Source organism: Dermacentor andersoni, chromosome 11 (assembly GCF_023375885.2).
Source record: "Dermacentor andersoni chromosome 11, qqDerAnde1_hic_scaffold, whole genome shotgun sequence".
In the NCBI taxonomy this organism is placed as follows: Eukaryota; Metazoa; Arthropoda; class Arachnida; order Ixodida; family Ixodidae; genus Dermacentor; species Dermacentor andersoni.
The window spans coordinates 98,650,515-98,794,693 of record NC_092824.1 but is presented as its reverse complement, the minus strand read 5'-3'; the positions used below and the strand labels follow the sequence as shown (position 1 = coordinate 98,794,693).

Sequence of the window (144,179 nt, the reverse complement as noted above, 5' to 3'; positions counted from 1 at the left end):
GTTCGGTATTGCCGTTACAGGCCATACATTATTTCGCCTTTTCATTCCCGCGGGAAATGAGCTTAACGGCGAAATTCTAAACAAAGCTTTTTTCTCCTCTTTTTCTGCTTTGAACGCACCTACGAATTCGAGAGCACTGCTTTATGTTAGCCCGGACAACAATACATCGGTGCGATAGGATATGAGCATCAAGTTATCCTGCAGGCCATAAAACAAATCTTATCAAAAATCCTACAACGAGAGATGCCTTTATAATAATGACGCAACGTTTTGCTGCTTCAGAATTTCAGGCAATGGAATTATACGAAGGGCGCTGTAACAAAAGCCGGCGAAATGGGATATGTGTTTTCGAACGCGGAGGAGAACCAACTTCGCTTTCAGTTAACGGGCTCTAAGCTCACGTGTTTGCGCAAGCTGTTAGTTAAAAATTATGAGGTTTCGCATGCCAAAACCACGATCTGACTATGAGGCACGCCGTAGTGGGGGACTGCGGAAAATTTGAACCACCTACGTTTCTTTAACGTGTACCTAAACCTAAATACACGGCTGTTTTCGCGTTTCGCCCTCATCGAAATGCGGCAACCGCGGCCGGGATTGAATCACACGATTTCGTGCTTAGAAGTACAACGCCATAGCCACTAAGCAACCACGGCGGTTGAGCTGTTCGTTATGTTTGTGGCACCCACAATTTTGATATATATAGTGTTTATCAGTGCGGCGTTCTCTATTGTGCTTACCTGACGAAGCTCATTCCTGGGATTCGGAAATCCTGTTTGCACCGCGGCTCCGATTGCACGCAACGTTGCTAAGCGGCGGCCCTAAGAACTTAAGAACCCTTTCGTAACATTTTGCTTGGGTCCTAGATCCTGTTAGAACGGCCAGTTTCAGTGGAGGAACCATACCATGGCCTAGTTCCGTGAAGCTGCTTGCTACGTGCACGTCTAGTGCGAGGTTCGTTTGCTGTAAGTACAGCTGTGTAGTCGTTGGGAACGTTTCAGCGAGATTATAGAGCGAGACGTACCAATGGAAACACACACAAGCGCTAAGAAACAGCATAAAAGACGGGATGGCCGGGTGGCTGGCTCTCCATCGCAGCAAGTGAGGCTGTAAATCGTTGCTTCAGAATCGCTTCGTTGTGTCGAGGCACAGAGACGAACTTACCGGGCTGATTATTAAAAGTGCATAAATTTTTTTCAATCTTGCGTATAGAATATGGGAGGACGACTTCGTTGGCATTGCTCAAAAGAATTTCGTTTTGAATGAAATATGGCGCGCGCACGGTATATGTTTGCGTCCGGATGAGCGTGATATGCACACGCATAAACGCGTGCATCGGCCTCGAACAAAACATTTGTTGTTAACACTGTTGTGTGTTTCACTTCCTTGTTACAGTATATGCTACAGTATATGTTACAGTATATGTTAGGTATATGCTTAAGCGCAGGGACAAAGTGCACGTGTTGACAAGAAGGCGCAACCTCGATCCTCGTGAAGCTGTAGTTCAAATGCTCGTGTACTCCCTCGCGTATGCTCATCTTATACCATACGCAAGAACGCAGAGTACACATAAACAAACTAATGTTAATATTTAATGTGTTATGTTGGCCATCAGCAACGTATTAGCGAGCAGGCGCGTGTTGTATTACTGAAGCAGTCGTTAAAACTTCTCCCCAGACGTTGTTGTGGCCCGGTATTAACCTCGAGATTCGGTGGCACGATAAGCATACTTTCAGAAGAACGATATAGGAGGATGATTACGTCGAAACGAGGAAAGTGCAACGTAAATGAACACACGCACAGAGTAGCGATCTTTATTGCATAGGCAGTACAGCTGTTTGTTTGAGCGGACGACATTTACGATTTTCGGCGAACGCTCCCATTCGATCGGCAAACAACCACCGCTGCGTAGGCGGCTTCCATCGACAACGGAGTTACGAGGAGCCACAGAGCGGACCCAAGTCGCAGGCAACGGCGTATGTATACAGCGGCGCGATGAAAAGCTAGCGGGCCACGTACAACATCCGGATAAGCGATACGCCACTGACTCCCCATTTAGCCCGCATCGTTTATTTTCCGAACACCGAGCCGCTAGCTCCCACGGAAAAAAAAATGATGTGAAAAAAAAAGGTAAACCAAACACCACTGCCAAGGCAGCGCAGAAGCCACCAGGGACAACGCCGGGCGTAACACGATAGACGTGCTCGGTACGCTACGCTACGAGCCCGCCCAGGGGAGCCCGGGATCGAACGGCGGACAGGCGCGCGGCGTTTCTTCTTTCGCGCATTGCCCATAAAGCTCGCATCAAATATGTACGAGCCCGGTAATAGCCCGCCTCCCCTCCCGTCGACTTCCGTAACTGGCCCCCGCGCTTTAGCGAGAACCGGTAGTGCTTCGCCGAGGGCCGATGATAGGCCTCGTATACATACAGCCGAGAGAAGTTATATACCGTTCTCCCGTGTAGCACGCTTTTGGAGACACGAGGATTCGCCGTGGCACTATGTATGCTACAGCGGCGGTTCTACGCATAAACGTTGACGCAGCGATCGGCGGCGCGGTGAAATATGCGCGCTCGCGGCGGAGTTGCTTCCCCTGTCCTCGACGAAGCGTGAGGGAGAAGCCCAACTTGCGTATATCGTCCTCCTGCGCCAGTGGAGAGCGCTAAGCGTTACCTTTCTTTTTATTTTTCTTGTCCTTTCTTTCGGGGAGGGGGGGGGGGGGGGAGTAGGCGATAGTCGCTTCCTTGTCTTTTCCAGTGCTGCCTACCAGCTATTAGTACTTTCATGCTACGAGAGCTACTGCACATAGCACTTGACAACAGTTCTCGGTTATGCTGAAAGATGACGGACGTAATAGTTCGTCGGGAGGTGTAAGATCGAAACTTTTTCTAATTAATGCCTCCGAAGCTGCACACGTGCTACTCCCTACTCTTACTTCCATGGAAGTGAATCGCTTATAGAGACCAGCAGTCCATGAAACAAGTCAGAACTCCGGATAAAAAAAAAGAAAGGAAAAGATAGTGCACGTTCAAACTATATTTACGTGACTTGTTGGGTTGCCTAGAATCAAGGTAAACCTGCACAAAACGGGATCACAGATACTACGCAAGAAAAAGAGACCCACTGCCTTGTCGTTTTCTTGGATGCTGTCTGGGGTCCACGTACGTTTCGTTTTGGCTCGAGTACGTGCCAACTAGGCTCACAAGAAGCTCTATTATCCGCAACTAGAATGTTTGCCAGCACAGCTGCCTACCATTACAGTAGACAGCGAGTATATATTGCAGTCACGAAACGCTCCGAGATATGCCGCTCCAGGCCTACGTCACACATATGAGAGCGTGGTCACGTTGCAATTTCACGCAGTCGACCGTATACTGCTAGCTGCTGCTACCTCGAGCGTACATCCTGCCCCCTCCCCCCCTTCTCCGATCATGGGTTGAAAAACCAGTATCGTACTCTTTTTGTCTTGTGCGAAAAAAATAAAAGCAAAACGCGAAGACGCTTACGCGAATGAGTTTGACAGCTTGCGGTGAAACTCGACTTTTCGTTCTTTATCACTTGATCCCTACAATCTCCTTCCCCCAAGTAGGGAGTAGAGAACCTGACTGCTTCTCAGGTGAACTTCACCGAATTACTTCTTCCGCACTGGTGGTCGAGCAACAGCAGAATTGCCAGAACGACACGGCAGATGAAGCCGCGCTCACTGCTGGCCAACATCAGTGCACGTCTATAACACTGTCGAGAACCGATGAAAGCGCGGCCACTTTGCTCACTCACTTATTGCATTACACTTTAGCATTGGAATTCGCCGGATTTTAACCGACTCCCTACACAGTTGGTGGACCCCGATTCATGACTTTACATGCCACCTGGTCTCTCCCCGTCGTAAAACAACTTTGGCGTGCCGCCTGCGATTGGGCGTCGCAGTCGCAACCACATGTTCCTCATCGGAGTGGCCAACTGCGACGAATATGGGGAAACTTGCGCATTCTGTGCTACTGCCGATCGTTTAACTCTCGTAAGAGAGTTAAAGAACGTAAGAGAACGTTCTTACCACTCCATTCCCCTTCTAAACGCGTAGGGTAGGCAACTGTGTACGACAACTGTTAATCTCTCTGAGTTTACTTCACTCTCTCTCTCTCTCTCTCTCTGTCCGCCTCTTTCATTGACTGCGAATCTGTAATCATCGAAGGAAATATTTTGCTGGGACAGTGGAAAATTTCTGTCGTTCATTGATCTGAAGCGTAAAGATCTATTTCCGATAGCTCCGCACCGGTTCCCATGAGCAAGATATGTTAGTGGGGGTAGTAGTGTGAGAGGCGTTGTTACCCTGGCTTTCCTGACCTGCAATACATCCGTCAGGAGTCTCAGATAAATAAAATGCGCAGGGACATGAATCATAAATGTCCCGGTTGGGAAGGCTTCTACTCTCTACGCTGCGAACCAAATTCTTTCTTATTCGAACTGGTAGTGCATCCAAACGACCACTTTCCCGTAACTACTCTCACCAACTCGGGATAGATTGGGCAACATATACATGTTATGTCATACTTTAGTTTTAGATTGCACTGAAGTTGTCAAATGACGGTATATGCTACAAATAAATTGCTACTGAGAGTGAACTCTAATCTTTTTTTTTTTTTCGCTAGGGGAAAGAAATGTGGAAGTGAATGTAGAGATGAGAAAAATGCGGGGCCAGATTGAAGCCAAGCGCAGTTAAAGCACGGCATCTGCCATGATTTCTGGTAATGCCGGATCACCATTACTGCCTTATTAGCTGCTTGCGTGAGACGCGGCGTGCCAATAAAAAGTGCTGCCCTATCGTCCCGTTTTCTCAGACACGGAGACAACGATCGAAATGTCTCTCAGCTCGGCACATAAAACATTGCTACGGGGAATTGTTACGCGCGTAAGGCGAGACAACCTAGGCATTAGCCATGTGGACACTGGGACTGTCAAAGATGTCTACCATGACGTAGTGGTTATTCCAAGCTTTCATTTAGGTTTATAAGTACCGGTACAATCTTTGTAGTGTCTTCAGACACGCGGATCCCTGTTGTTTTCTTCTTTTATGCTTTCTAAACACTTCATTAGAGGATGTGTTTCTCTTGAAATTCATCTACCTAGTTCTGCAGCAAACCAACTTTTCCTACCCACGATTACCGGCTTTCTTTCTATGGGTATTGTGAGCCCAAGTGAAACGATTAAGCAACCATGTACAGAGGCGACAAAAAATCGCGGAAGAGAAAAGCCTTGTCGGTGGCGGCGTTAAACATTGGAAACAACAACAACAACAACGACGACGACGACGACGACGACAAAAGCAGGAAGGTCCGCTGTCCTGCACTCGGTGCAGAAAAACGAAGGTGTTGGGGGCCGGTATCTCGGAGATGCATCCGTGACCGTGGGACCCAGCTGCCTCCTTTGGCGAGCCTTGATTTATGGTCGCTACACAATTACTCCAATTGCCATCGGGTCGCTGCTGGCGTAATAGCAGAGGCTCGCAACTGCTGCTGCTGCTGCTTATGGCGCGCGGAGCTGTACCGTCCCCTGCTCTGGCAGCCGCCTTGGAGCCACGCCTGCCGGAAGCGAGAAACATGCGTCCGACAGCGTTTTCTATTTCTTTCTTTTCTTTTTCATTTGTTTCTTTGATCCTTGATGTTTACTTGAGAAACAGTCGCTTCTAATTTGCTCTCTCGCACCGTAACTCTTACGTCAGCGATTTCGGTGCACTTGCGAAAGTATTTCCACGTGGGCTAGTTGCTACGAGCTGAACATTTCTTTTTTTCTTTTGCGACACACTGCGCAAAAATCCAACGGGAAGAGTAGAGAGACACACAGGAGAGAGCTCAGGAATGCGGCGCTCTGTCCTGTGCGTCTTTATTCTTTTCTTACTGGAAGTTATACGGCGGATTGCTCTTCGCAGCTTTCGATTCACTGGGCTAGCCAAGGCATACAATAAATTAAAAATATTTCCGAATATTTTGCAGCAAAGACTGGAAACGAAGCAGGGGTGGCTGATCGAGCTAGTTGGCGATCCACTGTCGCGAGTGTACAACGCGACAAGTCAAGTCTAGTCAAGTCAAGACAAGACAAGTCAAGCGCTGACTACTAACTGAGGTTTTACTATCACTGCCTGCGTTCCTACTGAGGAAGACATTCTAGAAACTTCACAGCTGTACACAATTGGTTAAGTGTTCAGAGCTGTGTTTACCAAAGAAATGAAGAAAGAAAAGAAAAAGCCTGCCTAGCTGTCTTCTTTCTTTTAATTACTCATCCCCTTTTTCCCTGTGCAAGGTAGCCAACCGGACTTCCGTCTTGTTGACGTCCCTGCATTTGCTTGCTTTTCTCTCTTCCTCTACAAAATAAAAAAAAAACCGGAAAGAAAGAAAGACTCCCGAACCATTTCTTTTCTCGGAGGACAACCACTACAAGGTACACGCAAACTATTCAAAAAAAAAAAAAAAAAAAAAACAAGCTAGACGAAAGGGAAAACAGCGCAGCAAAAACAAAACAAAAAAATTACACTTTGAACACTTGATCAACCGTCGTGGTACCAGGACTATCGCTGGAGGCAAAGTTTTCGACAAGCGGACGTCATTTACTTTGTAATGTTCAGTTGAAATTCGATTATGAGTGCCTCGAAAGAGGTACGATATTCCAGATTTAATGAAAATGGGGGTGCATAAAAATTTGAGTCTCCGATTCTGCTATATAAACAATGCAGGTCCCCTTCGCCTCGGCATTCCTTTGCAATAACGTCAGGTTTGTCACAGCCGTTACAATATATATATATATATATATATATATATATATATTATGTGTGTGTGTGTGTGTGTGTGTGTGTGTGAGAGAGAGAGAGAGAGAGAGAGAGAGAGAGAGCGATAACTCAGAAGAAAAATGTGAAATATGGCAGATAGAAAAACAAACTAACAAATGGCGTTCGTGAGGCCTGGAATGCAGGAGAGAGGCGAAGAGAGACAAATGTTCGTGCAAAAAGCACGCCACTCTCTTCTGCTCGCACTTCTTATTCTTTTCCCTCCCTCTGCCTCTTCCATCCGTTATTCTAAGCCGACCAGTTTCTGCCCAAACGCAGAGTGGCAAACCGAGATTTCACGTCTATATAGCATACCTGTGTCCCCTCTGTTTCTGTTATCTATCTGTTTAACATAACTATGCCGTCCGCGTTTGCACGCCTCCCTTGCCATACCACGAATCCTCAACAACTTGCCCAACTTTCGCTTGCTCTAAACCTGTCCCTCTACTCTCTTTTTTAGTTCCACCGCTGTAGAACTTTCGTGGATTCCAAACTTTAGTTGCGTTCCTGCTTGTCTTTCATGCTCTACTGACAATTGTGTTTGCGCGGCTGCACTTCCAAACATTGAATCCCCGTCTCTCATGTCTTTGTCTGCCCTACCATATGATCTGTCCATTTTTTTTTTTCTCAGCGGGTGGAACGTACAGTGGGCAAACAGTAGATCTGGTTAACCATCTGCTCATCCTCTTTCCGCTAGGGCTCGAGAGCACTAAGGCTCATACGTTATGCAAAAAGCAAAGAACATGCATTTCATACATATATCTGTGCAGGCTCACTGAAGCTTGACGCACGCGCGCGGTTCTCCCTTTTGTTCTCCGAACGTTCGCTTCTCCTATATGCAAATATCACGAGTTATGCGCGCAGGCTGCAGAGCGCTTCCAACGCGCTAAGAGAGGGGCCGAGAAAAGTTCAGCTGCTCAATTATTCAAGCACCGCTGCGAGCGGGTCCCACTCTTCAGCAAACGAACTCGTCATCCCCGAAGCTGTCGCACCGACATCTCGTTCCGAAGCTCGGCTCTGGCGCGGGAACGGGAAGCTTTTCATTTGCACCCACCAGGTTTGAGCGATTGCCGGAAGTAAGCGTACGGTGAGGTGGAAAGCCCAATGCTAAGCGGAACTTGGGTCAGTATTCAAAAAAGAAAGAGAAGAGAAAGAAAAGAAAATCTCTTAGGCTAGAATTGTTCGTAAGAGAAAAAAATTTCAGCCAATCCAGATGCTGGAAACATCGTTAGAGAAGGCGGCCAGCCAATGGCAAACATCACTTACAACCGAAGAGCTTTGTGAATTCGGGCCTAGGTTCTCTGCTTACTGGTCGTGTCTTAGAGGACCCTTGAGACTTATTTCTTGAAGTTGCAGAAACTCAGGCAGGCACTTCTCGCACGAATAAGGGATCACACTTAGGAGGTATGAACGTTGAACAACATAAGATATGTTAATTTGGTGCTAAAGTTGTCTACGAATTCGGACCAGGCGTGTTCAACGTTATCTGGACATCATGGAACGGGAGTAAAATTCGCTGGCGCGATGTAGCAATAACGTTATCTATGATTGTTTTGTTCATGAAAAACACAGAAGAATGGACGTGTATGTTTATTCCGGCTGCGTCAGCGCGCGCCAACCGTAGATATCACGGGAACAGAGCCGGCTACTGCATCGGGACGCCATGACTCACCGACCTCCTGGGTACCTGTACCGAAGCTACTTCGCTACTTGTTGCGTGGTCCGACGTAGTAGCATAGAAGAGTGAGTGACGAAACGTCACCATCTACTGCTTTTACGTGACAACCTTCCGCGTCATGACATCATGAGGCCTAAACACACTGGGAAACGGCATCCAAGCTTGATCGTAGAATATGTATTAAATTCATAATAACTGTCGGAACAGTCTGGCCAGTAGTCCTTTGATAACCAACTATAGTCCTTTAACATCATCATAGTCCTGAACGCAGTTTTTAATGTAGACTTAAACCATAGTGATTTTTACGCTCAAATAAGGCCGAGCCGAGTCGGCTCATGTGTGCGGGTCCATTCCCATGTGTAATCTGACGCGTCTGCGTTGATAACATCCAGTTCCGATATCTCAAAGGGTCGCAAGCGCGGAAAGTAAGGCAATAAACGTAAAACACGTTCTTATCTGTTTGGAGATGGCTGAGCGATAAACGAACATTTCTCCAGCGATACCATTCCTCAAGCAAGCTCGATTTCCTGGTCCTTCTGATGTCCACCGGCGTGCGTCATTACAATCCCGAATGCATTGCGTCAACTTCGTAGAGAAATCAAGAAAGAGTGCCTCGCGGGTGTTTGAAGTCGGGTACTTTGCGTTGCCAGTCGAACCTTCCTTCTCTCAGCCACTCCGCCAATGCTGCAACAAGGAATACTGTGTCTCCCCTCTTGACAGCTTGCTAATATGACTGGCTGAAGCCACGCTTTGTAGCTTACCTATAAAGAGGCGATGAGGTGATACAACACAAACGAAACAAGTGGGCAAGGAATCTTATTGTTGTTCATCGAACAAATCTATGAATTGTTTCATTATAGGCAGAAGTAAATCTTCAGGACTGTAACAAAGTAAGTGTTGTTAAATGATGAAATTGTAAGAATCCGTAATAATGAATTTAAAAGCAGTGATAGACAGGATAGGGAAAAAAATTCACGCATAATCTCCCCTGGGAGTTGTCTAAGTATGCGTGAACATGGTGCCACTTGCTCATGCTAACGCAGCCGGTTGTCATTGCCAATGTTATGAAGCCTGTCCAACCAGCATAAATTCATATCCACCCGTATCGGTCGTTATCAACTCTTATAGGTTGTTATAAACGTTACTGGGCTCGATCACAGCCTTACCAACCCTTATCGGTCGGTATCAACCTTGTCGCAATCGATCCGATCCTATCAACCCTTCTCTGTCCTCATTAATTAATTTATTTATTACTAACCATAACAGAGATGTGAATTTGTGAAACAGTGCTACTTTGGTGTGATAGGAGAGACTAAAAAGATGCCAAGATTAATTCGTTCCAATCTAAGACAGTGCGTGGAAAATAGGAATACTTATAAGTGTCAGTTCTAGCAAAATAAGGTGTTCGAGAGTTAGCCTGTGGGTCTGATAAGTAACAGTGATAGATACTGTTATGGATCTATCGCAACTTCATGATTAAGAAGCAGTGAAAGGAAGCCAATTCTGAACCGTTTTCGACGCGTTTTAAGAAGAGAAATGTCATTGGCTATCATTATTTCCGAAGGAGAGTCCGCTTGTGAGAATTTGTTGTAAATAAACCAGACTGCTTTCTCTGTATTCTTTCAAGGCATATAATGTTTTGTTGAGTATACGGGTCCCATACCGCACTGGCGTATTCTAATTTGGTTCTGATTAAGGAATAGTATAGTAGTTTAACATTGTTTGTGTCCTTTGAAGTTTAGGTTTTAGGAAGCAGAGCTTTGGAAAGGCAGATTAGTAAATATTTTTAACATGTATAATCCAGAATAAGAGGAAGAACGGGGCGCGTCTCTCCGCTTCTGCATGCAGGGAGCGCCACCTGCACAAAGGAACACGACTCGCACTACAGGTACGACTGATGGAACTCTTCTTATCGTTTAAGGGAGAATGCTCAGCCGCCTGTACAAATGTTTACTACAACCGATATAGCGCCAGACAATGCGAGGCTCACTGCGTAGAATATTTCGCAAGCCATGACGTCACTGTTTCGCACGGAAAGCGAAGCATTAACCGCTTTTCTTTTGTTTTGTTTTTTTATTTCTCGGGAGCCCGCACGCTTACCACTGGCTAACGCCTGGTGAGGCTTTTTTCTATTTTCCGGCCCAATGGTTAACCTCCAGCAAAAGCGAAACAGAAGGAGAAAGCCGTAGTTCCTAATTTGTCCTCATTAGGAAAACCTTTCCAAAGACATTTGGCTCAAACATTAACTTACTTTCTATATAATTATTATGAGGTGTTGCTTTCCTTTGCATCGTTAGTTCTCGGTGCGGAGCTGCTTGTATCGCAGAGGTAACGACGATCCATCGAGCGAATTTTTATTCTGACCAAGCTCACAATGAACCTGAAGCCATCTGTCTTTTTTTTTTTCTTTAAGAAAATGCGCTGAAGTTGCCCCATGTGTCCACCATTAAGACTAAGCATGTTCCCTGAAAACAGCTCAGTAAACACAAAACAAAGGAATGAAAAATAAGATTGAAGGACACAGAAGAGGAGTGCCTCCTGATACAGGCGGATCTAGCGTTGCAAATGCTGCTGCAGATATCAAAGCCCAAGAACGCTATATATATATATATGGATTGTTGTTGACACCAGCGCAGTCGTGTATGTGCAGGGCATACGTTAAGCTTACACTAAGAGCTTTTGTACAAGGCGTCACGACTTTGTGGACTGCCATTTGTGTGCAGAAGAGAGTGAACTAGCACACGTATGTTTCCTTGCGGGGCCGGAGGACGCGAAATGCGAGTTTTCATTTCGGAAGAGATTACGTTATGCTACAACACCAGAAGATCGGTCACGTAATTAACACGGGCATTGGCACGTGAACGCTGTCACGTCAAGCAGTGAGGTCAGTCACATACTCCACAATAAATGAATTAATGACTGCCGTTCTAGTGCCAGCCGCAAACGCAAAAGAAGGGGGCGGAAGATTACGCGGACAAATTGAAGAGCCTGTTGTGGCGAAACAATTTCAACACCGGGCACTTAGAACGGACTTTGCTGAAACTTTCAACCATCATACAACATGGTCAATCAGATGTCCTTTCTAGCGGTTCTTTGTGATGTGAACAGGCTCCAAGAGCAGCCTAATGTCCACACGGAATGCACATCAAAGGCTGCCGTGCTTAGAGCTACCGCACGCACGATATATCCATGGACAACCCGCTGTCTGTGTGCCCTACGCGACGAAGGCGCTTTTAACCTGTGTGAAGCCCAATGGTCTCAACGAGACACTTGCAATTAATGATAATTAGCCTGTACATAGCGAGTTCTCGTGTTTCGCTTTTGTTATGCCTCTCACGTCCACTGTGCGTGTAATTTCATTTCTCGTCGGTTTTATCTGGAGTGACATGCTATAGTTGAGATGGCAGGCTAACGTCTCCAGGATCAATTAAATATCTATATCTCTCTTCCTGGCGCGCAAGATCACTCCGCGGTACGATCGCGCGTTTTCCGCGTCGTGTTCTCATCTCGCTGACAAGGATCGCGACGAAAAGGCTCTTCGCCAGCCAGAGCGAAACTAGACAACGCCATTCTCCCAGGCTCGCCATTGGGATTCGGCCATCGACAAATCTTCTTACACTGCCTGCCCGACAAAGCTATCGGCGCGGACAACTCGAGAACTAATCAAATCGGGAGGCCCACATTAGCGTGGACAGGGCCGAATGATAAGGAAGAGACTGCGAGAGAGCAAGAATCAGAAAAAGAAAGAAAAAAACACAAAAAAGAAGTTCCACATCCGATCAGAAGACGCATGCAGCAACCACCCTCGCTCTCTCGCTTCCCTCCCCGGTGTTTGCGGCAGAACGGCAGCTTGGAAAAGCAGTACGCCTGGAGGGAAACCACAAAAACCCGTTTACGCTTCGACGCCGGAACGCAGAACAATCGAATACAGCGAGAAAGCGACGTTTGTGTAGCAGTAACGAGAAAGAAAGGCGAAGAAAGGGAGGAGCCGGCAATATACATAGCTTCTCTACATGGCCGTCTCGCCAGAAGCGTTCAGCGTTGGGCCAGCCACCCAGCGCATGCCAGCAAAGCGAGGAAACCGAAGTTCTCTAGGGCGCAACCCTTTGCGCATCTCAGACAACCACGTGATCGGTCTTCGGCCATTAGCTATAGCCAGTCTGGATTACCATAAGCAGGTTGACCGGGGGCCGCCCTTTACGTCCGGAAGCCTGATTTCGCGGAAACGGTAAGATAGAAGTTCGCTCCAATTATAAAGCGGGCGTCAGCCACGGCTTTCCCAGTGCTGCACGCTTATTTTTGTGACGGAAAGCACAAATTTCTTGTCGGACATGGGAGCCTTACAGGGTGTCGAGCGTGACCGAGCCGAGGTTGCCCGGGAAAAAGTAGAAGCTCGGTGTCTGCTTGTTCTTTCGCGCCTGAATGGCTGTCAGGAGCAGGCGACGGGACTCAACGCCATCGGAAGGAGGACAGGAGTGGGGGGATCGATAGGCAGCCTTATTAATCATCCCGGTTGGACACAGCTGGAAGCACGTGGGAGGGGCGACGAGCTTATTTAGGGAAGCTTCGGAATACAACGCCTAGTAGGAGGGAGTCTCGAGCACCGGCAGGAAGCAGCTCCTCCTGCACTTGACAGGGCATACTCGGACGCAGGCTGCACGCAGTGCAATGCGGAAAAGAGTCGGAAACAGCAGTCAAATGCAAAGAAACGCTACGTGTCTCGGTAGGCAGGCATGCTGGCACTGCCTACAGAACAGTGGGGGAAACAGCTTTAAAGCCTCCATGTCTTCCAAGCGGGCTCCCACGCATATATATATATATATATATATATATATATATATATATATATATATATATATATATATATATATATATATATATATACACACACACATATATATATATATATACACACACGTGTGTGTGTGTGTGTGTGTGTGTGTGTGTGTGTGTGTGTGTGTGTGTGTGTGTGTGTGTGTGTGTGTGTGTGTGTGTGTGTGTGTGTGTGTGTGTGTGTGTGTGTGTGTGTGTGTGTGTGTGTGTGTGCTCGTTGAAAATGATAACTTCCCGATACGGCACAGCTGATTACGAGAGACGCGGTAGTGGTATGCTCAGGTATATTTTTGACAACATGAAGTTCTGTAACGTACACACAAATATAAGCACCCGACAAGTTTTTCCATAGGTCTTTTAAACGAGCAAGAATGCCGCGGCCAAGTATCGAACCTGCGTCAGCGGCAGAACGCCATAGCTTCTGACCCACGCCCGTAGCTAGCAGTCAAAGGCATCGTTCCTTCATGGCCCGTCGTTCTTTGCATTGGTTCACTTAGCTCTCTAGAAACAGCTAAATCTTGCCGGTCAGGTTCCCCTCCCCTGCTCCGCTCTCACCATCACTATTCGCGCAGGGAAGGCGCCTCCCCCCTCCCCCAGGAACTCCATCCGCTGCTGCGTCACTAAAGCTCTGGGAGAGAACCAAAACGTTAAGCTTTATTTACAGCAAAACTGCGCGTCCAGAAATCACTGTCCCATCAACAAGCACCTCTTCGGTGACAAGACGTCTGTTCGCTATAAGTCTTGGCATCAAGTCCACATGTCAGCGGGCCGTACAGTCAACAGCAAAAGATTGCGGGATCCGGGAGCGCGTGGCAAAGCGACCCTCCTCTTCTACTAGTGGTGAACCCCTGGTGTAGAGACCGACGCCTGCACGCATGCGCTTCCCTCCGAGACTGCAAGCGTGCATGTTTCCGCGCTTCTTCCTTGCGCGCCGCCGATATCCGAATGTAGCCGTGAGGTAGCCCTGTTGCGATGTGCGCCGTGGCGGCTTCGACGGGCAGAACTTCGTTTATACAACGGAAATGAATTGTTCATTTTCGTCTTGCCGGTCTCCTTCTATAGAGCACGTCTTCTGCCACGCTCTTCTCCGGTAGAACGCGCCGTTCGTAAAAAGAAGGAAACAACGAATATTGGCCACCAAAAAGGTGCAGCCCAGAAAAAAAATAAATGACTTGTTGCGTTCGCCACCGGGCCGGCCCTGTGCGTAAGCGCTCGTGACTCGACAAAAAGCAGCCGCAGCGGCGCCCGCAAGTTCACGCTTCTAGCCACGTTTCACACAGTTTCGCCCGTCGAAGCCGCTACAGCGCATATCGCAAGAGGGCTACCTCGCGGCTACATTCGGATATCGCCGGCGCGCAAGGAGGAAGCGCGGAAACATGCACGCTTGCAGTCTCGGAGGGACGCGCATGCGTGCAGGCGTCGGTCTTGACACCAGGGTTCACCACTAGAAGAAGAGGAGGGTCGCTTTGCCACGCGCTCGCGCATCCCGCAATGTTTTGCTGTTGACTGTACATTTTGGAGCGGGATGCAGCCGGCGCCTGGAGCAGGCAATTATCACTGTGTTCAAAATATCGGTTTCAACAGATGTCTGTCTTTCTGCACGACGTCACTGCCGAAAGCGTGCACATCTCCTGCTATCTATACCATGTGGCACCTCTCTCAAACAAACCCGCTACACCCCGAGAGACGGGCAATCTAGTCCCTTTAAAATTTACACGAACTCACTTTTGGCTGTCGCAGTTCACTGTGCTTTATTCGAGGAGTTGTCAATTTGCATTAAGCTGCTACTAGTTGAAGCATAAGAAACATCCATTGCAGTACGTGTATTTCATTATCTCTTATAAGAATAATTCAACATCCATCGCTCATTAATCTTTTGTCATCAGTCGCAAAACTCGTTACACAAGGGCACAACGTTTAATAATCAAATTTAGCCGTCTCTCTTGCGTAAAGTAGGGGTTTATTATTACCACGGGTTCGCGTTAATTACGGAATGAAAGCCTTATCACTAAGGCAATCTTCAGTCAGAAAACTTGTTGTACAAGGGCACAAAGATTAATAATCAAATTTGCCTGTTTGGCTTGCGTAAAGCAGAAGTTTATTTTTATGAAGAGTTGTAATTAATTACGGAATAAGAACCTTATCACTTACAGCAATCTTCAGATAGCAGTAACAATTTTTTATGATAAAGTGACGCATACGAAAGCATGGCAAAAGCGTCCACCACGGGCGTAACAATATCAAGAGGACTACGGCTGCAACATTAATTGGGCTCCTAGTCGCCGACAGCTATGACTAACCAAGGGCTTATCTTACGTGATGCGTTAGCAAGTTGTTTTCAGAAATAAGGCTTATTAGGTTTACTCAACGACACAGGAACAAAGGGGCTATCAGAGGCTCTCTGCAGAGCGCTGATATAAAAGAAAGACCACTGCTATTCACTGATCGCAAATGAAGTTCTGTTTACGACCCACTCTTCCTGCAACTTATACAACAACGTTAACTAGTTCCTAATGTACCCGCTTAGCGTGCAGCATCCCGTGTAAGGCAGAACCATAAACCGTAGTAAAAACAAAATATATAAACAGTTACGAGAACGTTATGCCGCAGGCCAGAGTTCCCTTCGAGCATGACCAAAAAGAAGGCTGCCGAATCACTGCCCGGTCGACAGTCTGTTTACCTTGCCGGGACAGCTTCCAAAAACACAATGAGCGCTTCAGTCTCGGTCCCGTTCTGTTTGTTCAGCGAGGCGAGTATCGCTGATGCAGCTTTCTTGCTAAAAACAGAACCCTAGCCACGCGAGGGCCACCGAGGTAACGAGAAAGAGAAAACAAAGAAGAAAAAGAAAATGAACGGGAAGGGAAGTACTGGGTGTGCGAATATGCGCGAGCCCATCATTTCAACGCACCATTCCAGCTCCGCTGCTTCTGTAATGAATCCCACTGTTCGCCACTCTTGCCATCATTGTCAACGTGCCGACAGCGTATTTTGATTACGACGGGTCGCCTAAAAACCCCGCTTCTCTCCGGCAAGCAGGGCGCGGAGAGCCATTGGTGACCAATATAGCGACGGCGCATTAAGTGAAGTTGTAGGCTATCAAAGCTTTAGCGAGTTTACTCATTGAAAGTCAGTTAACCTCAATTTGAATGTCACCATACCATGCTGGTTCAAAGCAGTGGTCCTCGCTCTTCACCTACCCTAAAGGCAGCTGCATTGTATCGATGTGGCATGCTGAACAATATGAAATTATTGCTCATCTATGGCTCACCAGTGATGCAGCCAACTTGAAAGAACCTTACAGAGACCCTACCTGAGCTGAAGATCTTACATGAGAGTCGTCAACTGAGAAAAATCAGTGGCTGTTTAGATGGACGTGCGTGAGAAGTGTGTTAGAATTAGGTCGCACCTACTTGAGGTCCCGCATCCATGACAGAAACCACGTTCATCACACTGCAAAGTGTAGTTGAGGAGCTCTCTCGACACACGTCGTGCAACTTCGAGAAACGAAGTGTAACTTCGTAAAAAGCCAACTAACAATTACACGAAGGACAGCATAGGGGAGATAAACTGTTGTTCTTAGGTGAATTAAAGAAATGACAATGAAATGAAAAAGAAAGTGGGTGAAGAGAAAACTAGCCGCATGTGGGACATGAACCCGCGTCTTCGCATTACGCGTGCGGTGCTCTTACCAACTGCTAACAGGGCGCCGCTTTTCCATCCACTTTAGTGGGTTGCAAAATGCTATGCGTGACAAAAAAAAAAAAAAAAAAAAGACTAGAACTTTATCTAGATGATTTTCGTATCAATGCGAGAACATTTCACTGAAGACTTTGAATGATCACTTTTCTCGTTTCTCCTGCCACGCTTCGCAATCTCGTTTCTCCGACACAAACAATTGAGAGTTTTAGGTTAGGGGACGCAAGCGGCTTGCGTACTCAAGAACTAAGGGCCACGGTACTGCGCAGACCTGCGCATGCGCAGGTCTGCCCTAGTTGCCCTAGTGGCCCCTAGTTCTTGCGTACGCAAGCCGCTTGCGTCCCCTAACCTAAAGCTCTCTAATGTGCAGACATCAGACAGCAATCAAGCCCCAAGTCTGAGGATGCATATGGCTACGCGATGAAATGATGAAATGACAGCCCTGCGCGACACACGCAGCATCGTAACAGCGTAGGCTGGAGGAGAGGCTCCATAAGAGCTCCATTTTCGGCACCGCGTATTGCAGGGTCATCGCGTCGCTTTCACGAGAACGATCTGAACTGTCCGCCCGGCGTCAACGACGAGCTGCGGCTTGTGCTGCTCTCTGCACAGCGGTGTGCTGAGCCCGACGTCGCCTGGTTGCAGCCGCGCATGTCGCTCTACGACTCGCTTCTTCGGCAGCGGTTCGTACCTTGCGAGGACGTGCCATAACGTGCACCGAAGTGCAAACACAGGTATCCACACTGCGCTGCGCACATGTCACATCCCTTGACGGTACGTTGGTGGAGTTGATGATGATGATGATAATGATGGCTAATTGGCATCCCCTTCGAAACGGGGTGGTGACAGTTACCTAGCCTGCCAGGTCGAACTACGCGCAGCGTGCAAGTGCTATATGCGACTGCTACGTGTCGGGACACCCGGTGGAACATAATCGAACTGCAATGCAAAGTTTGTACGCATCGACATCGTGTGTCAAATGACGCAATACGATGCTAGTGACGATAATGATGATTTATTGGCATCCCCTTTGAAACGGGGTTGCGACATAGTCACCTAGCCAGCTTGATTTGACAAGTGGAACAATGATAATGACAATCAATGGTAATGATGGTGATGGTCACGATTTATTGGCATCTCCTTTGAAAAAAAAACCGCCTTCTACCGCCACTTGTGCGACTGCTGCACGGCGTTCAATACGATGTAATAACAGGCAACTGGAATGAAAAATGTGCACGTATCGACGCTTCGCGGAGCGCTTGTCCGATCACGTGTCTCGTCGCGCTTCTCATCGCGAACTATGGGACGCGTTTATAGGCCATTTTTCCACTGGATGCTAGCAAGCACTGGCGTTATTCAGGGGTAAAGTAGCTGACTCCGACGCATCGGGCCCGGGTGCGTATTTGCAACTGCTCGTAGGTACAGCGGGGCGTGGAACTTGCGGAGACGACGGACGTTTGCGCGCATGCGCGAGTGAGGGCGGGTGCGAGAGAGGAAATGTGGGGAGTTTTTCTCCTTGAAGATACGACTCTACCTAGGTACTACGGAGGAGTTTCTTGGCGCGCGGTGTATGCGCTTGTCCCTAGGCGTGCCGGCAGAAGTCGCGGGGCGCGGTTGTGCTGAACTTAGCATCGCATGTTGGCGGCTCGACGCAATCATATTTAATCGATCATGTTTTTACTAATGAAAACAACGTGTCATTATTTCGCATTATTGGCGGCGCCTCCAGGACACCAAAGCGGCAACGGGGATATCAAAGCTAGAAGCCGGACTGGTCCGTGGGCTGGGGCTCGCAGAGGCCTGCGTGCCAGGGGAGTATAAGATCGGCTGTCCGCTATCGCGGACAGCCAATGTTTTATGCGAACACCCCCAGGCACGCTTCGGCCTCTGCGGCCCCAACCCACGGGCCGCCCGGCTTCCAGCTTTGATCCCCCCGCTACCGCTTGGGTGCCCCGGAGATCCTGCGCCGCCTGCTTTAATATAACCTCAGGTGCTCTCCTGAGGCCTCCGTTTGCCGGTTACATGTGCCCTCCTGGAGCAGTGCTTGTAAAAAATCCTATCTATCGTCGCGACGAAAAAAGCGACCCGCTACTTATAAAACACCATTTAGAATATTGTCCCTTCAGACACAGCGATCACCAAGCGGCGTCCGCGCCCACTGCTTCACCGCGCGGGCAGCCAGCGGCGGAGCGTATAAACCAACTCGACCGAACTCCGCAATGCCAGCATGTCTAGGCGACAAACGAATACAACGCGCTCTAAGAAACCTCCGTAGTGCCTCCTAGGCTGAGTCATATATTCAAGGAGCAAAAGCCCCCAGATTTTATCTCTCGCGCCCGCTGGTACTCGCGCCTGCGCAGAAACGTCGAGCTCTGTGAAAAGTGGCACGCCCCGCTGTATCTACGAGCAATTCTAAATACGCGGCCCGGGTACAATCCCGGCGGGAACTGGGTATTCTTTTAACATTCCCGGCGATAGCTGCTACGGACCCAGTCACCGGCGGCGGACACCATCGCCAACCGAAACGGTTTGTTAAAATATGAGCCCATAACAGCTTACACTGTCAAAAATATTAAAACGAATTGTAGCGTGTAATCGTACTCCGTCTATTGCACTTTCGCATGTCCTTGTAGACATCGCGGTTTACGTGCTCCATCGAAGACACGAATTAGTTGCTTCATCTGCTCAATCGGCCGGTCTAATATGACAACGTTGGCTTTTACACCGCGGTCTCTCGTTATTGTACTTGGAATGTACCATAGCAATCAAGTTTATGGTTGCGCGTTTCCTGCTTTTATTTATTCATTTCGCACGAACGCTCCTTGCTTACCTTACTTCGTGGCACGCTGTCTCCGAATCGCGTGTCTGACGACTATTAGTAGGAGGCGAACGCCTGACTCCGAGCAGCAGCGATGTACACCTCACAGCAGAGAGAAACGAAATGTTCGCGCACGTACACACGGGTACTTAGCGTAGATCACGCAGAACATGGCACGCCGGTACGGGCTAGAGGTCTCTGGGCCAGTGGTCACGCAAGTCGCCAGTTCATCTCCTGTCTCGCAGAAAGAAATTCACAGATGGAGCGGGCACCCTTTCCTCGTGTTCGAGCCGCTGGCTTAATTTGAGTGCGGTGCGTGACACGGCCCGGATACCTGAGTGCGCCTACAACCGCTTCAGCGGCGGCCTGTACGAAACGACCTCAGAATGGATCCATTACGGAAGGGAAGGCTCCTGGGGCCTTACAGGCGACAAGGGATCCGCGGGGCGCTGCGGTCCCACGACGACCATCTGTGTTCGGTGCTGAAAGGGGGGAACGCGTAAATCGCGTGAGTGCGACCAATCAAGGGAGAGCCCAGAAACGCGGCTCGGACTCTACGACGAAGAAAGAAACCTTCGCGCCACAGAGCTCGCGATTATACGAAATCGAGTGACACGCGAAGCCGTGCCACCAGGACGAAACGTTTGGTCAGGTATGCTCGAGTGTCGCTCCCCCATCCCCCCGCCTCCTTTTTTTGTGTTTGTGTTTTATGCTTTGATCCACGTGAGACGAAGCGACGTTGCTACCGTGTTCACTCGAATCTAAGTCCATACTTTGTTACGAAACGTCGGAGACATTACTATGCAAAGGGGCAGGACCTCCGGATTTGGTTACAAGAGTGCCACATAGGAAGACTCCGATTGAACATTTCTGCAGTGAGTTACAAGCATTTCACCATAATCAGCTCATTTTCTGCTCGCAGAAGTACGACGACCTCTCCCAGCGATCTCCAATTACGGCCACCTCGCTTCAGCCGACTCCATCCCATGCATGCGAATTTGCTCATCTCATCAAAACAACTAGCTCTCTGCCGTCGTTGATGTCGTGGTTGGACAGCTAGTTGAACAGCTACTACTCCCTTTTCGCCTTACCCGAGTGAGGAGTTGGCTGGAGGTACGCTCTCCAGGCCGACCTCTCCTCATTTCTCTTCATTAAAATCTACCCCTCCTCCTAAAGACAACACAGAGCCTAACCAAAGTGATCGTACCTTCGCCGCAGAGATTCGGCTGCAGGACGCCGTTCGCCAAGAGGACTCCGCGCGCCAAGCAAACCTGCAACACGGTCGCCGACCCGCAAATAGTGCGTATATCAAAGGTAGCGTACATCAAACGTAGCGGTGCAGCTGCCTCTGCTGCCTAGCGTAGACACAGCGGCCGCCACTGGATGCCGCAACCAGCGCGGTTGTTGTTTACGTTGTTAAAGCTCGCTGCGGCTCGTCGGGGACCACCGCGAGCTCTGAGCGGTCTCTTGTGTGTGACGTTTAGCTCCAGGCGCGCGGCGAGCCGGCCCGACCGCCAACATCCGATTAGAACAGGTCGTCTGCTTCCCGATTTTCACACTTTCGAGGTGTCTCGCCAGCATGGTCGAAGATCGCTACGTTAGGGAATACTTTAAACACGAGTCCAGAGATACGGCATCCAACGCTTACCCGAGATGGGCGCTCCCGACGTACTCGCGCGAGCGAGATGACGCTTCTTTCGACCCTCGAAAATTGTGTGAAAACATTAAGGAATAAGGTGCGAGAGGAAGTGCGCTACTTGCCACTCGGTGCGAGAAAACACAGCTTCGCGTAGCTATCTAGTACACTCTGGCACAGCAAAGGGATGAGACACCGTGAACACAATCGTAAGTTCTGGGATAGCCTCTGAGTTTCGCCTGTCGTATCCGTGCATATTGTAAATAGAGGAGTCTACGTGATCATCCAAAACCAATTTCGAACTGCGCGCCACGGTGACGCTCAGTGGGCACAGCGTTGTGAGCCCACCCCGCTCCACCGCAGCCTTCACAATGCAAGGAACCGAAGGAGTGGGAGCACTGCGAATGGGTTCAAAGGCGATCTTCGAATGCCAACAACCCCGTCTGCCCAGAACGCACTGAAGTACTTTTTGCCGCAAAGTATTTCGGTAAATAGACTATTTTAGAGTTCAAATGGATGTCAGGGCCCTTTCATTTCAGGGCCCCCTTAATGAGCCAAGAAACTCTATCGATTCATCCCTTGTCGTGAATCGCATCGATTGAAGAAAATTATTATTAAATTATGGGGTTTTACGTGCCAAAACAACTTTCTGATTATAATAATACTAATAATAATACTTTATTGACACAGGAATTCCGCTAACACTAATACATAATAGGCCTGCCAAAGCCGCATTGGGCTTGAAGGGCAGAGCCGACAGACAGCGTTTAACACGATGGAATATCGCGGATAACGCAAGGTATGCCGAAACATTGTTAACAGGCACGGACACAGAAGAGAAACACAAACAGCAATGAGGAGGCAAAAAAATGAAAACAAACCACGTATCCTGCGATGAAAAGTAACATAACCCACAATTCTTAATACAGAGCAAGAAAACATACATCAGGCATTTGTATGTCACTTAAGATCCATCAATTATCCTATGAGGCACGCCGTAGTGGAGGACTCCGGAAATTTCGACCACCTGGAGTTCTTTAACGTGCACCTAAATCTAAGTACACGGGTGTTTTCGCATTTCACCCCCATCGAAATGTGGCCGCCGTAAGTTGCAAAACAGTTGACTCAAACCATAGAGTTCAAACCATAGGTGGATCGCATCGACTGCGCCATTGCGAAGAAGAATGGCAAGACAGAGTCGACCGTCCTTCCGAGAACCTGGCCTTACCCCGGCTTCCTTTTTGTCGTACTTCCATGACATTGTATGCTCTCTTCGCAAACGTTAGGCCTATCATATTTCATAAATTGAAAATGAGACATTTACCCAATCGTATAAATTGCTACAAAGGAAACCCATACGAGTTCCTCGAAGGAAAAGCCCCGCAGTAGAAAATCGCGTCCTGGGAGTCCTGGTCCGGGACTCGAACCCGTCCTGAATTCGTCCTGGTCCGGGACTCGGACCCAGGACCACCGCCTTTCCGAGGCAGCCGCTCTACCATCTGAGTTAACCAGGCGGCTATAGCAGATGGCAGGGTGAAGTAGAACTTATCAACAACTCGAAGCAAAGGCAAGAGATTGACGCAATAGTTCTGCGGAAACGTGCAAGGTTTCGGCGCTCGTTGTGTGGTCCATGCATATAATGTCACTTTTAACACGGTTCCTGAAGGCCCGGTGCAAAGAACGTAAGCCAAATGGCTGGCAGAGCAAGATGAGAAAGAAAATCCTACTGGTGGCACCTACTGTGTATGACTAAGAGAGCCGATGATGTGGATAGTAGTGTCAGATGCGGATGTAGTGCCAGATTGAATTAACATATACGAAATCGAAGACATCGCGCTAAATGCAAAAGACAGTGACTATAAGTGTACCAAGTGACGTCGATGCAAACGACGGCTGAGACGGCAATGAGGTCCTGAAGGTTGACGCAGTCAGTGATAGGTCTTCTGATTATTTGAGCAGACCGAAAAATACATTACTCAGCAATGAGGTTCTGAAAGTTGACGCAGTCAGTGATAGGTCTTCTGATTATTTGAGCAGACCGAAAAATACATTACTCAGCAATGAGGTTCTGAAAGCTGACGCAGTCAGTGATAGGTCTTCTGATTATTTGAGCAGACCGAAAAATACATTACTCAGCAATGAGGTTCTGAAAGTTGACGCAGTCAGTGATAGGTCTTCTGATTATTTGAGTAGACCAAAAACACATTACGTACGTCAAAATCTGTCGCAGTATGTTTACAGCGGTACAGTTGTTTTCTCATTTTTTATAGTTTTCATTTTCCATTTCCAAGATTAGTGGCTCACACTCATGGCGGCCTTTAAACTCGCGTATATTCGGTATGCTGGGAAGGCGCCATCCTCTTGTTTTTTGCTTTATGTTAAAATCATCGTGCGGGCATTTTACTTGCAACGTAGACGAACAGCCAATTAGACACACGTGCGCATTTCTCGATGACTTCACTAGTAACATTCAGAGACCTCCCGCTGCTAGCATGTACAGAGTTATTGTCCGGCAGACGATAACCGTTTACAAACCCTTTGCCTGGCTGCTGCTCGATGAGAGAGAGAGAGAGGGGGGGGAGGAGGAGGAGGAGGACGAGGAGGAGGAGGAGGAGAAACTTCCGCAAGAATTGGCATTGTGCCGAAGAGAGCCTTGGCCACAAGCAGTAGCTTTGCTGCTCGGCATATCCCTGCATCGCTGGAGGAGTTCCCACTTGTTAACATGATCTCACGACCTGTAATTTACTACTTAAAGGCAATTGCCTGCGGTGGCGTTCTCAAGAATGGATGTGTTCTGGCAGGCGCTAACAGCTTCCCTCCTTCGCTGTGACGCTGATAGTATTGCGACTCCGTTTTTCTTGGGATGGCCTCGCGAGAGACGCTTTGCGTGGACAAACTGATTAGCAGTATACACGCACCTGGATAGTATTACGTTGTCACATCGCAATCTTCCAGGCGTTCTCTGCCTCACTTCTGCCATATTATTTTTCTCTCCTAAATAATATGCATAAACAATCTACTGTAACTATTTTACTGTAGCAGGTTTCATTGGTGGAACCGATGAACGCTCTGCGACTATATACGACGCTATCGAAGTTTGTACAACACCGTGGAACTATACATAGCGCTAGGAAAGTGCATACAACGCTGTACATTCGCTGGCACGCAAATAAAGACGCGCAACGATACGATTCACAATGCCAAGCATCGAAACGGGAAATACGGTCGTCCTGCATTTGTTCCCTTCCGCCGTCTCTCCCACGACCTCTACTACCGCGTGAAAGCAGGTCGGAACGGGGGGCTCAAACAGCTAACGCCCCGTGAACGGAATGACGCGAACGCGGCACTCGAAGCTGCGGCTGTCAAGGGCACTGCGGAAATTTGTATGGGCCCAATCTCGTAGTGGGTGAAATTAGCGTTACACACCGCCTCATATATCTCGATCCATTCCCACGGACGTCACAATACAGGCTCCAAGTATTTAAAAAAAGAAAGGAAAACAAGAAACGAAAAAAAGGAGGAGAAAAAATCAAGGAAAAAAAAACACACAAACATGCATAATAAAAAGCCCGTTACGGGCACACTGTTCCTGAAAGCGCGTTAACAGGGTGACTAAAAAAAATTTTGGGAAGCCCACATTACAAAGAAATTGAGGCCGGAAAATTCGTTAGGCAGCCTTCATCTATTGTGCCCCTAGTTTACGCACCTTGCTATGCTTATGGAGTCGCCGGCGTCCGCAGTTTCAAAAGAGGGCACTCGCGCACGAAAAGCGAGGCCCGGATAGAAGTAAAAGCTAATGGTGCCTCCGCGAAAAGAAACTAACGTCCCTGGGTGAGGTTAGGAGCCTCCAAGAGCTCTCAGCGAGTTTTTTTCTTTTTTCCTACCTGTTTGTATTAAGGTGACGGTACGTGCTTTCGAGAAACGTAGAGGTTTTTCTTTGACAAAGAAATGGGAAAACACAACTATTTCATCAAAAAAGAAAAAAAAAAACGTTTCAGTTTCGACGAAAGCAGTTGTGATCCTAAGTAACACACACAGACATATACGTGCGCACACGGGCCACACAACGGAAATCAAAGGACAAACGTTTAGCGCAGAAATTCCATTTCAGGGTCGGCTGGCCATCCCGGTCATTCGAAACGCGTCGTCCACGTCTGTCCACAGCGACGACGTTGCCTCCTCGACAAAGCATCCCGCCTGCTTCATCCTCGTCTCGACTTTCTTTTTCTTTCCAACTCCAGAAGCGTGCGCTGCCGATCGTTTTATTTATTTATTTTTCTTTCACGTCTGTCCGCGACTTCGCCTAGCTTTATACGTTGCTGTTGTTCCCTGCTATATCTTTCTTTTTTGTTTTGTATTGTTATCCCCACTCCGCGGATTCCATCTCTCCAAAGGTTTCTCTCCCGCTTTCGCCGTCCCGAAACGGAGTCGTCGAGCTGACCGAAAATGAAATCAGAGCCTTACTTGACTCATGTCGCGGCCTCTGTATTTGACAGCGGGGGAGCGACTCTGCCCTTTGAAGCTCTGTAAACGTTTGTGTCTTCTCGTTCACCCGATGTTTTTTTTTTCTTTGGCCCCTTGGGCAAGAAAGACCGCCGCGAAGACCAATTTCGCCAGGCGGGAAACGCACGAGAAGACTGGGCAGCTCATTCGCTGTCACATTAAAGCTGCATAAAAATAATATGTTAGTTCGATCCGTATAACGCGGCAGAAGAGACGTTCGAAATCCATAGATTACAAAGAAAATCGCCCGAAGAAAAATTAAGACAATGCTGGCAACAGCACGCTTCGCAACTGTCAATAGATGTTAACTTTCGCCTCAAAAAATGCCGATTAGCTGCGTCGCCCACACTTCAAAGGTAAAGCAACGACGAGGGGCATTTCCAGCGTTTCCCGCGTACTCGAATGCGAAAAAAATGGAGGCTGGACCCGAGTTGTCGCTTGCGCTTATCGGTCGCGGTTTGGCTAATCGCAGGGCGCGTGCTCGCGCTTCACAGAGGGCGCCGCTCAAGAGGAACGGCAAACGAAATCGCACCGAGTTTGCCGCTCGCTCCACTGCCTCGCGGCGACTCACGCTCGTCATCCCCGTGTAATCATGGGGTGCTGTACAATAGTGCTCAGTCTTCTTGCCGCCAGCGCACAGGGCGGTTGAGATCGACCTTCTGTGCGCGTGCGCAGAAACGGCGCAGTGCAGTGCGTGCAATCGTACCCCCTGCAACCAAGGCATGCCTGCCAACCCGAGAGCATTTCTTGCTTGCCCTGCAGAGCGCTCACGTAGCTTGTGGGATGCGTACGCAATATCTTTGAATGCAGTAGTGGTCAGATGGAAAATATTTTTTCGATCAAACATCGGAGGTGCATCACCTTCTATATGATCGCAGATTTAGAAAGCGATAACGTCCGCAGAGCGACGAATAACTGTTGTAGAAAGGTGAGAGGAGTTTCTGAGTTATGCATTGATAGTTTCTCTACAATTTGTTAAGGCCATTAGGAATTTCGTCGCATCGATAATGACAGGGTTTCACAATATCTAAGAAATAATATTTTGCATAGTAACTATGATCTTATAAGATCATGTTGTGACAGGGTGTTATCATATCGTTGATCATTCACTATATCTAAAAAAAAAATTTTATGACCCCAAGTACAACGGCAAGGTGAATGCTCGGTTCCTGCCTTCACAACTTCTTTACAGTTTATCATGGTCGATAGGGATTTCACTGGATTGCGTATAACAGGGTTTCGGTATATCTAATGTGCTGCCAGGTAAATGAAATCGCTGCCGGAATAAGACTTCACGTAGACGCTGCTTGATAGCAGCGGCGGTTCTATAAGCAATTGGAAATAACGTGATCGATGGTGTGGATGAGACGACGAGGGCGGAGGACCATCGGGCTTTAACTGTCTGCGCTGGCCGTATGTCCGCTTTAAGAGGGATCTTGCCTTGGTTGCACATAATCGAAGACGGATTACGTGGGTATTTCCTTAACGCCCCTAGAAGCAAGGCACACCTTCAAATCCCAACCGATTATTCAAATGAAACGCTAGATTTTTTTTTCACCGTCAGAACGAATTGCGCAAGCATTGCGCGAAAAATGGATTTGAGCGGTAAAAAGAGAGCAAATTAGAACTACCACTCTTTCTCACTGAAGAAATAATAGAAAACGCCTTTCCTGTTCCGGAAAGCCTTCCGAGGTCGCGGGGTGTGGCCGTTACCTAAGGTTTCGCCCGTGAAATACACTTGCTGCAATGGTAGTGCCTATTCTAGGTGGTAACGGAAGCCGTCATTTCTTTGTCGATAGGATGGGGGTAAATATAATTTTTCACATCTCCACTAGGGTACGATGCTTCCGGCGCCAGCAGGTTTGTGGCCGTTCATGCCATCGACTCAATTTGTTGAAGGTGAGATTTCGCCAGTATGAAGCAGTCTAATAACGTCCATTTAGACTAGCCATTTTTGTGCGACAGCTCTCTTTCAAGGTAACGCTGTCTTCTCTACGTTTCTGAAGTCATGTTCTTGCTTGCTTTTTCCCGGCTATAAACAACCTTCACAAAGTTTAATACTAGATTAAGTGTGTCACGCGCGTCAAAGGTACAATCAAACGCCGACTCATTTGATAGGAGAAATCTAGAACTATTAATATTAGTGGATGAAAGGTTGTTCTGCGTCTCACAGAAACAGCAGCACTCTAAGACGTGTGCAGTATGTGTGGACTTGTGAGTAGATTTGCCTGAGCGGAGCATTTTGGTGAGCACTGACAAGCGTAGCACGCGGGAGTTTCTGCATACGGCCCCTTTGCAATACGGCCACTGCAATACCCAACATAAACGCGTGCACCGGGGTAAGTTTAGACAGGAACAAAGGTTGGCACAACCGTGCTACCAATGCATCTAGTGAGCTCGAAGTAACACTTCGAAGGCCAAGAATCAAGCTCACCACCTCATTTCCCGCAGCAGAAAGTCACGAGCGATAGCGCCTGGCGTGTTCATGGCTCCCGCTATAATATCGCATAACGCGGACGCGGTATACGGCGCAGGTTACACAGGTAAAAGTTGAAGACATTGATGGCAAAAGTAGCGCTACTGGCGACACAGTGCGGCGCCGCGTTGAACTAGAATATGCCAAAACATTTTTTCTTGTTTCCCGCACGCAACAGTACTAGATGAAAACAACAATAATAGAAGAATCGTCAAGCCCGAAACTCCCGCGTGAGGATTATTTTTCTGTCGGCACACTTACGCCACCAGATGAAAGCAACAAAGTCTGCAATCGACTCGGTTGAACGAACCATCGTAGATATCGGAACCATCACTACTGCTTAGAGATACAAATTCGTTACCCGTGCAAGGCATAGTACACCTATAGTATGGTGCGGCTCTTTACTAAAATGGTCCGTAGTGGCAACAAAGCCAGCACCATGGCGGCGGCAACGATCACGCGCTACCAATTCCCGTCGCGAACCAAAACTTCCCGAAGTTGCGCCTGAGCACGCGTGCGGGCGTCTCCGTGCACCAAATTCGTTCCGGCCAGCCGTGGGAGCCCAGCCGGCCGTTCTTAATCAATCTCCCGCAGGCGTCCCGCGAGAAGACGTCCCGTGGACGCGAAAGGGCCTCGGTGTTGTGCCACGGAGTTTTGGGGGCGCTCGTCGTGCCAGCCGTGATCGATGGACGCACATCACGACAAGCGCCGTCAAAAAGGCGCGATAGACCTCTTGCTTCACGCCTCCGAGGTAACGTCGTCTTCCGCGTGCTCAGATGGTGGCGCCCTCCTCGAAAGCGGAAGCGACCACGACCGGCAGTTTGGCCGTGTGCTTCCATTTACAGCGGGTCGTTCCATCTTTGCTCACCAGAGGGAGAGCAGGAGAGTTTCCCTTTGACACGACCGGATCCGTTACAGGCATAGGTAGCGGTACAGGGCAGACAGAGAAGTTTTGAGGAAGAGAGAGCAAAGAAACAAAAAAGATTAAGGAGACGTATATGCAAAAGTGATGGAATGAAAAACATGTATGGCGTACCTGATAAAATCAAGCAGGCTAGGCGACCATTTGTCACCGCCCGTTTCAAAGGGGAAGCCATTGAATCATCGTCATCATCATGCCGACATTTCACTTGAATGCGAAAATTTCACTTCTCTATTTAGATTGTTTCAGCTTTATTAACCTGCGCCGCATTCCCCCCAAACTCCTTGTACTACATCATATGGCACATCGTTGTCACATTATTTTTAAAATTTACCTTGGAAATAATTACTGTCGAGGCCTAACGTAAAACGAACCTGGATAACGCGCAGCAATTACTATATCGTTCGTGTGAAAGTTACTGACCGATGTTTGCCTAATGTACCTTGCTCAAGAACAGCTGGACACTGCACTTATGAAACTCGGTGAGCCCGCTGCCATAGCCATAAAGCCGCTTGCACGTCGTGAACGCGGCGTTCCGGAGAGCTGTCTTTCTGCTGTACTCTTTCAAAGCTTCGAATTTTTACGCGCACGTACCAGTGGATTCAGAGCTATATACTACGTGCACTGACGCCTGCAACTGAGCACAGGAGGCACGCGGTCCGTGCAAGGCCTCGAACGTTCGCGTGGTGGCGCTCCCAATCGAGTGACGTCGCCTTTCGCTTCCACTTCTCTGATAGATATTTCAGAATAAATGTACTGCTGCACAAAAAGGGTCACAGATCAAGTGCACACAACAGCGATGACACTCACAAAATTTTCGCAAAACGTGCCACGCCATGCATATCGGAAGCAACGGAATTGCGGCAAGAACCGTCAAGTCTAAACAGACAGTAAAGATAAACGCTGAAACAGGTTGAACTGAAAAAATGGTATTTCAAAACTCTATTCTATTTAGTATCGCGCCGAAACCTCAGTACCGTTAGGTCATAGGGATGTCACAGATTTCAAAGCAGTTACTTTTGTGTTTATAGACCATAGTGGCCCAGTTGATCGATGTCCTCGACACTTGTTAGGTTGAGGTTTTCGCTCCTTTAGAATCCAACGTTATACATTTCTATCGAGAAAATATTAAGTAGGCTCGAGCATGTGCCACTAAAATCTGTGCAATCCCGTGGTAAGCTTGTGGGAAAACTTCACGGCGGCATCGCCGCCTGTCTTTTTTTTTTTTTGCGTCTTTTCTTATTTACCACGCAAGTCTCTTCTCAAGGTATAAGAATGGCTTCTCTGGTACTGCAAGAAGTAATTGCCTACTTCGGCAAAAATGAATCTTTTTTTTTTTTTTCACTTAGTCTCAATTTAGAGCGTGTGGATCCCGACGGTACATGACCACAGTGACATCGGTTCCATGTCAGCATCCAGTTCGGGACAATGTTTTGTTCTCCTGACCCACGTGGCTCCAGGATGAAACTGAGACGATGGACTGACGAGGACGAACAACGAGGACAGCGTATATAACTCGAAGGACATACGAACTACGTAAAGCCAGTTCTGAGCTTTTCAACTGCTGTCGCAGTTACAAAGAAAGCGAGCGAGCTGTCATTCCGACGACTGATCTCTTTCCACGTGCCCTTCAGAATCGGAAGAAACCGCTATGCATAGAGAATATATCCAGTCGCACCCAGCGTGACGGCTTCCAGCGGAACTCGTAAAACAGCTCAGCGTTAGGCGTCAGTATTGGCTCGGGAGAGAAATTGTGCCTATGGTTGCGAGCTGTATGGCAACCGCAAAAAAAAAAAAGAAGAAAAATAAGCGCACGCGCTGTCGACCCAGTTCGTTGGACCTTGCGTGCCCCTTTGTTTCTGCGCTGGCACCCGGGAAGAGAAGCACGCATCTGGAGGTGACATGAATAATGGATGCCCGTGAAAAAAGGTAATCTCTATCTTGTCAGTTCGACTGGCGCCTCCGAGCGTCGTGCCCCCCCACACGAGACAAATCTTGTGCGCGGACCGAACCACACCCCCTGGGCAAGTTTTGATGCCTTTGCATTCACAACTGCACAAGCTGCGACGGCCCTCTCTGCGAGTTGTATGTGCACTTTAGTTTTCTTTCCCCTATATACTCGTGTGAAAGCAGACAAAAAGAAAAATATGCGGATATCAGCGATTACCCGAACTCCGAACTGATTGAGCGCAAAAAAAAAAAAAAAAACGGAAGAAAAAAGAAGAGAGAAGGGCAGCAGCAGCCAGGTTGTCACAGCAGGAAGTGCCAACTTCTTCACTCTTATTTTTCTACACACACTGGTAAGCTTAGCTGCTTACCAGTGCTGTTAGTGTGTTACCACTTCGGTTGGTTGTGTACCTCTAGGATACGTTCCGCACTCCCTTTACGTGTCTTCACCCTTCATTGAATTGTACAGTTTCCGCGTTTTCTTGCACATGCTCATTCTGCCGACTGTGGTGATTTTTACACCTTTCTTTTTTTTCGCTCTCTCTCTCTAATGCTCACTCATGTATGTGGTGCATACATCGTGTGTTTTCATTATGCAATTACGCCCCTCCCCCCGGCCCACTGTAATGCCCGTATGAGCGAAACGTAGGTATACTAATAAAAAAATAATACATCGTCTTCGTGTATTACAGTATTGGGAGTTGTGATGTCCGTAATGAAGTCAAGCCCTGGTATGACCAAGTGCTACAGTTAGCTCGACATATCAAGTAATTCACTATATTTAATCAAACCTGGCCACAAGAAACATTTATGAACATTTCTGATTAGTTCCTCGTACACGATAGAACACAGCCGTACCTCGCATTTGTGAAACACGCCGTGGTGAATTGGTTATCGCAGCAGCCCGCGTAACTCAGCAACACGGTACAATTCGTAGCTGTCTATCGGGTAACGTGTCGCATCGCGCCCTACCTGGTTACGCAATGAAACATGCTCAGGAAGCATGAGCGTCGTCAAAATTGAAAAAAAGAAAACAAGAAGCAAACGAAGGACGACAGACTCAGACAACACGGGCGCTGACTACGTCATCGTCGTCGTCCTTCTCCTGCTCATTATCATCATCATCGCGACCATCATCAGCCTATCTTATATCCACTTCAGGACAAACGCCTCTCTCAGCGATCTAGAAATCCACCCGTCTTGCGCTATCCGATTCCAACTCGCGCCTGAAAATTTCATACCAGTTTTCTGCCATCCTGAACTGCGCTTCCCTTGCCTTGGCGGACATTTTGCAACTCTAATGGCTCCACCGTTTATCTGTCCTACGCATCACTTGGCCTGCCCTTCTCCATTTTTTTTTTAACATCATAATGTCGACTAGAATATCGGCTATCCCCGTTAGTTCCAAACCGCTCTCTTTAACGTGTCTTAATACGCCCAACATATTTAGTTCCATCGCTCTTTGCGCGGTCCTTATCTTGTTCTCGTGCTTCTTTGTCAACCTCCAGTCTTATTCCTCCATATGTTAGTACTGACAGAATGCAGTGATTGTGCACCTGTATTATGAACGACCGCGGGCAAGCACCCGGACACGATTTGGTAATGTCTGCCGTATGCACTCCAACCCATTTTTATTCTTGCGTAAATTTCCTTCTTATTATCAGGTTCCCTTGTGAGTAACCGACACAGACAACCGTACTCCTACACAGATTATACAGGCTGACTGCCGCGATCATACTGCGCTGACTATACAATCTAAATTATGTAATTACCCGCCACAGTGACTTAGCGGCTTAGTGTTGGCTGCTAAGCACGAGGTCGCGGGATCGAATCCCGGCCGCGGCGGCCGCATTTCTATGGGGGCAAAATGCAAAAACGCCCGCGTACCGTTTATAGGAGGCACTTTAAGTATCCCCAGGTGGTCAAAATTAATCCGGAGACCCTGTTACGGCGTGCCTCATAATCAAAGTCATGGTTTTGGCACGTGATTTGCCAGGATTCATTAATTAAATTATGCATTACCCTGACGAGATGCGCACACGCAAGGTATGGAAGGCGCGTCAGCCAGTCGTGCTACTCATCTGTTAGCCTACTTTACTATGCAAGGCGATAGACGCTTCGCTGTTTCTAGCTAAGAAACAAATAATCTGAGATCTTGTCAAGGTACAACAGGCACACCTCGCATAATCGGCATGAATGGTTCGATTCGCTGTTGCGCCTTGCGTGCACCACGTGTCTGAGTGAGTGAGTGAGTGAGTGAGTGAGTGAGTGAGTGAGTGAGTGAGTGAGTGAGTGAGTGAGTGAGTGAGTGAGTGAGTGAGTGAGTGAAGTAACTTTATTTCGGTGTATATGATACTTGTCACTGTACTAACACACTTATTTGTGAGTCAGCGACCATGTTCTCTGAGTCTATTGTCCTCCTTTCTTGATGCACTGCATGGTTTCATCGATGTTAACCTACTAATTCGTACCACCTGACGTTTTGATCAGGAATGCGGAAATAATAACCATAAGAGAAGTCGCTATGGGTGGCTTTTATGGTGCAGGTTCTATGGCCTGGGAGTTTGTTATATTCATATGTCGAGTGTTGATTCTAATGAATTTATTTGGCACAAGGATCGCTAACTAAAATTTGCGTGTGAGAGATAAAACGCAATAATTCCCTGTACCCGATTTCTTTGTAATCCGGTTGGAATGTACATGTATAGAGGCCACCGCTCTCAAAAAGTCCGAGTCCCACACCAAGCCCCCTGCGCGACAACGCAACGGTTAACGCATCCGCCTGGTGGAAACCAGGTACGAATGGACAGAGAGGACCAAGTGTCGATATTTTTCACTGTTATCGCGGTAAGATAACTAACTATTCGAAAGCGAGTTGAAGGAGGCCAGTTTTGTGAATAACAAAATACAGACCTCCCGATGTGGTTGGAAATCTAACCAAGACAGAAGTTTGCAGTAAGATGGAGGCTTGGAAGTCATTAACAGCGGTCGTTGTGATTAGACAAACGTCGTTTACGCTCACCGAAGAAACAATTCCCTCGAGCGATTAAGCTGTGCGCATTCTGCAAAAAATGTCAATTCAATCGAAGTTCCGGTTCATGTTTTCTGAAACCAACGTGCCAACCGGAACACATCGCATTTCGTTTTTAGATAGTGACATTGTATATGAGTCGGTGTAGTGCTCTATACGAGATCGCGGGCTCGAATACAACCACGGCTTCCGCATTCCCGTTCCGACGAAGCGTCCACGTATACGCTGGCTTGCCGAGCGCCCAAAAATCCCACATGGCTGGAATTCGTCCGCACGTTTTCTGTGCGGCGTCCGGCATAGTGCAGCATGTGTAGCTTTGGAAAGTTAAAACCGAAAATTTAAATCCAGTTACCAGAAATTAAATGTTCATTTTTGTATTTTTTTCTGAGAACCACCACGCGTTCTCATTGCACCCTTTTCTAAGGCTGTGCAAGCGCTACTGCGTTTTTTGCGATCTACCGGGTTTGGGAACGTCATTAGCTGGAACGCCTTTTGTGTGTGTGTGTGTGTCTCCATGTGTGCGTGTATTTTTTTTTCTTTTTTTAGCATTTTCCTCTCTGTCCTCTTTCTAACCCCTATCTCCCATCCCCAGTGCAGGGTAGCAAACCGGAGACTGATATCTGGCCAACTTCCCTGCCTTTCCTTTTCATCTCTCTCTCTCTCTCTCTCTCTAACGAAGCCGGTATGCGCCAGACGGGTCCTGCGTGGTAGCTCGTAAACACTCTTCGTTTTACGACGGCCTTTATTGGCTTCGCAGCGCCGTTCCCGCCGTGTAATAACCTGCGAAATGAGACACCTAACCCGGAATGTGCCTATAGTTCCTCCTCTGTTAGAGCGAGCTGGAAGAACTACGCAGCGAAGGCCTTCGGATACCGTACGCTCGGATAGGATCATGCGTTTTTCGCACTTGCGAAGACTGCGTTCCTACCCCCGCGAGACCGTCTCCACTATGCGTGTCTGTGTACGCGTGCATTTTCTGCGTGGGTTTGCGCGCACTGTTCAACAACAACAACAACAACAACAACAACGACGACGACGACGACCCCTTAAGCGCCCTCACCGCGATAGCTGAACGTTCCTTTTTCCTCTTTCGAAGTTATTTAGTTCATTCATTGATGGGAATACTTGGTTTTTTCTTATTCTTTTATGCGGCAGCACTTCTGTGTATAAGCACGCAAAGTTTCCTGAATCTGGCTAGCTGTCTGGAATAAAGGATGCGGAAAGAAATATCAAAGATTAAGGAAAATCTTTTTGGAATTTCTTGTTGTTTAGTAAGTGCAACAGCATGGAAAGTTCGCCCAAACCAACTCGTTAAAACACCGAATCCGAAACTCGTTATCCGGAAACACACACACACACACACACACACACACACACACACACACACACACACACACACACACACACACACATATATATATATATATATATATATATATATATATATATATATATATATATATAGAGAGAGAGAGAGAGAGAGAGAGGGGCAGTCGTACACGCGCTCTATAGACTACTCCTGCTTAACCGCACAGCATGATCAGCAAAGAAAAAGAAGCGCGTGGTAACCTCTATGTTCTATAGTTCAGGCAATGATCTTACAAGTCAATCCTACATTGAAGCTGCAGATTCCATCGAACTTCTCCCGCCGTGATGCAACCTGAGTGTGTCGCCTCTGGTGAGGGGTAGCTTTTACGAAAGCCTACTCAGTTCTTATTGGAATGTCGGACACACCGATCTGTGAGTCACGCAACCGTGAAGGACGTGTTGTGTTGTTGTAATCTCTATGACATCGAACGCGACGTTATTCGGAGACTGTTGAATCGATAAGACAGAAGACCGTTTTCAGAAACTAGGATCCTTGGACCAGGACCCCACGCGAAGCAGATGTACAAAGGGACCCGGGCACTGCTACGTTTCATGAAATCGACTTGACTCAGTGACCGTTTGTAGGCGTGAAGTGATGGACAACCGCTCGCATTCACGCTGAGAGTACCTACTTACCTCCCTCTCCTTTCTTTCCTTTGATTCGTTAAACACTTTCCCCCATGTGGGGTAGCAAACCGGACGTGCGTCTGGTTGACCTCCCTACCGTTACTTCCTTCTTTTTCCTCCTCCTCCTTACAAGTGAAGTAAGGATAAGCAACACAAAATACGAAATTTCCTCTATTGTGTTGTAAATTTACGCTCTCCGGTCATATCAAAACGCAAACACTGTAAGTGTAACATTCTGCGTACTCACATGAGGGATACGATATGCGAGGTTGCAAAGATAGTTATCGTACTTGAGCATACAGCGTCCCACGGCCAGCGAACAACCTGGTGAAACTGGCACTTTATTCGTACCGAACGACGCATGTCTAGACAAAGGTTATAAAAAAGCTTATGAATCGTGTGATAACGCACATATGCTCAAGATACAATCACGTTTTCGTGGATCAGAGATCAATTCTGAAACAATTTCTTAAATACTAACTTCATTCAAAGTACCTCTTTGCTACTTTCATGCCAAGTTTATCTTCAGCCAATGCTGCTTGGAACGGTGATTTGAATTTTGTTTCCAATCTGCAAGTAGAATTGGCAACATGAGAGAGAGAAGAGAGAGAAAGTAAAGGAAGGAAAGGAATAGGAAGGCATACATGGAGGTTGACCAGGTTGCACCAGAAAAACAGCTGAAGCCTGTCCAGCCAAACAACGGGGTTACCTCAAACCTACTTGTCTGACCCAAAGCTTGCCTTTAGAGCTCACATTTTAACTCATATAGCTGATGTCACAGTGTGCATACCTGTCAACCTGTAAACCTTAAAATTCGTACAATTGCTCGAAGATGACATCGAGTGGAGGGGGTGTACGATAGGGACGCGGAATACCACGGATTTCTCTGCCACCTCCCCTTCTTTTTTTTAAATTTTGGCTAGAGTACATACCTTTGGTAAAATACAAGCAGATTTTCATAATAGATGATTTACCTTTATACGCAACACGCACGCAGCAGCGAACTTGAAGGACCAGATTGACAAGCAATGCTTTATTTTTATTTCTTTTTAATGCGAAAGCATTATATGGCCCATTACTCGACGCGGCGTTGTCGTTGGCGGCGTGACCAAAAGATGGTGCCAAAAATGGCCAACGGCGCGAAGAGGAAGAACACGTAAAGAAAATGTTCGGACTGACGTGAAATTTGTCAGGCAGGTTTCTGTAATCAAATCAAATGAAGGCCTTCGGAAAGTTCGGGACATTTCGGTCTGGGTGGGAGTCGAACCCGGGCCTCCGTGGTGTGACACGAGCACGCTTCCGCGAGCCGGCGGTGACTCCAGGGTACTAGCTGACTAAAGGTGTGATTAGAACGTGCGTCATTGAACTCGTCACGTAACTGCCTCCATCATTGTCTCTATCACTGCCACCGTCACTGCCACCGTCACTGTCACCGTCACTGTCACCGTCACTGCCACCGTCACTGCCACCGTCACTGCCACCGTCACTGCCACCGTCACTGCCACCGTCACTGCCATCGTCATTGCCACCGTCACTGCCACCGTCACCGTCAACGTCACTGCCACCGTCACTGCCTCCGTCACTGCCTCCGTCACTGCCTCCCAGGTGTCATTTGCTCTTCGGATTTCATCGGTGCGGTGTCTACTGCGACGTACTCCAAAGCGCCTACCTCAGCGGCAGCTGTGAAATCTGGTCGCCCACGGAAACACGCCTCAGAAGACGACATATTCGCGACAGAGCTACCATTAGGCATCAAATAAGATTGATCGTTCGGCAGCGAAATCATCCGAACCTTTCCAGCCTGTGGCCAACGTATACGTGAACACACACAGCGATTCAGCAGAATGAACTTTAATGCATCTCGAAAACATCAATCGAAAACATTTCACTTAAGCGATTATGATGCTTTCGCATTTCCATACGTAAGCAGTCTTAGGTTTCTCTGCTGATATTTTTCTCTTGTTTTTTTACTATCGCTAATTTTTTAGGACTGTCCTCTCGCCAATTTCGGCTGCTACAGGAACTTGTCTGAATAAACACGATCGAAGAAAGAACCTCTTCGGCGTCGTTTTGCCATCAGAAGGCTTTCAAAGGAAGGACTCGGAAGCTGTCCAGCGAAAGGTATTCGCGAAGATTATTACGTTTTCTTATACCTTGACAAACTGATTTTTGGTCATACTTGACGAAACAAGCCCAAATTCCTAAACTATATGCAATATTTCGGTGAGTTGGCTAGTATGAGTGGGGGAAGGACCTGAAAATTTTAACCATGCAGGAAGCAGGAAAAGTGGACAGTACTCTTTGTTCCGTTGACGAAATAAAGTAGAAGCTCTAAGGACTTCCAGTTTCTTCTTCGTATTGATCTTGACGGTTCCTTGAAGCCTGCACGACGAATTTCGTGAACAGCTGTATAATTCTACTATGACTTTTTTTTTTTTTCGTACACATAAACGAAGGCCCCGTACTTACGACGTGGGCGGGCAGTGCAATAAACCTAAATTGACGTCCGAAGTGCAACCGAGTTTCAAAACCGAGTTTCAAGCGACACCAACTTTCTTTTTCCGTTTCTTATTTATTTTCTTTCCAGCCACGTTGCACTGGAGCTATATCTACTTGCTTCATAAAACGTAGCCTACACGGTTCCTTAATTGGAACGAGAAAGTCCTTGGACCATAGAAGACATCCAAAACCTGCGGACATCATCAGTCGGGACAAACTCTAGCATCAGAAAACTGCAGTTTCGCTTTAGTTGAAAAAAGATCGAGAGAAAACTTCATTTATCACCGAATAAAATGAAAATCAATTACGAACTATGCGTTCGTGCTTTCCCCCTCTTAGCAGCACCTGTTGGCAAGTTTTAACTTTGATAGAATAAATCTTCGGTGAAGCGCCTGGCGCAGGGAGCCTTTCGATGCAAACGGTCTGCTCGAGTGGGGAATCAACACGGTCGACATAACTTGGACCAAGTCACGTTGAATTATGCGTTTGAGCGAAACATCGCTTTGAGCTGAACGAAAACCCCAACGCAAAAGCTACTTGAGCTACAGCGAGGAAAAGAAAAGGAAAAGTAAACAGATCTTCGTGAAAATAGAAATCAAACTTCAATAAGAAACTTGTCTGGCCACTGCGGCGGTCTTGGAAACTTTGGTACCCCCCTGTCAACGTCGGTACGCCGACGCTGAGGCCAGCAAAAAAATGGTTCTGCTCTTCATTCCAAGCTTCGGACGTGCAGGCGACAAACAAAGTCCTGCACCGAAAAAATAAAGGAAAGAAACATGGGACGCGAAGCTTCGCGAAGGGACAAACACATAAAGGAGTCTCTTTTGTGCAACTGTTTAAGCAACAAAAACGAACAAAAGAAGCCGGGAAAAGAAAGATTCGAAGGGGAAAGGCACGCGCACACACCCGCCGGGCTTCAAATAAGTTGTGGAAAGCAAACACGTTACCGTCATTGGGCTTCCTGTCGCATCTCGGCCTCTGCGTCATCCGGCAAAGTCTTCCAGCCCTTTTGAGACCCCCATCCCCTTTCTCCCAATCTCTATTTGCCGTCGTCAAAAATCTCTGGTCATCCCTTCTGTCAAACGTCCGCGCAAACACTCTTAAAAGTCACCAGAGAGAATCCTTTCCCCGTGCTCTCTTTCTTGTGTTCTGACCGGCGCTTCGTCGGGGTCTTACCCCCGCGGGGCTCTGACGCCCTCTCTACCGAGAACCTCGACTTGCCGCACCATTCTTTATACCCGCAAGGGCCGCGCTAAGTATTTGTATTTGTCCCGTCTTCTTCTCGATCTGTTCGCTGGAGAACCGCTAGTGGTCGCGTTTTCCAGCATTTTACTTCCAGTTCTATATTTCGCGACCTCGGCTTCGAAAAACTTGCGACGCCGCCGCTTGCAAGGTGTCGCGACTCCTGCGATCTCTCCGTCCTACCGTGCGGTTCGCCTGGTGAGGAGAACCACAGGCATGCCGTAATTTGCTGCTGAGGCATGCCGCCTTTCAGCGCTTTCTTCTTTCGGCCCTAGGGTGGCATTCGTGCTCTGCTGCAGATAATGCCGCATTGTTTTCCTGACACAAGACGTCGTTTTGTATGGTAAGCGAAAGAGTGCTTGCTGTCGTGAATGCGGGACTTCTGGTCTTCTCCAAATAACTACAGTTGCTTCTAAGTAAGTTATTCCTCTCCACCGCTTCATCCGTTTCCCAACACTCACCAAGAGAGGGAGAGAGAGAACAAGAGCGAGAGACAGAAATTAAATTCTTATCGAAACAATAAAGATAAGAAATAAAACAACAGAATCCGCTGCATTTAGCGATTCCTCCGGCTCTAAACTCATTTGCGGCTACAGCAGCAGACCAATGCAAGACACACGTTTTCCTCCTCCAGAAGTTCTCGGCGATGCACGAAATGTCATCCTTGTTCGCTGCTTTGTATACTTGCTGACTGCGTACAATGGGCAGCTCCACGTGTCGTGTGCGCCTTTTACGTACGTTCTTGTGACCCAGCAGCGTGTTTAACTTCAATGTCTACAACCGAGTAGCCCAACCACAGCCTTTGGCCACAATACTGTCTCGGCTGTGGGCCTAGAAACGCATGCGCGGATATCACCGCTCATGCGTTGATACCTTTGATACCTCTTTAAGTTCAAACACGAGTTCCCTCAGTTCGGCCCTTTGATTGGGATTCAAGTCCGCCTGCTCTGCTAGCAGGTCAGTGGTCTCGTGAATGTCTTTTGTCCCCGTTATTCATGCTAACTCCGGCATGCAAATTGTGCATCATGAACTGAAACCCGCACAACACTGCCGAGCTCCAAATCTGCGCGACAGTGTAGTGGATAGCGTGTCCGCGCTCCCTGTTATATCCCCAATGTCAAAGGCAATCTGTAGTAGGACGAGCAGCTACATGTTCAGTGCAATCAAAGAGCAAGTCGCGAAAAGTGAGAACAAGAGAACGTCGAATATGGACTACGTAGCCCCCAAAGATGCTGTCCAGAAGTACAATGTGCGAATTTGGCTTCCCACGTGGCTTTGACTTACGCGACCGGCATGTCGGTACCGTAGTCTGCTAAATGTCGCCAATGCCAAATACTTTCCACAGAGAAACTGCCAAGATCCCTACCATGTTTTTACGCGTCATGCACGGGCATGTCATTTTTACTTGCAGCCTATTAACATTCGCAAGGACAGTCCTGATCAGGCTCTGGTGCCCTGAAATATGCACCAAATGTCATGCGTGGAGCTACAACACATATACTTGGCCCATCAACTGGCGCTGTTCGTGTGCCGCGCGCAATTAAAAAAAAAGGGGGGGGGGGCAAGTTTAATTTTCCTGCGAGATAGTCGTATCAGCGATACACTCAAATAGTGCGCGTTTTGCATGGAGTCTTCTGTGAATCTTAAGTGTCTCTGGCGTGCACTGTACGTATCGTTCTATTTCCCATCGTTCCCACCTGGAGCAGTATTTTAAAGTCGTGCCGCTAAGTCGACTTCTGCAGGCTTCATTAAAGAGCATCTTGAAGGGGCAGCGCAATATGACGAAGACAGAAGGCTGCAACTTCAAGATGTTCAACCAGTACCAACTTTCCCAAATGTCGATTCTTCATTACAGAGCTCGTCTCTTTCCACTTTTCCTCATAACAAAAGTACAACAACAAATTCTTGACCTTTACGATTGGGTATCACCATATGGTCACGCGGCACGCCGTATAGTGCGGGGGACTCCGGAATAATTTTGACAACCTAGGGCTCTGTGTACCGCGGACCGTGCCCCCACATCCTAGAGCTTAGCAGCGCGACGCCATAGTCACAAAACTACCCCAGCGGGTCTTTTTCTTCCTCCGTGAGAAATCAAAGTAGAACAAACTTCTCAAAGAATGACGGGCCAGCCGGCACTTCCGTCGAACCATCACCCGACCGGCCGTCCCGAACGTCCGGCGCAATCGAAGACGGCGCCCGGTGAAGCACTCTCCGCGGTCGCCACAGGGCTCCGAAATCATCTTCAAATGATCATTCGATGCCTTTCAATTCCTTCTGCCTCCTCTCGTCCATGAAGGGGGGCTGGGAAAGCGGAACTTCAAAAAAGAAAAGAAAAGGAAAAAATGAAGCATCCGAAGAGATGAAAGGAAGAGCCGCCGATGACCCGAACATTTGGACAAGATGTTCTCTTTCGGCGTGGTTGCGGTAACGCCTGCCGGACATTTTCTTTTGACCCCCTCTACCCTCCCTGTACCCTCCCTTCCGCCTTCCATTGCCCTAACGGTCGTATCGAGAGATGACTCTGGTGCTCTGTCTGTTCCGCCTCTGACTCCGGTTTTACTCTTTTCTTCTTGCTTCCTTCTTTTACTCTCTACATTCGGTGCTCTCTCTTCAGCCACGTTATGGTCAATGTGGCGTGGGAACACCGTATATGTGCGGTCATAAACCGTGTCCGGCCTTGGCCGCTCACTTTTGAATGGTGTGAACGAGGCATTCAACAGTGCGTTAGGACCATTTCTGGACCGGCTAAAACCGTAGAAATAAAGAAAAGAAAAATCGACCTCGGTGGCACTGGCATTGAAAACGGGTTTCCGCACGTGAACGACTGCTCTGCGTAATGTTTTCTTTTTAGGCGCCCACAGGAAATGGTCGCGTAAAACACCACCTTTCCTTTTCTCTACATACTTACTTGTTGGAAGTCACACCACAAAAAGATTCACCTTCAAGAGCAGGTGACAGCGAAGGTGTTCTTTCTCTGCTCTCATTGGTTTCCCGCATGCTTCCGAAGGAAACGTTTCAAGAGACCTAAAAGAAACCATTAGGCTTGCTTCGCCACCGATTATGGTGAGTCAAGTGGTAAACAGACCGCTGAGATTATGCGGGCGCATTGAAAATTGTTATTTCGTGGTGCGCCACCAGGCGGTAGTCTAAAACAGTCTACATTTAGTCTGCATGAACTTGTGATGAGTGTAAACATGACACTTCAACCACGTTTTATTCACTTCACCTTTAGAATACCGGCCAGCGTCCCTCGCGACCACTGCAGCTGATGTACGACAACCGCTAAGCCGCAGGCCGTACGTGGGACGTAGTCTTATAGGAGGCGGCTGCTCGCATACCTTGAAAATGGCGTAGCCGGCTGTGTTAGCTACCTTTTCCTTCGCTCTAGCAAATAATTCCCTAAGTAAAACGACTCCACGAAGAAAGGAACCATCTCAGCTGTGCGGAAAGTTCTGATACTGTCAAAAGAGTTTGTTTCAGAGCCTCGCCAGTTCTGGTCCACCAGATAAGAAAACGGATCGCCGCTTTAGCAAATCTTCTGAACGTGATATAGTGTAGTACGAAGGTACATCTCCATCATGACCATTAAGAAACAGTTACAATGGAGGCCAGCGGCTTATGAAGATGGATGCGCTGCCCGTTGACCGAACGATCCCTGCGCTTGCTCTGGCAGCGCGTCTCCAGAGAGCCGGCCCACATTCCGCCGCCGGCATCGCGAATCTGCCAGGGAAGACGCCGACGGGACCGCATCTTTGTTTACCTGAACTCGGGATATGCGTAGCATAAAGGCAGCCTAGAACCCTTTGTTGTATTATATTATCCTTATACGAGAGTAGACACATTCCGTGCACGTGGAAGGGGAAGAACATTAGTCAAATTCGTGACAGTGTGGTTTAGTCATGCTCTCGGAGAATGGTAATTAATTTTATTTTTCCGACTCGTTTCCGGGCGTACTCACATACTTTAGCCGGTGATAATCGCTAGGAAACGGTGATTGTGCCTTCCTCACTGAATTCTCTTTAACGTATTCAATGCTTCTTTCGGGAGGTTAAACTTACCGTTCACAGCTAGCATGGTAGCCCAGCTCTTACTCTTTCTGCTATTCAACACGAGGCCGCAGGTTCGATTACCAACAGCAGTGGCCACATTCCGGTAGGTTAGGAATAAGAAAACGTTCCAAAACCGCGCTTCTGGTGCACGTTGAGGAACACTAGGTGGTCAGAAAAAAATCTGGAGCCTCCGCTACGGCGCGTCTCATATTTCTTTCGGATGTAAATCCCAGAGTCGGTGAATCCAAGAAGTTGGCATCCCTCCGTAATCGGAATGGTGAAGCCAAGGCGGGCTCCGAAATCCGCGACGCAGTGAACCGCCGCAGAACTCCAGAACCTCTCCATCAAAGGAGCCCACTGATCAAGGTTGTTCCCGTTAACCGTGTAATGCCCGACACACTTACACATTAAGGAAAATAAAAGCAGCTTGTTCACCATTATTACTGGCCGTGGATAGTAAATTTGTACAAAAACGAAAATGAGATGTTAGGTGAGTTATAACCTAATTAATATATTAATTAATTAACAAGTAAGTGATTTGCTGTTATCTATTCTCAGCGTATCAAACACGCTACTAAAGGCGGTGCAACTTCCCCGCACTTAACTCAGAATATTTAACTATCAAGACGTAGTAGCACATATGATAAGTTGGGGCATGACGAGCGTGAAGCTTGAGACAAGTGCTGGGATTGATTGCTTGAGTTTCCAACGCTCAGTTTCCGGATGTCGCTGCCTTGTAGGCTGCGCCATCCCTCGGCGAGCTGCAAAAACGGCGTATAAACGGCGTGGCCTCAGTGATCTCCATCGTGATCGTAGATAGCGCGATGTCGGAGGCCACATTGAACCCTGACCATGAGAGAGTAACTGAAGCGAGAACGCCCCTTCAGGCCACCTTCGGCTTATTAGCGAATAGTCGCACTGATTTGCAGCAATATATGGAATTCCGACTTGTTTTTGAAGCTGTTTGTACCCTACCGAAAGTTTGTAGACGAAACCTTATAAGTGCTGAACACTGGGACAGTTGGTATTCTATACAGACGAAAAATTGCGCGAAAGAACAAGGCACGAGCAAGAAACACGATGAGAGCGCAGACAAGCAACTGTAGTTTATCGTCAGAAGCAGAAATACACGCCATGGTACAAGCAGGTGTAAAAACCTAACGATTAGAAGCTAAAAATTCAAGTTCTAGCTTACGCAGCATCACACGTGGCCTCGCAACGCAAATATCATAGGACTTGTGAATAAAGAATGCTTCAGCGATCTCCCGCGTAGTCCTATCTTACTGCCTAGACAGCACCTTAATTTAATTCATAAACGGTTCCCACTTCCGTTCTTCGCAATGAAGGCACAAATTAGACGACAGCTGCCCTTTCAACGAAGCTCTCTGGTCCATTATTCGATTATTCAGACACCGCCCTGCCTGGCAGGTGAAAGATTACTGAGTAAGTTAAAATTGGAAGCAATATGGTGTTGGGCTACTGAGCACGAGATCGCGGGATCGAATCCCGGCCGCGGCGGCCGCATTTCGATGGGGGCGAAACGCGAAAACACCCGGGTACTTAGATTTAGGTGCACGTAAAATAACCCCAGGTGGTCCAAATTTCCGGTGTCTCCCACTATGGCGTGCCTCATAATCAGAAAGTGGTTTTGGCGCGTTAAACACCATAATTTAAATTTAAAAATTGGAAGCAAAGGGTGTGGTGACAAGAGAGGTCAACGCTGAAGAAAATCCGGTCGCTAGTATTCCGTATCTGCACGCCTCGTCTAACCGCATGAGGCATAAGAAGGTGGGAAGGCGATTTGGTGTAAATGTCGTCTTTCCAGCAAGAAATAAGTTGCACCGCCTTTGCGCAGTAGTAGAAAGAAAGGTCGAACGAGATAAAAAAAAGAAAAAAATGGAGTGATTGGGATTTTAAACAACGTGACAGGCTGGCTGGGTGTCGAAAGGGTTGTAGCGCATCACATTTCCCTGTCCCGCGGGAAGTGGTACACCGGACTGTGTTTGAAAAACCGATTAATGGAGCACAGAGCTTCGTTGAAAGGGTGGCCGTCGCGACATGTTGGCGCGATGCAGCACGCAACCTGTTTGCTAGCAGAAACAGCACCCCGGCCACTACCAGGCGTCCCACAACGCGGGCACGATTTGGAGTGCCACCAGGGGGCGTTGGAGGCGACGCGCCTGCCATGACTAATTACTTATTTGCAGCCAAACATCTCTGGAGGCGCGGACAGCGAGACCGCACGACGACGGCGCGAACGCGCATAGAGCAAGCAAGTTTCTGCGGAAGTGCGTACAGGCGCTTCCTAAGCTACTCGCGCGAACTCAGCTGCAGCACGGCCGGAACACAACCAAAAATATACGGGTATGACGCGTTTGCGTCACGTGACTTCCTTCGCAGTCCGCTTTTCGCGCGGCTGAGCAGCTCGAACTGCTCTCGACCGCTCTCGGCGTCGCAAACGTACTCCTGTTTGCATGACAACGCTTCTGCTCCTGTTTGCCCATTGGAACGTAGATACCCTTGAGAGAGCGCTTTTGGGTACGCTTCTGAGTGCTCCTGTTCGTCCAGTGGAATGCGCGGACGTAAGAAATACAAACAAGCTCCACCGACAAAAACGCAGTGATGTTGCCCTTCAACTCTGAAATAGAGTCGAGAAACAATCTGTTCACGCGTTTAAAGAAACAAAAGAAAAATTGAAAGACGAAAGCACAGTGGGTACTGCGCAAATTCCAACCATGTATCGCCTCGTATCTGCACAGCAATTTGACGAAATGCGGCATGCTGCTTTTCATTCTGACCACCACAGAATAAATTTGGGGCCAATTCTAGCTAAAAAAAGACGGGGGGGGGGGGCATTAGAATAATGTCTGGAGGCTGAAAAGAAAGTTAACGTCCAAAATAAATAAACAAAATATAAAAAGTTGGTCGATGAGTGTCTGTAATTCTTGCTGACTACGTTTTTCTACAAAATTTTCCAGCTCATTAAAGTAGACTACTTCGGGAGACGACCCAATTATGCATTCGTGCCCACTGTAGCACGGCAGCGGGAGGTAGTCGGCTTCAAAGAGACAGTCTGCCATGACATGCTGATTGGCTCGCGAAAAATCCAGCCGTGCAACTCCTGCCTCGGCCTATTCCGTTAAAACACAAATCGCAAGGAGACGAGTGGGCCACTTACTCGTAGTAGTGAGGACTCGCTGTCTGTTTCGAAACGTAGATATCGAAAACAGACATCAAGGTGAACAGGAAACAACTGCATGGCTCCAATCTCGTTTGTTCAATCTATGATCACTCAGTTTGTGTGCCCCTTCTATCTGACGAAGCGGGAGTAGCTGATTGATAAGTGCATGCTCCATTGCACACGAGACAGCTCTTTGAACGACCTCACATCGGAAAGATAGCTTCCGAAGTGGGAGCGAGTGTGTTGTAGTAGAGTGTGCTACCGTTGTGGTAAGAACTCGACATTTAGCTCCTTATACGGTTTGGGACGTCCATTTCGCGAAGCAACGAGAGGACACTTTATTATAGCGGTGGGACATTTGTAATTGAGGGAACAGATTGACACGTTGATTACAGTGTGGGGGACTGTGTTGAACGTTCGTGCCTCGATTCCCTTGCCTACTTAAGACCGCAGCTTATTCTCGACATTGTGCAGGCACAACAGCCTCTACTCTTTAAGGTAGAGGGAAATGCGAAAGCCAGCCATTACGCATTTCTTTTTACCTTTCCTAAGCCAAATATAGGCCAGAAGAAAGATACCAATACAGGCGTCAAAGCTGGCACAATGAGAAAACTATTCGGACAAGCAAAAAGAAAAAAAGAAAGAAAGAAAGAAAGAAAGGAAGGAAGAAAAAAACAAGAAAATGAAGAATCAAGCAAACAAACACACTCGAAATGACGTCTTCTCGCTCGAATCGCACTTGAACAGCGTGATATCAATTCTCTGTCGTCCTGCATCTATAAGCATTGTCTCCTTTGGTTCTGTCTTCATTCCTCACTTGCTTTCCTTTTCAGATACGAGCACTTTGTTCTGGGTGCCTGCTTGTTCCTCCTTCTTTCCCGCTTTGCAAGGCACGTGGACGCTCTCGTATATTGGGCGAAGAAATGCGCAGCGAACACACACATCAGTGCATACATTTTCGTTTCGTTGCCCTCTTTCTGAGGTGGGCACGGACGAGCACGGCTGTTTCTTGTTTTGTTTTTTCGTTTACTCGGGCGAAAAGCAGCTTGCCGAGAGCCGGCACCGCTTTCTGATTTTCCGAGACACGGACAACACGTGCCGGGCAAAAAATATGACGTTATCAAAAAAAAAAAGAAAATTATTCCATACTTATCTGGCGTCACGGTGGTGAAGCAAACGGGCCGCTCCTATTCAGGAGACGGCGTGGAGTGATAGCACGGTGTATGCAGAACGCAAGAAGGCCGGCACACCGCGTTAGGTTAACGTTTGCAGGTGGGAACGCAGATCTCGTTCCCAGACCGTGTGCGCAAAACCGATAGCTGCATATTGACGACAACGATCATATTAACTGGCTAGACAGAAAAGAAGGCAAGCACTGTTGTGCGGTCCCGTGGAACAGTGGTTTACAGGCGCTAACCAAGACTGTACCTGCTGGTAGTACGCGGTAAGCGAGAGATGCGGAATGATGTGCAAGACCGGCGACACGTTAAATACAGTCATTCAGCACCGCAAGATGACAGCAGCTATACGGACGTCTCACCTAAATGTCAAATTATTTCAAAAGAATCGAAATCCTTTTATTTGACAGAAAAGAGATTCTACACCCCCCCTCCTCACCCCCGTGCTACGCGAACAGCGAGAAGAAACAATGATAAACTCGATACGGATTCAATATATTTCAAAGTAATTAGTCGCGTATATTGGAATACAAGGCAAGTATATCGCATTCGAAGAAAAGCATACAGAAGGCTATAAATACAGAAGTTGGTGCAGTCCACAAGTCGTATCGCATTTCCATGCAACGATTGGAATAGGAAAAAATTGCGCAGAAATATTTACAGCCAAATCAATTAGGCCGCTGTAATATTACAAATTGCGTAAGCCGCACTTCATGGCGCTAGTGTGATGTCCAGACCTCGCCGACAAAAAGAAGTTAGCAAAAGTGGAATCATGCGTTAGAACTCTACTCACCATATTTGTTCCTTCTGCTTTTCTCTTCTCCTCCTCCTCCTTGCAAAATAGGGTATTTCCAAGGATCTGGACAAATAAGAATGCAGAAGACGTTGAAATGCTTATAGCAGAAAACTTGCTTAGTCGGCTAAAGAACGGAAGCAGCGTCAAATAAACGGGAAAGATGCTGAACATCAAATGGTTTAGTAAATAAGAATTACTAAAAAAAAAAAAAAAAAGAGGGACTAAAGGAAACGTAGGAAAGTATAGGAAATCCGAGAACGTTTTTTGCACTGCGTGTGTTATGGCGGACGCAAAGCTCCTTTCATTGCTTTCTGCCAGAGACACTTCGTTGTGCTGGAATAACGTTAACGTTGTCGAACGGCGCGAGGGCGATTACTCACCCTTAATTTGCGAGGGGGGAAAATAATTAAAAATGAAATTAAATTCTGAGCCGAAACAACGATTCCTATATAAGGTCCTCCGTAGAAGAGGAATTCGGATTAATTTTGACCACGTAGAGGAGTTATTTAACGAGCACCTTTATCTAAGAGAACAAGCGCTTTTCCATTTCGCCCACTTCAAAATATGCCTGCCACGGCTATCAAACCTATAAACATATATATACGTATATGTTGAGGCGGGCATGGCTGTTTCGTTCCCAGCCAATAGGCCCCTTCCCGCCAGTCAAAGAAGAGCGAAAGAAAGAAAGAAAGAAAGAAAAAAAGAAAGAAAGAAAGAAAGAAAGGAAAAAAGAAAGAAAGTGTGTTGTTTAATGGCGCAAGGGCCAGGTATGACCAAAGAGCGCCAAAAGAAAGAAAGAAAGAAAGAAAGAAAGAAAGAAAGAAAGAAACCGGTTGCTAAAACAAATCTCAAGCGTATAGGTTCGGGTAGCATAGGTTTATTGATCCAGTGTAACGAAGCGCTTTCTTCCTTTCCAACTTGTATTAGGAGTACGTACATTATTCGCAAGAGAGCACCTATTTTGCATAACTTTTTTTCTTTTTCGTATTTGTTACGCAAGTCATCGAGCGCTCAGTTCCCGCAGCCACAACTACAATGCTATTCACCCACGGCCTGTATAAGAAACCTATTGACTGAATTCCCTCGCATTCCTCGTTGTTTGCTCATATAGGCTTGGATAATTTCAGAGCCTCTGCTTACCTGTACCTTACGCTATTTTGGAAAAAGGAGCAGTATCTTGCAAAGGGTATACACACAAGCATGCGTCGCTTTTGGTTAGTATGCTGCACATTTTACTTCTGTCAACATGTCGGCCTTTCCGCTACTTCAATATTTATTTCCTTCCATCCCTCGTGTTCATCGCCATCGCTGACACATTGCAGTCCCGGGAACACCGAATGTAAGGATGAACATTTATTCGCCAACTAAGCTATTTCTTTCTTTCTTTCTTTCTTTCATTCTTTCTTTCTTTTTTTTAGCGTGTGTCCTTCCCTTTCGTACGCCTGATTTTAAGGAGCGTCGTCAAGGTTCGTTACACCCGTCGCTGTGTCTCCTCCGCCATGCCCGTGGAGGCCGTTGCAGCCGCTCACAGAGAAGTAGACCTTTGCTGTACGATGTTGTTTTCCGTTCCACCGCTGGCTCCTCTTGGTTTGTTTGTCCCCAGTCATTTCCTTCGCGTACATTCGTGCCCTGCGTACCACGACTTTTTAGAATTTTTTCTGCCACTCTAGATTCTGCGTCTCGCTCGCATTCGCTCGTGTAGTAGAAGGGAAGCTCCAACACCGAAGTTCTTGAGCCTACTCGGTGATGCTGGTAGTTGAAAGGATTTTCCGCATCCGCTGCCACGACCTTGCGAGGCGCTGCCTAACACTCCCAGCGCCGCATCTTGTTCGCATACACAAATAGCCATGAAAGTGAACGGGAAGATGGCCGCCGTGACAGCTTGACTGGTAAACAGCCCCACGCGTTTGGCGAAAGATGTGGATTCGGATCCCACCCGCGGAAAGTTATCTATTGGCCCACTTTCATTGTTTCTTTTCCTTACTTTATTTTCTACATTTCTATTAAATGTAATATCTAATTTCCTCTATGCTTTCTCTTGTTTCGTTGTCTCCCTTCTGAATATTATTGTAACTAAGAAAAAAATCGAGTCGCTCGGGCGCAGTGTTTTATTGGCTGGTTGGTCGCCGCGATCATCACTGATGCGTCACTTCGGAAAACAATTACGGGGTATCTATTATAAGACTTGTGAAAGGAAGGCCCCTCAGGTGGTATCGAGCCCCAAGCGTTTAGTTCTCAACCTCACGACCTTAACACCGGCAATCTCCCAGTGACAACAGCACGACGCAACGACTCACGAAGGCGCACTGGGCCGTCACTTCAGCTCCGTCATTCTGACTGATACAGGGAAAACACGACAACCTGCCGAGCATCCGACCCCACCCCAGTTGAAGAAAAACAAAAACAAAAAACCTCAGAGTTGCCCATTACGGGTCTGAAGCCGATACTCGCACAGTATATATATTTCGGGCATCGGGGCGCTAGTTCACCAGGCTTGTCAGCATCATGCCGCTGTCTCCTCAGAGTCATCAGCGAAGAGCATGTAGCCAGGTGTACCGAAGGCTCAACGAAAAACTGGTTCTCCCCGCCGCGGCAAGGTCGCGCGCGTGCTCTTCGCGTGGCCCCCGACCGTGCTCTCCTCAGGCCTTTTTGCTCAACCGCGACGCGTGGCTGTTCGTCTGTGGAGCGCCAGCCATAACCCTTTCCGCTGGCGGGCGCTGGGGTCAGGCTTCTGCCCCCGGCGACGCCCTCCTAGCTATGGCCGATTACTCCGTGTCTGGTCGCCGACGTCGTTTTTATTTCTTGCCTTCTTTCATCCCCTCGTCCTAGGTCTGGACGCGTTCGGCGCTCTCCAAAGTGTCTTGCAGTTGTTTTACACGCCCGATTTGATCGGCTGGCCTCGAAGCTATTGGCTTCATTGCATAACGTGCCGACCGCAGGCAACTTCCTGGCTCGATTCGGCGGGGGTCGTCCCGGTCGTGCATCGAACGGGCGGGAACGGATCTCGTAACCCGGCGAGCGCTCAGTTCCTGGCAGTGCCCTAATGCTAATGTTCTTTTCGGGCGGGGTCGTTAAGCCTCTCTGCGATGCTGCTGCTGTCGGCAATAACAATGGCTACGTTACACTAGCCGTCAAATTGTTACGCGAAATCTAATCCCCAGGCTCGCTGATTGCACCCTTCGTATGCGTGCAATCGTGTACTACGCATTCGGTGCACGTTAAGGAACCCCGGGTGGTAAAAGCTGCTGTGAGGTCCCTCGCTATACAACGTGATTCATAATCAGATCCTTGTTTTGGTACGCAAATGTAGCGCTAAATTCGTAAGCAATGCATCGCACCTTCTTGAGGTCCCGGATCAACGATTTTAAACACCGTCGACTCGATTCCAAAGTGTTGTTCATGAGCTCACTCGACACCCGTCCTCCCTGTTCGCGGAGCGAAGTGACGGTGGTGCAGAGTAGGCCACTGTCAGTTGCATGCATATGTACAGGTTGTCCCAACCATCATGCACCAAGATTTAAAGATGTGCGAATGGCAAGTAGCTGGACACAACTGATGTAACGTTACTTCCCGTCCCCTGGAGATACTCAGCTTATTTTTTGCATGTTTGTGTACGTCTCTCCCATCCTCTCTATAACTTTACCGCTTGACCGGCTTCCCACACTTCACACACACGTACACGTTTTTCCACTTTGACACTCTTAGTGCTGACGCATTAAAAAGAAACAAAGAAGAGAAAAATAAACAAAGAAATTTGGAGGACGCCTAAGCTTCGCGTTTAACAGCGGAACGCGATAGCTTTCAGAAATCCCTGACTGCTTCTCACGCTTCCCTGCAAATGGAGCGTATGTAACCGCAATGCTCAACGGGAAACACTCGCGGCGAACGCTATGCATGCACGAAGGCGGGCTTTCTGGTAGAAACGCGGCCTCTTGCATGGGCCGCGATGCGCTGGAGGCGAGCGCCATCTGGAAGTGCTTCAAGGAAGCGGGCTCGCCGCTCCGCGGACTCGTGAGATATTCACAAGTTCGTTCTTTATTCTATGAGCCGGCGGGCGCCAATGGCGGACGCCATCTCCGATTTGTACATTGTAGAAACGCTGGAAAAGGGGTTTGTTTGAGTTCACGCATAACAGAATTATGTTTTCTCGTATGTTCGAATTACAACCCGAGTCATGTCTGTAGTTTGTGTGTAACTCTATAGGATTTTTACCACGTATTTTAGCTTCAGAAATTCAACTATTTCAGTGAATTCCTTGCGTCACATGAACGGCCTGAGTATGTGTGGTTCGAGTATTGTGTGTGGTATTGTGGTTCGAGTGGTTCGAGTATGTGTGGTTCGAGTACGTGTGGAGTGTGGTTCGAGTGGTTCGAGTATGCTTGGTTCCAAAGTCGACGCGATGCGAAAGTCGACGCGGTGCGCCGGCTTTTGTGCGACACGGGCTCCTTAACGCCGCCGCGTTCAAACTGTACCACGCAGAGAAGCAGTCAGAAGAGCGGGAAAACTAAAGATAAAGCATACAGCAAATCGGTGGCGAAAATCGAATCTAACAAGTACGAAAGAAACCAAAACGGCGTGATCGCCCGGAGGGCTCCGAAGGCGTCTCCGAAAGTAAACAGGTTAGCGTCGGCGCTCTCCGGTTTCTCCTCTCGGTTTCTTCAATCTCTTCTGCTGGTTGAACTTACACTGCCCCTGTACACGCTCAAAGCCCCTGGTCAAAAGTTCTATCGAGTCTTCAAAAGGTACCGAAGTCACTGCTTTCTCGTTTTGTGGTATAGTTCGGTGCGAGGACTACACTGCAACTATGCCCTCGTACGAGTGCTTGCAAGTCGTGATGTTTGCTTTGCGCTCAGTTATCGCTTAGCGACTCTCCAGTGAAAGGCGAATCTGCTAGCCTCTTGCTTTGACGTGTCTGCTGGTAAGCCTCAAGGGGGTTTGCATTCTACAATCCTCTCTACCTCTTCGGAGATACCCTCTTTGAGAAGGCGGCCTCGCTTGGCAAGATTCGTGCAGCGTTTTCATGATGAAGTTTGAACGCAGCGCAGGCGTGCGTTTAAGGCATGGCAGTTGATAAGCGCGTCAACGAGGGAGCAGTCAGCGTGAAAATTGGCGGCAAGGTATTGATTACTAGGGCCGCTGCAAAACAAACAGAATCCAGAAGAACACATAATTTACTTTAATAAATAGTCTTGACTAGGATGCGCCAGCGAACGTAAAATCCTTGCGTATGCATCACGCCATCACGTCATCAAGGTTCTCCGCACAACCGTGTTACATGGCGATCTGAACGAAAGCCACGTAGCGTTGGAAAATATGGCACCGCCCGTGACTGATGCTTTACTGCGAGTTATTGCGATGGGCGTGCCATATAATTTACCGCCAGTAAAGGGTAAAATCAACTTGCCAAGAAACGCAACGTGCTCGTAACCACCGTACATTGCTCTCCCAAAAGTGAGCATGGCTCTCTGCCTTTCAACTTGCCAGCACGCTTCTCTAACTAAGCCGTGTCTCGGCGAGTCTAACGCGTTTCGCTCGCGAGTCGTCGGCGTAATTCGAGAAAGCGGGTAAACCGGCCGAAGTGCACAGCCAAGCAGTGAGGCTCAGCCTGTGACCCCCCAACGTAACTCAACGCGGCGGCATGCATCACGTAAACTCACAAAGAGAAGACCAAAAAGAAATCGCTTTGATAGATCACGAGGGCCCATCTGCAGAAGCAGCATTAAAGTGCGGCCCCGCAATATCACAGCCACGGTGTAGACGCCTCTTATTCATGGGTCAAAAGAGGGAGAGTCGGGCTATAATTCAGCGCTCATCGCTTGTCCCATGCGGGAGCACGAGGTCGGTAACGGATGGTCTGGGCTCGCGAGAAAGTTGGGCGGCAAAGAAGAAGAACGCGCGGCTCGAGCCTCGGCGGAGGCGGGCATCTACAACCAACGGCTCGCGCGCGCGCACAATCATGATTTAGCGAGCACACAAGAGGGGCAGGGAAATTAAGTGCCGCCTGGCGCGAGAAGCGTTCGGTGTGTGGCCCACCAGAGAAGAGAGCCTGCAGCGCTCTCGCGGAACCTCGTTTCTTATTATAGTTTCTGGCGAGGTGCTCCGGGAGGCGGCGGAAGATCGAGAGAAAACACGGAGAGATCGCTTATAATGCACAAAGCTGAGCTAGTTAGAACTTGGGCATCTGAGGCATTTCCCAGCGCTATGGGGCAAAAGGCAACACCGTAGATGAACAAAGAGGAAAAAAAAGAAAAGAAAGCAAAATGAGAGGACAGGAAGGACCAAGTTGAGCCGAAGACCAGCGTCTTTCTTGTCCTGCCACCTCTCTCTTCATCTACGGTGTTTCTCTTTCCCATAAAGCACTGGAAATATCTCAGATGGCGATGATAACAGCTTGTCTGCAGCGTGCCGCGCAACTGCTCTAAATGTTTAAGATACTGCGCACGCCGAGTCGAAACCAAGCATGCGTCGTATGCAGAACAAGGGGGGAAATGGTGTAGAACGGCACTGTGTTGAAACAATGTAAGGGTCGAAAGGAAGAAGACATGAACAGCAGGACAGCCAACGAATACCGATGCTTTTGACCACCGACTGTTCTCACTCCCCGCAAGCCATGAAAGATCGTGCTCTGCGAAGTTGAGTGTTTCGTCGCGGCTTGACCATTACGAGGAGCAGTGCAATCGCATTCGGAATGGTTCTTCAATATCACTCTTTCCTCACGGATACGCCGCTCAAGTACGGCGAGAAACAGCGGTGGAGAAGAAAAAAGGAAGGAAACAAACATGAAAAATGCCGATGACCCGGACACTTGGACAAGAAAACCTTCTTGCAGAGTCGCCCGCAGTAGCAGTCGAAAATTCCCATCTCGCTATCATCGCTGTAGCGGAGAGAGGGTCTTTCTCTAAGTCTAGGTTTCTCCTGGCCTTTGGCCACGGTTGTACATTCTCGTTTTCTTTCTTTTCTTAACTGGTTGTCGTGCTTTGACGTCGTCACGGTTTTACCCACCACTTTATTGGACCTATAGTGCCTGGGATCATCTCGTGTTCACTGATACGTGGCACCCGGTCATTACCATGCACATTCGAATGCTCTGAACGGCGGTGGTTTCACCCGAGCCTCTGTCCGGCACGGTACAGAGATACAAAAGTGCGCTTTCATGACACAAAAGCAATCGCTTCGTGATAGCGGCATGATTGTACGTTTCTAACGGATGTAGAAAGCGTTTCGTCAAAAGAGTGTTCCTTATCCGTACTGTTCTTTCGTATGTTATGACGGTGATGTTGTGATTTCTGTTTGCATTGTGGCTACCAGAGTTTCCTCATAACGTCGCTGTGTTGTTTTGGCTAGTAGGGCGTAACGTATCTGCTTTTCTATTAACGGTTCTGGTTGATCTTCTGCGCAAACTATCAGCATTTAAATCTAAAAGGAACAACCACACGAATGACTATACCACCTGTTCATGCGAATACGAGTACCCGGAGCCATATCTGTAGTTTGAAATATCCGTCTATCATGTCGATAAAAGAATATGCCAGCTTGGGTAAAAGGCTTGTAGCACCGTTGGAAATGTATACGTGCTCGAGCTAATGGATGGACTCTTCACGGAATGACGTTCTGAATGCGCAATATTTAAGAGCGAACCCAACAGTGTTCTGTTAAACTTAGGTTTGGTAATGATGATTTTGATTATGTCAGAAGCGGCCTATCTTCTGACACAGTATACCACGAGGAAAACCGAACTGCTAAGCCAACCATTTTAAAGCAAGGATCCGAGTACATCGTCCTAATTTGTACCTTAATCCTGAAAAATCAACTTGAAGTGCTCAAGGACCGTTGGAACTGACGGTGGAGCAAAGATGTAGCCAGTTCAGTTCGGTACCGGTAAAAGGTCAGGACGCCAAACACAAGTATCACCTGCTCGCTCAAAAAAACCGGCCCGTTGGCCTACAGCTTAGAGCTTTACGTTCTAACATGCATCGAGCTTTGGTTCCATGTCAGGCACGCCTGCTCAAGTACTACACAGGGCCATGTCAAAGCAAGGTGAACGAATGCATAGACACTTTCGGTCCAGTTCCATTCTCGTATGACTTCTTTTCATAGCGAACGTTTCGAACATGCAGCCCTGCGCAGTTTCTATAGGATCCCGCCGCTGCGAGTCACGAACACTCTCTATGACATACTCCACAAGCACGAGCGTCTCCGTGACGTCAGCAGTGTCACATTTACTGAGCCATTAGGGAACACAACAAGCGCCCTCCTGAAACGCCAATACAGCGGCGTGAAGCGGCGCTGGCAGTTGCCCGATCCCCGTTGCCAAGACCCTAGACCACCTACCGTGTCCGGGAAAGTTCCTCTCAAAAGTGGTTACACGTGTCAGTACCATACAGAGAGAGCGTTCATGAAAATCAATAACTACACATGCCGGTGTTGAGCGGCGATGACGTTGGCCGCGAATAAATTCCAGGCGGTCGCACCTTGGTGGGAACGATACGCAATAACACCCCGTGTCTAAAGCGTAGTATACTTTCATAGGAATACAATAACCAAAATAGTTTACGTACACACTATGAACATTGTTCCTGCACGTTTATACTGATCAAACACAGGGAACATACGTCAAAATATATACGGCAATTAATCGTTCTCAACTACCGCAGTTGTCCTGCCCGAAAAGCTTTCGATCAGCGCAACATTATACTTAGACAATTTAGAATGGCTTCAAAGCTCAGTGCCAGTGATATTGCATTCGGTAATGAGCACGGGACCTTTAACCCAACATGTTTGTTTACAGGGCGGTAAGATTCGCTACAGAACTAGTGGCAACTACTACGCGGCGAATACTACTAGTATCGACTGCTACTAGTGGCAACTACTACAAAAAGCCCCGCAAGTACACGCAAAATAGCCGCGCGACACACCGCTTGAGGCACATTGCGTCTGTTCGCCGGCTTCGATCACGCTCAGAAAAACTTTTATCTAGCACGTATAGAGCAACAAAAAGCTGTATCGGTATTTTTTCATGCCGCTCTACAATATTCTTATTGACACTTTCCATATAATTATAATATTTGAGAAGTTGATTAATTAATTAAGCCTAATTATCTGATTCGCGGTATGAAAAAAAAGCAGCTTGAGTATTTCCAAGCGACGGCAAACAACATTATGTTTGTTCTGCCCAGCTACGCGGAATTTTCATATTGTTAAACTCTGGCTAAAACCAGCTGCGACACCGTGTATAGCTGTGAGCACACTACGATTATATAGCGCTGCTGCGACATTTGAAAGCTACCGGATTGAGTCACCGTCTGTGATCCGGACTGAGTGACCGATCGATGTCCCCAGTGGACTTTCTCTTATTCTTTTAATCTTTCCCTCTCCTCTTCAATTTTCCAGTGTAGGGTAGCCAACCGGGCTCAGTGCTGGTTAACCTCCCTGCCTTTCATTTTTCATGTGCTCTCTCTCTCTCTCTATAATCAACGCATCTTAACAGTAGCAGGCTGTTAAGTCACCAAATTATAAGTACGCGAGTTACAGGTACGCGGGTTAAAGGTGTCTGGAGTTTGTGGCAGCTCGGAGTCGTAACTGTTATTGAGAAGAGGTGATGAATGTGCCATGCTACCGGCGTTCTAACCATACTTTCCGGCTGTTTTGATCGTGTATCCTGAACTTCACAAAAGCGGCTCAGCGCATGTAATATTCGCGCCAGCAGCGGGAATCCCTACAGCATGCGTATTGCGTCTAAGGTAGATTTAGCTTGCTGGTAGAGGGATCGCACAGCGTTCGCTAAGCTCGATTTATAGACGGCGCAGTGGCATTCTTTAGCGATTTCTTTGTAAAAGCAAACTGCTTTCTTTGGCCCTATCGTGCGTTTGTGCGGCGCTCCGTGGAGGTTCGATGTGAGCGGACTTTTGTGTGTGAACTGATTTTTTTAAAGAGAAATGGAAGAGATAAGTGCAGTGCCGTAACTGTCTCTCAGAGGAGGACACCTCAACAGCACTGCACGGGGAAAGGAGAGTGGGGAGAAAAAGATGACGGAGATAGAGACCGGAAGTAAACCGCTGACGCAAGGACACCGTTTGCAAAGGGTGCGTTGTACCGCGAAGCAAGGTGGCGGGTCGGATTCGCCGCGTGACGCTCATGTAGAGACGCAGGGCGCGTAGCGCGAGCGCCGAATACGAAACTCCGTTTCTGAGAAACCCGTGTGCGTATTTCCTTCGCTGGTAGGTTCGTGCTACATAGGAGCGGATGTCAATTTTTGCTTTCGTGAATTTTTTCCCTTTCATGTTTTGGTAATTAACAGGCGGTACGTGTGAGAAGGCACGAAACCAAGCTGTCCTTGTCACAGCTTCCAAGTCCTAGAATTTCTATTAGTATGTTGATAACAATTAACCCAGCAGGCAAGCGAGAGAGAGAGCAAGAGAGAGAGAGAGAGAGATTAGTAAATACTAAATACGTCGGCCCTGCTATACAAGTTATGAAAAGATTACGCCCTTTGGAGCGTAATCTGGCGTATGCTGGCGCCAAACAGTAATCAATCATCTGTCTTGCTAGTGTTTCCTTCGTTGAAAACTGTGTGCTCAGTACTTCCTCTGTCAGGAATGCTATTTCACGCTGATAACGCGCATGCTGTGCTTGGCCCGGATGGATAGACGAAAACTAACACAACATACTTGTCAATATCCCACATCTCTCTGTGTTCCCTTAGTGTGTACGTTGCCTATTCGTTGCGCTAGTTTTCCTCATCTGCGTTGCTTCAACAAATGGAGGTGACTGCACATTTATGTCAAAAAGCAGCGAGACAAAGCAAACAATAAAATTTTATGTGAACAGGATGTCTACCAAGTTGGCATTTCCAAATTCTCTGAGTTTTCCAGGTATTCCTTCAGTGTCCTTGCCAAATTTCCTGAGTGACACAGAACTTCCTTCCGTGTCAAAGCGGGCTGACAAAATGTCGCCCGATGATATCACGCATATTAAAAAATAATAAAAGAGCGAGTTAATTCAGTTTGGAGTAGTGTTTACTTCAGGAGTAATGTTTACTTCATTCAAAAAAAAGGGAGTCAGTTAAATGCAGGGCGAATCAAGGAGCTTCGGAATAAATAATAAAGCCCAGTGCGAATCGAGTCGAACATTTTCAAATACGAATCAAAAGAGATGCATACACACGCAAATATTTTCAAATATGAGCTATTTCTATCACCTGATAGCAAGTTCACTGGTATGAGGCCCAAACTTTGTCACAAGTGAGATTCTGTCTGAGCAGCTGGAAAGTCAACCTCAACTGTCCTGACATACTCTCAGCCCGCGCACGACCACCTCAGTGCCTTTCACTGCTTTAAATACTTTAAAGGCCGTCAGCCAAAACATTTCTTTTTTTTTTTAGATCAAGCTCCTTCAAAGAAACGGCGGCGTACTTCCTTTCCCGCTCATTCCTCAATGCGTCGGTCTTGTCTGTTATCATCCTCCTTTCCCTGCGAGTTCGCCCTACGAACCATTTGAAGCATCCACTTGGTCAATTGTACAGTCAACGTCCGATTTTTCGGAATCCCTGGGGGCCGCCATAACATCCGACAAATCGGCCAGTTCGAAACAATGAATGCGTGTTTTTTACTGCCCTTAAGGGCTCAAATCACCACACGCACATCCGAAAAAAATATGGAGGCCTGCCAATACACCTATTAGGCATATCGGTGCACTTACGGGGACAGGAAATGGCAGGCGCACGCGTGTACACTTAAGGAATACATACTGCGTTACGTGAGACTTGCCCCTTCCCACACTTGTTAAGCTTCACCACAATGCATTAAATATGCTTCACTGCGTAACATTGCTATTTTGCAATGAAGCTTGCTTTCGGAAACCGGCATAATTCAATGCGTCGTGCTTTCCAAGATTGGAAGCCATTGGAGAAGGATTACGAAGGCTGAGTCGGTGCCTTTGCTAACAGAGGCAAATTTCTAACAGTAGCGAACGTCGAAGTAGCCAGGCGTGTAGCGTTGCCGCGGTGGTGGTTACGGCTGCCAGCGGATCTGCGTGCGAGAGCGCCGGTTCGAGGCGGCGAGACAATCAAAACGGCAATCAAATGCTAGTTCGGACGTGCGGTCAGGCAGAAAGTCCAGAAAATCGGACGGCGACGGGTTCTTGCGCCCACAATTTCATACGTTCTTACGCAATGGCTCTAGGGGCACGTGGTGGTGCCGCGAAGCCGTCCGAATCGGACGCCCGAAAATCGGGCGTCCGGAAAAATCGGTCGTTGACTGTGCACTGACAACTCCTCCGGCAGACGACAGGGCGTCAAAGCCGATTCGTTACGATTCCTCTCTGTTACTCGAGCCAGCATTAGCGCAACTTTCGTTCCCTTTCAATAAATTTACAGGTAATTTCACCTTATAGAAGCACAAATTCCCCGAGTTTTCCCTGAGTATTTCCAGACTATTCAAAATCCCTGAGAATTCTCGGTTTTCCCGGTCAGCAGACATCCTGAATTAACGAATCGACACAAACAAATCCAACGCAGGTTCGCAGGTCATAAAGTGTCTATAAATTACGAGTGGCGCAAATAATGCCGACGGGTCCTCGTGGCTCGGATTGCATCCGACGTTCGTTCACAAGGCCCCTGGTAGTAATCGCCGAACCACCATACACGTGTGCCTCTTAACAAGAGCGTTTGAATATATTACACGAAAAACGTCAGGCAGCGCCGGCAAGGAAGCAAATCTTTTTTTCTTCACGATTGTCGGTCCAAAATCTCGCGACAGATTGATTAACTGGTCCTATAGTTCTTCGAAGGCGCGCGTCTGGTGCTACAATTGCATGTATGCAGCATCCGTCCGCCGGCTCTCTCGGGTATGCATGGAACGATTTTTCGGAGAATTCGCACATGCGGAAGAGTAAACACAACGCGTTCAGTACGCCCCCCCCCCCCCCTCCTGTTTTCTTTTTTTTTTCGTTGATACTAGAACTCGCGTAATTCAGGGAATAACTTTTGAGGGCCTGTCTGGGAAAATACTTAAGCCCGAAATTATACAGCTGCCACCTTTCGCGAATGTATGGCAAAACATCCGATTTTCGAAGCATGTTTCAGGTTGGCGTAACGACACCGATAACATTACAATGTTTCCATACGAGTCCAGTTTAGCGCAAAACTGGTTTCAACCGAATACAAATACAGACACCGATGTTGCGAGCGAGATTTTCTCGGACGTGCCCAATTATTCGGACTCAATTCAGAGCGCCGCGGCCCATACCATAGAAACAATGCGTGCCAGCAACAACAAAAATCGCTTACCGTTGAATGAGTATTTCAGAAACAAACCATAAAAATGATTTAAGTTTGCGCATTGTTGTGGCTGCAACATTTTTGCCGCATTCCTATAAAAGAAAAACGCAGAATTTTTTAAAGCTGTCAACGTCTATAGTAATAAAACAAATCTCATTACATTTCACCTAATTTATTATTCGTTGTTTGCGATTGTGGCGTTACCTTTTCTTTTTTTCAAGTTCGGCGGTGGTAGGTACGTTGCAATTTAAACAATTTGCTAGGCAACCCCGGAAGCGTGGCAGTGTGTGTATTTGTTAGTGTGTGTGTCTGTTGTTTTCGCTTGCTTTATCTCATACCTCGTCATCTCCCCTGCATAACATGGCAAGTCTGTCACAAGGCTAATCTTTCCAGATACCTACAAACCTTATTTCTCTCTTTATTATTTTTTAAAGTATTTACTAAAATCGTTAGATTTGGTGGAACATGCACGTGGTTTTCAAAATTGTCCGAATAGTCGAGACAAAAGTATTTATTTTGAATACACCAACACGGCTGTCCCATTGATGCATTTTTCCGAAAAAACATCTCCCTTACTTTGCCACTAATAATCTGCGCTCCGTCTGTTGTAAACCGCTAGGAACTGAACAATAAGTCATATTTCAGAGCTTTATTTGTATTATGTATACACACTGCAGCCCTATTATAAAGCTATAGCAGGAGTGGGAACAGAAAATTTCCATAAACAAAGGCAAACACAAGTAGATATTAAATTACTGCGCACATCGGGGCTATAGGCTCTCGCGTTTTCTTTAGCCAACTAATTACGAGACTGAAACTTTCGGAATTCGATATGCGTGTGCAGGATGCCGCGCCGCTATATTATTTTTCGTCTAAGGAGCCTTGTGGAGCTTATGATCGATAATTACGTATATCTCTGTGCGGGCAATTATAACGGAGCGTGCGTTTTGCCTCCATGTTAATTATACGCTGCGGAAAACCTACATTGACGAGGCCTGCTGCACACAAAAAAGAAATTTAATATATGTTTATGGAGTAGATTGTTTTGTGCAGGCTACCCATGTTTTTAAATATATATATATATTGAAGACTCAATTCAGAGATGAATTATGCAAAATGCGCCTATTCAGGCGTCAAAAGCGGAGAAATTTGATGCATTATGCACCGCTCTCAAATTTATAACTTATTTAGGAGCACAATGTTTGCCATACTTTCACAAGCACTGCAACAATTTCAAGTAGGCCGCAAATTTGTATACGGTATCTGCCCGCTTTAGATGCGCTAATAAATGCAATTCCCCTGTTCCTCGAAATGCAGCAAACTCCATTCATTCAAGTCTGCCTATAGGGGTTATTTAATAACAGGATTTCTGCGTTTTACACGTATTTGAATAACCGGGCTATGGTGCTGCGCTGTTTAGGTCGCGGGTACGACTCCCGACCGCAGTAGTCCCATTTTGACGCGGCGAAGTGCAAAAAGAAAAAGCGCTCGGGCACTTGGATTTCGGTGCACGTTAGAGGACCGCAGGTGCTCAAATTAATTCTCAGTCACGTGACTACGGCGAGCATCGTAATAAGATCAGAGTTCCGGTACCGTGAAACGCCAGAATGTGATGTTTCCCATGCAATTGAATAGACAAATCTGAGTTAATCTCCAGTCAAAGCATCCTGTTAAACGAGAGGAAGCTTGGCAAGCCAGAAAATGGACGCGAGAAATCGGTGGTTCTCGCTACAGACAGACCACCATGGCCTAATGGATGTGACTGAGTCCACTTGGTCGCGGGCCTGAATAATTGTTCTCTGAGAGTGACTGAAACGAATTTTAAGTGAACCGAAGACTCAGTCTACAGCGAGCACTCACACACTCCTGGAGCCAAACGGGCAAAATGCAAGAAAACGCTTTTCATACTTTTCCTGCTTTGACGTCACACTGATGGTACCTTTTCGCACCTAATGAATTATAACGTAGCTTTGAAAGGCTCCTTCATAAATTTAAACTGCTTTAGTATTTATTTCTCGTTCGTGTCCATTGAATGCACCCAATTATGCGCTAGCTAAGGTGAGTGGGGGATTTGTTTGGATGAAATTTTAAATCTTGGAAAGTATTGCATCCGCTGCTACTCCAGAAACAACTAAGTGTTCGATAATCGAAGTCATGCAATATTAGGTGGTATATAAATGCTCCGGCCATGAAGCGCACATGGTTAAACAGTCAATATATAAGGAGAAACAGCTACAAAACGGTAGTTGCTGCACTTACTGCAAGAAGACCCAAGTCAAACAAAATAAAATCTAATGCTACAAATTAAATAAATAAGTAAATAAATAAAAAGGCATGCACACACACACAACCGCACAAGTGTGCACGCACGCACGCGGATATAGTAAGTGCTAGTTGATAAATAGGACATAACTTTTGCGAAGAACTTGTGAAGTGCTAACACAGAGGTGCAATATAATATTAACTAAGGAAGGTTATTATGAGGCTTGAACAGAACATCACTTTAACGACTTGTTGTCTGCTTTGCACTTTTTGCTGAAGCTGCAACTATTGTGTCCTGTAATACGAATCCCAACTAAGCACGTTTAGGCTACACTCGCCCAACACAAATGCATCTTAGTGCACCAATGCACTACACCGGCGTGCGTAAGTAATATCATCTAAACAATACGCACATCGCAACGCTGCGTGTGACCCGCCAGTGCGTGGGGCGCCGGTTTCGCCATAGAGATCACTACGCCATCTTTCGGCAGGCGAAGGAAACGCGCGATCGATGCAGCCTCCCTTCATCATGAGCAGCAGCAGCAGCATGGCGCCCACATTCAATCTTCAACTGCAATCTCCGCAATCTTCACAATATCCGTGAACTTTCGTATTTCGAGTGACAGTTACTCGGGAGTCCCTTACTACGACGTGCCTCTTAATCAGGTCATGGTTCTGGTCGGTAAGCTTCCATAACTTAGTTTCTTCTTTAATCCCACGTACTTAAACGTGAATTCTAGGCACAGGCTCCTGATGTACGGAGTTTACATATCGCCTACTCCGCAGGTTCGCGATTGATGGCCACAAAAAGAAAAAAAAAATTTTACATTTACCACCAATTCACCTTTGCCTACTCAAGTCGAGCGGTGCATTTGTCGCGTAAAAGTACGTCTACAGGGATAGCTCTGTGATAATCAGGCTAGTGCTTCTGCGGGAAAGTGACGCTGCAACTGGGACGTAACGCAGATCACCGCATGGCCTAAATAACTTGTACCATAGCATGGCATTAGGTGAAATCAGTGACAGTGAATGAGGATTGAGGTATGATGGAATCATGACAGAAAGGCATCAAAAAAGGAATCGGGATAAGAGTGTTCCTCGATTTGACGCGTCTGTTGTTGAAGGACGCTGGTGAAACGATGGCGAAGCTGGTGCCGAGAGAAAAACAAATTAGGTACGACAGGCAGAGAGATTACCCGAAGATAGACATCCAGTTTGCTACCCTGCACTGGGAAAGAGGTAAAGGGAGACAGAAGATGAGAAAAAAAAGCTCATACAGAGAAAGAGAGGGACGTGCGGTATTATATTAGACCAACGACCTCCTTGTTTGATTTTGAGACAGACAGACAGACAGACAGACAGACAGACAGACAGACAGACAGACAGACAGACAGACGGACGGACGGACGGACGGACGGACGGACGGACGGACGGACGGACGGACGGACGGACGGACGGACGGACGGACGGACAGACAGACAGACAGACAGACAGACAGACAGACAGACAGACAGACAGACAGACAGACAGACAGACAGACAGACAGACAGACAGACAGACAGACAGCAAAAAGTCAGTGAATTGTTTGCGTGCTTGGCTTTCGGACTAGATATTTACGCAGAGAACAAGGGACAACTATTGTGAGAAAAAAAGCGATAGGGAGCTATCGCAGTGTCTTAGAGCATTTCCGGGGGCTGATAAATCGCGAAACCATACTTAAAGTCACGAGAGTACGCTAGAGGCACGCCCGTGCTCTCTTTTCCGGCGACCTGCTTCCAACAATCGTGGCAAATCAGTAATCCTGCCTGATCGTGGACAATTCAGCCTCGGTGACCGCGGGCAATCGATTAACGAGATTCAGGTCCCAGCAAATATTGGTCTGATTTCATTGGCGACGTTTACATGTCAATACTTTTTTATGTATACCGGGGCATTTCATCGCTCTCACATTAACCTATCGTAGTTTGTCGCCTACATTGCATTCGTCTCGCGATTCAGCTACACTGAAATGAGTGTAAAGGGAACAAAGTGAGACAGGCTCAGTCACCTCGCATAATCTTCCCAATTTATGCGCACAGTGCTGGTAGCGCGCAGTATTGTCATTACAGCCAGTTGTTGGTTACGCGTAAGTACTGCGCGCTAACTCGCTACACTCTATTAGAGTCGCAAGCAGAAGCAGTCGCATGTCAGCAAGGCATTACGCAGAGCCCGTACTGCAGACCTATATAGTTAGGTCATGGCGGCGTGCAGGCGCAGTTTAACGAGACGGTCCGAGAGCGCTGTAATTAACGTCGCCTCGGCTCTGGCAACGCTTGTCGTTAATATTAAACGCGCGCAGGGCACTCATATAGGGTGCATGTTACGCCTGCTTGCTTCGTCCCTCCGACTGGTAGTTATACGGGGCGGAAGCTTATGAGCCAGTAAGTGAAGGAGCAAAACATTCGTCGCTTCTCTACCGAGAACGGAAAGCGCTTTACACCGAGACCAGAGTCCTCTAATAATTGAAGGACTCTGCCGAGACGCTTCTGCTTTTTCTGTGACGTCATTCAGGAAATGTTGAAGCCTGCAACCTAAATAATTATAAGTCCCAAGGAAAAGAAATAACATAGCGAGGTTTCTTTACCAGCAAAGCAAAGGTGGTGTTTAAAAAAAAAAAAAAAACGAGAACTGAGATTTAGTACGAACGCAGAAAGTAACATGGTTAGCCTTGTTAGTCTAACCATGTGGGTAAAAGCTAATGCAAAGAAATCTGGCAGAAAGAAAACTGAGATCCCAGCGATTAAAAGGAAACCGGAAGTACGTCGCGACGCGCATCTGCAAAGGACTGCAGTTAATTGGGCCTAATGTGTATAAATGACCGCTCGGTAGCGCTCACCGGGCTTCGGCCGCCGTGTGATCAATAACGTACCCCACGTGGCTGCTGCGAGCGCAATGCGTCGGTCGATACTAAAACAGATGACATAAATATTTATCTAGATAATTTATCTAGATAAAGGAATCTGGTACAATGGGCCAAGCAGGGAAGAATAACCAAAAACACATGGCGAAGATAACGAAGTGAGACTAGGGAAAAGAATGATCATGATAGCATCCCTGCCCGCTGCCAGATGAAATTATGGTGCATGGAGAGTCCACATCAAGGAACGAACGATGCAACGAGTAAACATTTGCACTGCGTGCGTGTCACATGTGCCTTTCTGTTGTCCCTCTCGTTGAGCTTGCGCAACAACAAAATAAAAGATGCAGTACCAACAAGCCCCTATAGCTAGCCTCATCAACAATGGAGAGTTTTAGTCGACCGGGAGTACTCCCGTAGTACGGCACGGTGTTTTACCTGGACGCCACTGGAGAGCTCGGATGCGGCAGCCTGTAAGTCCTTTAGCTTGATCGCATCATTTATCAGAGCTAATTCACGCACTGCAAACAAAGTTAATCAGCTGCCTGTTGACATACGAAGCGAAGTGGCTGATCTACGCAGTAGCTTAACCACTAGGAAGCTGGAAATTTGTACTTGACCATAACCACTGGTCCACTTTGTTGACGGACCTTAAGACACAACTACTCAACGTAGGGTCGGATTCCACATTCGATGATGATTATTCCTGTCTTTCTCCGGTAGTGAATTCTGGTTACGTAAATATGTAAACGTGCTTCGGTCAGCGGCAGTTCTAAAATAACAATCGCTTCAGCTTCCGCTTGTGGCTGCCGATTTGCTTAACCGCGAGGAGAAACGACGTCGCATGACGTCGTCAAACACGCTGTTCTGTGCGACGTCGCACCGATGTCATCGGCACCGAGAATTATCTTCGCTACTAATAATTCGCCGATTAAGCGTGGATAGAGTGAACTGAATGCCTTATAAGTGTAGAATTATTTAGATTTGCTCTCTCGTGTCTGTTTTTCGCGTTCTGCTTGTTACGACAAGAGTCTCTAGCTAAATTTACTTCGAGTGAAGCAGTAGATGACGACAGGCATCATTTAGTCGTCGCCTAGACAAACGCCGTGTGCTGCTGCCCTCAGGACAAGCAACGTGCTACACAGCATCATGTAGTGCGTTTGTATTATCTGAAAATCACCTCCGCCAGAAATAAGAACCTGACTCACTATGAGAAGCATCATCAGTTACGCGGTGCAAGCGGCCCTGTGTTCTTCATAGGGTGACTTGAGCGGGACCATTGCGTAATCTTAATCTCATCCGCCCACCTAACTTTCTGCCGCCCCCTGCTACGCTTCCCTTCCCTTGTAATCCAGTCCCTAACCCTTAATGGCCATCGGTTATCTTCCCTCTTCATTACACGTCCTGCCCATGCCCATTTATTTTTCTTGATTTCAACAAAGAAGTAATTAACTCGCGTTTGTTCCTTCACCCAATCTGCTCTTTTCTTATCCCTTAACGTTGCACCCATCAGTATTCTTTCCATAGCTCGTTGCGTCGTCCTTAATTTAAGTAGAACCCTTTTCGTAAGCCTCCAGGTTTCTGTCCCGTAGGTGAGTATTAAGAAGTTTGCAGGGACAGCATGGCCACAATTAACACATGACCGGGCTAGTTGGAGAAGTATGGGAGAGGGCAGTGGGCGTAGTCAGGCTGATGATGATGATGATTGTGTAACCACGACAGGATGGACGCTCTCTCCAGCAAAGCCGTTTCATGCGACAGCCCACGCAGTCTTTCCCTTCTGCAATAAATTATTCGTGCCTTGTACCTGACAAATTTAGCAGGACATGCTGCACGATGCTCAGAATGAATGAGGGGGGCAAAAATTTGCACGATGCTACTTCGAAACATCGGGTTTCAGCACATTGCGAAACAGCCAAGGTTCAGATATCCCCGGACAACTATGGCGCAAGTTGTACACGGTATTGCGGGAAAAATGATCAGAAGAAAAAAAATCACCGAGGTGATTACATCTTAGTAAATTTGATAAAACCGCGTTATGTAGTACAAATGGTTCGTATAAGTTTCTGATGAACTGATCTATTCCAGTAGATACAATATCTATAGAAACACGATGAGAAGAAGCATTTGAGAGCCCTCACAGCAACTGCTCCTTAACAGGGCGCCTAGTGCTACAATAGGAGGACTTAAGACAGTCGCCCACAATATGAGAAAGGATAAATCCTACCTTCCCTATCTTGACGAATACTAACTCTCACAAATTTTCCACAGAACCAACCGCGTGACCGAAACGACTGTTTCCGTTACGCGAAACAGCGTACGACGGAACGAAGCGCGCGAATAACAGAGAAGATCCGTGACACGAAAACTCAGGCGAACAGGAGCAGCGCGGAAGGTGGCGCAGGCACGTTGACTCGAGCCCGATCCGGCGTGACGGAAGTCATTATTATACCGCACCGCGGGTGCACAGAAGAAAACCAATAGGGGCGCGTGGCGAGAACACGAGGGAGGCCGTACACTCACGGAGTGGGCGAGGTCACTGTATTTCGTTAGGCCGCGACATTTCTCATTCCACGTTCCCCATACGGGGCCGGCCAGACGCAAGTCATGGTCGGCTGGTCAGTCGTACGACGCGGGAAGTGCGCCAATGCGCCCAAACTCCGGACCACTGTTTCGGCCTGCGGCTCACCGACCTTTACCGTGTGTGTCTGCATGTCTGTTTCTCTCTATCTCTAAGCGTGTGTGTGTGTGTTATTGTGTGTGTGCGCGTGTGTGTGTGCTGCTTTCATAACGGCAGCCTAGGGGCATCTTTACTTATGGCACGTACCCCATCTGCCACTTTCGCCTTTCGTTTTCCCGGACGACCCAAAACGGAAGCAGCGCTTACCGCGAGGCTCGCGTGGGCCAAACGTGCATCGGATGCGCTTGACGGAATAACTGGCCCCGTCGAGGCAACACACACTCTTCGATGGTAACATCGTTGCCCACCTTCATTCCTTTTACATGATACACATATTTTTTTTAAATATATACGTAGAAGTAATAGTGGAGTAAACCGCATATCATTGAGATTGACTTCTCAGGTTCTGAAGTATAAGAAACGAAAATTACGCTTCACCCCGACATCTGGAGTGGGAGTTTCCCCGTTCTGAGATAGCGGAAGTGGGGAACGCCGCATCGTCGCAGCGAGGCGCGAAAGGCAGCGGCAGTGGCGAGGGTGCCCTCTTCGAACAATCCTCCCATGTCACGCTCTTCTTTCCGTCTTTACTTCCCCTTTCCCTTCCCCTAGTGCAGGGTAGCAAACCGGAGGTTTTAACTCTGGGTAACCTCCCTGCCTTTCTCTCATTTGCATCTCTTTCTCTCCCATGGCGAGAGAGCGCGCAATCGTCACGTACGGGCGCTCAAGAGATACTGACATGCGCTCGCATCCCTACAAGGTTTAACTCTGAGCAAACGACCACACCTACAAAGAAAGACACACGGGACCCAAACGACCATGCACGTGTACGCGTCGTAACTATTGTAAGCTTCACGTTTTGTTCACTCCGTAAAACCGGTGTATATGATCGGGAAGCCAGCTGAGACAAGACAGTCGGCCGCCGACTGTTGTTTGACGCACAGAGGGAGAGATTTGGTGGCGGCGCCGGTGACGTGCAAGTGACTGCTGTACGCGAAACAGAGCGTAGCGAGGAAGTTCAACTTGTACCCAGCGACTTGCACGAAATGGCGGGGTTCTCTTACTCGGCAGTTTCTCAACGATCACACAAGGGAAGAAGGAAAGGTTTCATTTTGGTGTTGTCCTCTGAGGTTGACAAACTCGACGAATCAAGATTTGTAGCAACGTTGAAGTTTTGGGTTTTGGGGGAAAAATAGAAGTAGACCAAGGATGTGCGTCGGCGACTACAGTTTCCGCGTTATTTCAATTCCCACAATTCGAACGGGAAGCACCTAGCGAGGAAGAAAAAAGAAAAGAACATCTGTATCAAAATGCCTCACCACCCGGGTTTTCGCTGCGGTATCAAGCACCGCCGACGAAGAAAAGTGAGAACCGGACACGGCTGTATGCGAGGATACAAAATATAAGAAGAGAAGGAATGTAGTTGGCTCCACCCAAATTTAAAGCCACGACCGAGCGACTCGCCGGCATTGTTGCCATGCCTCCTGCTTTGTGCGCTTCAGTACGACGTGGCTTTTACGATCGTGAAAGATTGACTGAAGACTGTAAATGGTGCTCGGCTATCCGCCGAGCTCCATTTATTTTACAGTTGTTGCTCCTTTCCGGTATACGCAGAAACAGCACAAAACCAACAAGAACACGGGAAACAAGTTTCAGTGTAAGAAGAAGAAAAGAAATATGCCACCAGCAAATTTATTTTCGTCATCACGCTAGAGCAGCGTCCCCCGCTTTTTCGATGAAAGAAATATGTCCTTTTTTTGATGCTGAATCGCGTAGTTGTAGGTCCTCCGCAAGGGCTTTTACTTCTCCAATTTTGTGCAGTCGCCATCGTAGCCCCAATTTCTCGTTCCCAGTCCATCCTTTACAGCGGAGTTGCAACCGTTTTTTCGTGCAATGGCGCGCTCGGCATCAAACTTCAATCAAAGAATAGCAAGCATTGCGACCAGGCCAAGTGTGCCAGGCTTACCCCATCTGCAATAATATAAAGATAATAAAACAAAATACCGTCCTTAGAATTGCAAACCTGATTTCGTGATAACCCCAGACGTCTTCAGTTTTGACTACAGTGCTATGACTTTGTGCCATGAACGAACAAAGATGTATACGAATGACTAAATTAGCGGAAAGAAAGGGTTGAAAAAAACGAACGAATGAGTGCACTAAGGAAGGAAGTAACAAAGAAACGAAGTAATGCAAAAAAAAAAAAAATTCTGCATGCCTTTCTGGTTTATGCAATGCGTCGGAATGTCTGATTAATCAAGAGGTCTAAGACTCCACGAGTGCGAAGAAGACTAAAAGTAAAGAGCTTTTCAGTCCGTCTAGAGAGAGAGAGATAACCTAGAGACAGAAAGAACTAAGAACGAGGCTGGAGATATATGCTGAGAAGCGCTGGTTGGTTCGGCTAGATGGGGAAAGAGAGCGGAAGGAATTGAAGAGGAAAGAGAGCGCTAGTATTTTATTCGCACGCACTATGGAGAAAGCTGAACCTATTTGAGGCTCCTACATTTGGCGCACGTATCGGCGACATTTAGCTACGAAAAGTACGGTACTATTTCGCCATATGGAATACCGTTTAAGTCCAATCTTAACCTATTCAGCTGAGTTACCGCCGGATTTTACTTTTTATAGATAAATGCGGACATCTTTCGGTCACCTGCGAAAGTTGTCCGAGAAGACAAAAGACGTATCGTGACGCAAACTCTTGTCATCTAGTCGATCAATAGGTGGCTTGTTGTTGCATCTACAATGGACGGCCCACTTCTCAGCTGAAGAAAAACCAAAGTGCAACAACGCCACGCAGACCATGCTACATCTCAATATATCGTTCAGCGCTGGCGAATCTAGACACGACGTCGCCAATTACGCGCGCGGAATTGTCAGCGCTGTCCGCAAGCAAAATCAATATACGACTGGCTGGCAGCTTCAACATCGCATTACAGATTGCAATTATTAGCCACAGATTGTAATTATTAGCCTCAGAAAAGTCGTTTTGTAACCTTTGTAGTTTCTCCGTGGACTTCTTGTTGCCATCAAAAGACTTTCTGTCGAGACGCACAGTACTATTTGGGTTTTTTTTTTTTTTCTATCTTTCGTTCCTCGCGATGCTCCGTTTAGCACGTCGACATCAATTTGTATATAACTACGTGCAATCAGTTTTTGATAATTTCACTGCTAGTTGAGGTAGTGTCCAACTAGCGTCTATAACGCTGCACTTTTCTTTTTTTTTTTTGCGAAGAACAACAATGGGAAGGATGGAAAAGAGGACCGCGTCCACTAAAGGCTTCCGGGTCAGACGAAAGGGCAAGAGACCAAGGGCGTAGCACGAGAGAAGAAACATGAGCGAGGCTCCCAGACGGCGCCGAAAGGCGGAAACGGCGCCGAAAGGCGGAAACGCCGCCGAACAAGAGCACCTTCTGCTCATGTCGTCTGCAACTCGACCCGAGTGTCTCGATGCCGTCGTAATGGGCACAAAAGGCGATGAACAATGCCAGACGAATACTGCCACGAGACGAGAGTGCAAGACAACCACTCCAAAAGGAAGAAGACACACAGTTAAGCAGCCAGTCGATCTGGATTGGTTCGTATGACACGTGAGAAATACGCAAAGATATAAACGTTACAGGGTTCTTTCAACAGCCACATACGAGAACAATGAAGGGAAGTGAAAAGGGCCGGAAAAAAGTGCCTGATATCGCGTTTCTTTCTTTTTCCCTGTTTTTCTTTTGTTTAGCAAACAATACCATCAATTATGGGAAAATGAGACATCCACCCAATCGTAGCAACTGCTACAAAATGAAACCCACACAGGTTCCTCGAAAGAAAACACTTGCAGTTGAAGAAAAATTCGCTCTGGTCCGGGACTCGAACCCAGAACCACCGCCTTTCCGGGGCAGGGGCTCTATCGTGTTATCGAACCAGGCGGCTAGTAGATGGCAGGGCGAAGTCGAATTTGTCAGCAACTTGAAGCAAAGGCAAGAGTTAGACCGAATAGTTCTGCGAGGCTTTTCTTTCGAGGAACCCGTATGGGTTTCCTTCGTAGCAATTTCTGCGAACTGATGAATGTCTCATTTTACCTTAATACTTGTCTACGCCTTGCGGGTTTCCACAGAACTATTACGTCAGATTCCTGCCTTTGCTTCCAGTTGTTGACATTTGTTGAGGCACAGATGTCACGGATGTGCCCCACATTTTTGCCGGCGAGAAACCTTAGCATGTGCGCGATAAAAGTACGCCTCTTCTTCAAGGATGAAATCTGATGGCTACGTCAAAGGTCTCTGCCGATAATAAGCGGAAGAGCGAATTCCTCGCAGCTGTCTGGGCATGACAACCTTTGCTTGTCTTTGATGTCTTCGCATCTTCCACATTCCTTCGATACACTGGAGTGGTTTCAAAAGGGCGTTTCTTGATAAGTTTGTTATAAGTTTGTTGCATCCAGACGGCTTCTATTTCGTTGGAGATGTACACGTGGATGACACTAGTGTATATAAAGAAACCTGGTCGAGTTCTTTGCTTCCGTGTAGGCGTCGCTTCATCACTAATTTTTCTGGCTTCGTTGATCCCGACCATACGGGTCGAGGCTTCCTGCCCTAGATGCTGGCTCCAATTACGGCTAGCTCAATTTTTTTAAGCCCATCGCAGCTTGCTGTGCAATGCAATGCCCAAACGCCGAAGCTCCTTTCCTTGCTGTTATGCTTTTGTGCTTCGGACAGAATGCTTTCTTTTACTCCTCGACACATACCACGCCAGTGGCACCTTCTTCGAAGCAGCGCGAGCTAAGGGATCTCGCAGAAAGGCGACACGAGACAGCGCTGACTATCAACTCATACTTTTTGTTGAGAACAGAATATAAAGTATTATTTCAACTTACGTCTAGAAATATTTCCTCTCTTCACAAAGCGATACTGGCCTGGGTTACGCAAGTTTCTGTTTTTCTTAAGTGTAATAAGCCTGTCTCTAGTTTATGTACACACGGGGATAAAAGCTTACGGACCACGGGATCTCCGAAAACATTCGCAGGGTGTCTACCAAGTTGACATTCCGAAATTCAATCATTGAGTTTTCCAAGGTTTCCCTGAGTATCTTTGCAAAATTCCCTGAATGACACGGAATCTTGTTTTATGTAACGACGAGCTGACACTACGTCGCCCGATGCTGTCACTCTCTAGTAAGTACTATGTTAAAAAATAAAGAAGAACGACTTAATTAAGTTTGAATAGTAAGGAGTAGCGCTTATTTCATATAAAAAGAAAACAGAAGGGAGGAGTCAGTATAACCTACAGCGAATAAAATATATTCGAAAAAATATGGCAGAGTCCATTGCAAGTCGAGTCAAACATTTTGAAATGCGTATACAAAGAGATGCATACAGAAGCAAATATTTTCGCATACGAGCTATTACTATCAACTGACAGCAACCTCATTGATATGAGGCCCAAACTTTGACACAAGTGAGATTCAATTTCAGCAACTGGAAAGTCAACCTCAACTGTCCTGACATAAACTCAGCCCGTGCACAACACCTCAGTATGGCGTTTCACCGCTTTAAAGAGCTCATTTCGGTTTGGATGAGGGACACCTGCCTCTCGGCGTCAGCCAACACCTTGTTTTTGTTTAGGTCAAGCTCCTTCAAAGAAGCGCCGGCGCACATCCTTTCCCTTTCATTCCTCAATCCCTCGGTCCTTTCTGTTATCGTCCTCCGTCCCCTCCGCGTTTGCCCCACGGACCATTTGAATCAACCTCGTGGTCGGTTGTAGAGTGAAAGTCTATGTTTCAGACTCCCTAGTGGCCGCGAAAACATCCGAAAAATCAGGCAGTCCGAAAAAAATGAATGCATGTCTTTTACTGACCTTAAGGGCTCAAATCGCCACAGGCACTTCCGAAAAAGCTCCGAAGGCACGCCGGTACACGTATTAGGCATATCAGCGCTCGTACTGTGACAGGAGACGGCAGCGGCACGTGCGTATAATTAAAATACGTACTGTGCCCTGGGACCATTGCCACCTTCAGGCAATTATTAAGCTTCACCGCAATACTTGGTTATGCTTCACCGCGTAACGATTCTTTATTGCGGCGAAGCTGACTTTCAAGAACCGGCATTTTGCAACGCGCCACGCTTTCCGAGTTTCGAAGCCAATCGCGAAAATTACAAAGGCGGAGTCGGTGCCATTGCTGGCAGCGGCAAATTCTTTCAATGGGAAAACACGGCACCGAACGGCAAGAAGCTTAATAGCGAACGTAGAAGCACCTAGACCCGGCTTTGCGGCGGTGGTGGCTTTGAATAATGCCGTTTCGGACCTGCGGTCACGGGAAAAAGTCCGGAAAATCGGAAGGCGAAGGGTTCTTACTTCCGAAATCTCAGACGTTCTTATACATTGACTCGATGGGGTACGCGGCGGCGCCGCGAAGCCGTCCGAATTATCGGGCATATGCCAAAAATCGGGCGTCCAGAAATTCGGTCGTTGTCGTTACACTGGCAACTCCTCCAGCCGACGACACGGCGTCAAAGAGGATTAGTTACGATTCTTCTCTTTTACTCGAGCCACCATAAGGGCGAATTTCGTTCCTTATCAATATAATGACGGCTAATTTTCCCTGGTAGAAGAACACATTCCCCGAGTTTTCCCTGAGTATTTCTAGATTATTCAAAATCCCTGAGAATTCCGGGTTTCCCCGGTTCGTAGACACACTGCGTTCAATTCCCGAGCAGGCTGTAGCAGGAGCCAGTAAAATTGCATACGACAATGTTGTTAGCATACCCTAGTCGAGGCCCGAAATGCAAATACCAGACTGCGTTGTGAGGTTGCGGAGACACTTAGCTTTTTCTTAGATGTGCCCCGCAATAGTTTGTCTCCAGGTGTGCATAAAATGAATAAAAAAGGGAACTTCAAATGAACTCGATTTTACACCACATGTGGCCATGCCGATACCGGCATCAGATGACAGTGTTATACATGCGATAAAAAGAACGCACACATTCACATTTCTACGTAACGATGCCTAAGTGCGACATTGTGTTTTTCATTGAGCGAAGTGCTGCGTTCAATCACGTGCACTATAACACAGTGTCCCGTCTGGCCATTATGTATGATCACGGGAAAACGGCATTCGATAAACACCCTTGATATTTGAATGGTGCAAACTGGAGTATTTGATTCCTTGCTAGACTTCGCTGTCACGCGTTCGTCAGCTACATAATTTCAAGTGCATTCATTCTGCAATTTACTGGCCCCGTTAGCGGTAGAGCACCAACAGAATCTATCGGTAAAATAACTGAAGTCGGCTCGTACTATGTTGCTACTAGAGGAGTGTATAAATTGGAAACTTTTCAATAAAGATCGAATGCTTTTGCGCTATACCCTGCGAATATGTATTTCAGCCGAGAATGTACCGCTACTTAAACTATAGCCGCAAAACTTTCATGGAAATGTGAGCACGCTTACGGTCCACCAATCGATTCAGCCATCTCCTAAAGGCAAAGCAGAAGCTCTAAGAATCGTTTCATAATATATTAATTCAAAGTTACCTAAAGTGCACACAGGTTGCCCTGCGCTAAACAAAATAACTATTTTATGCAGCCTTTGCTCCCCACATTTATTTACTATTAGGAGCGAAAAGAAAGACACCATGCGACTAAATACTTGAACCTCCAAGTTCCCGAATGCCTATATTCGATTCGAAAAATGTAATTACTTCAGCACCCTTGTAGTGGATTCGAAGAGTGGTTTCATTTTCGACCAGGACAGGCTGTTTAATATCTGGAGGCTCCTACGTGCATGCGTGAAGTTTAGTGCCGTGGTTGTGTTACCGTGTCGGGGGTTTTCGCCGCTATTGCCATGGTTACGTAAGCTGAGGCGGTCTAAAACAAGCTTCTCACCATCCTTGCATCGCTGCAGAGTTTCCGTCGTGGGAATTTCACTCTGGAGACTACACGTCCGTCCTCCGTACCTTTAACTAATTAAGGAGCTTCGAACGCCTACGCTGAAGGAGTCCTACGTGAGGTGTGGGTGAGAATACATCAAAACGAACATTAGGAGAGAATACAGAAGAAAGCGACAAAGGTGGAAAATGTAAAGTAAGCACGTAAATCTTAGCATACGGTGCGATGAAACTTTAATATTTAGCCGAGAGCGATGCCTGAAAGTATATATAAAGCATAAGGTGCAGAAAATGAAACATTTATACGGTCGGCGCCCACAAAAAAAAGTGCGAAAGCAGCCCAATCGCCCGGGGATTTCTCAACTAAAGACCGTCGTTGACACACTGAAAATTTTCCTGGCAGTATTTCGGCCTATCTGAATACGCGTCGGACTCCCTATACCCGAAACTCAAATCACAGCTCGTCACTTCATTTGCCCTGCCCTCTTTGCGTTTCTTCGTCTTACTCTCGGCGAAGAAGGCTATGTCTGCGTTGCTGAAGTTTCTGAGGCCCACGCATGTAACGGTAGGCGTTGAGAACGCTGCTTGAAACCTCTGAAATGTGTACAAATTTATTTCACTTGAACTCCGCCCTATCTTTCTCTTTCCCCTTACCCCGGTGCATGGTAGCGAACCGGAACTAATCTCACATGACACGTGAGCCACGTATCCAATAATAATATATGAAAACACATGTTTTATGCGTGTTCTCCTGTGATCTTGTGAGATGATTGGATATGTGACATATGTGTCATACGGGATTTTATCATACAGGCTGGTTAACATCCTTGCCTTTCAATAGATCCTCTCTGTCTCTATATTGAAGCTACAGGGTAGCAGAACCCGTTAGTCCCTCCGCCTATGTCACAACGTAAAAAAAAAAAAAAACGCAAGAGATATATACCCCCCATTTTCATCAACAGAAAAGTATAGCCGCAAAACAGTGAATGAATGCAAATTTCTGGATAATTTTGGATTATAGCACCACTGTAGAGATATTCGCCTCATGTGCTACAACATTGATAGACGTTCCCTTTATCAGTTTACCGAAGGCTGTTCTGGCTTGCTTCAGGAGGAAAGCAATGAAAGCAGCAATATGTTTCAGGAAATTAGGGACGGTCTTCAAACCACATCAAGAGCGCATTTCCTTGAAATACGACGAGGATTCGGCTACAGAACGCTTCAAGCAGCAAAGTCATTATGACATTAAACTACAGTGGGCAAGTCTACGGAAAAACCACAGGAGAGAAAACAATTAAAAGATGATCAGATAAAAAAGACGCATTTGTCAAAATTCGCACAATAAACATACCAATACATAGAAGCAGGAAAATAATTTTCATTCACATGCATATTCAGTTCCTATAATAAATATATAAATATAATAAATGGCAAAGCAGTGAAGACCGCCGGGGGAAAATACCCCTGCTGTTAGCCGAGAAATTGAAACGGTGCTTCCACGGCTTGATAGCGATGGCAAATTTGGACATTGTTGCTAGGGGACAACCCATGGAACGGGAGCGCCTTCCCCTAAACCTATCCGTAGCAACAGAGCGCTACGCTTCATCGAGGTCCCAGATGCGAACATAAACGCTCTGAGTAACCATAATCCTGAGCGCGAAATGTTCCTACGTTACAACACAGCCCTTCCTTCCCGGGCGCATGCCAGGCTAGTTTTCAGTGTCGCTACACATGTTTTGACAAGAAAAGGAGAGAAGAATTGCCAAAGAAAGTTCGCAGAATGGTCAGTGAAGACAAACAGCCTGTCAAGGGCGGGAGAGGACATATGAAAAGAGCCACGTCAACTTCTTCCTTTTAAAGTATTTGTGCAATACTAACCAATGTATGGATGAAAGTGACGTTAAAGTAACCCATTACATTTAAGTACTTACTCAGTCACTTTGTTATGAATTACATTTTTGAAATAAGTAATTTCAATTGTAATAGGTTACTTGTCTTCAACGTGTTCAAGAATGAATTTTCTCGAATATCTGACACCCGGTGAGGAATAGTTTTGAACTTTCTTCTTGTCAACAGCCTAGAATAGACCTTAGTTATACGTCATGTGCGGGCTGTTCGAAACTAAGGCGTTCCGAAAAAGTTTGCATAGCGCCGTGCTGCCAGGTAACATCGCGAAATTTCGCCACACTTAGTGGCACCCGCCAGCGAGAGATGGCGGCAGCGTACTGACCGACCTGCTCTTTCCCACGGCTCTGTCCAGAGCTCGGGGACGCCTTAAAATGCGTCTCCTCGCGTGTTTCCTTCGAAGCACTGCTGCGAGATGCAAGATATTTGTAACCGACCACCTCATTGCAGCACAACGGATGTTTCTAAGTTATGGCTGTTTGCTGAGCGGGCTATAGAGAGTGTTGTTCAAATCAAATCAAATCTTTATTTTCCATCAGGTGCTACAGATGGAGGGGCTACGGAAAAAAAGCTGCCACTTGGCTGCTTGACGAGTCCGCAGACCCATATATAAGGCAGCGTCTAGACAGCACCAGAGCATAAACAAGCAATAAACAAATCGAGACACTTGATCAAAGCAAATAAATAAAATAAGAAGTCCTGAGCCAGATCAATCAAACACAGTCAACACGAAAGAATGAGCAAGCAATAAGCGTATCAAGGCACTTGATAAATGCAGAAGAAAAGAAAAAGTCTTGAGCTAGATAAAAACAAACACCAGAATAGCTGAAATCAGGTAAGTCAATAAGCAAACAGGTCTCTAAGTGTAACAGTGGAGCAACTAAATAAATCAAAATTCAGTGACTGATAATAGTTTAAAAGAGATGGCAGAGAGAAACACAAACGTTCCATACCAGAATTCAAGCGTGGTACAGCAACCTTCCAGTTTTCTCCACGTCTAGTATTGTAATATTTCTCATTTGTTTCTAAATGTGCCAAGGCATCGAGGCTATGAATATTTTTTTTCACTTCATATTTAAATCGAGCACTCAAACGGTAGCGGTATAGCTTGTGAGCTGTAATAACATGTGCCCTGTGAAAGAATTCTGCAGTGGTTGCATTATGACGAGCATTGTATACGTGGCGTAGATACCGTTTTTGCATATGGAATATTTTTTGTGTGTTAGAGAAAGTAGTTGTGCCCCAGACAAGTTGGCAATAGTTGACGTGTGGATAGAAAAGAGAATTGTAGACCAATATTTTTGTTTTAGCAGAAAGCATGTACCGGAGACGACCGACTACACCGGTTATCTCTTGATGAATGGCATTTTTTTTAACCCATTCTTCGTTTTCGTGAACCTTCTTCCACCTGGCGAAGGTTGTTCGGAATGGATTCGCCTATTCAGCGTTGGTTATCGTTGCAATCGCAAAAAAGATAAACAGAAGAAGCAAGAAAAGCCAGAAAAGCAAACGAATGGAACGGGAAGAGTTGTGTACGCATGGTTGAGGGGTCGAAGTAGTCTTCAACTCACAACTCGTTTGCAGCACTGCCAAAGGTGCGAGGCGTACAAAGGTCCTTGCGCAGCGGAACATAGCCCGCACACAATTACTGTCTGAATATTGGCGGGAGTAGAGAGTTTTAGTGTTGCTTGGTGCGTGATACGCCACAGCGATGCGTTACATGTTAGGACATTTGCGTATATACGTCGTATACAGCGAATTACGGTGGCGATGAGCAGACGACGCGGCGCGGATGAACACATCCCGAGGGGCATTCGGCCTTCCTATTGGCTGAGGAGTACTTCAGCGTGCACAGTGTTGCAGACGACTTGTCAGATGTAGTGAAGAGGCAAGGAAATTGCTGATAGTATAATCTACAATCATTTAGATTCCAGTACTTTGGTTCTGTATCCTTGATCTTGGAGCGGCTAATATGCCATCTCCGCCCCCACCCCCAACTCCACACACACTCTAGGATTTGTATAACATGGGTAATTTTAACGCTAAATGTGAAACCGAACTACGAAAAGAACACATTAATAATTACCACTACGGAAAAGCGACGTCACTCTCACTAAGCAACTTTCTCGTCCACCAAATGTTCCCGCTAAGCGCCTGCCGAAGAATGTCTCTGGGAAGACAAATATAAGAAAAAGAGCAAAGGCTATATTATATACAGGGCATCCCAATTATCATGCACCAAGATTTAAATACATACAAATGCCACGTAGCTTGACAGAACCAAGGTAATGTTGCTTGCCAGCGCTTGGAGGTGCTCAGATTATTTTTTTGCATTCGGTCTGCTTACATAATTAGTCTTAATTAATCAATCAATTTCTCCCAATACTACCATTAGGTGAAAAGAGTCAATAAGAGAAATGTAGAGCAACGCGAAAAATACCCGATCCAGCTTTCTATTGCTCAATACGTGCTACATAAGTGTTTTTCCAAGCTTGAAAGATGCCCGCGAATACACGGACAATTACCGCGCGACTGGACAGCGCCTCGAGAAATGGGCAGTGTTTTGTGACTCAGAACCGACACTGCAACTCATATGAATCACAGAACCGCATATAGTCCTCTGGTTTACGACATCATGACTCTGCTTGCAGAGGCGTGTCCATACGTAAACACCATCGGGCCGCATTGAATTCTTACGCAGTGTGGAATTGCTGGAAATGAGCAGGCTGTCGCAGACGCAAGAAATGCTGACGCTGACAGGAAGATTATAAAAGTTTTCCCGGTATGGACATAAACGCCTTGCTCTATAACACCATAACACCTTCTATGGCGCGACAATGGGATCACCCCGAACATCGGCAAGAGCGCCTCCGTAGTCTTGACGCTGGCCTGCGATTCCGGCTTCAACTTCGAGTGCGAAGAGGCCAGAACACAAACATCCATCGATTACGGCTCGGTGTGGCATACACTTACCGGTACCTTCACAAGATTGGACGAGAACGAGACCCTCGTAGTAACGTCTGTGACGCTGCCGAGACAACAGATCACATACTTTGCATGCGCCCTCAATATGCGGTCGAGCGAAGGCCACTTAAGTTTAATGTTGACTGGTTGGACTCCCGCCCTTTTTCGGAAGTATTAAGGCGCGTGAAGAACAGTTCAACGTGCCCAACGCACCATAACATCACTCTTAAAAATTCTATGTGATACCGGCTTAGACGGTCGCCTCTAGGAAATGTGAGAAAGTGAAGACAGTGCGAAATGTGTTTGCGCGATAACACTTTGTGTGCACAAGATTACTCCTGCGTGTAATGTGTCTAAAGCGCGCATCCGCGTATTCGACAACGTGCATATAGTAGCTCACTGCACCGTATCGTAATCACCTGGCACCTACGTCTATCTGTATCACCCAGTTCCCCCTATCCCAGTAAGGAGCAGGCCGACCTCTCCTCTTTCCTCTTCATTAATATCTACTTCTCCTCCGGTAGTCATTAGCCGTTAGTGTAACAATCATCTGCATACTGACGGGCCTAGCAGGTCCCAACAGACAGCTGAGTTTAAGTTGAGACCAGAGTATTAAAAAAAACGTTTTCTTAATTACGAACCATGCCAAACTTGATTTCCTATAAACAACATCAAACACCCTGAAAAGCTGTAGCTTCGTTGGATGCCGAGCGAGTTTGACGTTTAATTTCGCATTTCATCGCAGCAGTACACACGGGCGCTGTCACGACCTGGCTTCAGCTTCTACTGTGCCTTCACAGGTACTGATGCGACTTCCTTATTCTAATGAGTGTCGTTCACTCAATGTTCAAATGAAGACCGTGGGAAACAGTTGAGCTTTTCGTGCACTAGCGAAGGTGAGCAGCTGTTGAAACCTTGCTTCACGTGAGCAGAACTCTTTCCAGGGCTAAGGAGCATATCCTTGACGTAAGTGCCTCTGCGATGCTCGTTTTACATGTACGTCGCAATTCCCGTCGATTCGAGAATGCTCGACAGTCGCTAAAGGCCTCTTCTCCTCAGATTAGTGATTAAAGACCGCCTCGCGTTAGAGACACAGCACCTGTTCGAAGCTGTCGAGTTTAATAAGTTGAAAAGCGCGGTATACCAGGTGATATTCTTTAAGTAGAAACAGACTTATTAGAATCTTTCAGCGCTAGACTGCACCCCCCCCCCTTCCATTTTCTTCTCCACTGGATTACTTCAAGAAGCGGGCTTTACTTGAATTAAAATCGTGACGTGACGGTAACTAATTGCTAAGTTTTGCCACAACTAACTTCCAAAAGTTGCAGTTGAGAGAATTAAGTCCTTAAAACATGGGATAAAATGTATTGGTACTCTATTTAACACGATAGCAGTTCTTTTTTCCACAGTGTATGATAAGTTGTAAGTGAAGTCACAATGGTACTTCGCTATGGAATCACGCTAGTTTTCCGTCCTTCCGAAAGCACAGACCTCATTATAGGGCGCTGTCACGTGGTCATAGCACCGAATTAGAACTTGCATGCTGCAATAGTGTACCGCGTGTACCACCTGCACCTCAACGGAGGGGCTGGAAACCGTGCAATCTCCATGTATGGAAGCCTCAGCTTCTTACAAAATATTCCGTCACTATTTGATGTCTCCAAGCGCTGCAAAAGCACAACGACAATGTTTTGGCGCACAAATGAAACATTAATCTGCCTCATTAGGCCCTTTACCAAAATTATTTTTTTTCTTTATTCGTGGACGCAGTCAAAGCCTCGTTACAACACAATCAGGGTTCTACCGGATGCAAATTAATCGTTCGTCTCATTAATTGTTACCATGCTCATTCTTCAACCGTTTTGTTTCATCCAGGTTCTGTGGATGTTCACACTTCCAATTTCCTATTTTTTATTCTTTTTCAGACAGAGAGAGGGGAAGGGGGGGGGGGGGGGCTTTGTTTGCGACATTGTTCTTCCGTCTTCAATTCCCGCTTCGTTTTTTTTTTTTTTTTCACTTCTATTCCTTAGAATATACCGCGACATCTTTCGAACTTCAAATTTCGAACTATCGAATATCGTAATCGTCGGTGAATTTTTTTACTAATTGTTCAATGACTTTCGAAGGCCAGTATTTGGTGACTGTAACCGAATACATTCTTCAAAGAACTAATTGTAGTTGTAATCGGTTGCATATTTCTGTAATGCGTACAAGCCTGATGACTATAAACTTATTTAGGGTTCCTCTTTATTTCGCTTTTAACGCAATAACTACAAAGTAAATCCTTCTGGGTCCAAGCAAGCCGGCCTGTGCTACTATACGAACAAAAGACACTCATCAGATAATGGACGGCGTGTCAGAGAAGACAAAAATGAAACAAAGAAAGGGAAGAAACTATATGCACACTGTGTGTTCCTTCGCCTTTCGTTTGTTTATCGAAGCGGAGAAACAGGGGAACTAGCGTTCAAGCATACTCTGCATGTTTGCGGGAAATTCCGATGGGAATGTACGCCAAGAGCGAAAAGCTCGTTGCAGTAAGGGGAAAACAAACAGGAATATAGGGAGCCCCTTTTCCCACCGCGAACAAATGTCAAAAAAGAAGAAATAGAAGAAGAAGAAGGAGAAGAAGAAGAAGAAGCGACCGGAAATGAGCCCGTATTCCTATAGCAAATATTTCGCTACGGAAAGCAATACAGAGAAGTATGTGGTTCACAATAAATATATTACGTGCGGACATCTATGTGAATAGGTATACGCGTGGTAGCCGTATACTTGATTCTTTACTGTACGGCCAAGAGGCTAGAAGATGAAAGACGACGTAGGAAGAAAAAAAGAATATATAAAAAAAGGATGGTGGGATGTTGTGCATCCAGCTGCCATTTCTGGCACTCGGAGTTGTGTGATGGATAACTACGGGGAGAAGCAATTTGCAAGCTAAACACAGGAATGTGGCACACAGCTGAACAAAACGGAGTGTCTGGCACCCATGGGAAACAGATCGAGAAGACGTTGCTGACGAATCTGCAGTTCTAGCAAGTGAGGTGCAGAACAACATCAACCCACGCTTGCTGGTAAGAAACAGACGCGGGGATTTCGGTACATTCCACATCGCGTTTCTTTCGACGATCGATCTTTCACGAAACGCGTTTACTTCATGAAGGCTTTATAGTTGCATGGAGGCTTGGATTTCATAAGCGGCAGCGATTGCCGGCGCCCCGACGGAACGAGACTTCTCTAACGCCAATATTCTGTACCTTCATGCCACGGTCTAGGCGGATGCAATTCTTTCTTTCGGTTTCTTGAAGGTTACTCCACCTCGCAGGATTGCGCAGAACTGACTTGCCATTTTCGTCTGCCTGTGAGCTTCGAGGTGTCGATCAGTTCGGCTTCGCCCTGCAATCTGCTATCCTCCTGGGGCGGAATTCACTAAGCGAACTTACGAACAAATTTCGGCGTAAGAAAACTCTTACTAAAAAGCACGTTCACACAGCTAAATCTGTTCGTAAGATCACGGTCGCCTGGATCGTCTCACGCGGCCGGGTTGCTGGCGCGCGCCGGTCCAGGATGCCGTGGTAAGATCAGCGAGCTTGCGATGCCGGCCGCTACAAAGACGAGCGCTGTAGTCGGAAAAAGGCGTGTATGCAACGGTACCACATGTGTAAAATTCAGTACGTGCGCCAATAGTAAGTGAAGGTGAATTCACAAAGCCTAGACAGCCGTCACAGCTGCTGACGTAAGAAATTTCCCCTATAAGGGGGTAGCAGTCTTACGAACACCTTACGAACAGTCTTACGAACAGCAGTCTTACGTCTATCTGCGCTGCTCGAGCACACGCGGGTAAGCGTTGGAACGTGCTGATGCGGCCGATTGGCCAAAGGCTAGTATTGATAGCCGAGAATTGCGCGTGCTTTGCGGCGCGCCGACTTGTCATTTCAAACTGCAGCTTTTAGTGCATAATTGTATTGGGAGTGCGCTGCTGTGAAAGGCAGTAACGTTAATGCTGTGCCCCAAAATTCTGATTTATGTCTGATAGGCTGTGTTTCTTTATGCGTGGAATAGCGTGACCTTTCATAGTCCTCATGACACTCCAATGGGGAGTAGCAAATAGAAGTGCAGTGTCGGTCTGGCAATCACCACTCCCTGACAACTTTCTCTCGCTCATAGCGTATAATTATTGATTATGGTCAGCGGACGACTATTTTTCTTGACGCTTTTGGAGGCGATAATTCTCCGTGCGAGTTGAAACAACAACAAGAAAAAAAAAACACCTGTAATTATCAAAATCCCGTTGCTGTTGTACAATACGCTATCGTCTTCCGTGCATGTAGCCCCACCGTTCTATTATATTGCTCATAGCTATTGCTCACATCAGGGTGTCTACCAAGTTGACATTTCCAAATTCCCCGAGTTTTCCAGGTTTTCCCTGAGTGCCTTTGCCCATTTCCCTGAGTGATGCAGAACTATGTTTTATGTCAAGACGGCCTGAAACCATATCGGCTGATGCTGTCACTCTCTATTAAGCACATGAAAAAAATAAAAAAGCTACTTAATCGAATTTGAATACTAAGGAGTAGTGTTTATGTTATTCAAAAAGAGAATAGAAGGCAGGGGTTAGTAAAATGCACAGCAAATAAAGTGTCTTCGAAAAAAAAATTGCAAATGAAGTCGGACATTCACAAATACGAATAAAAAGGAGATGCACATAGAAGCAAATATTCTAATATGAGCTATTTCTATCAACTGATAGCAAGCTCAGTGGTATGAGGCCCGAACTCTGTCAGCATTGAGATTCTCTCTCAACCGCTCGTAAGTCAACCTCAACTGTACTGACATACTCTCAGCCCGCGCACGACGCCTGAGTGTTGTGTTTCACTGCTTTAAAGAGCTTATTCTGGTTTGGATGAGGGACACCTGCATCTCGGTATCAGCCAAAATTTTGTTTTTTGAGCTCAAGCTTCTTCAAAACGGCGGTAGAAAGCTTCCTTTCCCGTTTATTCCTCAATGCGTACATCATTTCTGTTCTTGTCCTCCTTCTGCCACTCGTTCGCCCCAAGGACCATTTGAAGCATCTTGGTCAGTTGCAGAGACCACGACCGATTTTTAGAACTCTCTAGGGGTCGGGAAAACGTTCGAAAAATAGGCCAGTTGGAAAAAAAATAAATACTTGTCATTTACTGCCCTTAGGGGCTCAAACAGCGACAGGCACGTTCGAAAACGCTGTGAAGGCCTGTCGGTACACATATTAGGCATATCGGCGCTCGTACTGTGACAGGAAATACCGGGTGCACGTGTGTATAATTAAGGAATGCATACTGTGTTCCGTGGCAATAGCCCCTTCCCACGCTTGTTATGCTTCACTGCAATACTTTTGTGTATGCTTCACCATGTAACATTTCAGTACACAGGCCAAGCTGACTTTCGGAAACCGGCATTATGCAACGCACCGTGTTTTCTATGTTCCTAAGCCAATCGCGAGGCCCACAAATGCGGAGTCCGTGCCATTGCTGACAGCAGCTAATTCTTTCAATAAAAAACTCGGCACCCAACGGCAAGAAGCTTCATAGCGAACGTCGAAAGAGCTAGGCCTAGCGTTGCCGCAGTGGTGGCAACTGCTGCCAGCGGATCTGCGTGCGAGAGTGCCGGTTCAAGGTGGCGAAGTAATGAAAACGGCAGCGGTGGTGCCTTTGATTATTGCCGTTTCGGACCTGCGGTCACGGCAAAACGTCCGGAAAATCGGACGGCGAAGAGTTCTTGCGTCCGAAATTTCACACGATCTGATACGTTGACTCTATGGGTTACGTGGCGGTGGCGCGAAGCCGTCCAAATTATCGGGAATCCGGAAAGTCGGTCGTTGACTGCACACTGGCAACTCCTCCAGCCGATGACAGCGCGTCAAAGACGATTCATTACGACTCCTTTCTGTTGCTCGAGCCAGCATTACCGCGACTTTCGACCCTTTCAATATATTGCCGCTAACTTTCCCTGATAGAGGCCCAAATTCCCTGAGTTCTCCCTGACTTTTTCCAGACTACTCTATATCCCTGAGAATTCCCGGTTTTCCCGGTTGGTAGACACCCTGTCACATACATACATACATACATACATACATACATACATACATACATGCATGCATGCATGCATGCATGCATGCATACATACATACATACATACATACATAAATACATACATACATACATACATACATCTTTCAATATAAACGGATTGAAGTGGACTCGCGTTGTCACGTCATGGCGCTCCGAAAGCTTCAAGATATCGGCCTTCAGTACTTTAAATTTGCCCTCTAATTGCTCCTTAACACATTTTTCCTTGCCCTTCATTGTTTTATAAGCTTCTGAAAAGACATAAGTGACCTGTCAATCTGCGTTCGCAACGTCAGCACCAGCGTATATCCAACCACTCGGTCCTCGGGGAGCGTCACGTCTCGGGGTCTTCTTAAATAATCGAATTCACGGACGCCCTTCGCGGACGCATTACGCATTCACTTTCATTAGCGCAATCCGCGCCACCGCTTGAGGCAAGCGGCGGAAGATTAGCGGCGCATTAGTACTGCGCGTAACCGCTGGTGCGGACGCAATTAGCTCGACCACGGTGGGCGCGCGAACTTCACCGAGCGTGACTCGCCGTGCGGTGTCCAAATCAATTTCACTTCGTCCACGTGTTCGTAATTAACGAGAACCGACAGAGCGTTTAACTCTGCGCTTCCTTGCTTTTTTTCTTTCTTTTGCATACGCTGAACATTACCAGCTACTAGATATGGTCATCTGCAAAGAAAAGAAAAAGAAAACAATAGAAAACAAAAGAAAGAATGGAGAACTACCGATGCCAATAATTTCCACGCAAACTACTGCAAAACACGTCGTTTCGAATGCCCGCACTGAGGTAAAGAGAGTGTGGGAGACGAAGGTGGACCTGAATGTGGGTGACCACGTGGCTGCATCATAGCCTACAGGACCACAGTGAAATCGTTATTGAGTGAATGAACAGTAAATTTCGAAAACACCCGCGTGCTTAGATTTAGGTGCACGTTAAAGAACCCCAGGTGGTCGAAATTTCCGGAGTCCTCCACTACGGCGTGCCTCATAATCACAAGGTGGTTTTGGAACGTAAAACCCCATAATTTAATTTTTACGATACTCCCTAATACTAAATGTTAGCGCAGCTCTATACGTGCTTTGATTTCGCGATATCTTGGTTGGCGCGGACAATCTTTCTCGTGCGACACATTGCAAACCGAGCGAGGTGTGGCGCGACTGCCTCGCTAATTGGGAGATCGTCAGAGGAAGCGCGTGGGTGCGACTCCCAGCAGCCGCGGCAGACAGACCTCCACTCACACAGCGCTTTCTTTCCATATAACGTATCGGTGGACGCGCTCGCAGCATGCCATCGATGGAGAGACGATGACGCGCTACTGTGGCGCCATCTCGTAGCCATCGTCGTCGCAGAGCCGGTCTTGCGCGGCACTACGTTTTTCTTCTCAGGCTTTCGCCATACCCTCCTCCGACACTTTCCGCCTCATGGTTCCGTTGAGCCCTGCTCATTCGCTTTCCTCCTCTTCGCTATCGCCGTCTTTCATTCCCGATGCCCTCCGCATTCGCTCTCTCATCGTTCGCAGTACTCGTTCACTTGGTTACGCCGAGGGACGCCGACTACAAACGCGAGAACAGGCGCCTAAGAACTGCGCTCTAAAAATAAAACCGCGCGAATTGACGTTAGTAAACGGGCTAGAAAGAAGCAATGCTATTTCTTGCCATTCCCAGAACACTGCGTGCCTTACATCTATTTTGCAACCAAACTAACGCTGTATATGTACCCAATGCAACATACTGCTTCTGAAACTTTCTTGTATATTTGTTTTTATTTTTAATCCACGTCAAAGAGACTGCCTCTCGCAACCTGCGTTGACCTGACTCTAGCTGCGCTCTTTTAAGAGGCAGATATTTGTCGCTCAGCAAATCGAAATGAGCAACAAACTATGACCACAACTAAGATATTTGTATTGTGCATTAGGGCACATGTTGCAATTGCGGAATTTATACCGACGAATTTTCTGTGTAGGTCCAATTATATCTGGATAAGGTAGAGTTAGAATGCTAGGTCAAATAAATAAATAAATAAATAAATAAATAAATAAATAAATAAATAAATAAATAAATAAATAAATAAACAAATAAATAAATAAATAAATAAATAAATAAACATTGTGCAGCTCCAACGCATATTTTGAAAGCTACGTGAAGCGAACGAAGGCGTTGTGGAGCGGGTATGTTTCGCAGCAAAGCGATCACATCCTTTTCCGGCAAATCGGAGAGTGGCACAAACACCCGCCCCACCACGTGACCCGCGTGGTCCACACGACCGCGGATTACATTGCTTCCGGGATAAGTCTGCACCTCACCATGCCGCCTCTTGGATCAGCAAAGTTTATTATTGCACTAGCGCCAGGAACGCCCCAATTTACTCCGCAAGAAGTCGACCGAGCAGACAGAAATTTCGACGGGACTTAAATATGCAATAACGCTCGTGAACCGCGCAGTGGGCGCGCCTTGCAGAAAGCAAGACGGTAAAAATAATACGAAGTCCTTCACTACGGCGTGCCCCATAATCATGCGCTCGTTCTGGCAAGTAGAACTACACAAACCATTTTTTTAGATGCTTAAGGATAAGGATGACGATGATTTATTAGCATTCTCTTTGAAACTGAACGGTAGGTTGCGCCACCACGTTCTTGTTCTAATTTTGCCTAATGTCCTACCTATCTTTTAAAAAAAAGAACGACACACACGCACACGTGAATTTCCAGCATCAAACTTTGTGAACCACTATTAAAAACTCTGCTTTTGTACGTCGCCATTCTTTGGGGTCCCGCTACTTTTCCGTACCAAACCTAATATCGCCTTTCATTAAACACTCGTTTGGACACGTTTACTTTCCCCCTGCAGGCTTCAAGGAGGCCGCAGGAGCCTGAACCGACACCTAGGTAGGTATCTTCGCATTCTACTAAAGATTTTTCACCGTTTCCCTAGTTTTACCGCTGCAATCACGCGCTTCTTCGTTGGTGTACCTCGATTTATAACTACGCGCTCTAAAGCAAGCCGAACTCGATTCGAAAACTAAAGAGCTTAAATTGGGTTATCACAAACTGTTTCTTTCCTAAGTTTTTTTTCTTTCCCTCTTAGGTAGTTGCTCATAGCAGTTTTCTTCTCCATTGCCACCACCTATGCGAACTGTCTCAGTCTCTCTGATATTGCGCTTGACCTTCTTTCTTGCCAGGTTGCTCACTATGCCGGTCGCATACTTGCTGGTGAGCTTCCTAGTCCTTTTCCTCCACTGCGAGTGAAAGTTTTTTCCTGTACAAACACTTGAACACTCTCGCAACCCATTTACTTTGCCAATTTCCTTAGTTTTTCTTCGAAACCAATTTTACTCGGAGCTTCCCTCACCCATATAAATACGTGCTAGTAGCTCCTGTCCATGTAAACATCCCGTTTCCCGCTAAGAAACCTACGTGAATCCAGACTCACGTTGGAGCGGGCGACTGTTTTGGTTTCCAGCCCTCACATATGTCTATGTGTGCACCGATCGTTGATTGTTCTCTGTTGTGCCTGCGAATAGGGGTGGGGGTGGGGTGGGGGGGGGGGGGGGCACTGTGCGACTGTCAGAAATCGTTCTTGGCATTGCTTGCATAGCGGCCAAAGTTTGTCCACAACCAATGAAAATAAGGGCGACGGAAACTTGAAGGCTACCTATAGACTGCGATGTCCCCTCGTGTGTGCGACAGGTAAAACCAACTTAGACGTATTTCTCAATGTCCATCGGTCTACCGGCACGACAATGCTCATTTACTTTTGGGAATCCTCTGTATGCACGTTGATTCTCTCTCTCTCTCTCTCTCTCTCTCTGTATGCAAGGCGAATACACATAGGGACCCAGGTTAGGTCCACTACAACAATCTGTGAGTGAGTGAGCGAAGGGCCTGAGAACCGTTCGGAGCGATGGCAGGAGCCCAAGAAGATCTATTATTATTATTATTATTATTATTATTATTATTATTATTATTATTATTATTATTATTATGACCTCGCAACTCGCAGCACGACGCACGAGTTACACGCGCCTGACCGCTCCACATTAGAAACTTTTAGTGTGTCCGGAATTCCGGCAAGCGCGGGCGGTTTGCCGGTTTAGCGGGGGCGTAAACGTGAGCGGCCAGATTGGTGGCGCCAGCTGGTGGCGCAAAGCTCAACCACACAAACACAAAGCCAATTACTATATTCTGCTTAGCTGCTGGCGTAAATTTTCGACAGTGGCGTAAACGTGTTCACAATTATGCCGCTGCCAAAAATTTCCATTAGTAGCGAAGCAGGATATAGTGGGTTACTGCAGTTTTGGCTCTGTGTTTGTCTGGTTGAACTCTACGCTACCAGGCGGCTGCACCGCTCTGGCCGCTCACGTTTACGCCCCCGCAAACACGGCAAGCCGCCCAAACCGCTCCCGTTTACCGGACTAGCGGATAGGCTAAAAGTCTCTATTTAAAACACGTCCGAGGAGCATGATGATGGCGACTAGATACATAATCTAACAATTCATTTCAAGCTGAGAGATGGTGGGCTACATTTATACTTACGAGATACACACTCACATCTTGCACAAACAGTGCTGCGCCTTGAGAACCGCAGAACTAGGCCATAGATGTCGTGTGCCGATAATATTGTCACGCTGAAGTTAGAGTGAACAAGAACTCAGCACTGAAGAAAGTGCGAGTAAAGTGTGAGGGGGAAAATAGAAGCAATGCTCACATCACAATGACTGCGGTGCGCACAGTAGGTAGTCGCAACGGCTCCTATGTGGGTCGAGTTCGCCCGCTCTTTATGCATGTCTCACCTTATATGTCAGATAAATCGCCGGGACTCGCGTACACAAGCGACTCTACGACACTTCGCAAGATAAATCTTCACTAAGCAAAAGTAATTCTGATAGGACAGGGCTCCTTTGATTTTGACTGCCGAAAAACACTGAATCAATTTCGAATACTTCAGGCGTGTTGCCTAAAACCGAGTGTCAACTTGATAACACTGATAACCCAGCGAAAACGAACAATGAAAGAAAGAAAGCAAGAAAGAAAGCTCGGCATTATGTTATTATCTGAAACTTATGTTTTCTTTCTCTCTTTTTTTTCCTTCTTTTTTTAAGTTTCACTGTAAGTGGGAGGCCCAACTGTCGTATGTTACCAAGACAGTATACCACTTTCTCGAAGTGAAATTGGAACTAGCTCGTCAATGGATTACAACAAAAGAAAGAGGACAAGAAAATCATTTATGCGGAGCTTCCGTCGTAGTTCAGTGGTTGCTTCCCTTCAAGCTGTCAGTTGTTTCATGAATGTTAAGGAAAACAACTACATCTTTACACCCCGCATTTTCAAACGACCACTGACATGATTTGAAAAATTTCAGCTCTTTAATGAGGCTCACTAACTTCCCCGAGGTTCCAAGTTATTCCAGAAACCGTACAGCGCGTATAGCGGCGCACAGCGATCCCCTTATATTTTAGTTTAGAAGCATCACTAAAACTTCCTGTAAAGCTATACAGTGTTGGCTGTTGACACTCTAACATCGACCTCCTTTGCTCCTTTGGAGGTTTCTCCTTCTGAAGTTTTCGGGAATCGAATTTGTGCGCTTGGCTTGTCTCGCAAAATAAAGAAGGGTCTTCCTGGCGAACACGAGAACGCACTTTAAGCACGCCCGGCGTTTCGAGGAACAACCGGCCGTTCTGGACGGGCCAAGACGTGCCAGAAAACAGGTGCTTGAAGTACGTGCGCTTCATGTGTTTGTCTATCTCGTAATTATTCTTTTTCTTTTTCAGCGTCACCTTAACGCTGTTTTTACGCATTCCGAAACCCTGCAAACAGCTAAACTGGAGACCCGAGCACAGGAGTACCCGTTACTTCGTGAATTATTCAATACCGCGCCTGCCCTGACTGTACCACCTTTTCTTACATCGGGAGACTTCCAGAGAATTATGCACAGCGCCCGTAAATATTGCGCAAAAACTTCACAACTTCACAATTTCAGTTTTCTTTTTTTCGTTTGTTTCTAACACGCGCTTCCGGGAATTCATTACAGCTCGCGGCACATGAGTGATATCTTGAAAAGAACCCCGCTTTCGCGTGTTTTGACGTTGTACGTGTTTCTAACAAAAATAGATGATGCGCTACAACCTTGCGCCATTAATCCTGAATCAAATGTGCCTCGACATCAGAGGGAAGGTAATGAATTAGCCGTGGGCTTCATGTTTGGTGCACCTGAGTCGATTTATTTTTTTCTTTGTTTCTCTTAACCGCTCAATATTTGCACCTTGAGCCCAACGGGAGCGATCGATGAACACGACGGTCGCGTCTTAGCAGAACAACGAGCGATATCCTTGTCAGAACATATGTAAACAGCGTAGAATTGTGAGGCAAAATGACTCACGAACCGCGTAGACGTTAGGGGCAGTTTGTCACCTTCCTTCTTTTAATTCCCCCACTCTCTCGCCCCGTGCAGGGTAGCAAACCGGACGTCCGTCTGGTTAACCTCTCTGCCATTCCTTGTCTCTCTCTCTCTCTCCCCAATTACCGACTTAACTTTCTTAATAAACCATGCATACAGGAAGCATGAAGCTGATGCCACCTGTATGCATGGTTTATCAGCGCGGTAAGCTGTATCCCACCAAAGCTTGCCTTAGGCTAACTCGGCGCGAGCGGGTTAGAAGACTGGTTGACCCGAACCGACGCGACTGAGGTTTTCGTGCCATGCAACGAAACAGTCGCGACAGTCATTGCATCTTTCCCAGTCGATCTCACTACAGTGTACTCGACAAGGGGAGTAGGTCCAGCGCAGCCTACCGATGAGGCTTTCTTTATTGGAAAGTTGGTAGCGCCACCGTAGCCTGCAACCGAATAAGCGGACCCGCGCGCCGGCCGGCAGGACGCTTGGAGCATCTACCGCAGCTACATCGAGCGTAGAGAGGCGTTTGACTCTGCTGCGTTTAGTTTTGATATTCATTGGCGGAAACAGTGATTTTATTCCCCACCGACCCGTAGTCAATAAAATGGAGAAGTAGCGACGGAAATGACGCAAACCACGCAACAACGATGGTGCGTCGAGAAGACGACAGCCATACATACAGAAACACTAATATAAACAGAATTCGTGTTATACTATGAGAATAAGCGAGCAATAGCAGCGATCATCTCGCTTCAGTGTTCACAGTGGAGCCCACACGGCCTCGTAATAAAGCCACGTTGCTGCCTTTAGCGACCACAGCAGAGAAGCTGGAGGGTTCTTCCGATCGGGACGAATATTCCAATAGGAGCAAGCAGCTCAGTGCAATCGAACGATAACGGTGACCTAGTTTTACATAGCAAACTTGCAGTGAAACCTCACTGCTGGTTGTGTAGCGCAAGCAAATATCTATTTTCTTTCTGACTCCCCGTGGAAAGTGCCTTTGAGTGCCCGGGTATAAAGTAGCAGAAGTAAGAGATGAGGCGGGGGATGAGGGGGAGGGAGGGGGGGTTGAAGGGGCCTTTCGAAAGAGATGCGTGCAGCGCACTTCGATACAAGTCGCTCGCCAAAATCCGCGAAGTTCAATGCACCCGATAGCGAGGCAGACGAGGAAGACAGCGGACCAAGACCGGCGCACCCTGCGTGTTGGACAGCGCGGTATGGGATTATCAGATTCAGGCGCTCTTACACCGCATTCTACAAAACTCCCTTCGTCGCTCAGGGCGCTTGGCAGCCATCCCGTTCAAGGGACACTAAAGGTTACCAGAAACTCAAGTTAAAGTGGTAGAGCAATGTTCTAGAACGTCTAAGGCGTCAATATAATCGCGAACAGAGCTTTAGTAACCGAGAAATTGAGGTAAATGCATGACACGATTTGAGACCCCCCAGCGACATTCCGGTACTAGCCCGATGACGAAAGCACTCCTCATAATTTGTGTTACTAATACTCAACTACTCGTATTAAAAATATCATTTCATTCGATTATAAGACGAAAAAAAATGCTACTTGTCTACGTCTTTTCGATTCTAAGAAAAAATAACATTTTGACGTTACCCTTCAGTAATATGGGTGTTCCAAAGGTTTCGTTTTCGCTCGACTCTACGCGCTCGACTCTGCGCCGCGCACGCTTTGGAGTTTCAGTAGTTTCATTATCGCGTCGTGCTGTGAGGGTTCTGCTGGCTCGCGAAACTTTCATTTGGAACAAGCAGCGAGAATGCCACGTCCATGTGATGTCGTGGGAAGCCCTCGTTGCTTCCCCGCTCCGGAGAGCCGGTGTCGAGGCCGACGTCGTAGTACGCAACGACGCCGGCAGTGCGAGCCCTCATCAGCAGGTCGCGCTCGTCGGTGCTCAAATCGCTGAAGTTGAGCCCACCATCGCGAGCCAATCTGTCGGTGTCCGGGTCCATTGCGACGAGCGTCGAAGTTTGCGTCATGGAATGAAGTACCCGCTTATGGGCGTCTTGCGCTGGAGCTTGAGGTATAGTAGCGGCGCCTGGTGGCGATTCGGGAAACGACATCTGGGTCGTGCCAGCTTGGGTCGTATTGAGCCCTGGTTGTGGCGAAGCACGTCTCTAGGCCGAGTTTTGCGTCGATTCGCACTTTTTTATGCCCTGTTGCGAGTGCGAAAAGCCTCATCACTTCTCACAGACCACGCCGACCACGCTGCGAGCTCGCCGCAGCCTATAGTTTAACGAAAACGGACTCTCCGTGTGCCGTGGGACGTAATGTGGGACGTAATTCGTTTCTCCTTCCGCTAGCCACCATACTCCCGCTTTCGCTCTGCTGTCGGCTCTGTCTTGGCTCTGTTTCTGGCCGCGCGTTTGCGTTTTGCGCAGAAAAGCCGTAGCGCCGTCTGCGGACGCCGTTCTACTCACCGATGGCGCAACGTCACTATGAGACCATGATGTCAGTACTCCTCGATCGGAGGGCGGGCGATTTGAACTGCGCTAGAGGTACGCGGACGCTTCAGAACGCATTTTCTCTTAAAGTAAGTCTCTCCTTGGCACGAAACAAGCGTTTCGAGGTTTCTGTTATGGTATTTCAACAGTCCACGTTGACTTAATAGTAAACTTTAGTGTCCCTTTAAGAGTTGGGTCCCTGCGCTGGCCGTGGTCTGCTGCGAGCCTTGCAGGCCGTGCTTTTCTCGCTGCCAAAAACTGCCCTGTCTGTAACAGACGAGCGATTAAAGTACTAAGTACTAAAGCCACGCATGCACGGAAAGTGAATCGCGAATGTAAGTCTGTCGTCTGCTGCACGCTCGTTTAATCCCGATTCTGTCCACTCACAAGTCCAGTGTCGTTAAAACTCTTGCTTGCACCTACTCCGTTTTTTCACGTAAGTAAAATAGAGTTTTATGAAGAACGACAGTTGAAACGTGTCCATCTGCACAGCTGTTATGTAAGCCAAACAGCCTACCTAACGTGAAGTTTGCGATGTGCCCCCGGTAACTGTATATAGAGGTCGCTGGAAACAGTGCGTTTAGAAAAAAGCAGCAATTCGGGCTATAGCTGCTCTTTGATATTGGGAAACTGGGTAGAGCTTCAAGGGCAAGGACATACATAAGAACGCCATGTGTAGTCGTTATGTCTGTTGTTGTCCTCTTGGTGCTACTAGGGGCCCGTATTCACAAAAACGTTCTCACGCTTAAAGTGTTCGTGCCAGCCTGTAGTGATCGATGTAGCACATAATGTTAGCGACAGCGATCAGCCAATGAAAAACAGTACTTACGAACAAAAAAGATCTGTGAACTCAGCCCCGGTATCGCAGTGTGTCGTTAGATATAGTTTCAAAATATGGCGCTTCTTTCCTCAGAGCAGCAGCGGATAAGCGCTTCTGCTGGCTTCAGCGATGATGCACGTCTTTATAGACAAAATGGTGGCGCCAAGCACTTGGAATTACGAAAGTGGATCATCCTGCCCGGCTTGCGTCTCAGCGTTCTTGGCTAGTTGCTTTACAAGTCTGGGTTGCGTACGCATAACTTGTGGCACATTTTACAGTTGCACCGAACTTTGTTAACATGCAATGACAACGAATGACGAATTTTCAATACAGGCCACGTGCTTCATTATTTCATTAAATAAATAAATAAATAAATAAAATCATGGCAGCAGACAGAAAGTGGCAACATAAAAAGGACATGTCTCCGACGCTGATAAAACGAAACTAATGCCCCCTCGCCCCCCCCCCCCCCCCGACAGTACATCAGACCACTTTCCAACACGTATACGTCACTCAGTGAACAAATAAAACTTTCAATCAATTGCACCATCAATTTAAACAATGTGAACTACTCTTCACTCGGGACATGCGGTAGCTTCGATGCTGCTGCACGTTTTACTAAGGACGAAATGTGCGACGCAAGGCCACAGCGAGTTACGTAATTCGATCGCAGCACCCCATCTGTTTTTCTTATTTTTTGTGTTAGCGATGTATGTTTGGTTCTCTGGCGTAAGACTCCTTGTACGTATATACTCGTGCGTACCCTATATGGGCGTCAGGAACGTTCGTACAACAGCACATGCACGCTCTGCCGAGAACGTGACTCCGGCGCCTATGGTGGGGATTTTGGGGTGAATAAGTAATGAAGGGAACATTGAAATATGAGGTGCAAATATGTACACGCCTTGGGGAATGAAAGCGTGCCCCTGCTTCTTGCCAGGTTCTGCTATAGTACCAAACTTGTAGAGGAAGTTACTAACGCCCGGAGATAGAATTCAATATCCAGTGAGGGAAGCTAAAAGAAAACGTGTTTATGCTCAGATTGCAAACGGCATGCAGAGGATGCGATTACGGAAGCAGAGTTACAAGAAAAAAAAAAGTTCAATATATATATATATATATATATATATATATATATATATATATATATATATATATCAGCCGCAGCAGCAGCAGCCTCGTTGTGCCCACTGTAAGGCAAAGGCCTCTCCTATACTTCTCCAACTACCCCGGTCATGTACTAATTGCGGCCTTGTCCCTGCAAACTTCTAAATCTCGTCCACCCACCTAACTTTCTGCCGCCCCCAGCTACGCTTCCCTTCCATTGGAATCCAGTCCGTAATCCTTCATGACCATCGGTTATCTTCCCTCCTCATTACATGTCCTGCCCATGCCAAGTTCGTTTTCATGATTTCAACTAAGATGTCATTAACTCGCGTTTGTTCCCTCACCCATTCTCCTCTTTTTTATCCCTTAACGTTACACCTATCATTCTTCTTTCCATAGCTCGTTGCGTCGTCCTCAATTTAAGTAGAACCCTTTTCGTAAGCCTCCAAGTTTCTGCCCCGTACGTGAGTACTGGTAAGACACAGCTGTTATACACTTTTCTCTTGAGGGATAATGGCAACCTGCTGTTCATGATCTGAGAATGCCTGCCAAACGCACGCCAGCCCATTCTTATTCTTCTGATTATTTCAGTCTCATGATTCGGATCCGCGGTCACTACCTGCCCTAAGTAGATGTATTCCCTTATCACTTCCAATGCATCGCTACCTATAGTAAACTGCTGCTCTCTTCCGAGACTGTTAAACATTACTTTAGTTTCCTGCAGATTAAATTTTAGGCCCACCCTTCTGCTTTGCCTCTCCAGGTCAGTGAGCATGCATTGCAATTGGTCCCCTGAGTTACTAAGCAAGGCAATATCATCAGCGAATAGCAAGTTACTAAGGTATTCTCCATTAACACTTATCCCCAATTCTTCCCAATCCAGGTGTCTGAATACCTCCTGTAGACACGCTGTGAATAGCATTGGAGAGATCGTATCTCCCTGCCTGACGCCCTTCTTTATTGGGATTTTGTTGCTTTCTGTATGGAGGACTACGGTGGCTGTGGAGCCGCTATAGATATCTTTCAGTGTTTTTACATACGGCTCGTCTACACCCTGATTCTGTAATGCCTCCAGGACTGCTGAGGTCTTATATATAGATATACCGCACCCATACTCAATGTCATGTATGGGTGGGCTCGAGCCGGTGGATGCTATAGTATACGCAGCTATATACAGCATAGATTTAATCGGGATTGCGCAGAAGTTGTTGTATTACCCCGTGACCTAACTTTGTGTCGCACTGAAGAAGAGCGATACACATCCAGAGGTATATGCCCAGCGACACATAGCCACGATGGCATCAACAAGGCTCGTTGAAGAAATGCACATAGCCAGTATAATGGCACGCGCCCACGGGAGCGACCCACATTTTTAGGCAGCACTATTCTTGCAATGGTCCCACGGAAACGGCCAGAGGCCAGATGCCGGCCAGATAGCGGTCACATAAAAGTGGGATGAGCTTTGCAAGAATGCTTCGCTTTAAAAGGAAAGAAAGCCCTCATCTTCCGGCCATGTACGGAGGACGCAGTATAACTACTGTTGGATCCTCGCGATGATTCTGGACGCTAGAAACATACCTGCTGTGGACCGTACATCCAATGTCCTCTCCAACGCATCTCAAAGGGACTTCAGAACACATTTATTTTAGTACGTGACTGCTTGCTCCTCCTTAAATATTAGGTAAGAGAAACAAAAAACAAGGCTGTGTACAAGAAGTTGCGTTATGTGTGATGCCAGTCATTCGTATTCGCTTAGACGAACAATACGTAAAATAAGTCGGCTCGATCAGCAATAAAATAGTAATATTGAGAGAGAGATAGATAGAGAGAGAGAGAGAGAGAGAGCTATGTTTTTACCGTTTTTATTACATAAGGTAATGATAAAGAAGCATACTGACCAACGTAAATCCAAGAAAAGCCATTTATATAAAATCGCGAAAGCATGAGAATTATGTCGTGGCTTATAAAAAAGACTGCCAAAAAGAAATATTGCGCTGAATACTTCTAATTTACAATTTCGAGAAAGAATACATATTTCTGGTCTCCGAGTGAACAAGTGAGGCGCCTCCGCGCGAAAAAAAAAAGCGTATAAGAGAATCACGAGAACAAGCTCACGTAAGCATTTCTCAAACAGCGGCGAACGTAGAGTGTTTCGCTTGTTGGGTTCTTTGGAAATAGGTCTTTCTTTCCTTTTTCTCTTTCTTTCTTTTTATTTTCTTCGGTGGAAAAAAATGATCACGCGCCTAAATCTTCAGACGTGTGTCTACAAAGATTACACAGCGACGAAAGACAAAGCGTCAGCCGACTGTGAAGTCCACGTAAAATCCGGTGTCAGCGCGCCTGTAGATGAGCTACGAGTCGTACAACAGCGCAAACGCCCACCCATGGTCGTTTTATTTATTTATTTATTTATTTATTTATTTATTTATTTATTTATTTATTTATTTATTTATTTGCCAACCTGACACTGTACACACCCATTCCCCTACACGCGCCCTCCTAAACAACGCACGCCCTTCTTGCTTACACGGAAAACACTTTTCGTTTTCTTTCTGCCGTCTTTCCGCCGCATAGAGAAGTTACTTCCTCGTGGGAGCTATAATGTGAACTCCCGTGAAACAAAAAGGCGCCATGTTTAAACACATAGCGCGTCGCTTTATGCGATAAATCAAAACGGTGTATGGTAGTTCACCCTGATCCAAAGTCCCGCTTAGGGATCTCCGGCCGTATCCGCCCCGCCGCCCGGGCCATTCTAAACTCGGGCAAATCTTGCTGGTTGTGAAACATTGTGTCCGACTGTCACGTGTTTTCAGGGTGAAGACATATATAACGCGATTACTTGTGTTCTGTTTTATTAAAGCGCGAGCACTACACGAAGTTTTAGGTACTTGAGAAGGGGCCGAAGTTAATGGGAGAGGGACAAGAGGTAACATTTTTTCGATTTGAATTGGAAATGTTTCGTATATTTGCCACTTCCCAGCCGAGTGTCGTTTTTATACGCGCGGGAAGCGTTTGGTAGCAACAACTTCCAAAGTATGTCGGTGATACGTTAAAGGGCTCCTCACCTGGCCCCATCGCAAGTTTTCGTTACACACTGGAAGTTGTAAGGTGCCGTCTAGGTAGCGTTTTACCGCAGTGCTTTCTCAAATTGCTTCTTTATTACCGTACGCGGGAGAAGTTGAAGTGTCGCGTTGCCATGCAGCCAGCTGGGTGAGCTTCCCTGCAAACGTAGCCATTCTTCCCTTTTAGTCGAATAGATTCGGCAAGAGGCATTATCGTCCTGCATTCTCCCATATTTTTCGGAGACGAGGGTCCACGTGACATTACTTCACTAGCCTCGCCATCCGTAAGCATTTTTTTATCTTAACTTCCTCTTCTTGCTGCGCCATGGCGCACTTCGACAGACGTTATTGAGCGTTCTGCATTGAACGATTTACCGGAGCCACGAGCCGTAATCGGTGACGTGGCATGCTGTGCGTCTTACGTAGCGGCATTTGTGCGTGTGACGTTGACTCCGTGTTTACGGAAACGCGGCTACGTCGAGATGGAGTAGGTGCGGCCTTGGGCTTGGAAATTTCGGCTGTTTTATCACCGTGGGTGTGCAGCCGCTTGAAACATTACCGACACGATTGCCACCATGTGAACTAAGCGCCACGCTTGTCGGTTTGCCGAACCCAAACGTCATGACGAGCGATTTAACGGCCCTTGTTGATCGAGTACACAAAAGAGGGAGGGGCCCCTCCCGTGCTCAACACCGTTACCCATCCGGCTTCGAATACCTCTGAGCAATCTGAATTCTCCCACAACATCGTGAAATGCTAAGCTAGTCGTCACTGCCTGTACCGAAAATTAAAGTGCGCTCAAGACGCTGACATATAAATGATCCCTAAGCAGCTCCAAACTTTCCTTGATTCTTTGATTTCTTCGGCATGCAGGAAATTTTTTGTCTCTCTTTTTTTGCTACTTTGACTGTATTTGCTGTCGTAATTTCGTTTTACTTTCATGTTGCTGCCACCTTTTCCTTGTTTCAAGAGCTGCCAGGCGCATTACAACGATACCGAAGACAGAACGCACAAAAAGACACCATTAAGAGATTTTGTTCATTGCACCCGCCCTGGTGTATATGTTAGTGAACTAAGAAGAACCGCTAATGTAATTTAGCGCAGAAAACATTGACGGAACAAACGAAGTAAGTTCCAAGCAGGTAAGTAGAACAATCCGAGAAAAACAGCGGAGCCACCGGACCAATGAAAGACAAAAGAACACTGGCGCTGGTATTTTATTGGCCCTGTTGCTGCGCCGTTTTTCGCTGGACGTTGGACAAACAACTACTCCAACTTTGAACTCTTGCATAGGAAAAGGTAAAAAGATAGTGCGAGGCATTTCGAATGCGTCGAATATTTAGTCTCTCACTCCCTCGTATACAGGAGCTCCAAGAACGCGACCGATAAGCGGCTGCTCGTCTGAATAACAATATCAAAATGCTCTGTACAGAGAAAACAGAAAAAAGGTGATGATAGAGCACACAAGTGCACAATAACGTTCCGAGGCCCGGGAGACCGCAGAAAACATTCACAAACGGTGCTTCAGAAAAGGGGGGCGGTTAAAAAACAAGCCAAGCCCACGCGTCGCTGAGGCAGAAAAAAACAATAAGCAGGTGGTTGGTGTTTGCTCTTATTTCTGACAAAGCCGTGGCGCGCGGGCGGGAAGAGCGAAATCTGGGCACTTTTGCGGGTTCCGTGTCGTTTAACTCTGCGCATAATCAAATTTAGGCGGAGAGCGAAGCCGCCTGGAAACCGCGATATGCAAAGCATTCTGCAACGCCGCGCGCGCACGGCGAGCCACGAGAGGTGTGCAATATGCATGCTCTCTCACTTCGCGTTCTCCCCTCAAATTGCCGAAACCGCTCGCATTGGCGTGCGTATGCAGTGCAAAGGGAGATCTCCTCGGCTAAGCGCGCGGTGTGGTGGCCAAGGACTGAAGCGCGCAATAGCTTCAGTGCTGCATTTTGGTGAAGGTATATTGCATTATATTGTAATTTCGGTGAAATATCGACGACGGTGATGTTTTCTGACTGCACTTCAAGATATCAGTTTCGTGACATTATTATATTTATTTACTTTTTTTAATGGAGGAAGCACTATGTTGTATGTGGATGCACAAGCTCAAGCTCAAGCTGCACAAGCTCCAAACATGCACAAGCTCCAAACAGACCCGCCATAGTTGCTCAGCGGCTATGATGTTGGGCTGCTGAGCACGAGGTTGCGGGATCGAATCCCGGCCACGGCGGCCGCATTTCGATGGGGGCGAAATGCGAAAACACCCGTGTACTTAGATTTAGGTGCACGTTAAAGAACCCCAGGTGGTCGAAATTTCCGGAGTCCTCCACTACGGCGTGCCTCATATTCAGAAAGTGGTTTTGGCACGTAAAACCCAATAATTTATTTTTTTAAGCTCCAAACAGGAGAGGGGCCCACAGGAAGATGAAGGGTTGGTATGATTAAACGGTCGATCAAGATATGTAACTGGGAATGACGGTTCAACGAAGATATCTGTGCTCGTCGCGTCCTTTAACATTTCAATTTTTATTATTGTTTTATTTATAAATAGGAGGGGGGGGGGGGGGGGGGGTCAGGTGCCGATAGTTCTTCCTTGAAGTAGGATTAGGATGTGCTTTTGTGGAAACGCGTGCACCACTGTTGATCATCAGACACCTGAGTTCATTATCCCGTACAGGAATAGTCGAGTTAGTCATAAGCGCGTATAGCATTTATACGTGAAACAACAACTCTTCGTTAAACGACAAGCAGCCGGCACCCCATTCGAGCGCGAACTGTCGGAAATCTTACGCTAAATACTCGCTAACATGCAGTTCCTAAATTTCGTCGAGAATGACGGTACTCTAGAGCAAGTTTGTTGAAAGGCAGGCATCGCTGAGTATGACGCCTCGTGCTTGGACAACCTTAGAAGTTGTCGTCGACGCTTCCTTCTTTTAATTTATTCAGCGCACTTTTGCCGCGCTTTAGAGAAAGCTGCGGGCGTCTCGTGCTAGCTCGGGCTCTCTCAAATATCCGTTGTGAATATCACGCAGAAGTATACCACAGGAAAGAGGGGAGGGGACTTTCCTCATTGATGCTGACCGGTCCGTCACTGTCGTTTATACAGCAGGTGCCCACGCTATAGAGTAGACCTCGCGCGATGAATGCGCTTCATTCCTGCGTATTTAATTAGCGGCCGCCGCCGCTCGCACTCCACGCAACTTACGAGCGACGCTGAGGCCCCGACAAAGCGCGTTTCTTTGCCTCGTGTTTCCCACTTTCGCGTGTGTCTGTACGGTAGCGTGTGCCTTTGGGTGGCCATTGTCGACTCGGACCCCGCCACGCGACGTAGACAAAAGGTTTGCCGACAAGCGGGTGCTCGCGAAGTTTGGGAAGCGCTCGGAGTGGGGGAACTGGGTGGGCCGAACGGTGCTGTCGCTTGCAGTTTCCTACTTTCTTGTGCAAACAACGTGAGCGGATTGCGAGCTAGAGAGAAAAGGCGAGATAGGCAGCACCGCTGGGGAAGCAAGATTTAGGCAGTAGGACAGCCCCCCCCCCCCCCCCCCCCCCCCTCCAACAGTTAACACAGCTGCCGCCAGAGGGAAGACGCTGGGCTACGCCCATCGCACCTTCCTTCTCAATTCTACCACACCCCCTTTGGTGCAGCACCCTGCATGCGCGAGACAGATTGCTAGAAGAGAGGGATTACTTACCGTACCCAACTGTACGCGGCCGTGTGCCTGGGCCAGCTCCATCTGCGCAGAGAGAAAGAGGCGCACTCTTGAATGGTAGCTGGTGGATTATGTGGCCACGGTCTTACTCCAATCCACTATCTGGAAAACCGGACTTGTGCCTGCTCACACCAGTGCAACTTTCCTCGGGAAAACGGTGGGATACAGCTCTAACAACAGTGCGAGTGTTGTCAACTCCGTTTGGGCACGTAAATGCACTTTTCGTGTTTAACTGCGTCTTAACATGTTCATCTGTTCCCTGGTAGAGAACGCTCACGCTGCTCGTGCCTGGACAGTGCTAGCCGGATCAGAAAATAATCAATGCGCTGTTGTTAGGCTAGGTATAGGTGCGGAAGTAAATAAGAAAAAAAAATATAGAAAAAATAAAAAAACAACTACGAGCTGATGCAGTACTGAGAGATGAGTTGGGCGTATCTTTAAAAATCGAGTGGCCTAGTGGGAGATCTGCTTCGAAACAGACTGAGGAATTTAGAGAAGAGATTGGTGTTCAAGTTCTCAAGGTACCTATTGAGGCGGGTGGGGGGAGGGTCTTGTATTAAAGAAGACGACCAAGGAAACTGGGCAGTAAATATTACGTTGGCGACATGGGCAGCGGCAATGAAAAAACGCTTAAACGTAAAGTTAGAGAGACAGAAACACCACACTGGATAGGCGCTATGCAGAATGAGCCAGTGATGGAAACAGTTCAAACGGTGAGAGATCGAAAGTGGAAACTTCTACGATAAGTTCTACACCTTTTTGTCAGAACGTCGCACTATCTGCTTAGAGGTCGATGATGGGGCAGTAACCCTATTCGAGGCCAGGCCTTCCTCTTTGATATCATATAGAACAGCTCAATAAAACTGCGGTAGAGACCAGAAAAACGTGGCTGGAGCTTCGGAAGCCCAAAGGCATGAAGCAGATTGCGGACTTTAGGGCAAGACATTTCTGTCAGGTTCGATGGTTTGAGAGCCCACATCTATCGTGAATGCCGTAAAGCTTAGTTCCCATTTGTTGGGTTGTATGTCTGGCGCTATCTAGCATTGGCCGAGTATTTTTTGGTCCTTCATGTTTGGCGCGTGGCTCGACTACTGTGCAGATGCACCCCATTCTGTTCGCCCTTGTCGGTAACTTTATTGAACGCCACGGTTCTGCGCATAAAGGAGGAAATTATTGTACCAATAGCCCAAACTGTAACGCGAACCTGAAGTCACTGATGAGAACTGTGTTTTGCTTACTTTCATAGAAGTGCGACGTGTAATCACCATGTAGCCGGTTTCAAAGCATGGAGTAGTCCTAATTGAACATTTCAGAGTCTCACCTAAGCCCCTGCTACAAATGCGTGAAGAAATTAGAAACACAACAACGTACTGCAGTAGTTTTCGGACTTGTTCGCGTTCAAATTTATGCGGATAATATGTGTAGCAGGCGCCACTGCGTTTGGGTGTCAGTGTAGCTGAAGTTGCGTATCGACGGATAGCTCCCACTCGCATTCTGATTGGCCAGCGACAAGTGACGGTGCGTTTTGGAGTGTGACTAAAACCGATGTCGTAGAGGCAAGGCTTCGTCCGTCATTTGCTGTTGCAGAAATTGATCATCAGTCAACGAGAAGAGCTGAAAGAAGGGGCAGCATGTGACGGAACACTCACCAGAACACGCGTAAGCCATTTTACTTTTGAGCAGTGCGTAAAAAGGCGCGACATCCTAAAATATATTTAACTGACTGGTTGTTATGGTTAATCATTTGACAAGACCTCGCTTATTAACTCCGTGACATTTGGCCGGTGGAGGCGCGCAGGGGTTACGTAGATGGTACGACCGCCGTAGCCTATAACCCCAGGCACAAACCCGGCGAGTATAGCTCGATGTTTCTCGCACCTGTGCACGTACGTACCAGCGGTCGCCTTCAGGGGCTCCAGCCACAGAGCGGTCTGAGCGACCTGAGCGTGCGAGGACGATGAATGCACCCCGTTCCACGGTTACCGCTCCAGCGCAGTGCATCGTCAATCAACCCCGGGCGCCAGATTCGTTTCTTGAAGGCGCTTCTGAAGACGCCGTCGACTGACTTGACCACTTCGAGCGAATAGTGAACTTTAGCGACTGGACCCAAGAGCGCAAGCTACGCACCGCGTATTTCGCTTGTGGTTCTCGAACCACAAGGCGACGTTGACAGCGTGGGACGAATTTCCTCGGCAGTTTCTCAACGCCTATGCCACCTCGGACAGAAAGGACAGAGCAGAGACTGCGATCCAGACGAGGGTTCGAAGCCCGAATGATAGCTTGATCACTAATGCGGAAGACATGGCTCGGCTCTTCAGACGTGCGGACGCCTCCACGGCTGAAGATAAGAAAGTGCGTTACCCAGTGCGAGGTGCGAGCCAATTTTGCGTCAAAAATACGCCAATCATCAAGTTACTCGCTGTAGAAGTTAAACAATCATGCTTCCTCTTCCGGACGTTATAAGACATGAATTGCCGCACTATATCTAGCTGTGGTGGCACACGCATACGTCGGCTCAGTAGCCATCTCTTCACTGTAGAGGAAAGGTGTCCAAGATTACAGGCCCGATTAGGCGAGAATTAGCCTTTAGGGAGGTTACAACAGCGTACATGATATGACAAATCAGTCTTGTGGAAGTTCGCAGGGTGGTAGCCCCACGAAGCTACAAAGGAAACTCATATGGGTTTCTGAAGCACACTGCTGCGCAGTCGAAGAAAAAATCCGGCAGGAATCGAACACAGGACAAAAGTCCGGAAGCTGGTTTCCTTTCCTGGTAAGTTCTTGCTATAGTCGCTTCTCACCGGCTAACAAATGTTAAACGTTATCGCTCGGCGCAGCAAGCGCCTGCAACTATCGGAAGTTTGGCTAATACTACCGATGGTTCAATCCGTTGTCTGTTGTCAGCGAACCTTGTGTAATCGGAGTGTATGCGCGACGCGAACTATGTAGTACTTTTGTGGAAGGCACACGGACATTATAGCGATCATGCTGGAACCTTCGACGAGTCATGTATAAAAGCTCACGCGCTTGACCTGCTTGACCCTGCTGATTGGCTTTTCGGCGACCGCTGACTGTGCTCGCCGCTATCATTCCGCTTGACTGTTGCTTGTCTTTTCCTGGGCACAGGATCGCCCAATAAAGAGTTACTTTCACGATACAGTTTTCGCTACTCCGTCCTTCGCTGTCACTACAATGTGACAGTGTTCAGGCATCACGCCTACAACAATATGTGCCCCGTATAGAAGTTCGGAGCACATTTACAGTGCGGTTCCCCAACTACCGCATGCAAGCACGTGCTGCGAGTGGTAGCTAAGAACGCGCTGTCCGCACGTGCAGCTACCACGGTAACACGTGCATTGCCTTCCCGCAGCGAGCTCGCTTTCTTACGCCCTCTTCGAGCGGCTTTGGTTCTGCATCGTTTGCACAGTTTTAAGAGCATTCTTATTTACTATGACGAACAAAACTTCCTTTCGTTCCGATTCGACAGCCACCCTGCACCCGTTCACGTCCGCTTTACGCACGCTAATTGGCTGACGCGGCCTTTCACTCTCCCGGCACGGGTCGCGATTTGAGCGGCGCCATAATTAGCCCGGTAGCCCGGCGATCGGTAATTATCGCAAATGCGCGCGTCAGCGAAACACGTGCTGCGGCAATGAACCCACGCAACTGCTGACACGGTATCACGCGAGCAAAGTGCACGAGACTCGAAAGCAGGATTAGAGCAAGCCACGGGCAAATTTCTGCTGTTCTGTTACTGAAGAGTTCCCGCGAAAACCAAAAAACGCGTGTGAACCCTCGCATTTACAACTGCCCCCGATTTCCTACGGTACTTCTCGCGGACGTACCCTTTGCAAACGCTGCAAAAAAACTTCGAAAAAGTTCTGACATCGTGTTAACCTGTCGTCGTTCTACGTATTTCGCGCGACCTACTTGCAGAAAAAAATAAACACTCTCCTATGAAACGCGTTTAATCCTTTCAGTGCCTGTCTGTCAAGCTCTTTTCCCGCCAACTTAGTTCAGTGGGCAGTCCGTGGTCTAACGGATGCCACACTGGTCTGCTTGCTCAGGGAACAGGGTTCGAAACCAACCGTCGGCCAAACTTAGGTCACTGGGTATGTATCCCTCTTGGTTTAACCTCTTTGACGCCAACTTTGGTAACTGGGTGTGCACCACTGGATGTACCATTATTCATTGACAAAAAATGTCATAATAGTTTCACCGGTGCTGGACGGAATCAAACCTGCGTCATACTATAACACTCGGACAATCCTGTATATGTTCACACACGCGCCATACGCGGACTTCGTGGCGGTGGCGCCATATGGCGCAGCGTGTTCAGTGGAAAGCGCGAGTGGGGAGCCCGCCTGTTCACACGCCTCTTACATACCGCTCCCCTGTGGCGGCAATACCGTGTGTCGCTAGCAGAGTTGCCCTAGAGTGCAGCCATCCATTGCATTCCCACTCCTGATTCCGGAGAGTGGAAATCCCCGTTATTCCCCCTCCTTTTAATTCCTCGGAATGGCGAGAGTTGGGCAATTCCTAGACCTGCAGGATTGGCTGAGCCTGTCGATTCCATTCCTACAATTCCTGCAAATGAAACGGTTTCCCTTTGATTGCTTACATTAATTGCATTCTAGAAGTTTGTATATATAGCAACAAATAATGCCACGTACGTTTTTCGCACAAGAACAAACACGCTTCGTGACAATTATCTCTTTCCTGTAATCTCTGCAATGGTTAATCATTCGAATAGGGAAAAGTACAAAAATCGCGCGCCATGTCCCTCGTAATCGGTGAGAATAATTATTTAAAAGAAAGAATAGGCAAGCTAAATTAAGATGGTCTTCAAGTAGAATGCTGCTGTCGCAATAAATGAGTTCCAGAAGGAATGGCTGAAGTCTGCTGCTTTTTCTTGCTTTTTTTTCACTTTTACTGACATATTAACGTGCACAATTTCTAGCAAAATCTCTGAATGCCCATTTTTGGTCAACCTGGATGGTCGACGGTGTGCGAAAAAAACATGGCGCAGCTTCTAATTCGCCGAGGATTCACGTAGGATGCGACCGTTTGAGACATGGTCGTTTTTGGCCTGCGTTGCTTTCTTTCCCTCTTCCCCTTCCCCCAATGCCGAGTAGCTGGCTAGAGGAATATACCTCAGGCCGACCTCTCAGCATTTCGTATCATTAAACTTCTGTCTCTCTCTCTTGTCGTAGGTCAAGCATGTGCTACCGCGCTCATTATTACTTACAACGCGAAAGCGCATGGGGAAGCGGTCGCAGGTTGTAGCTCATACTAAGCGCGATATCGCATGCATGCATGCATGCATGCATGCATACATACATACATACATACATACATACATACATACATACATACATACATACATACATACATACATACATACATACATACATACATACATACATACATACATACATACATACATACATACATACATACATACATACATACATACATACATACATACATACATACATACATACATACATACATACATACATACATACATACATACATACATACATACATACATACATACATAAAATGTCCTCTGCACAATACGACAGAGCGTGAGGTTAACATAAACTCTGAGGGGGAAATAAGCCCACAGATATATAAAGAAACCTACGAAACATTATGCGGATGGAAGAAAGCTATGCAGCTTCAGTCAAAAGCATGGAGCCGTCAAACTAAACGATATAATAAAACGTTTTCGAAGCCACAAATATCCACAGACAAAATTTACAAAGGACCGCGGAGAACACCATGCCCATTCACTTCACTCACCTAACTCTCGCACGGAAATCGCACTAACAACCGTTATTCGTTGGAATTCACAGAGACCAAATGCGTCCATCGCTCCGAAAACGCAGTGCCTGCGATGCGTCATTCTCTGAATTCCTACCCAGCTGGGCAGCCAACTACTGTGTCCGCACATTGGCGTACAATTCCATGTGCGGCACAAGCAGCGCAGTGCAATAATTAGGGCTCAGAAATAGTTTCCACCCGTGTCTTACATTTCCAGGTTCGCGGCTTACAAAAAAAAAGGAAAAAGAAAAGAAAAACAATAGTGGCGGCGTGAAATTTGCGAACTAGACATTGTCAGAACCACGCAGAACGCTTGACTGCAGCGCACAAAACGAGAGTTACAAAGGAGAACTGTGGCCAAGACAGCGAACCATTTCCAGCAAAAAAATAAGCGCGAAAAACACAGGGAACAGTATGGCGGACACGGGACCTGATCCGAACCGACACTTGATCCGTACCAACTAACCCGTTTCCCCAGCATTGTTCAAGATATACCGCTAATATAATTGTTCTCGTTGTTGTTGTAGTAATAGTAACAGTAATAGTAGCAGCAGTTCCTGTTGTTTATAAGCGCCAATTTGGGAAGCTTTTTTAGGAGCCTGCTGCTCCAGAATCATAGCCAAACACACCTTCATAAGAAAGAGAGAGAAGAAAACTTAAGTTAATGTTTCAATTCTCTCAAGATGCGAGCTCCCTCCAGCAAAGCAGAGCCGAAATTGTGAAAATTGTTCTTGCGTTTCATATCTCTTCGCATTTAAACATTCCATAAGGCTTCGACTGGGGCTTCATTGTAGGAAATCGTTCTGTTTAATGCGCTATGCTGTTACACAAAGGACAAAAAGAGACTGATACAGATGTGTGCTAACTTTCGACTGCTTATTATTCGCTAGCGCACGTCAAATACAGGGTGCTTTTTTAGTAGCACCAAATTTTTAAAATTCGAAAATTAGAAAGTGTACGGATTGGGAGCCTCTAGATATGGAGCAAATGCCGCAATTATGTGCGTAATCAGCGAAATTACGGTAATTAACTTTCTAATTGTCAACAATAGGTGGCTACAACAAATGAGTACTTTGGGGCCCGCCCTCGACGCTACCTATCCCAACGGTCAAATTTTGAGCAGCGGTGTTCATGAGTGAGCTACGGGAACAATTAGTTCCCCTTGGAAGGCTCCTTGAAACCGAAACTGGCTGGCCAAAGAACGCCTCTTTATATACCATAGTGTAGAAACAGTGTCATTGAAGGAGTGTGTTTGTTCCAATGAAGGTGTAAAAGCAAGTTTCATTGTTACGTTGCAGAATTCCGCAGAGGGCCGAGGCAGTAACCGGCACGTCTGCAGCGGCTGTGCATATTATTTTACTTTATTTTCTCAATACCCTACGAGCCAGAGGTATTGTGGGATGTGTATTGACGAACTCCCCGCGTTCTGACATGTCGGGAGTCATGTAATTTCCACGAAACATAAGTCTGAGGCTGTCGCCGAGAAAAACCGCATCCGCAGTAAAGATATGGAGGTCCCACGCACTGTGGGAATCGATACTATGCGAAGCGTTTTGCGAGTATACGTATATGGCCAGGCAGCATCGTTTACGGTTTTTGCAAAGCATTAGTCCATGGCCCGACGTGTTTTGTGCAAGGCGAGCAATCGTACGTGTGAGTGAAACGACGTTGCGCGCGCGCGACGACTGCAGGAAGACGACGGCGCATCTCCGGTAAAGAAACCCGAAAAGCTGCTCTGTTCCGACCTGGGCCGATCCCAAATGCGGTACTAAGCCGCAGAGTGTTTGAAAGTGCTATAGCTGTCAGCAGGAAAGGAGTTGAGAAAGCACCTGTATCCCAAAGGTGGCGTCCTGTTGCATAGCACCTCAAAGTGCGAGCCGTCGAAACCGAATAATGGGCGCAACTGGCTTCCTCTTGCTTTTGTAACCAACTTGCGAGCATGTTGCTTGACGCACGGGAAGGACAACGTTAAGGGTGGGATTCGCGCGTTTCCTGCCCGCGTAACTGGCCGAATTGAAACAAGCGCGCGCGAGCACCGTGCTCATCTCGCATTTTAAAACCTACTGCTGCTATGCGACGTGGCGCACGCGCAGATAACCTCAAAGCAATATTGCGCGTTGGCATGAGAGAAGTACGCATGTGTTCGTGGTCTAGTGGATGGAGCATCGTTACGAGCGACGAGGGTTGAAAGCTCACTAACAGACTCGTCTTTGTTTACTAAGCAACAGCTATCGAGCCTACCTATCGAGACGAGCCGAACCCTCGGGCACGTGTGGGAAAGAGTTGGGGGGGGGGGGGGGGGGCAAGAAAAGAAAGAAAACACATGACACATGACAAAGAGTAAACGGTAAACAAAATAAAACTAGGCTGTTTCGTGCGGAGGGCGGGCGAAGCGTTGAAAGCCATAGCACAGTTCGCGCTTGCGCTGAAGCACCTGAGGCGATGTACTTGCAATGCGCGGGGACAACACGTTGGCGCGTCGCAGGGCGCAAGACGGCTGCTGCTGGCTCCGCAGAGACACCGTCCTGGCAAACAGTTGGGCGTCTCGCACCGCTCGCGCGATGAAGAACGTCGCCATTGGTGTTGCAGGCGTCGCACCTCATTGGCCCACTATAGGTGACGCATATTAATTAGCCGTCAACGTCTGTAGCTTGAAGTGCACTGCCCGTTCCGCTCGGGAAACTGTATACGCCACGATACGGTATGCACACAACCGCTCAACGGGAATGCTAAAATTAAACTAACTATATGATAGGGTTTTACGCGCCAAAACCCCAGTATCATTACGAGGCACGCTGTAGGGAGGGACTCCGGCTTACTTTTGGTCTCTTGGGGTACTAGATCACTAAAGTAACAAAATGTATGCCTGTATTTTAAATAACTCAACCGTATCACCTGCAAATATATTTGTACCTTAAGCATGGTTCTTGAGTACTTCAGGGATTTGAGAGCGCAGCATTTATAAATGGTTCTAAAATCGGGAATATGGAGATATTATCATAGTGCGTTGGGTAGACTTTTCCTTGCCCTGTTAGACTGACCAGAGAGGCGAATGAAGGGCTCTTGTCCTTGCGGTCTCTTTCATATCGGCGGAATAGCAAAAGTGTGATAAAGTTTAGTAAAACATCTTTATCCTCACTGAAACGAATACAGGCGCTGTGCGAGCATAAAAAGGGACATCAGCTATCATGAGGATGACCTTTATTGTAGTCTACGTGTGTACGAGTAAGGTTTCAAGGTAACAGAAGCTAGCTTGGCCGAACCGGATTCACTGCTTCTATGTCCCCGCGACATGAGCGCCAGATCCTATCGGGCATGGACTCCGCTCATATTTCTCTTATTCTTGCCGGTACAGAAAGCACTCTGTTTCTGCTCTTTGTAAGCTCCATTTGTGCTCTTTCGAACATAAAAGAGACAGGACCCCACTGTCGTGGCCAAATCCTAGTTTCCGAGGTCGAAATTCCTACTACAGGTGTAACGCGAGACAGCGGGCTTTGTTCGGTTCCCACACAATGAGCTGTCGGGCGCAACAGCGTCGTCACAAAAGGTCCAGCAGAATACAAGCGTCGAATGGCTCGAAGCCTTTCAGGACTGAGAACAGGAGTGACAATGCGTTGCTTTTGTTTTTCTTCGCTTGAGTTCTGCGGTAAGAAACTAAAGTTCTCCGCAGCAAGAGTACCTGGAAGTGCACATCTTATCTGCCGTCAAGTACGCTGACAGAGGTTGCCGAAGCTGAGGCCACCAGCTCATTAATCCGCCGAGCGACAGTAAAGTTATATCTCTCTCCTCTCTCACATAAAACTCCGACTGAATAAATTTCCAATAGCAAGTTCAGGTTTCCCAGTATGCGATGCAAAGCCGCAGGACATGGCCGAGCGGGTGGCGAGACCGATCCGATGTTACAGGCCCATCTCCTCCACTCAGGTGTTAGACTTCGACGCTACACCTCCTCGACAAGGTGAACTCGAGTCGTCTCTTACTTGTTCAAATGATACCTCAACGAACCTTTCATTTCTAAATACATTAGCAGCAGAAATGTCAAATTCATATAAAGGTGTATGTGTGTGAAGTGTGAGAAGCCAGTAAAATGGTACAGGTAGAGAAAAGATATATCTAACTGTATGTGCGTGCGTGCGTGTGTGTGTGTGTGTGTGTGTGTGTGTGTGTGTGTGTGTGTGTGTGTGTGTGTGTGTGTGTGTGTGTGTGTGTGTGTGTATGTATGTATGTATGTATGTATGTATGTATGTATGTATGTATGTATGTATGTATGTATGTATGTATGTATGTATGTATGTATGTATGTATGTATGTATGTATGTATGTATGTATGTATGTATGTATGTATGTATGTAAAGGACGAGCGCACATACAAAAAGTAATGTTTATTTGCTTATGTTTCGGCGGTCGGAGGGCCGAAGCGTACATGCCATACCTACAGAACATTGTTTGAAATCATACATTTGTCATCCCCCGTCTTTGCAAGTTTAAGTACAGCGGTTGTTGCATGAAGGACATTCGGAATTTTCACAAATGAAAGATGTTGCACAGAGCCACGTCTGGTAGCCAGCGGTGTTCGGTGATGTTGCGGCAGCAGTGCAGCCGCAGTGCCGAACTCGCCAAGAGAACCAGCGAGCCCACAAACTGGCACCCGTCAGGCTGCGGCCGTTTCCGGAGAGGCTATGGTCCCGGCTACATGTACGTTTTGCCGGACCTTTGACGAAGAGCTAATTAGTAATAGCTGTAGACTTACATTCAAAATGGATTCAAGTGTTTCCAGTATCCACCACATCACCAGCAGTTACGATTGACTGCCTATGGAAGAAGTTCGCCGCACAAGGCTTCCCATGGTGTGATAGTATCTGATAATGAACCGACATTCGCGAGCGATAAATACAAGAATTTCTTGCAGAAGAATGGTATTCAGCGGATGCTAGTTCCCCATACTACCCAGCGTCCAACGGAGTAACGGAGCGAGCAGTACAGACAATCGAGCCAAACCTCAAGAGAGCAGAGTCCGGCAACCTACACACACAAATCGCAAGCACACAGCTGTGCTGCCGAACAACGCCACACAAGGCGACGGGCTGTAGCCTGACCGAACTTCTCACGGGCCTGAAGTTGAAAACAGCGCTGCACCTGCTACTACCGGATTCGCGAACGCCAGTGCGCTGTCCAAACAGCGGGACAAGAGCATGCGAAGGAATACGAAATTGGTCAGACCTGTAGCAACGGCAGCCGTAGCAACAGCATACGACCGAGATTTCAGGCCTGGTCCTACCTGAATACCAGCTGCAGTACAGTCCGACCAGGGATTCACGACGACGTTACGGCTGCCAGATGGCCCTGAATGGATAAGACACCATGACAACAGAAGGGTTGGAATCGGGGCCGGTTGGTACATAGTTGAAGAAAAAAACCAGTCGCAAAAGACAGTCGTAGTGGTGTGAACCTCTCTTGTCTTTTGTGACTGGTTTTGTCCTTCAGCCCATGACAACGCACGCTTATTACCACAACAGCTTGACGAGCCGACAACTCCCGAGCTCTCGCATGTGATCACAACTGCAAGACCTGGTTATTGTATCACCTAACAGTATAATGTTGACTCTGCTGCGCCTGCTGGCGCTTCGCATACGCCACTTTTTGATACCAGCGGTGCCCAATCTAGCAGTGCTGCGGACGTATACGCTGAGTCATCTGGTCACACTGTGTGCCGCGATACCGTTTAGGGACCAGCGGGACACACACAGGCCCCCCGTGACCTGCGCCGTAGCACTCGGGTACTAAACCCCAATGGGCGACACGTGGCCCACTCAACATACAAGCAAATTTATTGCGTGCGCAAGCTTTGTATGTATTCTGTTCTGTTAACGACAATCATTCTTTAAAGAGGGAAGAAAGATGTTATGTCCGTTGGCATCTGCCGGACCGGCAGGTGGCACGTTGTAAAGCTTCAAGCCTGCTTCACTTCCACCGCGGGTGGGCCGGGTATTGCGCAATCTCCGGGATCGGCCCACGCTCAACTTTCTTTATTGATGACGCACAAACACGAAAAATACGTGAAACCCTAGCCTTATAGAGCTTCGGTGTGAAATAAAGACACGCTTATGCTGGCGTAACGATTGCTCGATATCAGCCACTAAGAAAGAAAGCATACACCACTGAGGAATGAGAAAAGAAACACAACCGAAAGCATAAATCGGTTTATAGTTACAGAAACAAAGCAGCCATTGTAAACTGTAGGATGTAGGAAGCGTTAGCCAAAGTAACAATGCATTACATGTCTCGCAACATTTAGTAAACATATTTTCATAAACATGCGAACATACACATATGTCTAGGAACATTAGAGCTTCGTGCAAATTAATGTTACGTACGTGATTTTCAAACGGCCGGCACAAACTGCAGAGTCTACTTGGGTCCCTTTGTGCTACTTGAGCATTTCAGCTTACTTCAGGAACAAATTTAGCTTTCAACCTACTTTGTCACTAACTCAGGACGAAGGTCCTTGGCCATCGACCTGCGATAACCCCTACTTCTGGCGTCCAGTACTTGCGAATCCCCCTGAACTGATCGCAAACACCCAAGTCTCAGCTGTCCTTGACTGCGCTTCCTAGTCCGACCCTGAAAGTTCAAACTCGAATAGAAACGCCAGTTATCCGCTCTACGGTTTAACACGAGCTGCCGAATTCCGCTAGTTCGCTTTAATATAAAGCCGAATACCAGTGGCCCCCGTTTCATTTCCTAATACATACTGCTATCGTGCAGTCTCTCAACGTTGCAAGTACCATGTTTCCTTCTGTCTCTGGTTGTGGGGTCGTTAGTTCATTCCCCAAGGTTCTTATGTTCTGTATCAGCCCCACTGTTAGTATATGGTACAGTTCCATGGTTGTAAGCACTTTTCGAGGATAACGGTAATGCGGCAGTATTGATTTATCGGTGTCTTTCATACGGCGCTGCTTATCTTTAGCGATCTCGAAATTTCCCTTTAGTCACCGGGGTCACCCAGCGACTCTATGACTGGCCTACACAAGCGTGTCCTTCCAAAGCTTCAAGAGGCTAAGAAACAATCACAAACTCGAATTCACTCGTCAGGCTATCGAACATTACATTGACCTATGACATATTCATTCCGAAAGCTCCCCATACGCTTTTGCGGTCTCAGTTCCGAATAAATTGTTGCAAGTTAACTCTGCAATCGAACCCATCGCTGCTAGCGCAAACTCATGCCCACTTAATTGCCGGCGTATCGAACATTACATCGATCTTTCACACGCTAATCATGAAACCTGTCCTTGCTACTTTTGCACTGCTACTTTTGCAATTGCTGTAAGTGAACCACAGTGTAGTTGAACCCACCGTCGCCAGCGCGCAGACTAAAACCGTACACCCACGGTTGAACTCGGTCGAGCATAACCACGACGGTGCTAGCTAGGGTAGATAGATACCCGAGCTGAGTTATGCCGAGGAGAAACCGAAGTGAATTTTCACGCCACCGCGACCCGACTAATTACGTCTGCGCCCAGGGGCGCAATTACACGAACTGGCGCGTCCCGACGCGCGCAGCCTGCGTCGAGACTAGCCAGCATCGAGGATTCCGCGAACACATAGGCCTTGGCATGCAATCTGTGAGTGGAGGCGCGAATGATTAAACTTTCCAAGGCGCTCCGACACCGTATGCGTCCGGGATTTTGAGCGTCCTCGGCTACGAGTCGGCGTATACCACTAGTCTGCATGGCTGGATGTAAATTTTGATGAGCGCGCGGCCCTACGCAGCACTAATAACGCGACCCCCCCCCCCCCCCCCCCCTTTTCCACGTCTCATAACTAACTTTCGAATTTCGCGCACTTTCAGTTTCAGAGGTCGGTCAGGCTCGAAACATTAAAATTACCCGTGGTCGGAACAATCATAAGAGTTACTAGTCTCTCGTTAATCGATCCTTTTTTTTTTTTTCGAGAAATAGCACGTCGTTCTGCTTTGAAGCCCCGGTAATTTGAACGCTCTGCCATTATACGCAAGAAGAAATATCTACGCCCCAGTTCTTAAAGTAATGCTTAGCACATACTAAAGATGCTCTGCGCAGTAGTGGATAAGTATTATCTAGGTGATTCTCAGTTATTGTAACACTCCCTTTCCTACCTCCACCTCTTATACTGAATTTTCGTTATGAGGAAGGTAGAGCAAGAACTCATCGAATGCCTGATTTACCCTCAGCGCTCGACAACATTGAAATAAAATGGGAAACGCTTTGATAGTTATTCGGCTGCAGCTTGTTCCGTGCCTACTTTGGCGACCAAGAGGCACACATCTTCAGACGTACGGCATCATGTGCGCTATCGGACGTGTACAGTATTATTTCGTATCGCATGAGAGCGCCAATGCACAAGCTTGCTATATAGTCGAATCTCAGGCAATATGACAGGTGGCGTAATCTTACGAGGTAATCATTTCGTTGAAGTAAAAAGCAAGCTAGAAGAAAGCTAGATTCGGCAGGAAACTCAATGCCACGGTATTCTTTTTCTTATCAGAGATCAGCCAGTGACTGTGCTCTGCCGCAGGGTGCCTTGGAGCAGTTACTCTGCAATACGACCATCCTGGTTCCCAAGCTATCTATTGGCTCATTAAGACCACGGGGGCCCGGGAACACAAACTTCACGCGAACACACTTGCAGCAGCATTTTACGATACCCTCACGTCTTTATCTTTTGCCTCACGCTCGCATCCGAGAGGAAATAGCGGCACAAACTGAAGAGATAACGAACTTTCTACAAGGTCAGTTGCCGCGAAGAATGGCCGAGTAGGGCTGTTGCTGTAGCTATTTTTCTTTCTTCATTGTTTCTCACATAGGCTAAGCATGTGGGCAGAACGGCTTCCTTCCGATGTCTTCGCGTTGAATTGCAGCAGCCAGCGTTTCTAAGCGTATACGCAACGCGGTGCCTTATCTACGATGTTGTGTTTTTTTTTTCTTTTTTTTTTCTGCATTCGGAGCTCAGTACGTGGCTCCCGTTTCAGGGCCGGTCGCTACGGGACTAATCTGCGTATCGCGAGTTCGGTGCAGCGCTATGCATATGGCAAACGAGTCCTGTAGAAGCACGCAACGTAGAGAACAGTTCACGAAATACGAAAACTGTCATCCACCCGACTGTAACAGGAAACTACAATGGAAACAAATATGAGTTTCTCAGAAAGAAACCTTCACATTTGAAGAGAAATTCGTCTTGGTCTGATATTCGCACCCAGAACCGACGCCTGTCCGGCGCTGTCGCTCTACCTTGTGAGCTAACAAGGTTGCAGTAGGTTGCAGCGCGAGGGTTAATAGACAATTCATCTTTGTTCATGTAAGTAAAACATTTCCTTCCATGTGGCATAATATGTGACGTTTTGCCTTCATGTGAGAAACCCTTCCAAGTGACAAACCCTTTCATGACGCAAACACTTTCATGTCAGAAACCCCTCCGAGGACGGAAAAGTGCTATGTGTTTTGAGTTTCCGCGTAACAGAATTACGTTTTCTCGTATATTCGAGTTACAATCCGCCGCTACCATGTCTGCAGCTTGTGTGTAAGTCATACTTAAAGCATTTTCTGACGCAATTTGCTTTTAAGCATTCGTTTAGATCAATAACGTACTTCCACTTGGCGGAGGGCCTAGAATAATGAGGATGTATGCTGCACGTGCGCGCGCGTGTGACGTACGTCGCTCGTCGTGGTGCTGCTTGTGTAACGACGTAGTCTGACGTCAGCTAGGGTGGTTCTCCTTATCCAACGTCGGTTGTGCTTATCTAACGTCGGCAATAATTTCGCTGAACATCCAATTTCACAGGCAGAAATGGAGGCGGGTTTTCTTTATCTTATCATTTCTGCCTTAATATCAGAAAGCCGACGTCCACCAGCATGGGCATTATGTTTAAACAGGATAGGAGTGCGTACCCTCATAGCCTGACTGATTATCTCCCACATCGATTCCAGAAGATATGTTAACCATAATAATAAGTGTTTCATTTAGGGCCGATTTACGCTCGAGCCGCCCATCGCCGCAAGCCGCACCGCACGCTTGCGGTCGCGCGAAAAATTGCACGTATCCAGCACTTGTGCACAAATTACCATTTACACTGTGTGCACAGTGTATACCTTACACATTGTAAACCGAAATTTGTGCACAAGTGCTGGATACGTGCGATTTTTCGCGCGACCGCAAGCGTGCGGTGCGGCTTGCGGCGATGGGCGGCTCGAGCGTAAATCGGCCCTTACTACGCAGAACCTATGTGGAACTAATGTCCTTGACCACCGGCTCCTCCTTCGAACGGTGGAGCTTCTTGTCCCTGCTACTACGCTCTATCTCCTAATCTCGTTCCCCGTAAGTTTCATTACGTAGGTGGAACACCTTAATCTCGTTCCACAGTGTGTGAAAGTAAGTTGAACTTACTTCCAAACTGTCTCACCTGCGTAAGTGGAACACATGTGAAACGAGATTGAGAGCATCGTCAAGGTATCGCTGACTTGCAATGCACGACTGCACGGAAGTTACGATACAGAGATCGGTGCGCGCATTGCGGGTTACGCGATGGGAGCAGGACACTGCGGCAGCAATCGCCGGCCAGCAGAGATAACTCGCCATGCCCGTAATGGGAGCCAGTTTCCTTTATAGGCTCGATTCGTCCCACGCGATGCGTAGGGGGCATGCAGGTCGTATAAGCAAGGATATAGGCAGACGGGCCGAGGACAAGGAAATGGGTACGCTACCCTCCGGAAGCCGTTGTCGCCACGCAGATGCCGTTGCCCCTTGGCTGCTATTCTTGGCTCCCTTCTTCGCGAAATGCGAAGGTCAAACTTTCACCTTTCAAAACAAAACAAAGGAGCTAGCTTGCCTTTTTTTTTTCACGGAAAGCGAGAGAGAGCAAAGTTCAATTAGAAGAAAGGTACGGAGGTTGGTCGCAAGAACATTCATGCGATGTATTGTACTGGACAATCGTGGCCTCCTACCCTAGGAGACTGTGAGATATGTTAAACCAATAACATATGCTTTCTTACTTCTTAGGTAATTCACAATGTCTCGAAAGAGGAAGGGTAAACAAAAGCGATAGGAGCAGGGTAAAGAATGATGCATTAATGCAATAAGACGCAATCTTATTGACGACAGGTTGTGTGTGTGTGTGTTTGCGATACACACACACACACACACACACACACACACACACACACACACACACACACACACACACACACACACACACACACACACACACACACACACACACACACACACACACACACGCACACACACACACACACGCACACACACACGCGCACACGTACACACACGAGAAGAAAGGGGGTTAACGGAGGTGCCCTATCTTTTATTAATTATCATGAGAAGCCTACAAACAAGCACACCAAGGACAACATAGGAGAATTTATTTGTGCTCACTAATTCAATCAAATAAATAAGCTGGAGCTCTCGACTACTGCACCACTCATAACCTCCGCGATCAAATTAAATCAAACCTTTATTCACATCACCAGGAAGCTTCGGGGCGTAGACAAAAAGCCCTTATACATGCTTGACTAGATGTACATGCCGCCCACAGAGAAATACAAACACTTAGTTGCATTCGCTTCTTAAAGCGTTGCTTTGAGGGCGTCAAACCCCATAAACTAACCAATCAATGAGTCTGTCAATCAATCAGTCAATCAGCCAATCACTCGAGCCGGATAGTTAATCCACGCACCTCCGCTTTCTATTTTGTAACGTGACGCTTTCACGTTTCCCTCCAACCGCTCAGTGCATGGTCCGCAGATTCGTGACAGGTTGTCTCATTAGCCTACGGTTTTCAGCTTCCTTGGTTAGCAGTGACAGATTACAGAAACTGCGTATTTACCTAGGGAACCATAACTGTAAATTACCTGTCCATAGAGCATTAGCAGCTTCGTAGCCCTATATTTTGGGAAAATACGCCTTAAATTTGCCCGATGCGCTCTTCGGTTCGACTACTGGACGCGGTGGTCGATTCTGGATTAGACTGTAATCAAAAACTAGAGCCCTTGGTGGTCAAGTTTAATCCGAAGCCATCTGCTAAGTCGTCTTTTATAGCCGCTGCGTTGCGTTCAGCCAGTAAACGGCCCACTACTTGCGCTATGCATAAACTGGTACGTGAGCCCACCCGTCAGTGCGCTCAATGTTGGGGCGGCTTGCACGAACATTTATTAACGAAAATAATAACGAATTGAAGAACGCGTTCTTGTGTGGACTAGGCGTTGTCTACCGAACATGTAAGAATGTGTTTTAAATTCGTTATTATTTGCGTTATTGCATGTTCCTGCAAGCCGCCCCAGGGCATCGAGGCACGAAATTCACACGAACCACGACCTCTCCGAGCGAACACCCGCAAACTCTGAACGACGTTTATTATTCAAAGTTCGCGATCGACAGTGAAGCAATGTAAATAAGCAATGCACAAGCACATTGTCCCAAGCCTTCATACGAATTAAAACACAAGGCTGGAAAACCATCGAGGTATAGCCACGATGTAAAGAAAACAGATGGCAGCCGGGGCAAGATGGAGACTGCCCGTCAAAAGTACGGAGCTCGGCCCGCTCCCATCTAACGATCGGAGCGAAGCCTTAGAGCGGCATCGAAAAGATAATAAAGGAAGCGGTGGCGCCCGACAGAAGCGTGGGAGGCGAGGGCGAGCCGCATAAGCGGCAGGTTACTGAGCGCGTCGTCTCGTCTCGTGTCAGAGGCTTCTTCTGACATACATAGCGGACGCCGTGTGATTGACGACTGGCTGTTAGTGGGCAACGACGCTCGCTCGCGACGTAATGAGCGGACGGCCAAAGCGAGCAAGATGGACGCCGTGACGGCATTCGTCAAAGAGCGCTCTTAAGAGCGGGACGCTATTGCCGTCGGGGGAATTCGGCTGAAGACGCCACCTTCTTTGTGCACGGGCCACCGTGGAACAAGCTACGTTTGGAGGGGGGTGGCGTAGATGACGGGAAGTTGGCGCAAGAATAGAAGTTACGAACTACGGCTACAAGCCACGTGCTTCTGACGACCATATGCAGCCGGTACTGATGGCGCTTGGGTCGCAACAGCATCCTATGTCATCGAGTAAACGACAGCCTTGAGATCGAATCATCGATCTCCGTGGTGCAGGCCACTGGTGACCGAGAATATCGGTGACGAGGGACTTTCCTTCGACACGACGCACGTTCCCACTGGTAGCGAAAGAGCTCCCTGTTCTTGTTGCTGGCACTGCATAACGAAGTAGATCAGGGTCTTCTGGCGACCCATCGCTGTAACCCAGTGGCTATGGCGTTGCACTGCAGTGGTCGTGGTCGCGGGTTCGGTACTCGCCGCGGCGATCGCATTTGTGTATCAGCTATGTATCAACAAACTTATATGCTCACCTGCGCGTCTCAGGAAGTCACACACCCGGTATTTTGGACAGATGTTTTGGTAAATCCGTGCACGTTTCACATCGTCGTTATAGAATGTGCAAGCTGCATTATGATGAGGGATGTGAAACGGTGTTTCGCGGGCAAATGTTGCAAAACGCGGCAGCTGCGATCGCCCCGTATAAATGTCTTTACTCATCGCTCCTTGGGTGAACACAAATGCAGCCAGGCGCTTTTCTAAAAGCCGATGCTGTTGCTAACTGCCAGCAACCATTGAAAAAGCGATAAATGAAACACGCGGATGCTGAGACTGCGTCATGATAGTTTTCAAGTAAAGGTGTACGAGTGTGTAGTATACCCGTGGTGGGGGCTCCTTCCACGGTTATGCTACTAAATGAAGCTTGTAAAGACATTTTTGAAGACAAAGTCTCCTTTCGAGACTTCAGGTCGATTTGGGGTTTGTGGGATCTGGGCTTCTGACGATTTTCAGCTTATCAAATTGAACAATATGAGGCCTTCTAGTGCACGTAGGACAACGGAATACACTTGAAAATTGGGCTTGTGACGAAAAAGGCACACCAAGTTGGTGTAGAGCTACGTACGCAGCAGTAATCTATAATCAGCGCAAAAAGGCCCGAACGAAACTCAGACGCGCTCGCTCAAACATTCGCACGCCTAAAACCGGAACCGGTAGTGTGACCTTACCCAACCAAATATATTGAGAAATCTTAGAGATAGTCGAGTCTAAAAGTGCTGACCGATCCCGAGGGCGGTACAGTTTTCAGGATTGGTTTGTACCTATAATTACAACAAAGTGCAACGTGTAATTGCTCTGCAGGCTGTTTCAAGGCATGGAGTAGTTGCGAGTGAGCGTCTTCGAAGTCTCCATTTAGGCAATAAGCTGGCTTCATACGACGGACGTAATCGCGGACAAATCAGTCACGTGACACATGGTATACATCGAATCACTTTGCAGCTAGCATTCATACGACAGCAGAGGAAAGGAGACGAAAAATGTAGTAAGCTCTCCTCTGCAGCTGAACGAATAAGGAAAATTAGTATGCATCTCAGGAATGGTGAAGAAAATAGCAATACGTATAACCGAACAACATTTAAGTGTACGTAGGGTGACATGTATTGTCAGGTCGTAGTAACGGGGAAGAACTAAATACCGCCAAAAGTGCAAGTGCCTCCGGCGTTTCACTGTTGTGGTCGAGGACGAGGGTTAAAAATTTGTAAGACGCTTAAGCTGTGCCTTTAAGAGTGGAACGCAATAACTTTCGAAGATACTCGAGTGCTTCTGGCGCTTGCCAGCAACGACAGCTTGTGTAACCGCAATTGTGATGGCTACCGCAATCTTCACCGGGAAACGCTGGCGGCGAACGCTATGCGCGAAGGCGAGCTTTGTTTGGTTTGTGTTCGAGTTTCCGCGTAAGAGAATTAAGTTTTCTCGTATATTCAAATTACAATCCGACGCTGTAGTGTTATCGGTTCTCTGATCTGACTCAACACTCATGTGCGCAGGCTGTGACGTCATAGAGCAAAGGGGATAAAAAGCGGCTGTCTAATAAACACGGGGAATAGGTTGTGTGTAAGTCGTACTTTACGATTTTTCTACTTATTTTACCCTGAATAATTCACTTATTTCAGTAACTTCATTGCGCCACATGTAGGGCCTGCGTGGTTGTCTATATGCGTGGTTCGAAATGTAACAAACGCTCGTGTACTTCAACTTAGGTAAACTTTAAAGAAATGGGAGGAGAGGGGGAGGGGGTAAAATTCATACGGACTCCCCAATTACGGTGTTTCCCGCAATCAAATCGTGGTTTGGACACGTAAATCAACTGAATATTTTTTTTTTATCTCTTTAGAGGGCGAACTCATTCCCAGAAAGACATCTCAAGCGCAACTGTAATAAAGCTGAGCACGGCCGCCGGTTGTCAAATCTGATCTCACGGGCCGGGTTCGTCAGCTATTCAGGCATGAATTCCCATATATTCCAGATTAATCGCTGGCGACGTAGCAATTACGAGAAGGTACAGCATTATACACAGGTGTAACTTGGTGAGACAGGCCTCTTTGGCTGCCGGAATTGGCGAGAACAATCAAGAAACTTCAAATCATGCAAGTCCGTCCAGTGCCGAGCTACAACTCTATATAAGATGGATAGTCCCGTAACAGGACACACTGACAAAATATAAAGAACGATCCAGGTTGTTCGGCGTTATATATCCGAATCTTTTACATATAGAACACCCGTTTAAAACAAGCGCGCTTACTCTGGACAAGCTCGAAATAAGCCAAACAAGCATAGTGCACCGAATTCGCCTTGGTGTCGCATTCACCAACCCTTATGCATATCTGATAGGTTGCAGTGATACTAGCCAAAATTGTGAATACTGTAAGGTACCAGAAACACTTGATCATATATTCTGCGTGTGTCCCGCGCACGTGCCAGAACGACAGCAACTGGTCTCTCCCGTTGCAAACGTCGATAAGAGGCCGATATCAGACGAGTTGTTTCAGGTCCTTGGCCTATAATGCAAACAGCCGCAGCCCTGATAACAAATTTCGCTGTAGCCTTTCTCCAAGCCGCTGGGCTGGACGGACGGCTTCAGAGATGCCACATTTCTGTGAACTTGTATATACGTATCCCTTCCTCATACCACCATCATCATTCATCAGTCCTTTTCCTTCCCGTCCCTTTTCCCCAGTGTAATCGCGGACAAATCAGTCACGTGACACATGGTATACATCGAATCACTTTGCAGCTAGCATTCATACGACAGCAGAGGAAAGGAGACCAAAAATGGCCCAACTCACGGGCCAGAGCAAGCGACAGCTCAGGCCGACCTCTGCCTTTCTGTAAATAAATCTCTCTCTCCCTTCGTCAGCTGCCGGCGCTACCAACGCCTCCTAGAAAGCAGACCTGTGCACTCCGCTTTAAGACTCATACTACTCGGACAGAAATTTCCATTGCCAAGCCCGGCATGACGAAAGTGGTGACGTAAAAATCACCGCGGCTTCTCTGCGAGCACCCCCATGAGACTTTATGGCAGTCGCGCGAGCTAGCATAACGTCATGGATTGCGAAACGCATCGGCTTTGCGCTGCCTAGAAGGCTCTGGCGCTGCCCGCAAGGGGCCTGTGGGCTTGAGGGAGCAGTGGCTGACGACACAGACATGACGAGCAAATACTCGTGGTGAGCATGCGACAAGAACAGGCTGAACGTTTTCGACGCCGACATTTCGCTCCATCAGTTCCAGCAGTCGCCCGCAAAAGAAAATGGTTGCCCCCTAGAAGCGCTTACTAAATTAATTGAATTATGGGACTTTACGTGCTAAAAGCACGACCTGATCTGAAAAGCACGCCGTGGTGGGGAGACTCCCGGTTAATTTCGGCCCCCTGGAGTGCTTTAACGTGCACCTGAATCTAGGTGCGCAGGTGTTTTTCCATTTCGCTCCCGTCTACGTGCGACCTCGTGCTAGGCCCCAGAAACGCTCGAATTCAGGTCTGTGGGGCGTGTTTCAGTTCTGGCCAGCATTGGAATTAGTCTGCTATCACGGCTAGGAACACTGCCGTTAGCCTTACTGCTGGAGCGCATTTTGGAACACAACTCGACGATTCGACAGCCCCTGATGTATACGAAAGAAAAACTAATTACAAGGAAATCAAATATTAACCCTAGTTCCATTTTATTTCGGCATGCGCGTGCCAACTCACGGAAAGCACAACGTGGCTTACTTCAGGTGCTAAAGAAACCCCGGCTACGGTTTCTTGCGTGCAAGTGAACCTTTAGCCGGCCTTTCAAGTATGGACGCTCAGCCGCCATCTTCTCTAAATAGCAAAGTTGTCTGCATAGGTTTTTTTTTTTTTTTTTTTTACTTCAATGGCTGCCGTCGAGAAGCCGTCTTCGTCGCTGGCTTCGTCATAATTAGAACTATACTAAAGATGGCCTCTGTTCTTTTCGTTGTCTATTGGGCCTCTCGGGGTAATATTGGAGCACACTAATAAATTACCTCAAGCGTGGAGGGCTAAGTGTCAGCTTACACAATCTTTAAAGAAATAAAACGATTGCTTTATCGACCCAACCACGCATATTCAGCGGCAAAATTGAAAGCAGCTTCCTTAAGAGATTAATTTTTAGCTTTAGTTCACAAAGAAAGCTTCCCAACAAAGACTTAAAATGATGCACGAAATGGCATAGAGATAATACTAGCCTAGGAAGCATAAGAATATAAGCAGTTGCACGACGCAAAAAAAAAAGAGATTTTACACTTCAGCAGGTGCAAAAGCTCCTATATTTTCACACACTTCGGCTTCGAATCAGCACCTTGGGAGGTGTTGGCTGACAAAGCGAGAAGTTCTCAAGTCCAAATGAAATATGGAGGAGATGAAGCGAAACTGAACTCCTCAAGAAAGTTCTCATCCTAGAAAAGCGGATTAACGTATATACAGCTCCTCCAGTTGCGCCGTTTTGCTGCACGATTTACAGAAGTCGAAGTGAACTCCTTTGCTCTTATTTATTGATGGTCCAGAATCCTTCTAACGTCGAAGCGTGAGTCTTAACTCACGGCAATCTTAATTCGTCTTTACTTGGAAAGGAAGTAGAAAGAAGCAAAATATATCAAGGGGGAAAAATGGCACTGTCACCAAATGGAGGAAGCCAAGAAGCCATCGACAACAAGGTTCCCATAATCGATCTGACTCACATTTCTAGATCGGGTCATTTTCTAAAAGGCAAGGTCCTTTTGCTCAGTACTCAGCAAAGTGTCGTTCATTTTCAGCACCAGACACTTCGTGTGCCGGTAAAAAAAAAAAAAAGGGGGGGGGGGGCGGTAAGGGTGCCGCGCTCCTCTTACTTACCCAAACAATAAAAATACAAATTTTGAAAGCCCTTGCCGGAGCCCTGAGCACAGACGTATACCAGACAAACACACCCCTCTTTTAATTTTATTATTATTTTTAATTAAGGCTGAATTATTCATGGCAATGGGCCTATTTCATGCAAATCCCGTCAAACCCTGCGGCTATAAATTGGTTTTGCGTCCCAATTAGTCACGAGTCTCCATTGTATAACGCTTGCACTCACAAAGGACGTTGTCGTTTCCAAATACGTAAATAAATAAACTTAATGTAAAATCTCAAATGACCCTACTTGTGATATTCTACAGCTTGTAGAAGACTATTGAAGCAGTTTTATCTTGGGAGATATAGCCACCAATACGACTGCATTCTGATCCATTGCAGATGTGGCCACTGTCGGAGGACCTCTTGCTAGGCGCATGGCCACAGAGTTGGCAGACGATAGAGACAGTGCGTGCTCTTTCACGTTTCTTAGGCGACACGGGCCTGGACTCACGCTTGTGATACCAGTTATGCAACGTGTCCTTCCCCTCGTTCCTCCCATCGTCATCCCCCATTGTGACCCTTTTTCTTCCCTTCTTCCCCTTCCCTTACGTGGAGTAGCAGGCCAGATGCTCCATGGTCCGGCCGACCTCTCTACATTTTCCAGTCATTAAACTCCGCCTCTTGTGGCGCTGCGCGTCTTTTTTTTTTTTTTTTTTTTGTAATAGCTGAAAATACTATCGTTGAGAGTCAAGCCGCTCTGCTTTAGGCATCCCGACCACTACGTGGTTCATCTGGACCCACTCGACCAACGTCCTGCTTGCCGTGGACACCGAGTCAACGTACGGCAAAACGAGATGCAACTCGCAGTCCCGACCTGTGTTATACTACCGGCCTCCGAGAGGCCTGATTGCAGGGAAACTCAACGACTCCCCGCCATCAGAGTTATGCCGTCGGCAAGTTTTATCGATTTCATTCGGCAGTACCTTTGCCTCTACTGCATTGTGATCGAACGAATGAATTAAGACAGAAGAAGAAGAATGACGAGGAAGCATAACTGGTGGTTCGTTTATCAAAGTAGTCAAAATAGGAACATAATATGGAAAGAAATTCATAGTGGTCACACTGTCATCGTTTGACTACTACTACAACTACTACTACAACTAACTACGAAACTACCACCAAATACTACAACAGCAAAAACAAGAAAAACGCACGGCAAAATCATTTGTGCCTGAGACTAGAAGTGAATTAAAGAAAAAAAAAAAAGAAGAAGAAGGAGAAAGCACGGGCACCCTATGCGTGAAGCGCCCAGTGCTGATTCACAGCTGCTGCTGGCGAATGTGAGACAAATCATTTCAGAAAACATTTCTTTCGTGAAGCTGGAATAAAGAAAAAAAAAGCACTAGGTCCGAACGTATCGACTGAGCTGCCCCAAGCGGCCACACTCACAGGTGCTATCCCACTACTGCTGCGCGCGGGAGCTCTTGTCTGCTGCGTTTCCGCCCTGGGCCGGTTCGCTCCTCCTTAGGCGACCTGGCCACCACCGGGCTCCCCTGGGGTCGCCATATCGACGCCCAGCTTAGCGCGGACACCCGATCGACATGGGCCAAACGCGGGGCAGAATTCCCAGTCTCAACCCGTCCTCTAGCACCGGCCTCCGAGCAGCTGGATTACAAGGGCACGCCACGACCCCCGGCCGTTGTACGTTCGAAACCAACGCATCTTTATTTTTTCAATATTTAGGTAAGGTTTTCTTTCTCTCGCAGATCTCGAGATAACATGATCGCATGAAAGGTCATCTAGAAATCAATCGTCGTGCTTCTTTTATATTCGTCAGTTAGCTTCTGGCCTCGAAAACATTTTCCAAGAGCATAAGTTCTCTGGGACCCGCCGTGGTTGCTCAGTGGCTATGGTGTTAGGCTGCTGAGCACGAGGTCGTGGGATCGAATCCCGGCCACAGCGGCCGCATTTCGATGGGGGCGAAATGCGAAAACACCCGTGTACTTTGATTTAGGTACATGTTAAGGAACCCCAGGTGGTCGAAATTCCCGGAGTCCTCCACTACGACGTGCCTCACAATCAGAAAGTGGTTTTGGCACGCAAAACCCCATAATTTAAATTTTTTTAATAACTTCTCTGGGCTACTACTTCTCTTGCGGCAGCGACCGAAGACGCAACAAAAGGACACAGAAAATATCAGCGATAATTTCTAGTAGCATCTCTATACAAATTGGGCGGCGGCAAATAGTCACCTATCTTGCTCGAGCTAACTATATTTTAATATTAAAGCTGGTTATTTTTTTATCATGATGATTTCCACTGGCGTCCCCTTGGAAATGGAGGGGGCGACATGGAGGCCCCGATAGCCTGCTTGATGTAATCAGGGGGCCGTATTCTGTAACGCTTTGCTTCGGAACCGGCTCGCTCGCACGAACGCCACTGGGCTCCAGTCCGATCTCGTCATCCCTGGTGGCCGTTACTACAAATTTTGTTGTCGTCACACAGGCTGTCAATCATATCGAAAGCGAACCCGTCGTCTGCTACGAGCGGAACCGCACGAGTGGTTCGCTCGAGGGTCGCGCATGTCCGCGAGCATGGGTTCCGTTCGATTGCGTGTGTGTAAAGTGATATTAAAGAGAATGAAGGAGATAAGTGCAGTGCCGTAACTGTCTCTCACAGGAGGACACCTCAACAACACTGCACGGGAAAATGGTTGTGGGGAGAAAATGATGGAGAGAGAGGAAAGACTGCGGGAGGGACCAACCCTCGTGTGCTCGGGTACGTGGTGTCGCAACACACCAAACGCCTGCTGACGCAGACGCCCCTGCGGGGTGTTCGATTCGCCTGCACCACTGTGAACCGGTTCACGGCGTCGCGAGCAATTCAGAAATTTTGCAGCTCGACTCCTGAGGTGCATGCCCAGCGAGACACTTCAAACGAATGCAAAATTAAGTGTAGACACGGTGTAGCCGCTATGTTACATCAGAGTAATACGCACGGAGCTGCACATTAGTCTGCAGGTATGATCTGCAGGTATGATCGGCTTCTGGGGGGTAAATAGACACCACACTTCCGTAGACACATCAGGCGTGCGTAGGCAGCGTTCTGACGGTGCTCGCGCCCGTGTGGTGCGCCGCTGCTTCGCACCTGTACGCCTGCACCAAATCGGCACCGACAATGGAGTGGGGGCAGCAAAATCCTGAACCAACCCTGTACCTTTCCTGCACCTTTTGAAACGAACGTCGTGGTTGAGCGGGCGCCATTGCAGCACCATTGAAACGAATGGCAGGGTGCAGCACCCCGTGAACTGGTTCAGGTGGTGCAGGCGAATCGAACGTATCTATGGTCTCGAGGGTTGCTAGGGCAACCGCGGTGGCCGTCTGCTAGTCCCACTGTGGCCGGCGCGACGAGACGTAGGCGCCAACGTCCGCTCCTTTGCTGTGTTGAAAGCGAGCGTTGGCGAAAGCCAACGACGTGACGACAGGCATCGGTGCGGCGCTTCCTACATGAGCGAACGAAAGTTCCGAAGACATTTTAGGCTCTCCGAAGACACAGCGCAATGGCTAGAATATCTCGGACCACAAGATTTAGTGGCGTTGACATTGCGACGAAAAGGCTGTGCGCGCGGCGTTTTCTTTTTTATGTATGCTCTTTTTTTCCGCGTTGCTTTCAGAAGTGCGTCTGAAACGACGAAGCGATTGCGTTGTCCCAACCGTCACCCAGTCGCATCATTACTGTCGCCGTCTGGGCCAATTCGGTTGAGGCAAAATAAACAAGTATAGGTAACATCCCGCCCACCCTGCCCACCCACCCACCCACCCACGGTGCAGGAGAAAGCCGCAGTCGTGGAACGCATCCATGGCCGCGGCAAGGTTCTGGAAGTCGTGGGATGTGTGGACGGAACTCTCATCGCACTCGTCCACCCTAAGAAGCTCAGCCCCGGCGAACCGAAATCCTATTAGAGTCGCAGCCTACACCAAGAGAACCTCCTTGATTACTTGTCGTATGGCGCACCACCGAGAGGCTAAAAAAAAAGCAACTCAAAGAAAATTAAAACACCAGTTGCCGTCTGAACGCACGCTCACATATATTACTGGAAATTAAATGTGAAAGTGTTCTACGCAAAAAAAAAAAACCACAATCTTTTTCTTATAAAGCCAGGAATGTCCTTCAGTTACTATATCGTAACCAAGGTAAAACAAAAAAAAAATGTTGACGTGACCTTGCGGCAGACCACCGTTCGATCGATGATGTAATGTGTAAGCGCGACTGAACAAGGACGTAGAAAGAAGCAGACACACAAAGACAGCACTGTCTCTCTGTGTATGTTTCATTCTACGTCCTCGTTGAGTCACACTTACATATTCTATCATTGTTAATTTAGTTAGTAAGCGAATGTTAACAAGTTTATACGGCCGATAAAACTGCTATGCTTACTTCGTGCAGCTATCTACTAATTTGCTATCGCCATCGGTAGTTCGCCTTTCGGGTGGAACGGCGATTTTTTTAGAGTCTTTTCCACTAATGCCAGTGAATACGCACAGCAGCTCACCATGGACGATAATGTGTTTGTTGCATGCGTGCGCCCAAGGCCCGTGCCAGCAGCGGAAAGCAGAACGCTATATAGCGCAAGCCATGCTTCTGCAAACTCAAGACGGTACCGTAGCATTCCCTAGGCGTACACGATCACACAAAGGAACAACAACAAAAAAGTAAGAACCTTCTGAAAACAAACGAGTGGAAGAAGCACTATCTCGAAAAATTCAGGCACGATGCTTCGTGTCTCCCCGAACAAACGCCGCACTGCTTCGGTACTTGCCCGGGTATACATCTACCGGCTCACTCTCGCAAAATTCTGCAAGCGAGGATACGGAACTTATCGTCTCGCTTCCGTTCACCACTGCTGTCTTGGGGAAACGGCACCTTCCGAAAACCACTGAGTTAGCCGGAAACACCAACTATATGTAGGGTGAAGCTCCCGTATCACCGTCATTCCAAGAAGATTCCTCGCTCGCTGGCAGTCTTAGACGACGGTGACGTGGATGCCGCTTCGAGAAGCACCTTGTTTCTGTCTTTCTCTCTCTTTCTTGCTTGGTTTCTTTCCTTCTTTGTCTGGCCGCAGGTATACTGGGGCGCCGTGTCTGGTCACGCCTGTGAAGCAGCGGCGCCTGTGAGTCACAATCAAAGAAAAAAAGGGGGGGGAGGAGATTACGCAAAGCTGAGCGCTCATATTTCCTTTAGGCAAAAAACAAGCGCCGCAGTCGCACTTGCTTTGACGTCACGAGTCTCTTGTGGATTCCCCCATAGTGGTGTTTTCTCGCGCCGGTTGCCTTCGATTCTGACGGCAGCCTTTTCGTCGACGTCTTCCCCAATCCCCAGAGGAACGAGCCGCGCGCGAGAGCCCGCTGCGGTTGACCAACGGCTCGACGGTGATTAGATTTTTTTTTTCCCCCATTTGGAGCGTCATTCTTTTTCTTTTGTTCTTACTCGCATCAACTGCATATTTGCCCTGTCGCACTGACATCCACTATCTTCGAAAGACAGCGTTTGTCTATTTAGCACTCACTGTACGTGAAGTTGCTTTAGCGCAACAGACACCGACACAGCATGGAGGTGGTAAAACCCAGGTGAAAGAATTGCTCCGAGTCGCTTGCGTGTCGTCTGTTTTAGCTCCACCTTGTATCGTATCTGTGTATATGTGCTTTCTCTCAGTAAACTTTTCATAATAATAGTTTCTTCGTTCTTGTCATAAAGATGGGGGAGGCTTGGAAGAGAAACTCAACTGAGCATTCGCACTATAATACGTCACTCTGGGGATACTGGGGATATTGACTTGGTAGCGTCACACGCATGTTCATCCTTGAGGCGAGCTGTAACAGCGGTTAGCGTATCCGTTTGTCAACTGCGAATTGCAGTACAGCGCACTAGTTCATTGAACACGGGTGGCGGCGGTGAGCGAAGTCGGACTTCGCGTCTTCGTCCAACTTCCCCGTCCGTTTTTAACTCCTATTGACATCCTGCCAGCACAATCCATCCGGGCCCCACCGCCCGCGTAGAGCCCACGTGATCCGCCGTGGCTGCTTAGTGGCTATTGTGCTGGGCTGCTAAGCACGAGGTCACGCGATCGAATCCCGGCCACGGCGGCCGTATTTCGATGGGGGCCAAATGCGAAAAGACCCGTGTACTTGGATTCAGGTATACGTTAAAGAACCCCAGGTGGTCCAAATCATTCCTAAGCCCCCCACTAAGACGTGCCTCATAATTCTATCGTGGTTTTGACGCGTAAAGTGCCATAACTTTCTTTGGAGCCCACGTGGCCGCCGTCGCCAGGCATGGCCCGGCGGCCACGGGGCGGTTTCGGCACCACTGGTTTCGGCATCGGTCACCGCGAACTGAGGGCGGCCTTTTTCCGCGTGAAGCACGAATCCAATCTATACTGCGCAGTGGCATTGAGGAGGAGGACAAAGGCATTGAGCAAAATTAATTCTTATGAGTAACGCCTGGGACCAATGGAGTCACGGCGCGCGGAGACACGAAATCGTGCGGCTATTTCCATGTTTCGCAAATTTTCTTCATAACGCGGGAAAAAAAAAAAATTACGCGAGGCATGGCACACTGAGAAACTACTGAATCGGGTGTTTTGAAACACAATTATTACTTTTCTATCAAATTTGCGCCCTCGATTCAGTAATTAAGTTCGTTAAGTAACCTAAATCTAATCATCGATAGTATCGTACGACTAACCGGCTTTATCAGTGTTAGTTACCGCTTGCACACTACTACTAAATGCGACACCAGTTGGCTGAAGAGCTCCGCTCTCAATTTGGACGACAGGTATTCTGTCCCTCATACTTTCCTGCCCACGCCTCACTATTTACGCCACCTGCATCTTTTGAATACTCTCAAATCGCTCGTTATGGAGATTAGGTACAACTATTGACGTTCGTGGCCTTTGTGATTGCTTCAAGTACGCGTACCACAAGCACTAAATCAAAGGCGACGAGCAAATACGTGATCGGAACACCTACTATGCGTAATCACAGGAAAGTGCGATGCGTAATCGCTCTGTGGTGAGTGTTTAAGCGGGAAGTAGCCCAAAATTTACGTTTCGGAGTCCGAATTAGGCCGCTCTTACAAAGGCAGGGGAATATAAAAATGGAAAGACGCAATAAACTGTTCGCGCTTCAATTGGGGATGATACTAAATGATGCCCCGTCAGTGCATCAGGACAGTGTTTTCGCCATGCCGCCAAAGTGAATCAGAAAACTGCGTCGCGACACTTCACCTTTTTGCTTTCGTCAGTCATTGCGGTGCCTCAGTTTCCTTAACTTGGTGTGAAGAAAAAAAAATCAGCACAGCAGGCTTACTGCAGAAACATCAAACAGCACGTAATCTGAACCATATTCTCTATTACATTCCTACTAGGTGCTAAACCGTCTCACAAAATGTGCCGGTATATCGGACAATTTTCAGCGTACGAATACAGAAGCTCGCTCTACAAACGTTGTCGCCTTGATTTCCTTCCTGTTCCTGTTCAGCACAGCACGTGATTGAAAAGACGAACGGCAATGGTGATGAACTAAAGCTTAAAAGCAACAAGAAAAATGGCGCAAACTAAGCCAGCGAGCTATCAAGACTTACAGCAGAGGAACAAGAAACCGTATTGGTTTTGTTTTTCAGGTAAAGCTATTTTTCTGGAGCATGAGCAGAGGGTATTTCAAGCGGCTCCCTTGACTGGCGCAAAGCAATTTCGTAATGACTTCGTCGAGCAGCAACACGCCAACGATTCGCCAACCTAAGAAATTGTGAACAGCCTGTTTAACCCTTACCAAGGAGAATCGCTGAATAGAGCTCGTAATAACCGACATCCCCGGATTGATTACAAAACCAATCCCAATTTCAATCTGTCACTTTTTACCTACTTTTTTCAACTTTCCACGTCGAAAATCAAATCAAACTGTGCAAAAAAGCTTGGCGATAGTCGCTGCATAAGAGTCATCATATGCAGATAAAAATAAACTTTATTTCTATCACAGTGTGTGATGGGAGACGCATATATACCTTAAACGACAGGTGCCTAGAGATGGTAAAGCACGAGGACAGGAACGACGTAACGGGCAAGACGACATTGCTAGCAAGCTAGCTCTAATAAAATTTTGACAGTGTGCGGCCTAAAGGCTTCCATGTGAAGTTTGGCCGGTGTAGCGTCTAGTCAAACCCGCCAAGTGTGCTGCAGTAAAGTGTAAAGTCTAGGGGTGTTTCTTGTGAATTTTACAGGTTGTCTAAGACACCTTTTGAATTTTCACTTCTATAGATTTGCACGATAAATAACCGTGGAACTTAATCGAACTCGAACTTAATCGAAAGAATCGTCCATTAGAGCACCCCTGGGTTGATGAAAATAGGCTTGCTAACATTTTTAAGCGCACAAACGGAAGTTTATAATGAGGCAAGTGAATTTGGTAGAGGTGTACGGAGTCCATTGTCGAAATTGAGGTTTGTGACTGTGTTTTGCCGGCAAACGACTTCACGGTGCTGGAAATCCCAAACTCAAATTATCGAACGCCCCCTGGAACAGAACGACTTGGCTCAGAGCCAACGTATATGACCTCCCGTGTTATTAAGCCAGCGCCGGGGTGGTCGGCAATTGGCGTAATTGCGATCGAACTTTAGGTCTGCGCTGCAACGACAGGCGAACGCGCTTCTACACGGCTACTCAGTCCTCCCGGGAGATATTAGCAGGCGCCTTGGCATCGTTGCCGGCAAAAGAAAGATTCCAAAGAAACGAGTGACCAAGTTCTCTCGGGGTGCTTTAGTTCCTTGGATAAAGCGCCTTGCAGGTACATCTGGGGTGAAAAGTGACGCCGTGCAATCCAGAAAGTTGCTATGCGGGGTCTTCGGATTGGCTTCTTTCTCGAACAGCCATAACACACTGAAAATGTGCCCGTTCTGGTGTTCCTCATGTCAAGATCGTTAAATTTGCACCAGAGCATAGTGGAAGATGGCGTTTGCTCCAGGTTCATGTAAACATTTGTTAATGAACCATAAGTAATGCTTCTAGCGTTTATGCTTAAACGAAATGGTAACAGGCCAATGGTAACAGGCCCGGCACGTGACCAGATTTAGAAAACAGTCGGTGTTTGCGGTCATTGCGTGCCAAATTCACTTGTACAATTGCGTACAATGCAATTAATGCAAATGCAAGATGCATGATGAGAGAAGACAGACAAGTTAAGACCACTAAATTTGAACACCTTATCTGCGGGGCTATGCCCTCGTTGTTTTTTCAGTACATGACTCATACCCACGAAGGGGATTTGCCACACAAGGAAATCGAAACCACAACAAGAAACTAGACATCAAAAGAAACCAGCAATGAAGAAAGGAAACATTCGCAGAGACGTTAACAGTAGGCAGAGCATACTTCAGGTAGAAAAATGAAAAATAATGGGAATAAAGAACCACGATCCTAACCCCTATCAACAGAGCATGACAATTGGCATAGCAGTGGGACACACCAAGACGGACACAAAAGGACAACTAAAAGCCTCCATAACACTGTTGTCTTCTATTCGACGTATGTGTGTGTTTCTGCACTACGATTTGTCACGACGTCGCACCAACAAGTACCATGATGTACAGTTTTAGCAGGACAACCTTCTGGACGTATCAATGAATCTCTTCATAGGGCACATGTTCAATTCCTTCCTTTCATGCTCCTTACTATAGGCCAACTGCAACGACATATTCAGCCACGTAAAACGCCTAGTTTCCGATAGTGTGGATATACCACGTGTTTTTGTAGGCGAACCATGTAGACGCAGTGTGATGCGGCGGATGTTTATCAGACCATACTGAATTTTTTTTTTGTCTTTTTAATCAACTGTGAAATACAGCATAACTCTAGTTCGACTGAGTTGGGTTGAACTGCTCAAAGTGGAGGACATTACTTGCACGACAAATCAAAATGCATGTTCGACTAATTAAGTTTTTTATCAATTACGTTCCTGCACATATTGCAATTAGGAATTGCAGCCGGTGAGTTCGCAAGGCGTACCCACTCGGAACGAATATTCAGGATGGCACCAGTTTCGATATATTCATTACCAAAGTGCGCGACAAAATACATGGGTGTTCCGGTTACTTCTGTGCTTCAGTGCGTAGAGCGGCTGTTCGTTAACAAACGAACAAACAAAAAACTAGGCGGAACAAACGTAAAATTTTAGCGCAAGTTTCACGCCGCATATCTCGAAACGAGTGTGATCCTTAAGTAGTTTCAAGTGGATATACCTTGCATACTCCGCGGTTACAATTCGTAAATTTCAGTATGTACCGTAACCTAATTAACTTAAAAGTTAATAATTGATTTTTTTACGAATTGGTCGATTATGCATTTTCATTTCTCGTGCGCGTAAAGTCCGCCGCTTCGAGTTAGCTTGCTCTAGGACTACTATAACGCTACCTGCCACAGGTGACTTAAAGATACTGTATGGTCTAAAACAGAAACAACCAACAGAAAAACCTCCATACAAAATATTAGGTTCGAAATACGAGTGGGCGCGTCAAGAAACCTTGCAGAAATAGACCACCGTGAAGCAGGCGTTTCTGACACTGGAAGTGAAAAAAACGGCCGCCATTACCGCGCGTCGGAAGTGACGCATAACTAAGAACGCGCGGCTCTTCAGCATGACCTCGGAGACTCCGAGGTGCAGCCGTGGGCGGAAACATCTCGGAGACGACGCGCTGGCACAATGTCACCTCGCTCGACCCCCCCCCCCCTCTTCCAACTGCCAGGTGCATACATCGTCTGCTTAGGTACTATTAGGCTGCCAATATGAAAATTAGATAATTATCAGCCCTGCAGCTTTGCCAATGTTGCTTTAGTGGTACGTACCACTAGTTTTAAGGAATGTAGCGGAAGTAAAATCTTGTTCCAGTTGGCCTTTAAGGTAAATGAATTCGCATGCACGTACAAGTAGCAGCTTATGATTACCAAACTAGATAGATTAATGGCAGACACAACGACGCCATAAACGTCACTACATGTGCGTGCTACTACACATGTTCAACGAACAACCGATGATTTTGCATCCTGGCATTGCCACAGCGTCAAATCGCACTATCAGAAAACTCACATCGACGGTGCCGTTGTATATACCCGCAATTAGTTTCTTAAGGTAATGCAATGACGATAAGGTCGAAATGGTTGGAGCGCCTCGATGGATGGGTGTTGGGAGCACCTCGTCTATTCGATGGAAAGATTCAGCAGAGTGTCAGCGGAAACTTTTTCGCGAAGTCAACCAAGCCTGCGGCAACGTTCTCTATGACTGTAGATAATATTAACGCAGATAGCGAAGTACACTGAAAGAAGAAAACAAAATATTACATGCACCAGCGCCCAATACCTCAACCCAGTAGACATCGGTGGAATGAGCTGACGCGCATGGTTCCTTATCGCAGAGCAAGGAAAATGGCACTGCCAAGTATGCCGCGATTAGCGTAGCTCGGAGTCCGGGGTTAAAATAGGTGAATACTGGAACGAGATCTGTGATGACGAGCCACCAAACCTCTCAATATGGATGTTTGCTTATATTTAAATATCGTTATAGCAACAGTCCAAAGCGCCCTGCGGCGACCACCCTGCCCCCACTCCCTCCCTCCCTCCCCCTCCCCCCAATGAAGCTCTCGCTGCAAAAGTCTATAGAACAATACGATACCAGGAATTCGATTTCGGTCCACCACGGTCGCATCTGCTGTGCCGAGGACGGAATGTAATCATGTGCTTTTACTAATATTTTGGTGTGCCGTCTTGAAGAACCCGTACATCTGAAATTGAGTTCATTTACCGAACAAAACGGAGATCTTCTTGAAGTTTATCGTCTCTGTCTGTCGCATGCATTTTCAAGTGAATTAAGTTCATGTTTGTTTTTCGTAAACGATCTTGGAATGTTTTTTTTTAGGACTGAAGCCTGCGGTCTGCAGTTTGACATGAGGCCCGGAAACCAGACACAAAACAGCTGGAAATCGTCGCACGTATGCTGCCCAGCTTCTATGTACATACATGATATCACTGAAGCTCAACCTGAACAGAAATTATATAATGTAAGAGAAGATAGCAGATCATCAAATAAAATACTCTTAGATAACAAGAACATGGTGCCTTGTACAATACATGACTTGAAATGTAAGTGAAAGTGAAATGATGCTAATCAGTCCATGGTTTATCCCTTCAAGCCACCGTATTCCCAGAATTATGTTACTGCACTTAGAAGAAAAAGAAGGGGGGGGGAGGCAAGATAGAGAGAGAAAAGGAACGAAGTCACACATGAGAAGCCTAATGCTGGGGGGTTACCGGATGGAGGCAACAATAAAGCATTCGTCATCGTTACATTCACCAAGCAGCAAACATCTATATCCCGGTCCCAGAAGGAATCACCGAAGTTGAAAAATGCAGGAGAAAATTGCGAACAGCTAGATGGTATCCTGGATATTGCTGCGTTGTGAAACACGGTCAAGCGCGCCTTCAACCAAGACTATATGGCAACATCAGCCATAAAACAAAAAGTAAGACTGCAGTATTAAAGAACGAAGAAGGCGAAATACGAGCGCATTAGAAGATGAAAGTGCGGACCATTTTGTTTTGTTGAGAGGTGTAGTACCTATGTGCAGCGGGCTTAAGTATCAAGAGTTATAGCTTCACCAAAGCACGTTCGCAATCCAGTAATGAACTGAAACGTGCGTTAGAGATTACAAAATTTCGGGTCGGTGACCAAGACGCTGAGATGTGGCGCAGCAGAAACACGGTGATTAAGATTGCATTTTTTTCTTTCTTGAAAGCACGCTAATGTCTTTCGATTTGTTTCCCACGACGGACCGTCATTTTCTAGAGTGGTCTGGCTCCGTGTTCGATGATCTCGCTTTAAAGCCATTTTTACCACTCAGATTCCTTGTACTCGGAAACGACCATCACGCCTTGACTTACTGCCACGGTTTCAACTTGCTAGGAATTCTGGACAAACAGCGCTTATTTCTCATTTTTTACATATTTGAGTGTGTATGTGTTTCCGAGCGCGTAGCGCAACAACCACACACAAAGACTATATATATAAATATATAAGAAAGGAAACAAAGGGCCTCCTTTGTTACTTCGAAGTAACAAAGGACTTTGCACGATCGTGCAACAGTCCGGTGGTTAACTTTTGTCATATATATATATATATATATATATATATATATATATATATATATATATACACACACACATATATTCACATCACATCATACGCAGCCAAGAAACAATGA

The 144,179-nt window shown here is 47.2% G+C and overlaps 1 long non-coding RNA gene across 1 annotated transcript; it reads left to right on the top strand.

The window, feature by feature from the left end:
- Positions 1–30,083: 30,083 nt before the first annotated feature.
- On the top strand, positions 30,084–143,105 carry LOC129386877 (uncharacterized). Its single transcript, XR_008614176.2, has 3 exons — positions 30,084–31,304; positions 38,337–38,469; positions 142,838–143,105. It is a non-coding gene; the product is annotated as an uncharacterized lncRNA (long non-coding RNA).
- The last annotated feature ends 1,074 nt before the right edge of the window (positions 143,106–144,179 follow it).